We start from the raw sequence: 144,179 nt of genomic DNA, 5'->3' as shown, positions 1-144,179 counted from the left end.
AACATCTCTGTGTCATTAAATAGCTAAGTTCAATTTACTCAGTCAGTGCTTCTCTGTATGATTAGGGGATCCTAGTCTTCATCTTACTCACAGGTGGGATGACATTAATTTGAGACAAAGAAAATATGGATTCTGCCTCACCCAGAAATAGGAATCTATTTGAGGCATAATATCTTGGTTGAGCCTCAGTCATATGAAGCATCAAAGGGAATTGCAAAATATTATTATACCCATTGTACTGATGAGTATACTGAAGTTAAATGACTTGTTCAAGGTCACACAGCATCAGAATCAGAACTCATTTTCTTAATTACAAGTCCAGCACTCTATTTTCTGTGTCACTTACCTTCCTTAATAATAATATAATGATATTTCAATATCATATCTACATACTTCTGACAACACTAGAAATGTTCAGTGGCAGAGATTTTCTAAAACTTCTTTCCCTCTCACCCTCTATAAAGGGTAGTGAAAAGAGCATAGGATTTAGAATTAGAGGGGCTGGGTTCAAATCTAATTGTATTCCTTAGTATGCATATGATCCTGAGTACTTCACTTCAACTCTCTGGCACTTTCATTTTTCTTTTTTTTTTTTATTATTTTTATTATTTACAAGATATATGCACGGGTGATTTTTCAGCACTAACAATTGCAAAACCCTTTGTTCCAATTTTTCCCTTCCTTCCCCCCATCTCCTCCCCCAGAAGGCAGGTTGACCAAATCATATTAAACATGTTAAAGTATAAATTAAATACAATATATGTATACATGTCCATACAGTTATTTTGCTATAAAAAAAAGAATTGGTCTTTGAAATAGTGTACAATTAATCTATGAAGTAAATCAAAAATGCAGGCAGACAAAAATAGAGGGATCGGGAATTCTATGTAGTGGTTCATAGTCATCTCCCAGAGTTCTTTTGCTGGGTGTAGCTGGTTCAATTCATTACTGCTCTATTGGAACTAATTTGGTTCATTTCATTGCCAAAGAGGGCCATGTCCGTCAGAATTGATCATCATCTACTATTGTTGTTGAAATATACAATGATAGCCTGGTCCTGCTCATTTCACTCAGCATCAATTCATGTAAGTCTCTCCAGGACTTTCTGAAATCATCCTGCTGGTCTTTTCTTACAGAACAATAATATTCCACAATATTCATATACCACAATTTATCTAGTCATTCTCCAACTGATGGGCATCCACTCTGTTTCCAGTTTCTGGCCACTACAAAGAGGGCTGCCACAAACATTCTTGCACATACAGGTCCCTTTCCCTTCTTTAGTATCTCGTTGGGGTATAAGCCCAGTAGTAACACTGCTGAATCAAAGGGTATGCACAGTTTGATAACTTTTTGAGCATAATTCCAAATTGCACTCTAGAATGGCTGGATGTATTCACAATCCCACCAACAATGTATCAGTGTCCCAGTTTTCCCACATCCCCTCCAACATTCTGCATTATCTTTCCCTGTCATTCTAGTCAATCTGACAGGTGTGTAGTAGTATCTCAGAGTTGTCTTAATTTGCATTTCTCTGAATAATAATGACTTGAAGCATCTTTTCATATGGCTAGAAATAGTTTCAATTTCTTCATCTGGGAATTGTCTGTTCATATCCTTTGAACATTTATCAATTAGAGATTGGCTTGATTTCTTATAAATTAGAGTTAATTCTCTACATATTTTGGAAATGAGGCCTTTATCAGAACCTTTGATTGTAAAAATGTTTTCCCAGTTTATTGATTCCCTTCTAATCTTGTCTGAATCAGTTTTGTTTGCACAAAAACTTTTCAATTTAATCAAAATTTTCTAGTTTATGATCATTACTGATCTCTAGTTCTTCTTTGGTCATAAATTCCTTCCTCGTCCACAGGTCTGAGAGGTAAACTATCCTATGTTCTTCTAATTTATTTATAATCTCACTCTTTATGCCTAAATCATGAACCCATTTTGACCTTATCTTGGTGTATGGTGTTAAGTGTGGGTCAATGCCTAGTTTCTACCATACTAATTTCCAATTTTCCCAGCAGTTTTTGTCAAACATTGAGTTCTTATCCCAAAAGCTGTGGTCTTTGGGTTTGTCAAACACTAGATTATTAAAGTTATTGGCTGTTTTTTCCTTTGAACCTAACCTATTCCACTGATCAACTAGTCTATTTCTTAGCCAATACCAAATGGTTTTAGTAACCGCTGCTTTATAATATAATTTTAGATCTGGTACAGCTACCTTCATTTGATTTTTTTTTATTAGTTCCCTTGAAATTCTTGACCTTTTGTTTTTCCATATGAACTTGGTTGTTATTTTTTCTAGGTCATTAAAATAGGTTTTGGAGAATCTGATTGGTATAACGCTAAATAAATAGATTAGTTTAGGTAGTATTGTCATCTTTATTATATTTGTTCACCCTATCCAAGAGCATTTAATATTTTTCCAATTGGTTAGATCAGACTTAATTTGTATGGAAAGTGTTTTGTAGTTTTGCTCATATAGTTCCTAATTTTCCCTTGGCAGATAGATTCCTAAATGTTTTATACTATCGGTAGTTACTTTAAATGGAATTTCTCTTTGTAACTCTAACTGTTGGATTTTATTAGTGATATATAAGAATGCTGATGACTTATGTGGGTTTATTTTGTAAACCCACTTTGCTAAACTTTGCTAAAGGTGTTGATTATTTCTAATAGCTTTTAGGTAGAATCTCTGAGGTTTTTTAAGTATACCATCATGTCACCAGCAAAGAATGATAATTTAGTTTCCTCATTACCTACTCTAATTCCTTTAATCTCTTTCTCAACTCTTATTGCCAAAGCTAGCATTTCTAATACAATATTGAATAGTAATGGTGATAGTGGGCAACCTTGTTTCACTCCTGATCTTATTAGGAATGGTTCCACCAGCTACGCCCAGAGAAAGAACTCTGGGAGATGACTAAAAACCATTACATTGAATTCCCAATCCCCATATTTATGCCCACCTGCATTTTTAATTTCCTTCACAAGCTAATTGTACAAGATTTCAGAGTCTGATTCTTTTTGTACAGCAAAATAACGTTTTGGTCATGTATACTTATTGTGTATCTAATTTATATTTTAATATACTTAACATCTACTGGTCATCCTGCCATCTGGGGAAATTAAGAGGTGAAAAATTGGAACAAGAGGTTTGGCAATTGTTAATGCTGTAAAGTTACCCATGCATATATCCTGTAAATAAAAGGCTATTAAATAAAAATATATATATAATAATGAAGGAAAAAAAAAAAGGAATGGTTCCAGTTTATCCCCATTACATATGATGCTTATTGATAGCTTTAAATAGATGCTACTGATTATTTTAAGGAAAAATCCATTTATTCCTATACTCTCAAGGGTTTTTAATAGGAATGGATGTTGGATTTTATCAAATGCTTTTTCTGCATCTATTGAGATGATCATATGGTTTTTGTTAATTTGGTTATTAATATGGTCAATTATACTAATAGTTTTCCTAATATTGAACCAGCCCTGCATTCCTGGTATAAATCCTACTTGATCATGGTGTAATATCCTGGGGAAGATTTTCTGTAGTCTTTTTATTAATATCTTATTTAAGATTTTAGCATCAATATTCATTAGGAAGATTGGTCTATAAATTTCTTTCTCTGTTTTCAACCTAGGTTTGGTTTAGGTATCAGTACCATGTCTGTGTCATAAAAGGAATTTGGTAGGACTCCTTCATTCCCTATTTTTTTCAAATAGTTTATATAGCATTGGGGCTAATTGTTCTTTAAATGTTTGATAAAATTCACATGTAAATCCATCTGGTCCTGGGGATTTTTTCTGAAGGAGTTGATTAATAGCTTATTCTATTTCTTTTTTCTGAAATGGAACTATTTAAGCAATTTACTTCCTCCTCTGTTAATCTGGGAAGCCTATATTTTTGGAGGTAGTCATCCATTCCACTTAGGTTATCAAATTTATTGGCATAAAGTTGGGCAAAGTAATTCCTTATTATTGCTCTAATTTCCTCTTTATTGGTGGAAAGTTCTCCCTTTTCATTTTTAAGACTAACAATTTGATTTTCCTCTTTCCTTTTTCTAATCAGATTTACCAAAGGTTTATCTATTTTACTGGTTTTTTCATAAAACCAACTCTTAGTTTTATTTATTAATTCAATAGTTTTTTTTTACTTTCAATATTGTTAATTTCTCCTTTTAATTTTAGAATTTCAAGTTTAGTATTTGATTGGGGGGTTTTAATTTGGTCTTTTTTTAAGTTTTTAAGTTGCAAGCCCAATTCATTGATCTTCTCTTTCTCTATTCTATTCAAGTGAGCCTCTAAAGATATAAAATTTCCCCTTATTACCGCTTTGGCTGCATCCCACAAGTTTTGGTATAATGTCTCATCATTGTCATTATCTTGAGGGAAATTATTGTGTCTATAATTTGCTGTTTCACCCAATCATTTTTTAAGATGAGATTATTTAGTTTCCAATTACTTTTTCTTCTATTTACCCCTAACTTTTTGTTGAATGTAGTTTTTATTGCATTGTGATCTGAAAAGAAAGCATTTACTATTTCTGCCTTCCTGCATTAATTTTGAGGTCTTTATGTCCTAATATATGGTCAATTTTTGTATAGGTTCCATGAACTGCTGAGAAGAAAGTATACGCCTTTCTGTCACCATTCAGTTTTCTCCAAAGATCTATCATACCTAATTTTTCGAATATTCTATATACCTCTTTAATTTCTTTCTTATTTGTTTTGTGGTTTGATTTATCTAATTTTGAGAGTGCAAGGTTGAGATTTCCCACTATTACAGTTTTTCTATTTCTTCTTGCAAATCTCTTAACTTCTCCTTTAGGAAGTTAGATGTTATACCACTTGGTGCATATGTGTTTAGAATTGATATTGCTTCATTGTCTATGCTACCCTTTAGCAAGATATAGCTAGTTTCCTGCCTTATCTCTTTTAATTAGGTCAATTTTTGCTTTTGCTTGATCTGAGATAAGGATGGCTGCTCCTGCTTTTTTTTTTACTTCACCTGAAGCATAATAGATTCTGCTCCAGCCTTTTACCTTTACTCTGTATGTATTTCCCTGCTTTAAATGTGTTTCCTGTAAATAGCATATTGTGGGGTGCTGACTTTTGATCCAGTCTGCTATCCCCTCCACTTTATGGGAGAGTTCATCCCATTCACACTTTAGATTAATTACTAATTCTGTATTTCCTGTCATTTTATTATCCCCAGATTATGCTTTTCTTTTTCTTACCCCCTTCTTACCTCTTTTTCCAGTATTAAACATGGGTACATCTTGCGTTATACAGCTCTTCCTCATTAGGATCCCTCCCACCCCTTTTGAATTCCTTCCCCTTTCTTATACCCTTCCCTTATTACTCTTTTCCTTTTCCCTTTTCCTCTCCCACTTTTTAATGAGGTGAGAGAAGTTTCTCTGTAAACCAAATATGTCAATTATTTTCTCTTTGAGCCAACGCTGATAAGAGTAAGATTCACATAATGTTCCTCCCCCTGTCCAAATTCCCTCAGATATGACAGGTTTCCTTTAACTCTTCGTGGAATGTAGTTTCCCTCTTTTTATCTCTCCTTTTCCCTTTTTCTGACACTATCCCCTTTCCATTTTTACTTCATTTTTTAATGTTATATCAGTAAAATCAAATTATACATGTAGTCTTTATGTATATCCACAACAGAAATACAGTTCTCAAGAGTTCTTTTTACCTTTTTCTGCTTTCCTTGAGTCCTATGGTTAGAGATCAAATTATTTGTTTAGATCTGGTTTTTTCCTTAGAAACAAATGGAATTCATCTGTTTCATTAAATGTCCATCTTCTTCCATGGAAGAAAATGCTCAGCTTAGTTGGGTAGTATATTCTTGGCTGCATTCTAAGTTCTTTTGCCTTTTGGAATATCAGATTCCCGGCCCTTTGGTCCTTTAATGTGGAGGCAGCCAGATTTTGAGTGATCCTTATTGTGGCACCTCAGTATTTCAATTGTTTTTTTCTGGCTGCTTATAATATTTTTTCCTTAGTCTAATAGTTCTGAAATTGAGCCACAATATTCTTTGGAGTTTTTATCTTAGGGTCTTTTCCAGAAGGTGTTCAATGAATTATTTCAATGCCTATTTTACCTTCTGATTCTTTTACATTTGGGCAGTTCTCTTTGATGATTTCCTGTAAAATAGTATCTAGGCTCTTTTTTTAATCATAATTTTCAGGAAGTCCAATCTCTCCTAGATGTATTTTCCAGGTCTGTTGTTTTTCCAAGTAGATATTTAACATTTTTTTCTAGTTTTTCATTTTTTGGGGTTTTGCTTAGGTAATGCTTGTTTCAGCATTTAGTAAACAAATATCCTTTTTGTGGTCTATTTAGCTCCAGGTTTTTGTACTTTGCATCTTTTGTTGGTGATTTCACTGTTTAAAATAGTCCCCCAGGGGCAGCTAGATGGAGCATCAACCCTGAAGTCAGGAGGACCCGAGTTCAAAAATGTGACCGCAGACACTTAACACTTTCTAGCTGAGTGAGATCCTGGGCAAGTCACTTAATCCCAATTGCCTCAGCAAAAATAAATAAATAAATAAAAAGCCAAAATAAAATACCCCCCAAGCACAGTGTCAAAATATTAGGTAGTATTTCTAAACTCAAGAAGGCTGTGATGTGTATTAAGGAGAAAACACGTTTTAGATAAATTTTGTTGAGGAGTGGTTAATGAGATCACTCCAGAAAGTGTTAAAGTGATAATGTGACCAGAGTCTTAGAGGAACCTAACACTGTATTTCCCCCAGGAACAATTGTTCAAGATTCACTAATTCAGTATTCAAGGCAACATTATATACTTATAACTATTTTGAATATTGAAAAATTACTACATGTATGTATATATACACACATGTGCATATATGTATAAACACAATATATGCACACATGATATTATATAAGCATGTGTGTATATGCACATACATACCTACACTCATATACATGGCATGAAGAATATCTTGGCACACTTTGGCAGTGTAACAGTGTGTATAAACAACAGATCAAGAAAGGCAAAGATGCTTGGACTTGTTTCAGCTACAATCATATGTCAGATCATTAAGGAAGTGTCAACAAAGATCAGGGCAAAAAAATGTACACCGCTTCCTACAAAATGTTTATAGATCAGAATGTTGTTCTACAAGAAGACATTAAGAGTAAAAGTTGTACAAAACTCTCTATAAGACTATCTGACAAATGAGGAACTCTAAAGGTCAGCAATGACAGATGTATCTATAGATATAATCGATTGTGTAAAAAAGATGCTTGGAACAGTCATGTAGCAGGAGAGACAAACAATAAATAGATGGATGACCCAAATTGCAGATTGGTTCCCATGGGACCCAGTTTTTCAGATGAGAGGTCAAAATTCTATGGGACAAGCCAATATACTGACTATTCAGATGAAGTTAGAGACAGAGATCATCATTTCTGGTGTTTGTCATAATGAAAAAGTGGTTATAGATTCAAACATAAATATTACAGCACAAAATTATAATTACTGAAATGCCCAGTGTTTGAGGGATGGCTAATCAGGAAAGAATAGAACAACTAATTCATACAGTGGATGGAATGCTAGGCTAGATTCAGGGAAAATCATTTTCATAAATTCAAATCTGCCTCAGACATTTACTAGATGCATGAACTCTAAGCAAATCATTCAGTCGTGTTTGTCTCAGTTTGTTTATCTGTAAAAATGAGTTGGAGAAAGAAATAGTGAACCATCCCAGTATCTTTGCCAAGAAAACCCCAAATGGGGTCACAAAGAGTCAGACACAAATAAAATAAATGAACAACAAAACAATCAGACAGCTATATTAGTAAAATGAATTACTTATATTTCCATCAAGAATGACAAACATGAGCATAACTCATAAATATAGTAAGATCTATATGAACCAGTATAAGTTAAAAAAAAAAAAGAAAGAAATATATATGTACTCACTTGTAACAATTATATCGATGATTTATTTGTATTATTTCTATCTAAGAAGAATATACATAACAGTTTATGTTTGTCACAGTTGATACTTTGCTTTTTTCTAGTGCAAAGTTGATTTAATGTAACATTTAAAAGAAAAGAACAGGAAAAGTATTCCCTGTGATTATGCAGTGATTCAGTCAAGTCCAACTCTTCACAATTACTGCAACAATGTAATGGAAAAAACACCATCCAGAGCAACCACAACAGTAAAGCTGAATGCTGTGAAATTAAAATGAACAAGATTTTCCTGGCAAAGAGTTGAAAAAGAAATGTAGTTCTCACTCCTCTGGCTCAGAGTTATTGGTATGAAATAGTGCATATACTGTTACAATAAGTTGATTTTTTTGATAAGTTTCACTTAGTTGCTTATCTATATTGTTTTACCTTTATTACAAGGGATGGCTCACTGGGGAGAGAAGTAAAGAGAAGATGTTTGGAAATAAAGGTGATGTTAAAAAAAGATATCAATAAAAATAAGATGAAAAACAAAAGCTTTTGTCCTTGTTCTCTCTCTAGTAGCAATTATCAAATTCTTACCACCTTTAGAAAATGACTTCTTGAATTGCACATGTTTAACTTATATCAGAGTGTTTGCTATCTTGGGGAGGAGGGAGCGAAGAGGAAGAAAAATTTGGAACACAAGGTTTTGTGAAGGTGAATGCTGAAAGCTATCTTTGCATGTATTTGGAAAAATAAAATACTTTTTTTTAAAAAAAAGAAAGAGAAAATTACTTCTTTAAAGGCTGTGTGGGGTAAGAGGCCATCTAAGATAATGAGTACTACCACCTACATAAAGTCTTTTCCAATCCCTCTCCTTGTTCCTCCCAAAAATCACCTTGTATCCATTTTTGTATATACTTCCATATGTGCATGTCATCATATCCTTCCTGCCTGTCTCTAAACTCCTTAAGGAGCAGGGACTGTTCACACTTTTGTCTTTATATTCAAAGGATCTCTCACAGTGTCTAGCACATGGCAGGTGTTTAATAAATGCTCATTGATTGACTGCAAAATGAGCCAGGGAAGCCCATAAAATAACATCCACCCCCTTCTGGCTTCCATTATCATATCCTTGCCAACAAGTGAATTCTAATTACCCAAGGAGATTTTTCCAGGAAGGTGTAAGGATACTGTTTCCTTGCAGAATCCACACTCATGTCCATTATATCTGAAAATCGCCTTCAACTCCTCTCAGTGAATCACTTCCTACATAAAACTGTATCGTTGCCTTTTTTCATGTTATATGATCATTTTTCTTACTGTCACTAACTGGAATTATACTCAAACTCAGAAGGCCTAGATTGTTCAAAGACTTTAAGAAGAACTTAACATATTAGTAACAAGGAAACAAATAGAAAACTGAGTACCTGGGTCATAGAGAAATTAATATTAATATGCCCTATCCAAAATAAACAGTTGAGAGGACATTTTTTCAATCCCCTAACCTCAATCTTCAATTCAGTATACCTGTCTTCCATTAGTTAAGAGTGCACTTCTGGAGAAAAAATAATTTTTTAAAGTTTTACTAGAGAGTTAACAAGTAATCCAATTATAGTTGTGTATTACTCGTTGCTTTTGGAACTCTCAAACTGTTTTCTCCTGTTGCTGTGATTATTGTTCAGTCATGTCCAACTTTTCATGACCCTGTGGACCCTACTGTCCATGGAGTTTCCTTTGCAAATATACTGGAATAGTTTGCCATTTCATTCTCCTAACGGATTAAGGCAAACAGAAGTTAAGTGCTTTGCCTTGAATCATATCATTAATAAGTATCTGAGGCTAAATTTGAACTCTGATCTTTCTGATTCCAGACCTAGCACTTAACCATTGAGCCATCTAGTCACTTCTTATCTCCTGAGGGTACCTCAAACTCAATATATCCAAGAGAAATCATTCTCTTACCTCCAAACCCTCCCCTCTCCTAATCTTCCTTCTTATTGTTAAGGTTACCTCTATCCTATCAGACATCCAGATTTGCAACTTTGGTGTTATCCTTGATTCCTTACCTACCCCACATATCCAGTCTATTACCAGATCTTATCATTTCTACCTTCACAGCATCTCTTACATGTCTCCTTCTCTCTACTTACCAAAACTGCCACTCTAGTTATGGCCTTAATACCTCTCTCATGTAATATTGCAAATAACCTACTAATAAATAATATTTCCATAAGTCTCTTTTCCATTCTATTCCATATTAAATTCAGTTGCCAAAGTGATTTTTTAAAATAGATTTGATTGTGTCACTCCCTCTATTCAATGAACAGTAGTCACTCCCTTTTATCTTTAAAATCAAACATAAAATTCTGTTTGGCAATTCTTTGTAACTTGGTCCTTCCCACCTTTTATAGTATTCTTACACTTTATTTCCTCTTTCCTCCTGTCTCCCTCTCCTCCCCCCACAACACCCATCCAGGACCATCTCTAGTTATCCTGATCTGTATCTTGCTATTGGACCCAGATGACTCTGAAAGAGAAAGTGAGACTGGTGACTTTGCACAGCTCTCCCTCATTTAAATCCAATTTACTTGCTTGTCATGGCATCATCTTCCTAATGTCATGGTTCTATTTGAGAATGAAGGATGAGAGAGGATTCTGAAAAGTTGGCAGAATAGGTCAGGAAATTCCAAGCTCTACAGATTTCCCCCACAAACAAAACAAAATTTCATCTCAGGGAATACATAGAGAGTTAAAAACAATTAAGAGTTGGGGTAGAACAGTGGTCTTCTTGGAACAATCCCAGGATAGAGGTTTGGTCTGTATGGAATGCAGATACATCCAGGATAAATACATGTAAATACATCCAGACTAGCTTCACCTAAATAGCAAGTGTCTCACAGTTGGGAGACAGCCTTAGTCCCAGCCATGGGAATTTTCATCTCTCGAACAGTATAGAGAGTTGGGCTTCTGAGCAGGGGAAGATTGAGGGAAATTTCTGGTAATAAGAGATGCTAGGCCCAGCTGTATTCAGCTCTAGGCAAGAAGAAACCAGCATAAACCATGTGAATGCTGTTCAAATGCCAAATGTATGCTTGTCAAAAAAAGGCAACCACTCATAAGGTGGTCAGAAAAAATGACACAAGAACACTCTTAAGGTATCTTTTAAAGAACATTAGAATTGATTATATGACACTGGCACAGAGACACTGGCACAGAATTGCCCAGCACAGCATGTCCTCATCAGAGAAGGTGCTACTTCATGAGCAAAGTAGAAATGAATTAGTCCAGAAGAAATGTGAGATTTGCAAAATTAGAGAAGCTATCCCAAATGTTCGCAAGAATTATTTGTGTCTGATCTATGGTAGTGCACTCCAAGTTCATGTTACTCTATTCAGCCATAATCAGTAACTAGACTCTAATATAGTGATATCATTTTTGGATCTCTTCAACAATGAAGGACAATAACCAACCAACCAGTTGAAGTAAAGTGGGAACACTGCTAGCTTTGAGCACTTATAGGAGGGTGGAGTTCTTGGTTTCCACTCTAGGTCTAAGGGAGAACTGAACGAGGATCTGAGGCCAGAGAGATCATCTCCCATATTCCAAAACCAGAAGTTGTAATGTTCTGGTTTGTTTTCTGGAGGTCTTTGAACCAGCCTTCATTTCAGCTGAGTAATCACCATGAGAATATCAGAGATAAAGCCCAAAAGTCTTTATTGTCTCCTTCACAGTCTGTCTCCTTGCCTGGGGCTCTACTAGCTTTCTGGAGGCCCTTCAGACAGGCCTTGGTCTCAGTGGGAGAAGCAGGAAGACACGCCAGCCACTAAGAGGTTGATGAAGATGGAATGTCTGCCCCAGTCCTAGAGTTTGAGCTTGAGCTCCAGCCTCCAGTGCTCTGTCTTCTCCTAGTCTATCTCTGAGTCTGTCTCTAGGTCTGACTCTGACCTCTTAAATACTCTATTACAATTAAATCCATTCATCATACTGAGTATAAGCCAATCATTATAGCACTAGAGAACCATTATTTGTTGTAAGATTAATTCAATCATACTGAACTTAGAGAACTATTAATCACCATGCTAAACTAGATTACCATTGTCTCATCAATTCCACTGAGTTAACACCTTGTTGAAAGAATCCTTGTTTCAAGTACACTTCTTCAGAGTTCTGGCCCATTACAAGGAGTGATTAAAATAAACAAGCTGCTATTTTTTTTTTAATTAAAGCTTTCTATTCACAAAGCATATGCATGGGTAATTTTTCCAACACTGACCCCTGCATAACCCCCTGGCGCAAATTTTCCCCTTCTTCCCCCATCCCCTTCCCCACCTGGTAGGCAGTCCAATACATGTCAAATCCAATATCTGTATGCATATTCACACAGCCATGCGGTTGTGCAAGAAAAATCAGATCAAGAAGGAAGAAAAAGAAAAACTGAGAAAAAAAAGAAAATGCAAGTAAATAATAACAGAGAGAGTGAGAATGTTCTCTCTCTGTTCCCACGGTTCTCTCTCTGGGTGTAGATCACTGCACAAGTGGAACTGATCCAAATCATCTCAATTTTGAAGAGAGCCGCATCCGTCAGAATTGATCATCATATAGTCTTGCTGTTGCCATGTATAATGATCTCCTGGTTCTGCTCATTTCACTTTTCATCAGTTCATGTAGGTTTCTCCAAGCCTCTCTGAAATCATCCTGCTGGTAGTTTCTTACAGAACAATAGTATTCCATGCTGCTGTCTTTTTTTTTTTTTAATTAGCAAGCAAAGGAAAAAGAACCTAATTATAAAAAGTTAATAAGGGAATAAAAAAGATCAGGGCTTGTCTTCAGAGAAGTATAGTGAACCAAAAAGGCCTCTTCTACCCCAAAGAATGTTGTCAAATAGTTACCTGCCCCAAAAGAATTTATAAAAAAAAAATTAATTAAATGAGAGAGATTGAGGAAATTTTTTTTTAATAAAAACAATCCAAGAAAAAACAAAAAAATTATGAAAAGAGAGTCAACCATTTCGAATAGGAGATCCAGAATCTTGAGGAAGAAAATGACTCCCTGAAATTTAGAATTAGGCAAGGACATCCCAAAGAAGTTACAAACGACCAAGAAATAATAAAACAAAATATAAAGAATGAAAAAAATGGAAGAAAAATGTGAATATCTCATAAAAAAAAAGAACTGATCTGGAGAACATATCAAGAAGAGAAAACATAAGAATCATCAGACTAGATTCTTTTTGTACAGCAAAATAACAGTTTGGTCATGTATACTTATTGTGTATCTAATTTATATTTTAATATATTTAACATCTACTGGTCATCCTGCCATCTGGGGGAGGGGGTGGGGGGTAAGAGGTGAAAAATTGGAACAAGAGGTTTGGCAATTGTTAATGCTGTAAAGTTACCCATGCATATAACCTGTAAATAAAAGGCTTTTAAATAAATAAATAAATGAAAAGAATCATCAGACTACATGAAAGCTATAATCAAAAAAAAAATCTTGAAATCATAATACAAGAAATAATTAAATAAAATTATCCTGAAGTGTTAGAACAAGAGCAGGAACTAGAAATAGTTAAAAAAAAAAAAAAAAAAAAAAAACATGAATCACCATCTGAAAGAGATTCTACAGGCAAACCTACAGGAATATCAAACCAAATTCCAAAACCCCCAGTTCAGGGACAAAATTTTAGGAGCAAGAAGGAAAAATAATTCAAATACAGTCAAACCACAATTAAAACCATACAAAATCTTAACAGTGGCTATGCTAAAAGACCATAGGTCTTAGAACACTATATATCAAAGAACAAAAGAACTGGGGACATGCTGAAAATATACTAAGCAAAGTTATATTCCTCAATGGGAAAAAAAATGGATATTCAATGAATTTCCAGACTTTGGAATTTATTGGAAAAAGATATGAATTTAATAGAAAATTTGACAAGATCCAAAAGAAATGTAAAGTAAACATCAAAAATTAGTTACAAGAAACTCGGTAAGGACATATTATTTACTTTTTATTTGTGGAAATGTAAACTAGATGTCTAAGACTGTTATTAATAATTGGGTAGTTTCAAAGAAAGACTGGGGTAGAACTATAATGTAATTCTAAAAAGCAAAACCATGAAGGAAAAGGTAAAAGAGTAATGATCACATAAATGAGATATGAGAGGAAGAACTACCAGAAAAATTAAATGAGGGAGGAGGTCTGGTAATTCTGGAACTTTACTCTCATCAGGAATGAGTTAAAGAGGTAATAATATCCAGAAGGACATAGAAGTCTCCTAAATTCAGAAAGAAAAAGTGAACCAAAAAAGCTTCTCCTACCTCAAAGAGTAATATCAAATAGTCACCTGCCCAAAAAGAATTCATAGAAAAAAAGCTTAAATTAAAAGAGAGAGATTTTTTGGACCCTGATAACTCAGAGTATAAATAGCAATAGCAAATAGCAAAAAATGGCTTCTTTTACCAAGTCTTAAAAAAATCATTCTGGGAGGGGAAGATCCTCAGGGTCTCCTAGGATCAAAAACCTGAGGGTCTTCTCTCAGATTGATTTTTTTTTAAGAAAAGGTAAAAGAAGCCATTCTTTGTCTCATTTCTTACCTAGCTTTCATCACTGAATTAACTGAGCTTACCTCAGTTAAACAAATCTACAAAGACCTTACTTAAAAAGGCCAAGATTTCAAACTGCCTACAGGACATCTTCAGTCATCCTAATCTATATCTGGTCATTGGACCTATATAGCTCCAGAGGAGATAGTGAAGCTGGTAATTTTTCACAGTTTTCCCTCATTTAAATCCAACTCACTTGCAAGTCACAGCATCACCTCTTTGATGTCAAGATTCTCTTAGAGAAGGAAAGATAAACAACAATCACCACCACCTCCTGCTCCCAGCTCTACAATCCAGCTACTACAGGCCCATCCTTTTCTTTAAACTTGATATTCTATTTCCCATCTTCTTGCTTTTGCATTGGACTTTTGCATTGGTTTTTTTCATTGCCTAATCCCTAGAATTCCCTGCCTCTTTACCTCTGCCTCTTAGTTTTCCTGACTTCCTTTAAAACTAAGATCAAATCCTTTCTTTCTCCTAGCTTTTGGTTTCCCCTTTTAGATTATTTACCATTTATTCTTTATGTATCTTGTATGAATCTAGTATTTTCTAACATTCAACTCTTTGAGGACAGCAACTGGGTTTTATTTTGTTTTGCTTTTTCTTTTATTCTCAGCACTGTCATAATAATTGGAACAAAATGTTGCTCCATAAGATATAACAGCTGAATATTCATGTTCATTGGTACTCTTATCATAAATATCTGTTGAGCCACAAAACTAGGCTATATATACTCATTAAAGGCATTTTACATTGTTAAAAAAGATTCAATTTAGAATGTAAAATGAAGAGGGATTCTTATTTGTGGGTAATATTAGTGCTGAATGCATCAGTGTCCAGAACTTTATAATGCCTCCTGGGCAAAAGTCTACAATCATTCCATGGAGTTTGGCCTGACCATGCATATAAATAAGACCAAATGAATGAAGAATGTTTATTGACAATATTACAGCATGTATTTGGATGTACAACCTGTAGAGCTTGTCCATCAGTGTCTATCTCTGGTATAAGCAATACAAATGGACCACAAGTTGGACACAGAATTGAACAAAATAGTAGTATAGATTATCTTCAGGAATTTACAAATTTCCTTTAATGATCCAGAGTTTCTCCTGAAAGCAAAACCCAATCTTTCAAATACTAAAATGTTACAAGCCTTGTTATATGTCATTGAAACATACAAAATATAGCAAAAAAGAAAAGAAAAGAAAGGAAGAAGGAAGGAAGGAAGGAAGGAAGGAAGGAAGGAAGGAAGGAAGGAAGGAAGGAAGGAAAGAAGGAAGGAAGGAAGGAAGGAAGGAAGGAAGGAAGGAAGGAAGGAAGGAAGGAAAAGTACCAAAAAAAGGTAAATGAAATATATCCATCAATTGAGGAATGATGTAGTTATAACAGAAATGTACTGTGCTACAAGAAATGATGAATATAAAGAAACATAGGAAAACAAAAATAAATAATTATGAAGTAAAATAGATACAGGAAACATTATACACAATGATTACAATAATGCAAATAAAGAAAACAACAAAACAGTTTAGTATTGATGCAATGAAGAATAATCTTCAGAAAGTGATCTTCAAGGCACTACTTCAAGGCACCATCCCAGCACTACTAAACAGGAAGTAATGGCATATCTGGCCATAAACTTGTTAGAATAAATGTTATATGTAAACTGAATTAAGTTATCAGCTTAATGTCTCCTAGACACTAAGACTAAGGGAGATTTCTTCCCCTTGGGTTTTGGGGAAAATGTTTCTTCTTGACCATTATTTTTGAAATAAAAAACACTTTATAAAAAAACTGTATTCTGTTCGTTGGTTAAATAGAGCTCCAGTAGTTATTATTGGCCCTTAATATGAGAGAGAGAGAGAGAGAGAGAGAGAGAGAGAGAGAAAAGAAAAGAAAAGAGAAGAGAAGAGAAGAGAAGAGAAGAGAAGAGAAGAGAAGAGAAGAGAAGAGAAGAGAAGAGAAGAGAAGAGAAGAGAAGAGAAGAGAAGAGAAGAGAAGAGAAGAGAGGGAATGAGAACATAGTTAGTGGGAGCTTGAACCAATGGCATTTTTTTTAATACCCAAATTCTTTTAAGGTATCCTTCTGGAATGGTGAAGAAAAGTCGACCTGGCCCTGAGGAAATTGACCTAGAACTTACTGACTATATTTAATAAGATCATTTGCCCTTTGAGTATCTACCTGTCTTAAGGGAATATAACACAAGCATCATAAATCTATTACAGAAAACAAAATGTGACATCCAATGGCATCCCTAGGAAATTACTGCTATCATTCACCTAAATGAAATGTAAAAACAGGCAAATTTGCTTTGATGACTTCCTTCTTTCTCTCTTCGTTTTCAATTTCCCTCCCAGACATTCTTTTATTGTGTCTGCTTACAAGCAGCCTTTTTTCTATCCACTTTATCTAAAATCACCTTTTAGCACACAACTCCATTTACCAACTCCTTTCCTTGTTCATCAAAACCTTCAAAAGGATTTTATCAGATTGATTCTAGAAAGATTTCATTAGAATTATTCACTCCAAAATCTAAATGAACATTTTAGCTCTCCCAGTGAATATTAGCATTTGTTTAAAGAGGAGTTGTTATTAATGTTGTGAGGACACAATGCCCAAAGACCATAGAAATGTTAATTAAATCAGTGCTAATACATATCAAAATTCAGATTAAATACAAAGACTAATCTATCTCCAGAAAATAGTAATAATAAACTTTTCCTTTCCCTTATTAGAAAGGCAGTGGACCAAATGTGTAGAATATTTCATATACCATCCTAAGAGGTAATTATGAAGATTTGTTTTGCTATCTATTATTTTTTATTGCAGAGGTTTAGGGGTGTTCTTTGGCATTGGAAGAAAGCATTATTAAAAAGTGATAGTAGTATAAAAAACAAACTGCCTTAATAGATCATTAAAATTAACTTTTTTTTAAAAATGGGCATCTACAACCAAAACAAATCTCTATTTTTTTCCTAATTATTTCATTATTCCTCCATTTCCCCACATTCTTATACCCCCAAAATAATCAAGGTTAGCAACTTGGTACCCAATTTATAGGATCCCAGAATTAGAGTTCTACAACCTAAACCTCTGATCCCCGCTCTGCTAAGTTATGGCTGGCCGCAACACTGCTCCAAAATAATTCTATCTCTAATATTTTTTTGCCCAAAACAGTTTAATCTTGATATTAAAAAATTCATCTCCATTAGAAAAGTGATTTGTGCCCTAATAAAGTTCAAAATTAAACTAACTCACTATGCAGCTTATAAACTTTTTTTGGTAAATTTAAGCAATACCAAAGAAATTAATGTTTCCATATACAATGCAAAACAGGAAAAGATAGAACCACATATGATGTTGAGAAGTATTATGAACAGCTTTCTTTTCTCTTTTTGCATATAATAAAATTCATCTTATTTCCAAAACTCTCCTGCTTATCTATATTTCCTCATGACCCTTATTCTGTTTTCTTCTACGTTTTTTTAAAATGCTTTTAGACTATCTTTTCTAAGTTTTTTTTTTCATTTTGACAGCCCATTTTTGCCCCTTTCTTTCCCCAAAACTCTTATATGCAATGCATATAAGAAAAAATCCTACATTCAACCTATAAACATGTTAGTGCCCGCAATAAAATTTTGACCAAAAGCATATCCTTGGCTTTTTCTTTTAAGAAAATGTGTTTTATTTATTCTGTCTCTCTCTCTCTCTGTTTCTGTCTCTGTCTCTCTCTTAGACATACACACACACACACACAAAACACACAAACACACACACAGTGTCTATTCCATCCATGTTAAATAAGTCTATTGTCATCACCAGCTAAGAAATCTTAGTTATATTCAGGGTAAAAATTCCATTAGAGCACCAGCCTAGAAGTCAGGAGAATCAGAGTTCAAAGTTGGCCTCAGGCATTTACTAGCTGTGTGATCCTGGGCAAATCACTCAATCCCAACTACCTCCAAAAAAAAAAAAAAAGATTCTAACAATATTAAAAACTTACTTTTATGTCTTTTTCCAAATCAGTGAATTTTGCTTGATTTGGTATCTATTATAAGGCTGCCAAACAATTTCACACCTAGGCAGAGGTTGTAGTTTCTTTTTTGTTTGTTTGTTTGTTTTGTTTTTATTATAGTAACTTTTTATTGACAGAATCCATGCCAGGGTAATTTTTTTACAACATTATCCCTTGCACTCACTTCTGTTCCGATTTTTCCCTCCCACTCTCCATCCCCTCCCCTAGATGGCAAGCAGTCCTATATATGTTGAATATGTCCTAGTATATCCTAGATACAATGTATGTGTGCAGATCCAAACAGTTTTCTTGTTGCACAGGGAGAATTGGATTCAGAAGGTAGAAATAACCCGGGAAGAAAAACAAAAATGCAAACAGTTTACATTCATTTCCCAGTGTTTTTTTCTTTGGGTGTAGCTGCTTCTGTCCATCATTGATCAATTGAAACTGAATTAGGTCTCTTTGTCAAAGAAATCCACTTCCATCAGATTACATCTTCATACAGTATCGTTGTTGACGTATATAATGATCTCTTGGTTCTGCTCATTTCACTTAGCATCAGAGGTTGTAGTTTCAAGCTGAGGACTTTAGTCAGTTCCATGGCATAATTGGCCATGAAAACATGGGAAGAGAATGTGTGCATCTTTGTCTCGTTTTCCCTTAGAAAAAGAACCCTTAAAGTATTCTCAGTCTATGGTCTATCACAATTTATACACTTATAAAGCAATAAGTTAAGGTCATGGCGGGGGGGGGGGAGAGTATATGAATTTCTGAATGTCAGAAGTGGCATAATAAAACACTAACAAAGGAATATTGACTTGGATATTCTTTACAGGCATTTTTTCAAAGCTTCCATTCTCATCTCAAGCTCTAAATTCCATATCTTTCTGACTGAAGTTCTTATATATTACTTCAACTCCTACTATATAAAGAAGAAATGAAACCATCTATGTGAATTCCCTCAATTCTAAAGCTTCACTCCTTTTCCCTCCACTCTCAGATACAGGCGTGCTCTTCCTTCTTGCCTTCTTAGAATGGCACACCTATATCTCTATCCACTTCATCCCTTACAGTTTCCTCCAAGCATTAGATTTTTCGGTAAGCCCCCTACATCCTCTTACTCCTTCACTCTTTCTCTCTCTCAGGCAATTGGGGTTATATGGCTTTTCTAGGTTCACAAAGCTAGTAAATATCAGAAGTCAGATTTGACCTTAGGTCTTCCTAACTTCAGAGCCAGTTCTCTATATACTGTACTGCCTAGATGCCCCCATCTCCTCTTGGGCATCTTCATTCTCTCCCTCCTTACTGGCTCTTTACCTTCAGGTTTCTCTTAGTTTAAAAAAAAAATCCTTATCTTTATTCTACATCCCTTCAAGCTATCTATTCTCCCTATTATCAAATTTCTAGAAAGAGTAATCTCTATACCTTCATTACCTCTATATCTTCATTTCCTATTCATATATCAAAACCTATAATTGATTGTTTATTCATATGTCAAAACCTTGTGATCTTGCTCATATTCCTCTCAAATGAAAACTATTTCTTTAGGATCAATAATTCTCAAAATCCAATTACCTTTTTTCTTTTCTTATCTTCCTTGTTAATTCTATTATATTTAACTCTGCAAACCATATTCTTCTTATAATCTTCTCCTCTCTTGGGCTCCAACACTGCACTGTCATTGTTTTCCTTCTAATTCTCTGACTGCTGACTTTCTAACTTCTTTTCTAGCTCCTAATTTCCCTACTCCTAAACATGATTGTCTTCCTCCTCCTAAAGATTTTGTCATGTACTTTTTCTTCTTTCTAACCCTTCATCTTGGTAATCTCATCCACTTCCACGGTTTCAACTTTTACCTCTATACAGATTATTTCCAAAAACACATACACACGCATACACACATACCCCACTTCTACATCCCCCAACATGTCCAGCATTCCAGTCTCTTATTTCCAACTCTTACCACACATTTTCACCTGGATACCCAGCCAAAACTGTGAAATTAAAATATGCAAAACTGAATTTATAACCTTCCTTCAAAAAAAACTCTTTCCCCATCATCTTCTTAATTTATTTTAATGATAGCAAATAGCATTTATATAGCATGTACTATGTGCCAGGGACTGTGCTAAGCACTATACAAATATTGTCCCATTTGATCCTCACAACAATCTTAGGAAGACAGTATTATTATTATTCTATTTTGCAGTTAAGGAAATAGGAAAACAGGGGTTAAGTGACAACTCGAAATCATATCATTAGTAAATATAATGAAATTAGATTTGAATTTAGAAGTTAATATATGAACTCAGATCTACCTAACTCTAGACTGAGGGCTTTATCCAGTGTATCACTTAGCTTCTCTGATGAACTAGCTATCTTCCCAATCACCTAGGCTTACTACTTTTGATTCATTTTTAATTTTTTTGTTTCACAACCCAAACACCTAGTTACCAAATCCTATCAATTATCCCTTTAGAATATCATCAGTTTCCTCTTTTCTACTTCCACTACAACCACCTTAATTTAGAACTTAATTTCTTCTTGCTTAAACTGTTATAATGATTTTCTAACTTGTCTTCCTACCTCCAATCCATTCTCTAAGTCATCTTTTAGACCACTGCCCAAATAATCTTTCTAATGCATCACTCTGATCATTTTGCTTCTCTACTTAAAGATCTTCCATATCTTTCCATCGCATAGTAAATAAAATTAAAAATCCAGTCCTGGTAGATATTCTGCAGTCCATCTTCATCTTACTTTACTACCTCATTGCATACTCCTTTCCTTCATGTACTCCCTATTATAGAGAAAATGGAAAACTTTCTTCCCCCATTATATTTATTCCATAACCATTTCTTTCTTTTCATACCATTCTTCAACTGTTGAAGTCTATCAAATGCCCAAGGTCCAAATCTGACTGAAGTTTTTTTTCCCATGAAACTTTCCCCATGAAACCATTATTTATCCTCTAGCCACTAGGTGAAATTGACCTCTCCATCCTCAAATCTCTTGTAGCATATTAACTATCCATTGCACTTATTTCACTTTTCCTTAAATAGCAGAATTTTGTATCTGTGTCTTTCCTCATCCCAACTTGACTGTAAAATCCTTAAAAGTTCTGTACTCAAACTTTATTTGTATTCCTGTACCTTACATAATGTCTTACACATAGTAGATAATTAAACAAGATATGTTGACCTAATTTGACCATTACTTTCATCTTTTCATGAAAGAAAATACATAAATTAGAATCACTGTGTTTTAGACAGGGATAGCTAAACAGAAATTTAGAAATCATTTGGTTCAACTCAGATATTTTACACATAAAAAAACTGAAGTTGATATAGTTAATAGACTTGTGGCAAGATCATATGGGTAATAAACAGCAGAGCAAGGATTCAAATAGATATTATCTAACTTGACTGTACTAGCACCTCTAATATCAGGGCTTGCTGAGTCCTTTTCAGGGCTCTTCATTGATTTTTGGTGTATTCCTGTCACCCAATTCTCACTTGTGCAACAAGAAGTTGTGGTATGCAAAGAAGTCACATCCTAATGAACAAGTTTTGGCAGGCAGGCTAAACAAGGTTGAGAATAATCAACAAGCCTTAAGTCCATTACTGAGTTAAGATAGCATGTGAAGAAGACATCTCCAAGAGGACGGTCAGATGAGAACAATGGCAGTGAAGGATGTTAAGCAAGTTCTGTGGAATGTCTAGTATTACACCTTAGGCCACCAAAAGTTATCCTAACTTTTGTCTTGACACCGGACTTTGATGAATCTAGAAGAGATTAATGACTTTGCACAATTCTGCCTAACAAATCTAATTCATAAGTCAAGACATCACCCCATGATATCAATCTTCCTCTTCAAAAACAAAGGACAAATAACAATGCTGTCTACTAATTGGAGCACGTATCATGTCCCTAAATTAAGAAAATTCACCAAAAAGATGAAGCTAGGAGATAGAGGTAGCCAGTTCTCAAAGAACTGTAGAGAATTTGGTATATCCCTAAAGCATATTCTAGGGCAAAATAGTTCTTGGGACTGGCAAACCTGGACCTAGTCATTAAACAAGTTTCAATACATTTAGCCAGTGGTGGTTAAAACCCAAATTTTTGTGAAGAAGAATTGATAGTTTTGAATAAAGGTGAATTCTAATTTTTATGTATATAGTATGTGTTTTCATCATTTTGATCCAAATAGCAATCAACTATTTGATTACTAGACTTCCATTTGTATTTAATTTTTAATCTTCCCAGAATTTCTAAATTTTTATTTTTAATTAATTTTTTAAATTTTTAATTAATTTTCAAAGTTGTCATTTCTCCAATATTCAAATGTCTTCAAATATTTTCACAAGCCTTAATGTTACACAATTTTATTTTCACTAAACTAGTCATTTCTTTGATTCCAAATACCACAAATGAGGAGGTAGATGATATAATAGATACAGCACCAGCCCTGAAGTCAGGAGGACCTGAGTTCAAATTCAGCCTCAGATATTTAACATTTACTAACAGTATGACCCTAGGCAAGTCACTTACCCCAATTGCCTTGCCAAAAAACAAAACAAAACAAAACAAACAAAAACATTCCAAACTACTTAATAAGGTAAGAAGTCATTCGGAAATCACTTTTGTTTTCACAAGCCTTAATGTTACACAATTTCTAACAAAATATAAACATATGTATTGGTAAGAGATTTGCATTTCAACTATTACAAGCTCACAGTTTAATGTAAGTATCAGGAGTGTTGAATTTAGAGCAGGGAGAATGACTTCCTCTCCTGTGTCTACTACTTCTGAATTCTTGGACAAGTTATGAACCTCAGTTTCCTCTTCTGTAAAATAAAAGGGATTTGACCAAGTGATTTCCTCTTTGTACACTGAAAAGAGTAATGCTCTAGAATCAGAGGATCTAGGTTCTAATCCTACTGCTAATGCTTATTATTTATGTAATATTGGGCAAATCATTTTACTTCTGCAGGCCTGTTTCCTCAAGTATAAAGTGAAAGGCTTGGACTAGATAGACTCTGAAATTCCTTTCTAGCTCTAGAGCTTTTTGATATCTGAGGTTCTATAAGAAGTTCAGCCTTGATGCATAAAGAGCTCTCTAAAAGCTCTATCTTTCTCCAATAACTCCACTGGCAACATGAAGTATATCATAAGGAAAATATAAAATGTACAATTGGCCAATTAAGGACTTTGTACTAAAAATGTCCAAAGTATTTGGCCACCTATATATGTAGTTTTCATGTAATACATCACTTGCTATATTATAATATCTGGTGTAAAAACTATGGTCAACTAAGTGGTATAGTGGATAGAACAGCAGTCCTGGAGTCAGGAAAACTCATCTTGCTGAATTCAAATCTGGCTTCAGATACTTACTAAGTGTAAGACTCTGAGCAAGTCATTTAACTCTGCCTCAGATTCCTCATCTGTGAAATGAGCTAAAGAAGATAATGGCAAACCTCAATATCTTTGCCCAAAAAACCCCAATGAGAAAAGTCGGACACAACTGAAAACAATTCAACAAAAATAATAAAAACTATACCAACACCTTCTGCCAACACACACACACACACACACACACACACACACATACACACACACACATACACACACATACTAAATAGTAAAGTAGCACTTGTGTTTCCTGAACTATCATCTACAAATAGGATTATAGTTCTGAATGAAATGACACATCAGGAAATAAATTTAGTTATTCCCCTCTTATAATAGCTAGTTTGGCTTAGTATATAGTTGGTAGAATCTTCTGAGTTAGGTTCCAAACTACATAGGAGCTTGACCAGCAATGAAGTTATTGAAGGAAAAGTTCCATTTGGCTTTTACTTCATTTCCAATGTACCTAGTAAAATATAAAGGCTACTAAAATCTTGATTTCTTGAGGACCATGATACCTGACTGCGTTTTAGCTGCCCAGACTTCAGCAGAGTCTGAAGTTATTAAATACATGGTCTTATTTATAATACCTACAAAACAAGAATGAAGCCATTGAGGATGACACTCAAAATAGATCTGTCATCTTCTATTGAGCTGTTGGTTTGAGCCCTACTTTCTTCCCACTTTTTACAGAATAGTATGACCTTAGTGGTCTTATTCACACTAAAGAAATTATCCTTATCTTTCTGAAGAGTATGGTAAAGAGGCAGTATGAGAAAGACTTGGCTTCGCAGTTTATCTTTCTGTCAATTAATGGCCATAGGTAATCTTCTAAAACTGAAAATTACAAAGAAGATGTCCATCTGTATTGGCAAAGGGAGTTTCATAGACATAGCTCTCTATGCTAATGAAATTACAAATCTAGTTTCAAAATGATGAAAAAGGCTAAAAGAGGAGGGAGATGACTTTACATTTGTCTTGAGCCTCAGACTCCTTAGATAAAAGATGTTGGGAAAAATCTAAAGTAATTGTAGTACATGAATATTATACTGCCATATAAGATATGATGAATATGAAGAATTCAGAGAAACATGATAAAACATATTAGGATATTTACAGCCTAAAGCAAGCAGAACCAAGAAAACAATATACACAATGTCAATAATTCAACAGAAAGGAAAGTGATAATGAAACTGAAAACATTCTGGTATGTCATAATGATCAAGCTTGGCAACCCTGGAAAGGAGATGGGAAAATTAATCTCCCCAAGGTGATCTCTAAGGTCCCTTTCAGAAAAAAAGCTTACAATATGTGGGTATATTTATGATTCTAACACAACTCCTTAATTTTATAAATGAAGAAAGAACAAATTAAACAGAAAAGTTCAAAATATCTTTTCCAGTTTTTTCTTTTCTTCCCTTTTTCCCCTTGGAACAAACATATTTTATTATAACAAATGAATATAGGCAATCATCATACATAATAACAGCAGTGAAACACTTAGCTCCTCTGATCAAGACAATGATCCAGAACAGCTCCAAAGTATCCATCATGAAAAATGCTATCAACCTCCAGAGAGAGAAATGATGAATTGAGTGCAGATGGAAACATACTTTTTCACTTTCTTTATGTTTTTTTGATTTTTATTTCTATTTTGCAACATGACTAATATGGAAATATGTTTTACATGGCTTCACATGTATAAATTGATATCATATTGCTTGTGTTCTCAATAGATGAGGGAGTGGCAAGACAGGGAAATAGCTTGAAACTCAAATTACTTTTCAAAAACCAAAGCTAAAAATAAAATATTTTTTAAAACCTGAATATTAAGTCTTTAAAACATTGTCTTCAACATTTAAATATTTGTTTAAATTTATTGATCAAACTGTTGCACTGTTCCTTTCTCAGAAAGGCATCGAAAATTATTCTGATATCCCCCTTTTTTTTAACTGTTGTGTCTGTTGTGATATAACAGCTAAGTTATCTGAAATAATTCAAAATCATTTCCTTCAAGAATCAACTCATCTTTTGGGTCCCAAGAAATGGCAAAAGAAACACCAGTTCTCATATACCATCTTGGGGGAGTAGCAAATGTATTCACTCAAGAAATTCCTAATTTCAACAAATTAAACATTATCTTAAATAACAATGCTGATAAGGAAATAAGTATACATAGACCACATTTATTAACAGAAACAGAGGCAGCTAGATGGAGCACTAGCCCTGAAGTTAGGAGGACCTGAATTCAAATGTGACTTCAGACACTTAACACTTCCTAGCTGTGTGACCTCCTGAGCAAGTCACTTGACCCCAATTGCCAAAGAAAGAAACAAAGAAACAAAGAAAAGAAACAAAGAAAGAAACCAAGAAAGAAACCCAAGTCCTTTAGTATATGACAGCAGATTATATAAATAGTCACAAATTCCTTTAGGTTTCCTCATCACTTGTCAATACATCATTTTTTTCTCTTTTCATGAAGATTTAGCTTAACATTTATACAGTTGTAATCCCTTCATAGGCTTCCTCTGAGGTCTTTCACAATAATTTTGCCACCATTTAAATATCAATATTTTGGGGAATGACAATATTCTGATTGCTGGGTCTTCATTCTTGTCCTAGGTAGACCAAATAAAAGTCATCTTTTTCATCATCTTTTTGAGACATGAAACTGCATTAAAAGATAATGCATAAATTTAAGCATTGTCCAGAGTGGTGAATACAATACATTAAGAAGTCTAGAATGAGAGAGACTTCAAAGAACATTAAGAAATTGAATATTCAGGAAAATAAGACCAATAAGACCAAAGGCTTGTACTAAGAGCCTGATAATTATTAGCTAATTAGATTTTCACAATAACCCTGCAAGGTAAGTGCTGGTATTAGCCCTATTTTACAGTTAAAGAAACTGAGGTAGAGATTAAATGACTTATTCAGGATCATACAGCTGGTGAGTACATGAGGCCCGTCTTCCTGCTCCAAGCCAGGCACTTTATCTGCTGCATCATTTAGCTGACCCAAGAAAAGAATGTGAAGAGAAATTTTGAAGCTACCAAAGGCTTAAGCAAGCAGAAGGTACAGAGTAAAATCTAGAAAAATATCACAAACTTGATTTTTTTTGTGACCATGCAAAATTCTTTTTAAAATAATTTATTTTTTGGTTTAATCTAATCCCCTTGTTTGCAGCAGGAAAACCACTATACACATTTCCTGGATACTCCTACTTTTTTGACTTTGTGTTACTAATTTTTTGGGAAAAAATATTTTTTTTCCCTTTTTAAAAATGAGTTAACTGAGGCACCAAAAAATGCCTTTAAAATAAAATTTTAAAAGTGCCACTTAAAATAATAAAAGGGTCATAAGCTAATGTTTTGCTCTTTATTATACCTCTTCTAGATGGAAAGAATGTAGGAAAAGTATAATCTCTTATAAGACTTTTCTCATTTAAGTTTTGAATTCTTTGACTGTAATATAAAATACTTAGGCGTGTACCTGCCAGGACAAAGCCAAGAACTATATGAACACAATTTCGAAACATTTTTTCACACAAATAAATGTAGAGTTAAACAATTGGAAAAATATCAAGTATTCATGAGTAGGCCAAGTTAATATAATAAAAATGATAATTCTACCTAAATTAATCTACTTATTCAAGTACCATACCAATCAAACTGCCAAGAAACTACTTTATAGAGCTAGAAAGGATAATAACATAATTCATCTGGAAGAACAAAAGGTCAAGAATTTTGAGGGAATTAATGGCCTATAATAGCCTACACACACACACACACACACACACACACATACATACACACTGTACCAGACCAAAACTATATCATAAAGCAGCGATCATCAAAACCATTTGGTACTGGCTAAGAAAAAGAATAGTTGTTCGTGGAATAGATTAGGTTCATAAAATATAATAATAAATGACTATAGTAATCTAGTGTTTGATAAGTCCAAGTGATGCCGTTAGTGGCAGTACAGAGAGTTGAGGTGTGAAAATCTCCTTCTGTTCGGCACAGGTTCAACGTGAAAAAATTCACGAACCCAAAAAGTATGACTGGCAAAAGGGAACTTTTATTGGCACTGAGAAGTCAGTTTTGCTAGGAAGACTAACTTCCTAGTGACAAGGTCCTGGCAGAGAAATAACAAAAAGATTTCACTGAGAAGAGGGTCTTTTCATAGCAGATAGGAGTCCTGACAGACAGCTATGCTAAAGAGAGAGGTTCCTTGACAAGGCATAATCCTGCTTTGGACATTCTGCAAAGAAATAAGTTTAAAACTGCCATTTTGTTAAGAGATCAATTGAATGAGATTTCTTCAATGTTGTCACTCCCTCAGGCCTAGAGTTCCAATTGAATGAGACCACTTAAGTTATATCAGGTCCAGATCTCCAGTGAGCTAAGTAGGAGTGGTCCTGGACTAATTTTCAACTCAATAGAGGATGCAGCTAGTCCCACCAAGATAACAGAATGAAACCACTTTATTTTGATTTCCTGAGGCGGATCTCTCCCAGAGGAGAGTTTCTCAAGAGTTCACCCCGATGGCTTCTCCCCTCCATAGTCAGAGAGGACAGTTTCAGGATTCTCTCCGCCCCCCCCCCCCCCCCGCTGGCCCCTCCTCCCCACTCCCTTCCATCATAAGGATTCCAGCTTCTGTGATAAGTACTCACTATCTGACAAAAATTGTTGGGAAAAGTGGAAAATAGTGGTGCAATTAATGGCAGTGCAGAGAGTTGAAGTGTGAGAATCCCCTTCTGGTCACGCAGGTTCAACATGAAAGAATTCACAAACCTGAAATATTAGTGGCAAAAAGGAAGTTTTACTGTTGGCACTGCAGAAGTCAGTCTTTGCTAGGAAGACTGACTTCAAAGCGACAAGGTCCTGGCAGAGAAATAACAAAAGGTTTATCACTTAAAAGAGAATGTCTCTTCACAGCAGGCAAAGGTCCTGGCAGGTAGCTATGACGAGGAGAGGTTCCTTGACAAGACATAGTCCTGCTTTGGGCTTCCACAAGCTATGAGTTTAAAATCCCGTTTTTTATAGGAAATCTGACACTGAAATTTCAATTGAATGAGATTACTGTCTCCAGGCCTAGATTTCCAGTAGAATGAGATCACTTAAGTTCAAGCTCAGTAGGAGTGATTCTGGACTAATTTTCAACTCAATAGAGGGCCACCAAGATAACAGAATAAAACCACTTTATCTTGATTCCTGAGGTGGGCCTCTCCCAGAGGAGAGTTTCTCAAGAGTTCACCCCATGGCTTCCCCCCCCCCCAAGTCGGAAAGGAAATTTCAGGGTTCCCCCCTGTCAATATTATGGCAGAAACTAAGCACTCACAAATATCTAACACCCTATACCAAGATTAGGTGGAAGTGGGTTCATGATTTAGACATAGAAGGTGATACTATAAGCAAATTAGGAGAACAAGAGATAGTCTATTTCTTAGATAAGTGAAAAAATGAAGAATTTATGGCCAAAGAAGAACTAGAGAACATTATGAAAAACAAAATGGATAGATTTGATTATGTTAAATTAAAGTTTTTACACAAACAAAACAAGGCAGCCATGATTAGAAAGGAAGCAGAAAGCTGGGGGAAAACATTTTATAGCCAAAGTTTCTGATAAAAATCTCATTTCTAGTGAATGGATGCCCCTCAATTGTAGAATGGCTGAATAAATTGTGGTATATGAATGTTATGGAATATTACTGTTCTGTAAGAAATGACCAGCAGGTTGATTTCAGAAAGGCCTGGAGAGACTTATATGAACTGATGCTGAGTGAAATGAGCAGGACCAGGACTTGATCATTATATACTTCAACAACAATACTATATGATGATCAGTTTTGATGGACATGGCTCTCTTCAACAATGAAATGAACCGAATCAGTTTCATTTGTTCAACAATGAAAAGAAACAGCTACACCCAGGGAAAGAACTATGTGAAATGAATATGAACCACAACATAGCATTTCCACTCCCTCTGTTTTTGTCCGCTTGCATTTTTTATTTCCTTCTCAAGTTATTTTTACCTTATTTCTAAGTCCGATTTTTCTTGTGCAGCAAAATAACTGTATAAATATGTATACATATATTGTATACTGAACTGAACTGAAAAATTACCCATGCATATATCTTGTAAATAAAAAGCTATAATAAAAAGATCTCATTTCTAAAATAAACGGATAATTGACTCAAATTTATAAGATTTATACATTAAAATTTATATATATAATTTATATATTTATTGCCCTCTGAAATGCAAATCAGCCTGATAGTTCAAAACTGGAACACAAACATGAGAGAATGCAAAACAGAAAATCTCTACAAATAAGGATGTCTCTTGAAAGTCCATAAACCATCAAATGGCCCAAATCCACTTCAAAATTGGCTTGAGCTTAATTTTCTTCAAAGCTACTGATTTTCTGCACATTCAATTGAGTTTATTCTCCATCATGACAAAGGATAGATAATTGATGTATAAAACCAATTCAGCTAGTTCACATACAGTTCTTCTGATTACCTGGATAACTAAAGGGAGCTCAAGCTGTAGTGCTAGAGAAACTGAAGCAAGATAGGGATTAGAGTTTTTAATATTTTATTTGAGAGGGAGAGATTGTGCTGGGAGCATGTTGCCCCCAGGGCTGATGTCTCAAAGCATCCAAGCAGGGAATATGAGGTTCTCATGAAATATATAGATGCCTGGCTCCAAGCTACAGGGGTAGACTGAGGGCGGAGTCAGAGCACTGAGAGTAGAAACGAACTAACAATCCAGTTCTGACAAGGTGGGGGGAGGCGCCAGACATTCTGATAAATAAGGAAGGTCTGGGGTCATGATGTCTAAAATAGAAGGTCTTTCTCCTTATCTGGATTAAATATTTACAGTTTATAATTTTAGCATAGCCAGCCCTAAATTATATCAGTTCTAATGATTAGGAGGGAAGGCAACCAGGGAGATTGAGACAGAACAACTAAGGGAAACTGAGACAGGACAATTACAAGGGAACTGTGGCACAACAAAGCAAATCTAGGTATCCATTTTTACACAAGAAATAAGGTAGCCTCTGTGTTCAACATTATTATTATGCCTTAGGTAAAAGTTCTGGGACATTACTCTTTGAGTTGATCATATATGATTACTCCAAGAAAAAATGCTAAACAAGGTGCTTTATCTGCAACTTTTCTGAGACCTAAACTAGGTGTTGCGGAACTGAAGCAGTCAATTATTTCACTAATCTCTGGATTTGCTTTAAATTCCCTCATTATCCAGAAGAGGCTGGATTGACCTGGGAATCAGAATCAGTCATTCAGGAGGCAGACCTGAGCATCTCTAGTATATCTAGTATATCTCTAGTATACTAGAGATTAGTTGCAGTGTTTACTTGCTAAACCCATAAATCCATCTGCTATGCCAATAGCCACAGAACCAGCTCCAACTGGTTTATGCAGAATCCCAATAAACTAAAAGGCCCCTGGGGATCTTCCACTCCAATGCATTTCCCTGTACCCAGAGAATATTTTGTAATCTCTGTAGCCTAGGTCAAACTTGATTAGGCCACAAAGTAACAACACCCACACTCCAAATTGTGGTTTTTGCTTTTATAATTCCTGCTGCCTAACCCCACCATGAGCTCAGTTCCAACTGCAGCCTCACATGCATAGTGTGCACTTGAGAGAAATAAAAGCATACATCCAACTTAATGTTGTTTGAGTGAAATGGGAAACTGAGGACTTCTCAGAATAATAACTTTAGGTAATTCAAGACTCAGCACCAAGGATATGTTTAATCATTAGGCTCTGGGAGAACACAGACTTGCTCTTCCAGTAGAAAACAACCCTTTGACCTTTACTCAACTGCTTAGAGAAAAATCTGACTAATTGTTTAATGGCCTGGAGATATCCAAGAAGTCTCCAATCTGGCCATCCCAATCTGATTGATTGAGAAAAGCCTGAAATAGACTAGCTCAGTAATTTAGAAACCTTTAATCCCTCTTGCTTTATTGATTTTTTACCTTTGAAGCAAGACAGACCCCTTTTTATTAATAATATTTTTGAAATATTTATTGCTTAACCAAGATCCTGATACCACAAAAAACCCACCTATATTCCAAAGACAAATAAGGAATAAAAATCGAATTGCCCAAAGGTTTTAAAAGGATTAACATGAGCCAAGTGGGCAAATAGAGTTTCTGTAAACCTTGACTATATAACTATCTTCATTACTTTTGTAAAATTGGCTTTTCCTGCTCCAGACTTTCTGGAGAAGGGACTGTCCCACTTCTCACAAGAATCGAAATAAAGAAACTTTCTGTTTTGTACCATGCCTTTGAATAGTCAATTTGAGTTAGGATCTTTGTATCCAACACATGTTTGTCTTTCTTGAACCAAACTCTGAGGTTGACTGGAAAATTGGGAAATGGCAAGATTCATAGAAATTGGCTCAAAAGCTTCATTCTGGAAGATGAACTGCCAGAAAGCACATTATTTTCTCTCAGATGCAAGTCTGCACATTTCCCATATTTACTATCAAAATATGAGATAAATAGTGTGACCCTTCCAAATATTGGTCAATCATGTATTTGTTTAGTGTATAAAAATATTCATAATTTATATCAAGAAACACAAAAGAAAACAACATATTGGCTGAAAAGCAAAAAGAATTTAGCCCAAAAGTTCCAGAGATATAGAAAGCAGTTTATTATTGATTCTTTCATTCTGGAACAAATTTTCACACCTAAATAAAATGTTAGACTTCCTTTTCTCACATACTTTGGCTTTATTATATTCCCCATCCCAGTATGAGGGAGAAATTGCTTATGGGAAAGGTTTAGGTTTTGACTAGGGTTCCCAAAATGGGAATAGAAAGGTATTCAGTGGATAATATGAAACAGGCGTGGGACAGATATTTACTGTTCACATAGAAATGCTAAGCTCAAAATACTAGAAGGTGTATTTGTCAGAAACAAACAAATAAATGGCAGTAATAATTTCAGTAATATTTTTCCTTGGTTTGATACTTAAACCTCAGCTAAATTATAAGACATTTTTATATTTTGTCTCAACTCTGCTCTGTCCTCCTCACAGTAGAGATCTCCAAATAAGTTGGGCCAGAGCTTGGGATCATCTTCTTTAATGGTAGTCATCTGTTCCAAGAGAACTGGAAACATCGCTAGGGCCTTCTCCCCTTGCCTCCAGTTAACTCCAACAAATTGAAAATCTTGCATTCACAAGGTGATTTCCAAGCCCGGACTAAACTATTTTAGAACTGATTTTCATTTACCAAAAATCAGCAAAGAATAAACACAGAAGAGACAACCCAAAGTCCAAGTTCACACTCTTATAGGCAGGACATGGGCTTTAGTTGCCATGTGATGGGATATAGTGGCCAGAAGGAAAGAATAGGGCAAGTTATTCTTTCCTCATCCCTTACAAGAAGAGACCTACTTTCAAAAGAACAATGTGAATCAAAAGGTGTCTTTTAAACTAACATGGCAATCATATCCATGTTGTTGTTAACAGTATAAAGAGGCATGGAAGATCATCCACAGTATTCTACATTCTACCAAAATACCAGGTTTGTTTTAGCACTAAGCTACCACATGACTAGAAGGAGCCATAAGCATAATCATCCTATCAAGTACCCAAATACAGGGTCACTATAGCTAGCCAGAAACAGGCAGAGAAGCTTTGTATTCTCTGCAATCCCCATTGACATAGTTATACAATGATATGGCTCTAAATCCAGTTAGAGAAGGGTTTCTGTTGATGGTACATTGATACAAATAGTTAGAATACTAGAAAAATAACTAAAGATACCCAATGTTACCACTGGTAATGTTGACTGCAACTAAGTATGAACTGACCTTGCCTGATTTCAGAGTTGTAAAGTACCTTAAAGTAATCGAAACCAGTTAAAAGTAGAACTCTCCAAACTAGCTTTAAAAAAAGAAAAGACTAAAAAAGGAAAAAAAAAAAAAAGACTGTTCCGACCATATATCATTATCCTCCACAGCCTTCTCCAAGGATAGTTTTTATGCAAAACAACTTAAAAAACACCTTCCTGAGACTATTTCTCAAGGGATTCCCTCCCTATTGATAATGTGTATTTAACCTTGCCTCTCTCTGCCTCTGGTAAAGCATTCTAGTACTTTGGTGCCTCCATTAAACATGCTAGGTTTTGCTACTTTAGTTGACAGGAGCCAACTATAACCTAACTGGAAAAACCCTGTATTAATCGGAAAATTAACTAGAAACCATGTATATAACTTAAATTGCCTACATTTATCAAATTATACATTTGTTAAATAAATAGAAGGATATATTTCTAACTAATGAAGTGACAGCTTTTAATTGGCAAAAATACTTAACTATAATACTGTTATAAACTAACATTGAAACTATATTCATTTGGAGGTTTCCTACTGATATTAGATTGATATAAATAGCTAAAATACTATGCACTTCACTAGAGAAATGTATTATAAATATTAGGAATTTAGATAGGTAATCAGACATATCTGTACCATAAATAGAACACATCAAGATTAGGTTTATATCTTTGTTATATTTATCCATTATGGTTCCAGGTTCTTTATACCAGGATGAAATAGAATAAACAGAATTTTTCTTCTGGGGCAGCTAGGTGGCACAATGGATAGAACACCAGGACCAAAGTCAGGAAAACTCCTTTTATTGAATTTAAATTTGGCCTTACACTCTTAATTGTGTAACACAGAACAAGTCACTTAACCCTGTTTGCCTTAATTCTTCATCTGTAAAATGAGCTGACAAAGGAAATGGAAAGTCACTCCAGTATTTTTGCCAAAAAAATCCATCCCCAAAGGGGGTCACAGAGTCAGAAATGACTGACCAACAACAACAATTTCTCTTCCCATGTGATAGCCATTCAACAATTGAAAAAACCTATTTCTCTCCTCTACTCCTATTTTTTTTTCTTTTGTAGATTTATCATTCCCAATTCTTTCTGCAGCTCTTTATATAAAAGGTATTTAAGACCTTTAATTATTCTGCTTCTCATCTTGCAGCTTATCTTAAGCTGTGTTTCTGAAATTGTTGTTCCATCTTTAGACTGCATTTACTTATCTATGTTAAATATAGTATCCCCATAATAAAATGTTTTCTGCTTTACAGGAGAAACTATCATTTTTGCATGGTTCTATCTCTGTGCACAATAACTCGAACATTTTTTCTATTTTTTCCCTATGATTTTTTGATACAGAGAGCTCCCTGTAACAAAACAACATATACAAATGCAGAACAGTAGCTATTCTGTAGTTTAGAGTTTTAGAGAAGTTCTCAAAAGTTTTGGTCTTGAGACCCCTTTATAATTTTAAATAATATTGAGGACCACAAAGAGCTTTTGTTGATATAGATTATAGACAGTGGTGTTTAACAACCAGCTCTCTGGCAGGGGATGAGGGACAGGAAAGAATTACCACAATATACTTTTAAATTTAAGCTTTATATCATTAACATTTTTGATAGGTCAGAACTAAGGATCTATTCAAAACTGCATATCTAGCTAAGGAATATGAAGCAATAAAATCTCTTAGCTGTTGCTCCTTATTTATCTCATAGCAGAAAACTCATCCTGTCTTATCCACAATACCTTGCTCAAAGACATCTAGTCTCCTTACCTGGATGAAAAGACAACTGGACTCTCCCTTATCTGTATCTTGCTCTCCCCATGTAGGCTGTTAGTTTTCTAGCTAAGCCCCAAATTTTAGCATATATAAACTTTCCCAAACTCTTTCTAATTGCCAGACTCCCTTAGAAAGATTTGGTGTTAATAAAATATTTTGTAACAAAAGAATCTCCTTGAATTCTTTCAATCTGACTAAACCGTAACTTTCAAACACTTCATTTTCTTCATCATTTTCCTTAAGTCTAAGTAGACCACCACCACCACAACAACAATAAAAAACAATAAATCAGGTCCAAATTTTGTAGTATTTATCGATTTTCAAGGTATCAATGCTCACATTGAAAACATAACATTTTAAATGTGCTATTCTCACAGCATCTATTACCGTACTGGGTATATAATAATAAATACCTGTTCCAAAGCCAGAAAGATGTGAGTTCAAATCCTGCCTCACACACTTACTAGCTGTGTCACCCCACTGTTCAACCAGATTATTGTTAGAAGTCAAGGGCTCATCACCAACAAGATTGTGTGATGATTAACTGTGATGGACTTGGCTCTTTTCAACAATGAGGCAATTCAAGATGATTCCAATAGGACTGAGATAGAAAAAGCCATCCATATCCAGAAAGAGAATTATAGAGACCAAATGTAAACAAAAACAGTATGTGTGTGTGTGTGTATGTGTGTGTGTGTACACACACACACACATATATACACACACGCACACACACATATATAAATATAGTAACCTTTGTTATTGTTTGTTTGCTTAGGTTTTTTTCTTTTCTTGTGCTTTTTTTTTCATTTTTGATCTTATTTTTCTTGCATAGCATGATGAATAAGGAAATATATTCAGAAGAATAACCTATATTGGATTGCTTGTCTTGAAGAGAAGAGAGGAGGGAGAGAGAGAAAAAAATTTGGAACACAAGGTTTTGCAACATTGAATGTTGAAAACTATCTTTGCATATACTGCAAGGAAAAATACTATCAATTAGTTAAAAAAAAGAAAAGAAAAGAAAAGAATGGTAGCCTTAAAATACAAAAAACCTGGGTTCAAGTTTAACCCCTGCCTCTAACTAGCTATATGACCATAAGCAAGTCATTTAATCTTTCTGAACATCAAATTTCTAATCTGTAAAATAGGGATTAAAAACAAAACAAAATCAAAATACCTGTATTACTTGCCTGATAAGGCAGGGTACAAGGGATCTGCGAATCCAAGAATCATATATGTTCACCTCCTCCTTTTCCAGTAAAAAAACACTCTTGGTTCTAGACCCCAATACATACATACACATACATGTACATATGTGCACATTCCCAAGATTCATTCCTAAGAGAAGCTGGCACTCTAAAGAAAGGAGTCAGGGCCTTTCTTAAACCTTAAACTAAAAAAGCCTTGGCGACTTTTTACTCTACTTTGGAGACCCAGGGAGAATTGCTTAAAGTTTAGGTTTAACGTTTTATTTACTTTAAAAGGATACTCTACATATGGCATAGATCAAATTCAGGACAACAATTTGTTTCTTCTACCCTTACACACAATATCAACAAGCAAACATTGACTTAAAAAAATAAATAATTAGCAACAGTAACATAACTACTATTATACTCTTCCAGAATAATAAGACTTTAATTTTAGAATCTGCAATAGTTGGCAGGACTAATGAATAATTATTCCATCTTTCACTTTGACTTCTGCACTGTCCAAACAATTCCTTCCAAGTCTATGTCTTCAGATAAGCCAGGCAGGGAATGGACACATCTTTCCTGCTGTGAGCCAACCTTGACTTGAAGAAGCAAGGAACTCTGAACTTCTAGAATTTATAGGACTACCAAGACTGGAAATCTCCATCTCAAGCTCACTGTTTAGTTATCTATACTCAGGAAAACAACCATAAAGCAGAAAAGGCACCTAGAAGGTGAAAAGCCAGGCCCAACTCATCTGGAAGAGCTCCTACTTCAGCTACCATTCTGGAGAAAAAGGAGTCATCTCTTTCCTACTCTTATATAAAAAAAAAAAAATCTATTGAGGAAGAACTAATTTTTATTTGGAAAAAAATCAAAAACAAAGTAAAAAAAAATTTTTTTAAAGCAGATACTACATCTTTCTTTTAACTAACATAGCATCTCAACCCACTTTGTTGTCATAGTTCAGGAGAAGGAACAAGCGACCAACCAGGGTTTGTTGCATCATACCATAGTAACAAATCCTTAAAATTTTGAATCACAATCTCTTAAAAGTAGTCAGATGCAGGCTCTGTACCTGTGGTGTGTTCTAGTCAAAGCAGATCAAGGATTAGGGAAGGAAGAAGTCTACTGTCTCCCTTTTATGTGATAATAAATTCATCTGATGACTAGAGCAGCTACAAAGTCTCATGAATAGAATCCTGGAACCAGTACCCAGAAGAGCTGAGTTCTAGTCCTGCCCCTAGTACTTACAAGCTGTGACCATGGGTAAGAGGTTTAGTCTCCCTAAGCCTTAGTTTTATCTTCTATAAAATAGATATAATAAAACCTATATCTAGCTCATAGACTCTTAAATAGGATAATGCATGGAAATCATTCTAAAATTGTAAAGTGTTATAGAAATGTCACATATTTTAATTATTACATATAGTTGTGAGAAAGACTTTTCTCCCATGACAGGTAAAATTTTGCCCTCTTAACAATACTGTTGTTGAGATAGTCCATCCTTTCCTAACCCAAAGATGTGAGATGAATTGTGCAAACAGAGGACCAGGTAGGAAGGCTAGGCAATGCTTATTAATGACAAGTCAATATTAAGGTATTAAGGGAGTAATAAATAAGCAAACTGAAAAAGTGGAGAGGGGAAAAACTAAAGAATTGAAGTGCCTGGAGGTAGGGGTCAAATGGAGTCAGAAAGAAGTATCAATCACCTATACTGAAATTTTGTATAAGATTACAATGAGGACATCAAATCTTGAGTATTATTACTATAGTAAGGGGCTAAAAGTCACTGATGCCTGTTCTATACTTTAACTTGAGCTATTTTCAGCCGCTCTTAATAGATAACAAAATAATCCAAAAATGATAATTTTCTCATTTTAGAGATGTCTAGATGGCGTTGGGCTTGGAGTCAGAAAGATCTGAATTCAAAGGCTATCTCTGACAATTATTAGCCATGTGACTATAGGTAAATTATTAACTTCTATTTCTTTCAGTTTCTTTACCTACTGGATATGAAATCATATTTGTAAAGTTTAAAAGTATTATATAAAATGCTAGCTATATCACTGCTCTTATCTTGTATTTGTGGTAGAAGAAATAAATAATTTCCCATTCCTGGTCAAGTTTATACATCAAATACTTCTCTTGAATGAGGGCTGTTAATTCCTTCTGGGGAAACCATAACATAAGCTAAAACTAAGTTTTAGGAGATTCTCTCTGGAATTCAGGGGTATGTATAAAATAAGTCAGAACAAGAAAAATCTGATCCCCTCTATTTTGGGGATAGCTTCTCCAAAGGAAAAAACTCAATTCATGTGAATCTAGATCTAGGACTTCATCCTAAAGGACAATCCACAAAAGGACATTCCATCCCATGTCCTGTAGATTTTACATTAAATGTTCACAGACATCTCTTTAATATTCCACTCTAGAAGTCTTCTGGAAGTCAAATTCAAGCTAAATGGTATATAGCTTGCAGACTTTATTCTCTTACTTTAAATTAAAAAATGTGGACAATGCCTTTTTCTAGTACTATACCTTTCTTTGGAATATCATTCACAGTTGGTCATTGATCCAATTGCTGATTCTTTCTGTAATTCCAACTGCTATGTAAACAAAAACAAATAAAAATCAGAACTAGAAGCCAAAAGACCTTGGACCTTGTTTAGTCCTAGCTCTAGAATTAAGTTCATTGTGCAAACTTTTTGACAAATATTTAAACTCTGAGTCTTAGTTTCATCATCTATTTAGAAACTGAGGATATTGGAACAGAAAGCCTCAAAGGTCCCTTCCAGCTCTAAATCTAGGATTCATAATTCTATTATTTCATCACTACTTTGGTGCATATTAACACATACTATGGGGAAGGTAGATAACATAGTAGATAGAATTCTGGGACTGGCATCAGAAAGACCTCAGTTCAAATCTGACCTCCAACACTTACTAGCTATGTGATCATGCTTGTTTCCTCATATGTAAAATGAAAAGAAAAAATTGGCAAACCACTCCAATTTCTTTGCCAAGAAAAGCTCCAAAAAAGATTGGTCACTAAGACTGGACACAACTAAAAAGGACTGAACAAATATATACTATTCCCATTAGAGGGCAGCAGCATATCACAAATAAAGTTACTGGCAAGCAGGAGAATAAAATCTTAATTTAGCATTATAAGGTTTACAAAACACTTCCCTAGTAATATCCTAGTTCGTTTCCATTTGAAAAAAGCAATTAAACTTGTTCTTTCAAGTGATTCATAGTGTAAGATGTAAATCAAAAGGATTCCTGCAGTATTTCCTTTAAAAAAAAAAAAAAAGAAATAAGAATGTAAGCATCACTTTCAAAATATCACATTTCTCTTACAGATAGTTATTTCTCCCATTTATAATCCAAAACAAGTTCTTTTTATGCCAGCATTTCACTTTTTCTTACTGAAAAAAAAAATGGAAAAAAATGAAAGACCACATTTCTAAACAACCCCCACCAAACAAAACATTATTTAGTAATTTAAGAGTATAGTAAGTAAGTATAGTAAGTAAGATGATCTTTAGACATGGACAAAATTGGAACATATGGAGATGATGAAGATAGGTTGTAATCTACAATATAATATTGAACATCCCAGAACCACTGTCAGGTCAGAGTGGAATATGAAGCATTGATCCAGGAGAATCTAAGTACCTCAGGGACAAGGATTTTGAATTTTATATACATACATAAAATAAATAAAATTAAAGTATTTTATTTATTTATAAAAATATATTATTTATTTATAAAAAGAATTTAATAACAATGAAAAGGCTAGATTACAAAGTTATAAGAACCTTAATCATTCATAGGGATAGTTAGAGCCAGCCTTCAGTGAACAATAATGTAAATAGATTATCTTCATCTTCCTTAATTTCCTTGTAATTCCTCCCTCAAGACTCTCCTACTGAGTCTATTGCTGTCCCTGGTGCCTAGAATTCTTCTTCTTCATCTTAGCCTCCTGACTTCCTTCATTTCTTGCAAGTCTCATCTAAATTTTCCCCTTTTGCAACACTTAATTCAGTCTTATCATCTTCTTTCTGGAATTATCTGCAATTTATCCTGAATATATCTTATTTGTACATAGTGTGCGTGTTGTCTCCTGCTATGAGCTCCTTTAGTCAAGGAATTATTATTTTTTGCCTCCCATTTATTATTTTTTGGCTATCACCAATGCTATGTACAGGAATTGGCATCTAGTAGATAATTAATAAATGCTTAACTTGATCCGTTATTGATATTAATAATAAATGTTAACTTGATTTATTTTGACTTCTGTACCTTATTCACTGACTTGGTTCAAATTCCAACCCTGACTTTTACTATTTTTGTGAACATGGACAAATCATTTAACCTCTCCAGACCTCAATTTTCTTATCTGTAAAACAGGTGAGTTGAAGGTGTTGCCGTCTTCTTGACTCTTCGACTTACTTAAAATAACAAAGAGCTTCTATTGAGGGAAAGCAAATGAGTTAATGGGTAATGATAGAGAAGCAAAATGAAAAAAAAATTTTTAAATATATTTTTTAAATATATAGAAGATAAAAAGGGTTCGGAAAGGAACACAAACTGCAATTAGGTTATTGCTCTATTAAATTTAACATGTACTTCTAAAAATGAAACTGTTTTAATAGTTCATAATTTCATATACAATTTTCAGTTTTGTCCATATTATTTTGAATATTTGTGTTTGCGATTGTTTTTATAATAAAAAATAAAATTTTAAATAAAATGAATGGGTTGCCCTACATAATATCTAAGTTCTCTTCTACTTTTAAGTCTATTATAATCTAATGATTATTTTATTTTTCTCTCCCTGGAATCTAGTGATTCCCCGACTCTTGTCTGAATTGGCTGTACTCTTGGCTCTGGCAAAGACTTTTTAAAACTATAAAGTAGCTCTGAAAATGGTAATAATGTGAGGAAATGACATATTTTAAATAAATGATCTATCTTAAACATGTAAATTAAAAGCCTAAATGTTAACTTTATCTCAGTGCCAACAACCAGAGACTACCCCAGAATTAGTTAAAGATACTAAGCTTCAAACTGATTACAATCTCAGTCTCTTTAAAAAACAAAACAAAACAAAACAAAAAAACCCTCAAAATATTTGCCTTTAAAAATACAGAAGGACAACAATAATACTATATGATGATCAATTCTGATGGACCTGGCCATTTTCAGCAATGTGATGAACCAAACCAGTTCTAATGAAGCAGTAATGAACTGAATCAGCTACACCCAGCCAAAGAACTCTGGGAGATAACTAAGAACCATTACATTAATTCCCAATCCCTATATTTTTGCCCGCCTGCATTTTTTATTTCCTTTACAGGTTACCTGTACAATATTTCAGAGTCTGATTCTTTTTGTACATCAAAACAATGGTTTGGACATATATACTTATTTTGTATTTAATTTATATTTTAATACATTTAATATGTATTGGTCAATCTGCCATCTAAGGGAGGGGGTAGAGTGAAGGAGGGGAAAAATTGGAACAAAAGGTTGGCAATTATCAGTGCTATAAAATTACCCATTCATATAACTTGTAAATAAAAAGCTATTTAAAAAAATACAGAAGGAACTATCCTGTGACAGAGAAATTTTCTTTCACTCACTTGAACCCCTCCATTATATGTAAAAATCTGATGAATCCCCTTAGAATTCAATAATTGGCAAATCAATAAAATATATTCCCCTTAGTATTGACAAAAGAATTTTAAAGGTAGTACAGACTGAATAGGTCTCTAACCTGAGCCAAAGTAGGTCAGAAGCAGGTGAGATGGGAATCAAATAACAGTTTACTTTCAGAGCAAAGAAAACAGAATTGCAAGTGAAATTCTCCCTAGAAGAAGGGTTTAAGGTCCTATGGTAGGGCTATGGCATAAGCATGAAAATCATACCAGACAGGACCATAACAATCATAGGCCTTGAGCACACAGTTTTCACATTTGGCATTTTTGGGTGCAATATGGGCATTCTTGGGTCTTATGGGAACAGTCTCTCAGTTATCTTTGAGCCTTGTGATAAACCTATGCATAGGGTCATTGAGCCTTGTGATCATTCAGTGGAATATAGAACCAATTAGCTGGTAGGAACAGGAATGCAGCATATAGGTCAATTCACTTGGCTTGATTTTTTAGCATGTAAGAAGATATAAATTGATACTTTCACTGAAGCACATCAACTCTCAAGCCAGGATTTCTTGGGAAACAGAGAAACTCCAACATATCTAAATCATTACATATATCACATCAATTAATATGAAAATCAGAAATATCATGACAGCATTTGCCCAGAGGGTGAGAGCATCCAAAGGGTGAATACAAAGGACTGTTCTTATGCCATATTCAGGGTTCAGCCTGTTTGTTGGGCCTTAGCTCTGAAAAACAGTATATCTCCTAATATCTTGGCATTATATAAGAGATATTTCAGCACTATTTATGGTAGAATGAAGAATACTGGATTTGGAACTAGACAGATTGGGTTTGAATCCTAATTCTGCCTCATGTGGCTTAAGCAATTTACATAACCTTTCGGAGCCTATTTCTTCATTTGAAAAAAAAAAATGAAAGGATTATATTAGATTTATAAGCTCCCTTCTAGTTCTAATATTTTCCCCTATTTTCTTTGAGAACTATAATAATCCATGACCTCATTAATGCATATTGAAAATCATAACTTCTCCATCCCTTAATAATAACTTAAGTTTTAAATTACTAAGGCAATATGTGTATGTATGTGTATATATATATATATATATATATATATATATATATATATATATCGCCTAGTGGAAAAGGAAGTATGAAAACTAACCAAAGAAAATTATTCCTTAAAAGTTAGGATTGGGCAAGTGGAAACTAATGATTCAATGAGAGATCAAGAATCTATCAAACAAAATCAAAAGAATAAAGAAATAGAAGTAATGTAAAATATCTCATTAAAAAAACAACTGACTTGAAAAATAGATCTGGGGGAGATAATCTAAGAATTATGGGAGTACCTGAAAATATGATTAAAAAAAAATCTAGACAGTATCTTCCAAGCTGTTAACAGGGAATGTTGCCCTGATATCCTAGAACCAACTGGGGGGGAGGGGTAAAATAGTCATTGAAAGAATCCACCTGCTGATCATTTCCTAAAAGAGATCCCCAAATGAAAACTCCAAGGAATACTGTAGCCAAATTCCAGAATTACAAGATCAAGAAGAAAATACTGTAAGCCAGCCATAAATAAACAATTCACGTATCAGTGGAGCCACACTCAGAATTACAAAGTAGCAGCTTCTACATTAAACGATCTGGAAGGTAAAAAGAGCTTGAGTTACAGCAAAATTGAGCATAAACTTTCAGGAGAAAAGTTGGACATTCAAAGAAATAGGAGACTTTCAAAATTTCCTGATGAAATGACCAGAGCTGAATAGAAAATTTGATTTTTAAATACAAGACTCAAGAGAAGCATAAAAAGGTAAACAGGATAAAAAGGATAAACACAAGATATCCAATAAAGTTGAACTATTTACATCCCTTTATTGGAAAAATGATACTTATACCTCTTAAGAACTATATGTCTATTAAGGCAGTTAGAAGGAGTATATTTAAGCAGAGGGAGTGGATATAAGTTGATTTTGATGTGATGATTTTAAAAATTTATTAAGGGATGATAAAATAATTTGTATTGGGAGAAGAGAAAAAGGGAAAGCAGAATTATATCACATGAGGTATGAAAGTCCAATTATAGTAGACGGAAAGGAGAGAGAGATAGTAAGCATTATTTGAATCTTACTATCGTTGGATTTGGCTCAGAGTAAATAACATGCACACTTGAGTAGAAAAATTCATCTTCTCTTATAGGGAAGTAGGAGGAAAAGGAGGAAGAGGAAAGAGATATTAATAGAAGCAATGGTAGGTTGAAGGAGATGGTGATCAAAAGCAAAACAATGATGAGAAGGGACAGGATGAAAAGAAAGAGAAAAAAAAAGTATAAAGGGGGATGAAGAGGAGGGAAGCGGGTGACAGGAATTACATAGTAATTATAGCTGTGAATGGAAATGGGAAGAAAACTCCTATAAAATGTAAACAGATGGAATGGATCAGAAACCAGAATCTTGCATTATATGTTGTTTACAAGAAACACATTTGAAGCAGAAAGACACACAGAGTAAAGTTAAAAAAACTAGAGTACCATATATTATACTTCAGCTGAAGTTTAAAAAAAAAAAAGCAGGACCATCAATTCTGATCTCAGACAAAGCAAAAGCAAAAAATAAATAAAATAAAAAGATCTAATTAAAAGAGACAAGGAAGGAAACTATCCCTTGCTAAAAGATACCATATATGCTCATAGTGGTATAGCATTCAAATTCTTAGAGGTGAGTTCCAGGAAAAAATAGTAAAATTATACTAGTGGGCAACCTCAGCCTCTCAAAACAAGACAAATTAAAACACAAAATAGATAAGAAGTTAAGAAGATGAATAGAATTTTATAAAAGTTATCTATGACAGATCTCTGGAGAAAACTGAATGGAGATAAAAAGGAATATCTTTTTGTCAGCAATACATGGTACCTACACAAAAACTGGACATGTATTAGGGCACAAAAACCTCACAATCAAATGCAAAAAAACAAAAATATTAAGTGCATCCTTTTCAGATCATGATGCAATAAAGATTATATGCAATAAAGGGTCATGAAAAGATAGATTAAAATTAATTGGAGGGGGCAGTAGATAAAGCACTAGTCCTAACTTCAAATCCCACCTCAAACATTTAATACTTCCTACTTCTGTGACCCTGGGAGTCATTTAACCCCAATTTACCACACTCAAAAAAAAAAAAATTTGATTGGAAACTAAATAATCTAATCCTAAAGAACAAGTGGGTGAAAGCAACAACATAGAAATAATCAATAATTTCATCAAAGAGAATGACAATAATGAAACAATATACCAAAATTTATGGGATACAGGCAAAAGCAGTACTTAGGGGAAATTTTATATCTTTAAATGCAGACATGAATAAAATAGAGAAAAAGCAGATCAATGAATTGGGCATACAATTTTAAAAAGCTAGAAAAATAATAAATGAAAAATTCTCACAAACACCAAATTTAAAAATTCTGAAACTCTCAAAGGAGAGATTAATAAAACTGAAAATAAGAATACTACTGAACTAACAGAAAGCTAAGCTGATTTTATGGGGGGAGGGTGGAGAATAATGAAATAGATTAATTTTGGTTAATTTGATTTTTTTTTAAAAGAAGAAAACCAAATTACCAGTATCAAAAATGAAAATGCTACATTCACCACCAATGAAGAGGAAATTAAAGCAATAATTAGGAACTATTTTGCCAAACTATATGATAATAAATCTGGCAATCTAAGTAAAATGAATGGATATTTAACAGAAGAGGAAATAAAATTCTTAATTCCATCTTGGAAAAAGATGTTGAACAAGCCACCAATGAACTCCCTAAGAAAAAAATCTTCAGGGCCTAATGGATTTACAAGTGAATTTAACCAAACATTTAAAGAACAAATAAATTCAATACTATATAAAAAGTATTTGGAAAAAAATAGGTGAAGGAATCCTATCAAATTCCTTTTTATGATGCAAATATGATGCTTATTCCTAAACCAGAAAGAGTCCAAACGAAGAAAGAAAATTATAGACCAACTTCCCTAAATGAATATTGGTGCAAAAATTTTATTTTTTAAACTTTTTATTTTCAAAACATATGCATAGATAGGTTTCATTATTCACTCTTGTAAAACCTTGTGTTCCAAAATTTTTTCCCTCTCTTTTTCCTATCCTTCCCCTAGATGGTAAATAATTCAATGCATGTTAAACATGTGCAATTCTTCTATATATATTTCCACAATTATCATGCTGCACAAAAAAAATCAGATCAAAAAGGGGAAAAAAGGAAGAAAACAATAAGCAAACAAACAACAAAAAAGTGAAAATACTATGTTATCATGCACACTCAGTCCCCACACTCTGGAGAAAAGGCTCTCTCCATCACAAGAACATTAAAACCAGCCTGAATCACCTCCCTGTTGAAAAGAGCCCCATCCAACAGAATATAATCGTGTTGCTGTATACAATGTTCTCTTGGTTCTATTCACTTCACTTTGCTTCAGTTCATATAAACCTCTCCAGGCCTTTCTGAAATCATCTTGCTGATCATTTCTTATAGAACAATAATATTCCATAACATTCATATACTATAACTTATTCAGCCATTCTCCAACTAATGGGCATCTTCAGTTTCCAGTTCCTTGCCACTACAAAAAGGGGTACTACAAACATTTTGGTGCAAAAATTTTTAATAAAATATTAGCAAAGAGAAAACAAAAATTTATTACCAGGATAATTTACTATGATGAGATGAGATTTATAACAGGAATGCAGGGGTGGTTCAATATTAGAAAAACTATTAGCATACTTGATCACATCAATAACAAAACTAACAAAAAATCATATGATTATCTCAACAGATGCAGAGAAAGCTTTTGACAAAATATAGCAGGCCCATTCCTATTAAACGCTCTAGAAAACATAGGAATAAAAGAAGGTTTCTTTAAAATGATAAGTAGTATCTACTAAAAACCGTCAGTAAATTTTATCTGTAATGTGGATAAGCTAGAATTATTCCCAATTAGATCAGGGGTGAAACAAGGATGCCCACTGTCAACACTGTTCATTATTCAATGTTGTACTAGAAATTTTAGTTTTAGCAATAAAAGGAGAAAAAGAATTAAAGTAACTAAAATATGGAGATGATATTATAGTATACTTAGAGAATTCTAGAGAACGAACTAAAAAACTTTTTGAAATAACTAACAACTTTAGCAAAGCTGTAGAGTATAAAATAAGTCACATAAATCACCAGCATTTCTACATATTACCCACAAAACTCAGTAGCAAGAGATAGAAAGAAATTTCATTTAAATTTTAAAATAAATGTAGACAATATAAAATATGTAGGAGTCTGCTTACCAAGACAATAAACTCAGATCGAAACAACTGGGAAAATACTAATTTCTCATGGCTAAGCCAAGCTAAGATATAAAATAAAAATGGCTATTCTTCCTAAATTAATTTACTTATTCAGTGCCATGCCAATCAAACTGCCAAAAAATGTTTTACAGAGCTAGAAAAAATAACAAAATTCATCTGGAAGAACAAAAGATCAAGAATATCAAGGGAATTAATAAAAAAAAAAAATGCAAAGGAAGTGTACCAAATCTAAAACTACATTATATAAAAGTTTTAAAAAGTATTTTAAAAGTATAAAAAACTATTTGCTATTAGCTATTTGCAATAGATTACATATATATGACACACTAATAAATAACTATAGTAAGCTACTATTTGATAAACCAGCTTCTAGAATAAGAATTTGCTATTTGTCAAAAATCAAAAACAAAAATGCTATAAAAATTGGAAAATAATATGACAGAAACTAGGCATAGAACAACAATCTTACACTGTAACTTAGATAAGGTCAAAAATGGGTACATGATTTAGAAGAAAAGGATAATAGTAACTAATTTGCTTGAGAGCAAGGGATAGTTTACCTATCAAATCTTTGGAGAGGGATAGTCCCCTTCAAATAAAGACTAGAGTAGATACTTAAAAAAAAAAAAAAAAAAAAAAAGGAAAGCACATCAGTAAATAATGAGGCTTTCTTCATAACCCTGATCACTAGGCATGCTCCCCTGGAGTCATAGATGTATTTCAATTGTGAGGACTGCTACAGCCCATGTCCCTCTAAATCCCCTTCATCTCAGATCAGATTAAGAAGAGAAAATATTGGAGACTATAGGGAAACTTGAATTCATCCCATCTGGTAGAAGAGGGACAGAGTAACAGTTTAAAGGAGTTTAAAGGAAGGGGGCGGGGCACAATCTGACCAAGCAATTCCCTAGCCTCAGCATCTGCAGCTAGGGGGTTGGAGGGGAGATAGGCAATAAGGCCCCAACGCCTATATTCGCTGAGCTCTACCAATAGGAACTACACCAAAGAAAGATCCTGGCACCAACCACTCCATCTAGACAGTGCACACCCCCAAAAATTCAGTCACTCAGTATCTCCAAATTGGATCTGACTTTAGTGGATCCCACCTAGCTGCTGCCTAGGAGAGTCTGGGTGCCCCTGGCAATGCCAAGAGTATGAGCAGTATGAGGTGGGGGAGCCAGCCAACCTCTTTCTTTGGTAAACCCACTATTCTATATTTCAATTGCTGAAATTTATTAGCTATACAATTTCTAGCAAGTTATTTTATTTCTGTTTGCCCCAGCTTCCTGATTTGTAAGGAGAAAAATATTAATGGTTGTTATGAGATCAAAATGACATGATTGTAAAGTGCTTAACACAGTGACTGGCATATGTTAGGCACTACACTATTATTATTTCTCTAATTGAATGTATTTGTTCGATATTTGATCACTTTAAAGTGGTTTTAAAATGCCAGAAATAATACTATCAATGATTTTTACATGCAATAATTTGGAAATGTAATTGATGTCATCTGAAGTTTATTGTGTTATTCTAAATTGTGTTGTATTTCTAAATTTATGTTGCAAATTTGAGCACAAATAATGTTTAAGGCAAAACAATTTTTAATCTAGATGTCATTGATGAATTAGGCTTTTAAAGGGGTATGATCATTTGTAAATCTGACAATTATCAAAGTGTATAAAATGGTTTAAAGTTGTAGCTTTAATATATTAATGATGAGTCAAACATCAGGTATTTGCTGTATGTCTGAAGCCTCAAAATATGGATCATTTTTATTTATAAGAAAAGGACTAATGAAATGTTAACTATTAGGGAAACATCAGGAAGATATTCAAGCTCTAATTAGTAATTAATGAAATTTTGTTATTTTAGGTAAAAATTCCTGGCATTGTAAATGTACTGTTGTTTGAGCTTTGATTACCAGAAAAGTTATCAAAATTGTCATAAAGCTAATAATATAAATATAAATATAAAATGGCCTATGTGGCAGTCTTGAGCATTGGTAAGGTAGATGATTGCACCTAGGAAAGGTTGTGGGAATGACCTAGGATATGGCCTAAGTAGGATCCTCCTGACTCTATTTCCTCATTGTGCTATTTCCTTACTAAAAGGGGAAATTGCCTACTGGCTTAATCTTGAGTTTTGCCTTTTAACAATTTGTGACTGCATAGTTGGCTGTCAGATGTGACTCATGACTGGAATCAAACAGAGGTAAGGGATATATTATGATATAACTATGTCCTTCTTTTTCCTCTTATAGCAAAATTGTATAATTAATAAGTTTTAGTAAGTACAATACTCAATCTATTAAATAATAGATTGAAACAGGAACATCTCTGAGTTATCATAACAGGATGTAAAGCATGGACATCTTAACAGTTTTAATCTATCTTTCTAGTCAAATTATAATATAAGGATGATATCCTCTAAAGGAGGGGAATAATTAAACAAGTTAATAAGACAAAGCTGAGAAAGCAACAAAATCATATAATCCTACTTAAATTCTTTGAAATTCAAGTGAATTCTTGGTTCCTTAGTTTGGTCTTACCCCTTTTAGGCTTTGTTCTTGATCAGATTAGAACTCTGAGTTCAAATTTGATTTGAGTGGTTTGAGTTCATTCTCACAACATGAATAGGGTTTTGAAGAAGTAAAACTTGAGAGGCTGTGCCAACTTGTATTAAGATCTATATTTTATTTTTAAATTATATTTAATTTCTTTAAATAACAGAAATATCTTTCTTCTCCTTCCCACTTCCTACACTTTTTTGAGGAGCAAAAAAGAAAATCAAAATTTCCTGTAACAAGTTGTAATGATCAACAAGACAGATTCCTTCATTGGCTATATCAAAACAATATGTCTCTGCACCCTGATAGCATTACCTCTTTGTCATGAAGTGGTTAGCATACTCTCATCATTGTTCCTCTGGAATCATGGATAATCAAGGCATTGATCAAATTAAGATCTATTTTTAAAAGATTTTTGCAGTAACATCTGACGAGGAAAAGTGAGAAACTGGGACAAAAAAAAAAAAAAAAAAAAACTTCCAGTTTGTCCCAACAAGAAATATTACAGAAACCACACTATTATATAGAGTACTGAGTCTAAAAATGGGATCACCCTTTCTGACTGTATCCAAAAAGATCCTAAAAGACTCTAGTTCCTGTTATTATCTCTACTGCAACCTTTCTACTTTTTAATGTTTAAATCTTGCCTTTTAAACCTTTTAAGCAAATTTGTGTTCTCCATACAGGCTTCAATCAAATTTCAGATGACCTTACAGGATGGATGTCACTGGATATTTAAGTTCTCAGGCAAGTCTATACATCTTGGGTGCGATTTACCTCCATCTCCACCCTCTCAGTACAGAGCCTTCAGGCAGGGCTTTTCAGCCTGAAGAAGCTACAAAAACTATAACCTTTGTCCCTCTACCAGAAAAACTTGGATTCCAACTCTCTAAGAGAGGAATGATAAGATTCTAATTATTGCCCCCAGACTCAAAACCCACAGAAATCACTATAGAAACAAGCTGATTAGCATACCCTAGTGACCATACCAGCTGGTTTGGACATACCATATAAATCAGCCAATGAGAAAGAAGCACCAACAAGTACTGGACCACAAACTTCAATAAATCTTTCCCTAAACATGGCACCTGAGCAATTCCCCTTATTTACTGCCCTTGAGTGATCCTCTGCTAGCTATCAATACTATAATGTAATGCCTTCCTAAATGGGCTTTTCTGTATCCATTCTGGGTAACTGATGCTCAATTCCACCAAAGCTTTTAGACCTCTCCAAGTAAGCGAACTTCTACTATAATCTTAAAATTTACGTATCTTGTGATGTGATCGTCACCATTTACGCTTATAAAAATCTTTATCTTGCTTTGCTGGGCCACTGACTCCTTCAGGGAGCTTGGCCTAGCCAACAAGTGCATAAATCTTATTAAAATGCCTTTTTTGGGGGTTGGAGAAAGAGCATGAATTCTTTCAGAAATAATACCAGGACAAGTAGCTGATACCTCAACATTAGCATTATTTTTTCTTTTAACTATATTTCAAATTATCTAGACTTATTTCATTTTCAAACTGTCTTGGAAACCAACTATTGACTCAAGTGATTACTTATCATCTAACCATGCTGGCTCATTTCACTCTGGAGAGAACAAATATTAGGACCATAGGATGTAAAGAATTAGACTGGTAGTAAAATGAAAAAAACCTAGAGGTAAAAGACTCTATTAGCTGTGGAGTTAAGTACTAATGTTCCAATCAGACCTCTAACACTTATTATTTGTTTAACCTGGGACAAGTCACAATTTCCCTGAACTTCAGTTTCCTCATGCCCTCTAAAAAAATTAATTTGTAAAATCAATAAACTTGGAGGATCTGATCTCTAAAGGTCTTGATTCTAAATGCTAAGATCTCAAATAGTGTTTTAATTCCATTATAAAGGCTATAAAGAATAGAATCTTCTTTCCTTTTCTTGTCAGAATCAGAGCTACACTGTTGCTATTAGCAAATGACATAATCTTTCTGGAAAATAATTTGGAATTATACTAAAAAACTTCACTATACTATAGTCTTTTGATCCAGAACCACTATTAGACATATACGTCACAAAGACACTTCCCATCCTATTTGGTTTTCCTCTTCCCCTCAACCTTAAAAAAAAAAAAAGGAAATTAGCCAGAATCCTTTAATTCCAATTATAGCTAACCCCTCCATATTTATTCTTTCTCTCTCTCTCTCTCTTTCTCTCTCTCTCTCTCTCTCTCTCTTTTTGCTGAGACAATTGGGGTTACGTGACTTGCCCAGGGTCACACAGCTAGGAAATGTTAAGTGTCTGAGGTCAAATTTGAACTCAGGTCCTCTTGACTTCAGGACTGGTGCTCTATCCACTGTACCACCTAGTTGCCTGAAGTACACTTATTCTCCAACCAGAATTCCTATTAATTAATTTCCAGGAGAACTGCAAATTATTTTTAATGTAAGTGGAGAAAAGCTGATATTAAAAAAAAATTTTTCCTAAATGTTGGAAAAATAGTAATGTTTTCCTTTTCAAAATCAAATTGTATAAATATGAATATATATGTATGTGTATTGTATATATGCATGTATATCTGTATAAATAAACTCATGACAATGACTATTCAGATTATTCCTTAAGGTCAAAGAAATTTTTTTTTAGGGTTTTAATCATTCAAATAATCCCCTACAAAAAAGTTCTATTTTTCATCTGAAATATCTAATATTAGTTGTTTACCTTTTTTTGGCCAAAAGTATCTGAATAGTTTGCTTAAATTGGCCTAGATTAATTATTAGCTGTAAAACCAAAGGGTATTTTGCAATTTTGCAGAAGAGGCAAAATAATACTTTCAAATGAGCAGTATCTTCTCAAATAATTTCTATAAAACACTTTGGATACTTTAAAGCTCCATATGAAAGTCATTATTCTTTATTTTACTATCATTACATTGTTGTTTATACTAATAAATTTTTTAGATGATGGAAAAAAGACTTAAGGCTCTCCTTAAAGTGTTTTCTTCCTAAATGGCATTCCAAAATCAATAGGCTTGAGCAACCATCCCCTCACCCTCTCAAAAAACAACTGCAATTCAAGGGTTCCTTCTTGGAGATCACAAGGCCTTCCAATTAAATAAACAACATCCTACTCAGTTAGGCTTTTAAAGACCTTCAGTCTGAGTCTTCTGCCTTTTCCAGGGTCATTGCACAATACTCTCCTTCAAACACTACCTTAAAGATACAGTTAACATTTCAACACCACTCTCCAAAACTGCCGCGGTTCTTCCTTCCTAGCGCCTGGAAGGCACTACCTCCACACCTCTCCTTATTCCGCCAAAATTGTGTAAGTGTTCAATCCTTCAGATTTAATTTTCTATGTGCATCCTACCTTCCTATAAGCAGCTTCAAGTCAGAGGCCGTTTATATAGCTAACATCTAGCACGTAGTAGGTGCTTAACAAGTTTTTGTTGAACTTGTTTGCTATAACTGACTCAAGAGTTACAAAGGCGTTCGTCTAATGCCAAGGTGATGGGGGGAAGGGGCGGGAATTGTAATATACTGGAGTCGACAAAGGCCTGTGTGTGACTATATTATGGGGTCCAGAATCGTTTGTGTCGGGGGTGGAGAGGGCGGGGCGCAAGCCATGTTCAGTCCAGAGATCGCTTGCCGAGGGTCCCCTTTGACCCACTTGCTGCAAACAGGGTAAAGGATTCCAAGCTCCACCGGCCGCCCGAGGAGCAGAGGTCTTGTGGGGCCTGGGACGGGAAGCCTTTTCTATTTTCTAGTAAGTGATTTATCCCTCACTTTCCGGTTTGAAATCCTTAAAAAAAAAAATCTCCTACTGTCAGTTGTTGGAGAACTTTGGACACCGGGTGCGGTTTGGGGACGCACACCAGAGCCGAGTCAGCCAGCTACGGGAGGTTACAGGGTCAGGCCACTGTGAGAGGATAAGGCGGGGGCTGAGGACAGGGGAGGAGGAAAGGAGAGGGAGGAGAACTGGAGGGCGGGCTGCTCCCGGGCCGGCGTGTGGGCTCTGGTGGAAGCAGCTGACTCCCCCCACCCCCTCCTTTACGTGCACACAGCCCGGGGATCGGTGTAGCTCCCTCCCCTCCTTTCCTTTCTGCTGTTCGGCTCGTAGCGGCGGCGGCCGGAGCAGCAGCAGGCTAGGAAGAGTCCGCGGGAAGCCAGCGCTCCCAGCCGGGGCTGCCCGCGTAGTTGTCTCCTCCGGACTTCTCCGGCCGCCCTTCACGCCACGCCACGTCACGCCGCTCCGGCGAATCTCAGCCGCGCGGGCCCCTGGTGAGTTCCCCGGCTTCCATCTAGCTTGCCTCGGGCTTGGGCAGCGTGAGGGCACCAGGCGGACGGAGAGCCTGGCGCGCTCCTCCCGGAGTTTGGGACTGGCAACGTGGCTTCCCCCCTTCTCCTGGGAGAGAGCGCTTTAGACTGTCACCGAGGGAGGGTGTTAGGGAGCTATCTGCTGCTGGGGAGGGTCTCAGGCTTTGGAAGGGCCTTGCAGGGGGGGGGGAGGGGAAATGGAGGGACCAGGAACCTGCTGTTCCAGTATTTCACGGGCCTGCCGGCTCATCTCCTTCCCACATAACGGGGTGTTTATCTGCTTGGGACTTTGGGGTTGGAGGGTTTTCACCGCTTTCTTACACGCCTTCTATCCCTACTTGGCACTTTTGTTTCTCTTGCTGAATTTTCTGATCCGGCTGGCTGTAATGGTTATTCTTTTTACGTTTCTTCACGGTAAAGTTTATGGATAGTTAATTTTTTCTTATACTTGATTTTGTGGGTGGTGATTGTTTTTAATGGGAAAGGGGAAATGACTATAGTTTATATCTATGATTCAAAGGCACGAGTGGAATTTGCAGATCCACTTAGATGATCTTCATATCTTGCTTCTATAACACTTTTTGCTTGAACTCTTCCTTCCCATAATGTCATTCCTGTTTGGTGAATTTCCTTTCGTTCAGACACTTAAAACAGACTATAGAGAGGAGGAGTGCGGGACCTTCTTGGTGGGAGGATTGGTCACATGAGCTCTGTTCCCACAGACTTCTACGTAATAAAACCTAGACAGGCACAGAACCCAAAGGCAAATTGGGGTCAGGTTTAAAAAATGGAAAGGTGTTTTAATTGAGTAATAGGAACTTAAATGTTTTTAATACCCTTCTACTCCCAGAAAAACTAACCTCTACGACGGTGGAAATTATCCAAAAGTTGCTTCAACCTAGGAAATGCTTGGGATTTTTTTTTTCGTCGAGGGCGCCTGGTAGTTTGTACTTTTCCTATTTAAACTTAATGCACTAACCCAAACCAGCCGGACACTGTTAACCTCAAAGCTTGACCTTTTCTTTGAAAACTATGTACTCTATTCGTAGCTTAATAATAACCCCAATCCCAACTTAGAAAGACTTCCTTTCTTCCTCATGTTGAAGAAAGCAGTTTATTTTTATGCCAAATAAAACTTTTTCTTCCCCCTCCCATTTTTCCAAATTATGCAGCTAAGCATTGTGAGTGGTGGCAAATGGAACATTTAAATTTATGGGAAAATATCCAAGGGAATATAGCGGGCGAGTTGTATTGGAGCAGAGATCAAACAATTCAAAAACTTTTCAAACTGGCTAAGAAAACATGCACTTTGCCTTCCTTTCCTCTCAGCTTAACTATCTTTAATCGTAAATTTTGAAAATGCTTAGTTGATGTCCTTAGGCTTTCAAAGTAAAGTTGATATTGTTGCCAAAAGGCTATAGAGACATTTTGTGCATTGTCTTCCTTTGTCCAACTACGTTTTGAAGCTTTGAAAAAGTTGAAATATATTATCCAATTCTTCGTTCCTCTTGTGGTTCATCAATTGTACTCCTTTTATTGCCTTCTCATTAGCATTGCCTGGAATAGTTCGAGTATGGAAACAAGTACAGAGTCTAGTGGATTGTCTGCTGACTATAATTTCTGGTCATATCTATGTACATTCATTCACAAGTATTTTTTCAGTGTTTTTGTGAGGATGGCAGGCCTTGCTGGCATCCAAAAATAGTCCAATCCTAAGGTTGTAGAAAAGTTGAATGTTGAATTACATTATTCTCTAAAATAGTGCTATGTGAGGACGTTATACACCCAGCCAGCACCCAGCCATTTTTCCTTGGGTGTTTTCCTGTAAATCTAAACACTTCATTTATCATTATATATAAAAGCACAACTGGGGGAGGGAAGGGTAGCAAAAGTGTTTTATTTGGCATAAAACTAAACAATTTTCCTGAGCATGAAGGGAAAAGGAAGTCTTTCTAAGTTGAGATCCTACTTATATCATTTATCTAGGAATATAGGTCATAGTTTTCAAAGAGGAGGTCAAGCTTTGAGGTTAACATTGTCCCTTTGGGGAAGTTCATCCACTTCAAATAGGAAAAGATAGAGATATACATATCTCTGTTTATCTTTTATATATCTTTTATCTTTATCTGTGTATATCTTTTGAACTTCCCTATTAAACTGTGTTTCTTGAAAGCATGGACTGTGTTTTGCCTTTATTTTTATTCTCAGGATTTAGCACAGTACCTGGAACTTGGTATACTGATTGACTGATTGTCCCTTGGGCTGAGATTGCTGAGATCTGGAAATCGATAATCCTGTTAAAATGTGCATATGCATTTTTCTTTGAGGGTGACTCATGAATTGTATGTAAATGAAAGTGAGTGTTAGTTGAAGTTCTCGTTGCAACTAGTAATAGGTGAGAGTTTCACTGCTTTGGAAAATTTAACCTTTCCTGTTTGCCCTCTATGTAAAGTATTCTGAGCTTTCTGGCTTCAAATTGAAAGCTGCATAGAAACTGTGATCTCCAAAGGAAACCACCTGGAGCAAAATTAATTAAATAGTCAGATATTTACAAAATTCTTGCCGGAATACTAACATTTTTGTAATTCATAGTATTTTTAGATGGAGGCTTACTTTGTTCTAGGCAATAGATTCTAGAGTATCTCTTAATTGGGAGAGAGTAATACTAACCTGTATAAGGTCTACAGCTTCTATCTCCAAAGGGACCAGTTACGTTTTTTTTTTCCCCAGAGAGGCCTCTAAACAGTATGTACATGTATAAAGATAGCACATTTCAATAGTTGGCCAATAGAGAATTGGCCTCAGAGTCAGGAAGGGTAGGATTCACATTCTGCCTCCAGGTTCTGATTCTGGGCAGAGTAATTTTTCAGTGCAGTGGACAGTTCTTAAAGACTTAAAGAAGGGCTGGTTGATCTGCCATTTCCTGACTTTAGAATTCCTTATAAGATTTAGTCATTAACCCTATAATCAATTATTATAATTATAATCATCAGTGTTATTTACAGTGATTATAATCCTAGGCAGCTAGATGGTACAAAGGGATAGAGCTCTGGGCCTGGAATCAATATTCTTGAGTTCAAATCTGACTTTAGATACTTAATAGCCATGTCACCCTGGGCAATTCATTTTATCTCAGTTTCCTTTTCTATAAAATGAGCTGGAGAAGGAAATGGCAAAGTGCTCCAATGTCTTTGCCCACAGAATCCCCAAAATGGGGTCATGAAGAGTTGCACACAGCACCTCTATAACAACTTTACCCTTACCCTGACTAGCTTATTACGGGAAAGTAGAAAAACATATCTAGCTTTTAGGCTGCTTATTCACAATCAGTGATTGCTCACTTAGTGTGCATTGATTGTTTGACAAGACTGTGGAATTTAGCATTTTTTTATGTGAAAGTCTATATGTCCCAAAGTATCGTGTAAGCACATGCTGATGGATAAATATCCTTTGGAGCATCTAGATACTAAGATTATGAGGATCTTTCCTTATAGTTTTTACTGTTTAAACGAATAAACAAAAAAAAACTCATTCGTTCTGAAAGTGGTTTTCAGTTATTGTAATGAATTTTAAAATGGGAAGCAAGTCTTTTGTTTCTTAAATTATACCCTTTTAACATTTTAAACTTATTTTTGAGGCTGAAATTGAAAATAAGCTACTTTTCTGTTACTTTTATAACAAAGTTAGGAAACATTCCAGATTTTAATATGTATATCTAGCATTTTGAGGTTTGTAAAGTATTTACAAATATCATCTCATTTGACCCTGACAATACCATTGAGAGGTAGTGTTATTATCTCAACTTTACAGAAGAGGAAACTTATTTAACCAGTCACACAGTTAACAAGTGACTGATACTAGTTAGAACTCAAGTCTTTATGACTCCAAGTCCACTTAATCACTTCAGAATATGTACAAATTTTATCTGAACTTTGGTACACTTTACATGAAATCTCTGCCTTTAGTGACCAGTGAATTGACTGTTTCTTATATGGACAGTACCACTGAAATCTTACTAAAAGTAAAATCTGAAGACATAAAAGTTGCTTTCTTCAAAGTAGCATATATAAGAATTGACAGAGTTGGTTTCATCATGTGTCTAAAGACAAGCAACATTTTCTTGAATACTTTGTCATTTGACCTTGTTGTAAGAGACCAGAAATAGAGGCCCTGTAAACAACTTGACAGAATTCTATAAATTAAGTATTTATTAGCTCTATGACCCTGGATAAGTGATTTAATGTCTATTTCAGTTTTCTCATCCATAATATGGAGGTGATAATACATGTAGAACCTTCCCCAAAGAGTTGTGGTAAGGCTGTAATGAGATAAATTATGCAAAGAGTTTCATAATTTAAAAAAAATTCCTTATACATGCCAGTTATTGTTCCCATTTATTAATGGTGGTTTCAATCTCAAGATTGGCACAGTGAAGAGATCTTGAGAAAAATATGTTGCGAGAAGTAATATGACATTAAGAAATAAAAGGCCAGAAGCTTATAGATTACTTAAAAGCAATATAATTAGATCATTACCATATTTAGAGCAAGGGTCAAAGTTAACATCATATTAAAAAAAGATAAAAAGAAATTACTGCTTGAAAATACATTAACTCAAACACAACCTATTTAAACAAAATGTTGATGCTAGAAAATCGGAAATAGATAAAAGTAAAGACATTAATCCTGATCGTCACCCTTTTAAAAATAAGTTCAACAAATAAAAAGCAGTTAACACAATGAGAAGACCAAATCCATGCTGAAATTATCAACCACAATAGACATTTTTTTTTTCTTTTTGCCAAGTAGAGAAAGATAGCTCTTGAAGATAACATTAGTTTAGAATACAAGCTGCTTTGCAAAAGCATTCCATTAGGAGGTCAGAAGAAATAACAAAAATTAATTGAGGTGAAAATGAGAAAGCTAATTAATTATCACTTACAGATGAAACTACAAAGAAGAAAAAATACTTCTGAAATGGGTCAGTACGAGTGGAATTATTACATTTGAATTCTAATACCTTAGTATTATATATAATACTTCCTTATAAGAAAGCTCAATTGTTTTCATTTGTGTCTTGATTCTTTGTGACCTATTTGATGTTTTCTTGGTAAAGATATTGGAGTGGTTTGCCATTTTCTTCTCTATTTTATAGATGAAGAAATTGAAGCAAACCAGAATTAAATGATTTGTAAGGTCTTAACTAGGGTTAAGTAACTAATAAGGCCAGATTTGAACTCATGAAGATGAGTTTTTCTGACTCCAGGCCTGCCATACTATTCCCTGCACCATAGGCTGCATATAAGGAAGTAGAAATGACCAAATATAGGCAAAATTTGTGCTAGAGGAAAACAATTTTAAGACACTTAGTACTCAATTTTCAAGATATCAGGTTTTGTTTTTTTTTAAACACCTACTTATCTCAGGCACTGTCTTAAGCTCAAAAATGTTAAGATTTCAAAAGAATGAAAAATATCATGAATTGTATTGATTTCCCACACAAACTTTTCATCTTCTCCTGAACAGGTTAGTTTCACCTACAGAAGAAGAGATACTACATGGCTTCCCTACACTTCTAATGGCCTTTTAGTCCCCACTATGTATTCTTTCTTTTTAGACTCTTTACATCTGCCTTGGTGGCCAAGATGCAGGAAAAACTCTTTCCAATTCAATAGAACGTAGGTTGTAGCCTGTAGCTCCTAGAATGGAAACCGTTCCAGCAACTTGATTCAGTGCTAGTCATAAGATCTTGAAAGCAAGGATCTGTCATCCATCAAGGGATTGATTTTTTTTTTTAACTATGTACTTAATTTATTTTTTAAATTTTATTAAAGCTTTTTATTTACAAAACATATGCTGGGGAACTTCCAGCCAAGATGGTGGAGAGGAGGCACAGCTGTGTAAGCTCTGTGCTTTCTCTCAGAATCCATCTCATTACAAGCCTCTGAATTAATGCTTGACTGAAAAACCCCCCCACAAATAGTTACCAAGAGAAGACATCCTTGAGATTCTACAGGAAAGGTCTGTTTTTAATGGAGGGCGTGGACTGTTTTAGATAGGGCACAGGCTGAGGGCAGCGGCATCGAGAGCTCGGCAGGCAGCTCACAACTGAGCAGACCGGAGGGGGTGGGGTGTGATCTCAGCCGTCTCTATGGGGAGAGCTTTGCTACAGGATCAGATACTTTGCCCTGGCAGCAAGTCAGTAGCCCAGCAGAGAAGCTAAAAACACTGGGGGTGAAGAATACAACCCCAAACAGCTGGAGTCTCTCTGAGACCTGGCCACCCCTCCCCCACAGCATCTCAGAGTCTCAGGGCCCAGGCACAGCACAGTCCTGCTAGTGCCTCTCTGCTGCCCCCGCAGCCTGTAGAGGAAGCTCGGTAACACCACTTAGCCCCTCCCCCCAAAAAAGCAGATTCCATTTGGGGTTTTTTTCTTTTTTTCTTTGCTAGTTTGTCTCTGATTCTTCTCTGACAAAATGAGCAAAAAATTGAAAAGGACCTTAACCATTGACAGCTTCTACATGGATAGAGAGCAGATGCTAAACCCTGAGGAGACTAAAAACAGACTGTCTCCAGGTGAATCCCCACAGGAGGAGATCATCTGTTCCTCAGCACAGATGAATCTCATAGAAGAAATTAAAAAGGCTCTCACAAGAGAGATAGAAGAAAAATGGAAAAAGGAGAGGGAGACTTGACAAGACAGTCTGGAGAAGTCATCCCACTCACTTAAAGACAGAATGGATAAAGAAATCGAATCCTTGAAAAATAGGATTAGCGAACTGGAAACAGAAAATAGCTCTCTAAAAAATAAAATTGGTGAAATGGAAAAAAATTCCATAGAACAAAACAACACAATTGGACAATTAGAAAAAGATATTTAAAAAGTGAGTGAAGAAAACACTTCATTGAAAATCAGAATTGAACAAATGGAATTGAATGACTCAAGGAGACAACAAGAATCAGTCAAGCAAGACCAAAAAAATCAAACAATGGAGAAAAATGTGAAATACCTTCTTGGGAAAACCACAGACCTGGAAAATAGGTCTAGGAGAGACAAGCTGAGAATTATTGGACTCCCAGAAAAATATGATGAAAAAAAGAGCCTGGACACTATTTTCCAGGAAACTATCAAAGAGAACTGCCCAGAAGTCATAGAAACAGAGGGTAAAATAGACATTGAAAGAATTCAGTGATCACCTACTGAAAGGGATCCTAAAATCAAAACACCAAGAAATATAGTGGCCAAATGCCAGAACCCTCAAACGAAGGAAAAAATACTCCAAGCGGCTAGAAAAACCCAATTCAAATATAGAAGAGCCACAATAAGGATCACCCAGGATCTCACAGCATCCACATTAAAGGATCTAAGGGCCTGGAATATGATATTCCAAAAGGCTAAGGAACTCGGTATGCAACCAAAAATAACTTACCCAGCCAGAATGAGCATCTTTTTCCAGGGAAGAAGATGGTCATTCAACGAAATAAGCAAATTTCACCTATTTTTGATGAAAAAAACCAGAACTTAACAAAAAGTTTAATCTACAAATATAGAACTCAAGAGAAACCTAAAAAGGTAAAAAGAAATCTTGGGAACTATATTTCTGCTGTAAAGACGTATAAAGAATACATGTGTACCTTGTTCTAGAAACTAGAGGTGGAAAGGACGTTGTACCAGAAAAAGGGTAAAGTGGGGGTACTACATGAAACTTCTCCCACCTCATTGAAAAGTGAGAAGGGAAAAGTAAAAAGGGAAGGAATAAGCTAAGCAGAAGGGAATATGGAAACTGTGAGGGAAAGGAGTAAGACAGGGGGAGGAACTCTAAGGTGGGGGCGGAGGGATACTAAAAAGGGAGGACTGTGAGAAGCAAGTGGTGCTCACAAGTTTAATCCTGGGAAGGGGGGGAAGGAAGAAAGAAAGGAGAAAAGCATAAACAAGGGTTAACAAGATGGCAAGTAATACAGAATTGTAATAGTAAATTAATTTTAACCATAAATGTGAATGGGGTAAACTCCCCCATAAAGAGGAAGTGGTTAGCAGAATGGATTAAAAGCCAGAATCCTACAATATGTTATTTACAGGAAACACACCTGAAGCAGGGAGATACATGCAGAGTAAAGGTAAAAGGTTGGAGCGAAATCTACTATGCTTCGGGTGAAGTCAAAAAAGCAGGGGTAGCCATCCTGATCTCAGATCAAGCAAAAACAAAAATTGATCTAATTAAAAGAGATAAGGAAGGGCACTATATCTTGCTAAAGAGTAGCATAGATAATGAAGCATTATCAATATTAAACATATATGCACCAAGTAGTGCATCATCTAAATTCTTAAAAGAGAAATTAAGAGAGCTGCAAGAAGAAATAGACAGCAAAACTATAATAGTGGAAGATCTCAACCTTGCACTCTCAGAATTAGATAAATCAAACCACAAAATAAATAAGAAAGAACTCAAAGAGGCAAATAGAATACTAGAAAAGTTAGATATGATAGATATCTGGAGAAAACAAAATGGAGACAGAAAGGAGTACACTTTCTTTTCACCAGTTCATGGAATCTCTACAAAAATAGACCATATCTTAGGACATAGAAACTCAAACTCAAATGCAGTAAGACAGAAATAGTAAATGCATCCTTTTCAGACCACGATGCAATAAAAATTACATTCAACAAAACATATGCATGGGTAATTTTTCAGCATTGACCCTTGCAAAACTTTCTGTTCTAAATTTTTCCCTCCTTCCCCCCATCCCTTCTCCTAGATGGCAGGTAGTCCAATCCATGTTAAATATGTTAAAGTATATGTTAAATCCAATATATGTATACATATTTATACAGTTATCTTGCTGCACAAGAAAAATTGGATCAAGAAGGAAAGAAAAAAACCTGAGAAAGAAAACAAAATGCAAGCAAACATCAACAGAAGGAGTGAAAAATGCTATGTTGTGGTCCACACTCAGTTCCCACAATCCTCTCTCTGGGTGTATATGGCTCTCTTCATCACTAAACAATTGGAACTGGTTTGAATCATGTCATTGTTGAAGAAAGCCACATCCATCAGAATTGATCATCATATAGTCTTGTTGTCATGTATAATGATCTCCTGGTTCCGCTCACTTCATTTAGCATCAGTCCATGTAAGTCTCTCCAGGCTTCTCTGAAATTATCCTATGGTTGTTTCTTACAGGATATATAATATTTATATACCATAATTTAGCCATTCTCCAATTGATGGGCATCCATTCAGTTTCCAGTTTCTAGCCACTACCAAAAGAGCTGCCACAAACATTTTTTGCACATGTGGGTCCCATTAAGGGATTGACTTTGAGGACAGGAAGTGCAATAGGACCTGAGCTGGAATTTAAAAAGCAGCAGTCAAAAAGATAATACTTGAGAGTTCTGTAAAGTGGCACTTGTAGTGATAGGCAGAGAAATTGTTCAGTAACAACAAGGTGTTGTGATTAGCTTGTTACTTCAGCTAATCAGACTCATCTTGTTAGGAGGATGTAACATGGGCAGAGTAGAATTATTGGAATCAAAGGACCTGTGTTCACGTGCTGACTCTCACTTAATATCAATGTGACGCTGGTCAAATCAATTAATTTCTATTATTTTCAGTCTTCCCATCTGTAAAATTAACTAAATTAATTCGAAGGTTCTTTCTACTTCTATATCTATGACTCTATGGCCCATCAAGTATTTAGTTAAGCATCTATTATGGGTTGGTTACTGTCCAAGGTGCCGGGAATTCAAGTACAAATAACAAAATAATCTATCAGTAAATACTGATCCATATGCTTCCTTTCATATTTCTTAGTCAAATTAGTCAATAAGCATTTATCTTCACCTATCAAATCTTCATCAGACTGGTTTGGTCTACTAATAAATCACACATATTATTAATGAAAATGAGAAGGAAATAGTTAATTCCTAAGTAGATCCTATACTCATAGTCACATAATTAATTAGGTTAAAAGATGTGGAAAGTAAAAAATTCTCCTGGGGGGGGAGAGGGTTGGTCTCTTATTTCCTTTTCTGTTCTCATCTAGTAAAAGTTAAAAAAAAAATACAAGAAGTGATGGGGGGGGGGGAGTACTAAGGGGAAAAATAAAATATATACATTTGACAATTAATGGAAGAAGATATGTAGAGATCATCTTTTTAGATTCTAAGCTTCTGGAACTTAAGTACTGTGTATTCTTTCAGTGATAGTAATGTTGAGTGTCATGCACATTATGAGTATTCAGGAAAAACAAATTGCTTGTTATAGATAATACAGAAACACTAATCTGGAAAAATGAATACATAGTACCTAATTCCATATTGATGTATGCAGCTGTGGTATAATCTTCAGTTGCATTTCATGATTGACCTACCATGTCCACAGCATTCTGCTAATAGCTTAAAATTAAAGTTTTCCCTGAAAATAATTAGATGGTGATGAAATTTTAAAAACAAATTTATCTTTGTTTTGTCTGCTAGAGGAATAGTGTCAATGCTATGATATGACAGTCCATAATTAACTCTGACTATAGTTCCTTGAAGTACCTGGGTATGTGGAGAAGATTTTAAATTTTTAAATGGACAAATAAGCAAGAAAATAGTTTCCCAGGGAAAAAAATCATGCCTATTGTTGAACATCCCTTTAGTAATAGAAATAACAACCTTTATTGTTAAACTGGCTTTCAAAAATTAAATAAATTAATTTTAAGAAGAAAATCTGAAAGTAACCCAAAAATTTATTGCTATGAAAATGAACTTAGATGTAAAGTTTTCTGCTTGAAATTAATTTGATATTAAAAATTGAGTAAGTGTAAATTAAAATTTAAAACCTGACAATTTCATTGACACTATTGATCAAACTCTTGAGCTTCATTTTCATCAGCTATCTCATTGCTAGAATATAGATAAGTATGAGGTTTAAGGTAACAGTAAGTTTAATAATAATAATAATAATAAGGGTGAATTATAACTTCAAAAAGTAACTTAAGACAAGGTAGGGAAATGATAGTCATTTAGGACATCTTCTTTCCATTGCTATATTAAGTCAAGGTGTTGACCACAATGGTATATTAGACAGTGAGTCAAAAGACGATTGAGCTAAAATTTTAATGTATTGGAACAAAGAAACAAAATAGCTTCTTTCTGTATCATCTGGGACAGAACTTATTGTTAAAAAAAAATTACTGGAAATACTCTTCCTTTCTTCAGAAGGATCATAATAGTCTATTAACCTAGAGTCTATGGATAGATTTCGAGGGATCCATAAATATTAGATGAGAAAAAATATTACATTTTTATTTTCACTAACTTCTAACTAAAATTTGGCATTTCCTTCCATTTTGAATGTAGACAACAGCATATCATTCTGAGGTGGTTTTCATAGGCTTTACCAGACTGCCACAAGTCTTAGCCCTTGAACTTCATCCTGAAGTACTAGAATGAGATACATCAAAAAATGCCTACAAGTAACAGCAAGTCCATAGCTGCCAATTTCTAAGTCCCCCAAATACAAGCTTTCTATACTATCTTTGGTACATTGGGATTTAGACTTTGTACGAGATTTGCTCTGGAACTTAAGTGGATATGGGCTCTCTTTGGCACAGATACTCTGATACAGTACCTTTGAGGCTCAGAATCAATAGTGGTGTGAGACCCTTTTTAATGTTCTTACCCCACATATTAGGTGACAAAATATGGGCAAACCGGTGAAAGTTCTTTGTCCAGTTCTCTTTACAACATGGAATTTTGCTGTTATCTTTTTCCAGTATCATCCATTTCAAAACATCTGAAAGAGACAGGTATTTCCATGTTGGCCAAGGGTTCAAGTATCTTCCATCCTTTCCTTTTTGTGACTTAGTTACAGATTCCTTTAACTATAGTCTATCTTGAAGCTTTTTCTGAATGACTTCTCACAATCTTTTGTGCTACGTCTGGCTGAAAGCTTGCATTTTTTTTTTTTTTTTCACTTCTTCCAAAAGGTGGCTGTTACTTAATTGTTATAGAAGTCTCACTTTCATCTGGTTTTCTTCCATATTATTTGTTGGTAATCTCAACTCTGCTTTCACTAACTTCCCTCATGCTTGGAACGTTCTCCCTCTTCATCTCCATGTCCTGGATTTCCTGGCTTCTTTCAGCTCGCATCTGGGGTGGGAAACTTTGGGGTCATCCCCCCCCCCAAATGCTCTTTTTCTCATGCTATAGCTAATTAACTCTTTTAGGATACTAACTCATCTATGGATTTAGTCTGCCAGCTAATGACATACTCCCACTCATGGTGTATTCCCTTTTTCCTGGTTAATTGTGAGTTCCATTGGGGAACTTACCTTTCCTTTGTTATTTGTTAAAATCCCTTTCCTTGCTAACTACATGCTCTCCCAAATCTATTTCATATTTACTATTCTTGGTGTCTATTGTGTCTCTTCATTTTGTCTGTGACCTCTTCTCATAAATAAATCTGCCTTTTGGAGTGTTCCAAATCACTTGATCAGAGAAATGCAAATTAAGACAACTCACACCTGTCAGATTGGCTAAGATGACAGGAAAAAATGATGAATGTTGGAGGGGATGCGGGAAAAGTGGAACACTGATGCATTGTTGGTGGAGTTGTGAACAAATCTAACCATTCTGGAGAGCAATCTGGAATTATGCCCAAAAAGTTATCAAACTGTGCATATCCTTTGATCCAGCAGTGCTACTACTGGGCTTATACCCCAAAGAGACACTAAAGAAGGGAAAGGGACCTGTATGTGCCAAAATGTTTGTGGCAGCCCTGTTTGTAGTGGCTAGAAACTGGAAAATGAATGGATGCCCATCAGTTGGAGAATGGTTGGGTAAATTGTAGCATATGAATGTTGTGGAATATTATTGTTCTGTAAGAAGTGACCAGCAGGATGAATACAGAGAGGCTTGGAGAGACTTACATGAACTGATGCTAAGTGAAATGAGCAGAACCAGGAGATCATTATATACTTCAATACTAAGTGCATCTAACTCAAATTTCAACCCATTACAAGGATGTATTCTGATGGAAGTGAATTTCTTTGACAAAGAGACCTAACTCACTTTCAATTGATCAATGATGGACAGAAGCAGCCACACCCAAAGAAAGAACACTGGGAAATGAATGTAAACTATTTGCATTTTGGTTTTTCTTCCCGAGTTATTTTTACCTTCTGAATCCAGTTCTCCCTGTGCAACAAGAGAACTGTTCGGTTCTGCACACATATATTGTATCTAGGATATACTGTGACATATTTAACATGTATAGGACTGCTTGCCATCTGGGAGAGGGGGTGGAGGGAGGGAGGGGAAAAGTTGGAACAGAAGTGAGTGCAAGGGATAATGTTGTAAAAAAATTACTCTGTAATGGGTTCTGTCAATAAAAAGTTATTAAAAATAAAAAAATAAATCTGCCTTTTAGCAAAAAGAAAGACCATTGTAAATTCATCACATGACTGAACTCCAACATTTAGTGCCAATTGCTCTCCTGAATCATATCATTTGATGTTGAACATCAGTCTCATCATACTGCAAGGGTAATTTTTTTCTGTAGAACTTTCTGACTTCCCTTCATTATACTGGCATTTAAGTACACTGACTTTTTTAGTGCAGAGTTTTTTTTAATTTCTTAGGTGGCACTTGATCATTGTAGACCCATTCCTCTTCACTAATGCACTGCAACTGGAAATGCTGCCCTGATCAGTATCATTACAAAACATCCTTAGATAACATTATTAACCAAATTTTGCTGCATTGTCATTGGTTTCCCCACCAGGATAGCTCTGGTTCTCCTTCCCTTTTCTGTTCCCAAAGGTTCTAGCTCAGATCTGTTCTGATCCTGAGGAACTAACCTGTAGGCTATTATGTCTCATTGATTTTTTTATCTAAATAATGAAATGCATAAACATTTTTCTACTCTTACAGTCATCTTCCTTGTGAGATAATGTATTTGTCCAGAAGCCATGTTTTAATTACAAATTAAGCCACTGGGCTTACTATAAGGAAGAGATCTCTATTCAAGTTCTCATGATATGTAGCTCATATAATACACTATGCACTGAACTCTGTATGCAAACAAGTTGATACAAAAGTCAAATAAATATACAGAGAAGGTCAGGAGTACTTTCATAATATAGCATGTCCTAAAATGCTTAGAAAGACAAAAGCTCTTTCAGAATTTCTAAAGATTTTTTGAGTTTTTTTCTTTTCTTTCTGCATTTTATAGGATTTCCATGGATCCTTTTGACAATTGGGTAAAGAATGTAGACCCTTATTTTCCCCCTGCTTAATAGTATATTATTTTTTTTACAATTGCATGTGAAGATATAGTCTTTATTCACTTTTTTTTTTTTTTTTTGCTGAGGCAATTGGAGTTAAGTGACTTGCCCAGGATCACATAGCTAGGAAGTGTTAAGTGTCTGAGGCTAGATTTGAACTCAGGTCCTCCTGATTTCAAGGCTGGTGATCTTTCCTAGCTGCTGCACCTAGCTGCCCTTTCACTTTTATAAGATTTGAAGTTTTAAATTTTTTTTTCTCCCTTCCCAAGACTCAAGCATTTTGATATAGGTATGCAGTCATTTAAACATTTGCATAAAAGCAACAAAAAAGTGAAAATAGTATGCTTTGATTTGCATTACAATCACCATAGTTCTTTCTCTGAATGTGGATGACATTTTCTATTTTAAGTCTATTGGAATTGCCTTGGATCATTGTATTGCCGATGTGTGGGACCGTTTGGGTACAAAGACCCCCTTCCCAATCCAATTAATTAATCAGAGACATCATCAAGTACAAAGAGAAGACATTTATTTAATCCCTGCAGGGAGAGGCCCAGACACACACCTGGGAGCCATCCCGAATTTCACCATGTGCTCCTGGAACCTGACCAGCTTCCGCCTTGTCCAGGGTTTAAAAGGACTTAAGCCTTCTCATTGGATAGACTAAAAGGATGGAATCATCCTTGATCAATAGTCACCACTGCAGGTTGCCTCCCACAGGTCATGAGGCTTCTTGCAACTTCCTGTATCTCTCGTTCAAAGTCCATTCTTCCAGAGAACAAATACCCTCTCAAAGTCCCAAAGTTCTAGGAATAGGAGAAAATACTTCATCCAATCAGTTTCATTCACCTTTAATTTTTAGGATTTCCAATTTGATTTTTAATTGAGGATGAAGAAACTGAGATCCAGAGAGGTAAAATTGCTGGTCTAAGGGCGCAGTAAGAATAAGTGGGCAGTGTCGGCATTTGAACCCAAATCCTCTTTCTTTCCTTTCACTGTCACTGAAGTCATATTTCTTTTTTTTTTGTTTGTTTGCTTAATAGTATTTTATTTTTTCAAATAATATATAAAGATGGTTTTCAACATTTGTTTTTGTATGACTCTGTGTTCCAAATTTTCCTTCTTCCCTCCCTTATCTTCTCTCTCCCCAAGACAGCAAGCAGTCTGATATTGGTTAAACATGTGCAATCCTTTTAAACATATTTCCATATTTCTCATGTTGTACAAAAAAATTTGTATCAAAAAGAAAAAAATCATGAGAAAGAAAAGACAAACACCCCCCCCCCACACACACACACACACACACACAAGGTGAAAATAATATGTTTTGATAGACATTATCTTCATAGTTCTCCCTCTGGATACAGATGGTGTTTTCCATCTCAAGTCTTTTGCATTTGTCTTGGATCATCACATTGCTGAGAAAAGTCAAGTCTATCATAGTTGATCACCACATAATTTTGCTGTTGCTGTGTACAGTGTTCTCCTGTTATTGCTCGTGAAGTAACCTTTCTTTCAGTGAAGGGTAAATACACACAGGATACAGTTTTCAGATCTGCCTAGGATTCACAGGTGCCATGTCTGGGCCTCAAAACCATCCTTAATTCATCAGGAGTACCCTGGATGGAGATAATACCCATTAACATTAATTCTCTATGTCTGCATGAGAATAAGTTTGTCTCCCAATACAAATCACTCCTACATGTTTTCAGATGAAGAACTATAGTTCTAGTTCTAGTTTTCCTGGAGTGAAGAAGGCTTTCTATATTCAGAATCCCAACCTACTCTATTTATGCATAAAGAGCATTTGAAAGTCAGATGTTTATGAGCTGGGAACTTAACTTTTATATAATAATGGTTTTTAAGAATTCACTTTCTGAAACTGAAATCATCTTGTTTCATTGCTGGAAATGTGCCTGTTGATATGGATCATAACATTTTAGTTGTTTTTTGATCTTTCAGCTATGTAGTAGCTACTATTGTGTGGATTGTGTAGGGCAGCAAAAGAATGGTGAATGAATGAATGAGTGTGTGTGTGTGTGTGTGTGTGTGTATAAATTAAACATTGCTATGTACAAAGCCTATTACTAAACACTGGGGATACAAATAGAAAAAAACAAGAGTCTACTGTCACAGAGTTCACTTTATTTTAGGAGGACAGAATACATATTGGAGATTTCAGTTGTGAGTCATAGAAGGGCCCTATTTTCTTCAGGTTACAACCAAATAGATTGTCATGCATTTTCCTTAATAGGTCTAATGATAAAACCAGAACTTTTTATAATATTGGACTGCTTGACAGCGCCAAAGACTTGCAGGCCAGTGCTACCAGCTGTGATGTTTTCTTTCTGAATTTAAATCTGGCCTCAGACACACACCTAGATGTGTGATTCTGGGCAAATCACTTAATCTTGTTTGCCTCAGTTCCCTAATCTGTAAAATGAGAGAAGGAGATGACAAACCACTCCAGTCAGTATCTTTGCCAAGAAAACTTCAAATGGGGTCACAAAGAGTTAGGTGCCAGCTGAAAAATCTTACTAAATACCACCACCACCTGTACATACATGTGTGTGTCATTTTCTTTGTGATAAAAGCTACTTGGCTACTGTGTTTTGGGCACTGAAATAAAATCACAGTAGTCATTCTCATTTGAGGACTTGATGATTTTTTATTTTAAGTCTTTTGCTTCTCTGCATCTTGCTCTCTTTAGTTGCAACTGTTTTTATTTTCCCTTGGAAGATGGATAGATGCTAGTAGCACCATTAGAGCAGAAGAAATCTTGTAGGTCATCCAGTTTAACTCTTTTATATACAAGAAACTGAATCTTGAGGAGGTTAAATAACCTGGCCAAGGTTACATAAGTAATAGTAGACACAGGATTTTCACCCACATCTTCTGACTCCATATCCAGCATCCTTTTCACTATATATCCAATGAAAAACAAAAGCTAAGTTTTTGCTTTTAGTGCTGGTAGTTGTAGTGAAAATAGTAGTGTTGCTCCTCTTATTTACAAGCACGTTGGCTTCATCAGTATGAAGGAACTAAGTGATGCAGGATAATATACTTTTTCAAATTCCTAAGCACAGTCATCAGTGAATGGTCAAGTAAATACGTGAGTTAACCATATCCCAAAATGGATAGGAGTCACTAGAGGAGTCCACTTTCCATCTTTGAAATGCAGAATTGCTTTGGTTGGCTTGGAAGAATTGAATAAGAATAATAGATATTCAGTGGCTATCATGGAGCCCTTTGGTAAACTCTACATGGTATCAAAATTTATTTAAAATCTGTGTGTTTGAATTTAATGAGGAAAAAAATAATGGGTTTATTTTTGTAAGTGCTTCTGTGGATCTGATGAATTATTTAGAAGCTTAACTATAAAGGATATTGACTAATGGTCATTTTATAAGATGTTAGGATTTGACAGCAGGTCTGTGAATGGCTTCCACTCAAAAAACTTATTAATAGAACTGTTCACTAGTTGAATGGGTTGACTCACAATTATTCCTTGGTGGAGGATCTAAAATATCAGATATTTTGTAAGAGATTTCTCTTCAGGTATGTGCTGGACTGGATGACTTAAAAGGCCTCATGTTACTTGGTACTGAATCTATCTTGCTAATTATTCAGATACTCCCCATGATTTTGTAAGCTGTGTAGTCACTGAAATTGTTTCAATGATAGATTAATACTTTCTGAGGCCTTCCCCTCCCCCCCCCAAGATAGCCAAAGAACCACTGCTACTATATCACAACAAAGCCAGATTATATCTACTGGTTTTTACCAGAAACAAATCAAGTATAACTTTGTTGCCTTCTGTTTCACTCTTTCCTCTAATATCTTCACATAAATTGATTGTTTCTATAACTTTTTTGGTTTAGAGAACAATATAGTCTCTTACATTGGTCTTGGGGTTGGCCTGCTTCTCTCTTTAGCTCATCATTTTGATTAGATCTGAACAGTGTTTATAAATAATGTTTCCCAAACTAATTTGGCCTTTTAGCAATTTGGGGGTTGAAACAAATATTGGAACTCATAAAGGTTTCAGGAGATCTGAAAATGTGGGATACCCAAAAGATATGTGGGAATTCTGGAAAATCCCTGTTTAAAAAAAGAGGAAGTGTGACCCTAAAATTGTAACCCAGTTTTTGTGCATGTAATTTTTCATCTAACATTTTAGAGGGGAAAATAATAATAGCATCAAACTTTCTCACTGAATCCCTAATTTTTTTTCACTTCCTGTGAATTCTTATCTGCCAGTCTGAGAAATATGGGTTTGTAGATTCCTCATGTCATTTTAAGATAATCATTATCATAATAGCCAACATTTATATAGTACTTACTGTATGCATTTTATTAAGTGCATTATAAACATCTCATTTGTTCCTCACAAAAATCCAGGCAGGGAGGTACTATATACATTATTTTGAAGCAACTGAGATAAAGAGGTTAAATGATTTGGCCAAGATCACAGAGCTAATAAGTGTTAGAAGTAGGATTTGAATGTGAGTCTTCCTGACTTCAGATTCAGAACCCTATTCACAGTACCACTGTTTCCAAGATATTCCCTCCTCTTCCCTTTTCCCTTCCCTTTCTTTCAGAAAAGTCTACTAAGGTAACTAAATATAGATTATTTGACAGAGTAGATAAGTGATCTGGCTACTGAGTTAGGAATCTCTGGATTTAAGTCATGCTCCTTACTTATACTTGTGACTTTAACCAGTTCATTCATTTCTCAGTCTCCTCTGTCCCCAAGGAGACAAAATGAGAGCCAAGATTTTCTTTGATAAAGTGGGTTTTGGGCCTCAGTCCACAGGGATATGACCTGACCCCAAAGAGTGTGTAATCAGCTAATCAAAAAGTAGATATTTAGTTCTTACCCTACCATGTTCATATTAAGGAGGCTTATGTCCAAAACAGCCACACCTTAATGTGTAAACTGTCAGTCTCCTCTATCTTCAATTTTCTCTCAGAAGCCATCTACTAAACACAGAGAAAAGGAACAAAAGTGAAAAAGGATTATGGAAATAAAGACACAGAAGTGGACTTTTATGTCCAAAACAGCCACACCTTAATGTGTAAACTGTCAGTCTCCTCTATCTTCAATTCTCTCTCAGAAGCCATCTACTAAACACAAAGAAAAGGAACAAAAGTGAAAAAGGATTATGGAAATAAAGACACAGAAGTGAACTTTACACTTGTTGGGGGATTTTTTTTTTCAGCCCACCAAGTTAAACTATTAAAATATGCATAAATTCATTGCAATAGCCTTAAAAAAAACCCAGCCTTTCTAGTAATGGCTTTGAAGCTTTGGATACAAGAACTCCAATAAGGGTTCTTGATTTTGAAGGGGTTTTTTCTACACTTCTTCCCTCTCTCCCCATTTCCTGTTTAAAGGGCTATATTCTTTTTTTTTTTTTTTTTTTTTTTTTACTCAGACTAACTTTTATTTAAATAGAAAGGACCTTTTTTTTTTTTTTAATAGTTTTTTATTTACAAGATATATGCATGGGTAATTTTTCAACATTGACAATTGCAAAACCTTTTGTTCCAATTTTTCGCCTCCTTCCCTCATCCCCTCCCCTAGATGGCAGGTAGTCCAATACATGTTAAATATGTTAAAGTATATATGTATACATATTTATACAGTTATCTTGCTGCACAAGAAAAATTGGACTTAGACATAAGGTAAAAATAATTTGAGAAGGAAATCAAAAATATAAGTGGAAAAAAACAGGAGTGGAAATGCTATGTTGTGGTCCACACTCATTTCCCATAGTTCTTTCACGGAGTGTAGCTGGTTCTCTTCATTATTGAATAATTGGAACTGATTTGGTTCATCCCATTGTTGGAGAGCCACGTCCATCAGAATTGATCATCATATAATATTGTTGTTGAAATGTATAATGATTTCCTGGTTCTGCTCATTTCACTCGGCATCAGTTCATGTAAATCTCTCCAGATCTTTCTGAAATCATCCTGCTGGTCATTTCTTACAGAACAATAATATTCCATAACATTCATATATCATTAATTTATTCAGCCATTCTCCAATTGATGGGCATCCATTCAATTTCCAGTTTCTAGCCACTATAAACAGGCCTGCCATTAAGACATTTTAAATGAAACAGTTGTCTAGAAGACAAAGTAATTTGAAGCAGACATCTTTTCTGGATTTGTTCTAACATTCCAGGTGTCTCAGTTTGGAAAAAATAACAAGCAATTTTTGAGTGAATTTTATTACACAGTTAAAGTTTAAAATCACAGCATTGTAATTGAGTTGTAATTGAGAGGTTGAATGAAATGAAAGGTTTTACAAATTGAACTTTGATCCTCCCTAACCACTTTCTTTCTCTCTTGCAGGTACATTTAACTATCTGTAATCATGAGCAACCCTTTTATACACCTTGCCGAGCCCTTGAATGCCAAGGAACCAGAAAAAAAATTCTTCAATTTGAATAAGTTGGAAGATTCAAGATATGGTAAGTAAAAAACTGAATACCATTGACAAAAAAAAGGGGAGGAATTTACTTTTGAGAGTTGCTTTTTTAAAAAGTTATACTGACTCAGGGAAAGGAAACACAAGAAATGGGAGCAAGGGAGTAGAAATGAAGCATCCTCTTTTGATAACAGAGCTTAGGATTGATAGCCAAGAAAATGAATTTTTTTTAAAGCTTTTCCAGTAAACACATAAATGTCCTTGGATAAACCACATTTAAATGTTCCATTTAGGCAAGTTCTCCTTTTCAGTTACATTTGCTCATTATAAGGAGATAGTTAATATTCTAGGCAATACTTACACAGTTTTTCTTATAGCAGATTGAACTTTTATTATATGAATAAAAATCTTGTTTTTTATTTGTATTTTTGTATTTGTATTTATTTTGTATATGAAAAGAAAATCTTGTTTCATATTACTATCATTAATTTCATTGATCATTCTGCACAACATTAAGGGCTTTATTTTCTTTTTAAATCAGAAATAGGTTCAGACCTTGCTCTTAATCATAATAGAACTTTGAAATGGAGAGAGGTTTTAAAAAGAAAAGAAGAAACATTTCTTCAGACAGAATTATAAATAAAAAGCCAGCATGGGAGCCAGGAAATCCTGAGTTGACATTGGATATGTGATTCTCAACAAGTCACTTAACCTCTTTAAGAGATATAAGTTATAGAATTTGCATCCCTGAATTGAAAAAATTTCCTGTACCATTGAAGTCACATGTCTAGGCCAAAATGTTTCTTAAATCCTAGCTGTCAGTTTTTTCCTTGGAGTACTTTCTGAAGTTTTGTGATATGGAAAAGATTCATGATTTTGTAGGAAACTTCCATCTGCAACAATTGCGTTTTCATTCAGTCCTCAGCCAGACTGAACCTTAGGATTAGTCCCAAGTACTTGATCAAGATTCTCAGAAATAAAAGAACCTACTCAGTCAAGTCCTGAGAACCCTGCTCAGGAAAAGATTTGATGTAAATTATCTTATTCTTGTAAAATAATTCGATGTTCTTAGTAAGTTTGTCCACATTATGAGAAAGTCTCATAATTAAGTGATTTTTTTTTTCTTTTTTTCCTAGGACACTTACCATTTTCTATCAGAGTTCTCCTAGAAGCAGCTATCCGGAACTGTGATGAATTTTTAGTGAAGAAAGCTGATGTTGAAAACATTTTAAATTGGCATGCTACACAGCATAAGAATATAGAAGTACCATTTAAGCCTGCCCGAGTTATTCTGCAGGACTTTACGTGAGTCTAAAATATCCACGTTCATAATCCAAATGGGATCATGAAGAGTCAGAATGAACAAAATGACCCCATTATCACTTAGAAATGTGATTTCTACTTAAAGAAATAAGTTTGAATATCTTCATTTTTCAGAGCCATCCACTTCTGCTAAATCATGTTGCCAATGTTAAAACATTCTTCCTTTTTCTATTCCCCCATTCCCACTCCTAAAAATGGATGTCTTTTAAAGTTTCTCTTACTTAGCTTAACTTTCTCCTTCTAGGGGTGTACCTGCTGTGGTTGATTTTGCTGCAATGCGTGATGCTGTGAAAAAGTTAGGAGGAGACCCAGAGAAAATAAATCCCATCTGTCCTGCTGATCTCGTAATTGATCATTCTATCCAGGTTGATTTCAACAGAAGGTAAGAAAAATATCTGATATAATAGCTTCTAAAGAAAGTGAGGGTACTGGGTTAAGAGTAATGAAACCCATTTTTGGATTTACCACTGTTTAGCTGGGTAAGTCTTGGTCTTCATCTTTTTTTTTTTTTTTTTTTAAATTATAACTTTTTATTGACAGAACCCATGCCAGGGTAATTTTTTACAACATTATCTCTTGCACTCACTTCTGTTCCAACTTTTCCCCTCTCTCCTCTTGCACTCACTTCTGTTCCGACTTTTCCCCTCTCTCCCTTCACCCCCTCCCCCAGATAGCAAGCAGTCCTATACATGTTAAATATGTCGCAATATTTCCTAGATACAATATATATGTGCAGAACCAAACAGGAAGAATTCTTATTGCACAGGAAGAATTGGATTCAGAATTGCACAAAAATAACTCGGGAAGAAAAACAAAAATGCAAACAGTTTACATTCATTTCCCCGTGTTCTTTCTTTGGGTGTAGCTGCTTCTGTCCAATTGAAACTGATTTAAATCTTCTCTTTGTCAAAGAAATCCACTTCCATCAGAATACATCCTCATACAGTATCGTTGTTGAAGTATATAATGATCTCCTGGTTCTGCTCATTTCACTTAGCTTCAGTTCATTAAATCTCTCCAAGCCTTCCTGCATTCATCCTGCTGGTCATTTCTTATACAACAATAATATTCCATAACATTCATATACCACAATTTGCCCAACCATTCTTCAATTGATGGGCATCCATTCAATTTCCAGTTTCTAGCCACTACAAACAGGGCTGCCACAAACATTTTGGCATATACAGGTCCCTTTCCCTTCCTTAGTGTCTCTTTGGGGTATAAGCCCAGTAGTAGCACTGCTGGATCAAAGGATATGCACAGTTTGATAACTTTTTGGGCATAATTCCAGATTGCTTTCCAGAATGGTTGGATTTGTTCACAACTCCACCAACAATGCATCAGTGTCCCAGTTTTCCCACATCCCCCTCCAACATTCATCATTATTTTTCCTGTCATCTTAGCCAATCTGACAGGTGTGTAGTGGTATCTCAGAGTTGTCTTAATTTGCATTTCTCTGATCAATAGTGATTTGGAACATTCTTTCATATGAGTGGAAATAGTTTCAACTTCATCATCTGAAAACTGTTCATATCCTTGGGTCTTCAGTCTTTTTGACTTCATCTTAGTTATCTCACTTGTAACACAAGGTAGTGGACTAGATGAAATTCTAGGTTTCTTCTTCTTTTAACTTCCTGTTATGAATTTCAGCTTTGAGTCCTCAAATTGATTCTGTGGTAAAACAAAAATATTTAGGAACCCCCCTCCCAAAATTCCTGATGAATATTGAATTCACTGAATTGAATAAATGAATAAAATTCTTGCCAGTTCTTCCTTTTACTCTTAGTAATTCAGACATATTCATGATTAAGATGGACCATTAGTTATTTTTTTTGAAATTAGTTCCACTTAGTAGAATTTGTTGATTTCCTCAAAAGTGACAACTTTAAAAATGTAAAAATATCTTTTCCGTTATATTTTGAGAATGAGGTTATATATTGGATAGAATGCTGGATCAGTACCCAAAGACTTCTTGGCCCTCCCTTACTAATTATGTAATCTTGGTCAAATCATTTAACTTGGTCTGCTTCAGTTTCCCCAGTTGTAAAATGGAGATACAACAGCATCCATTTCTCAGAATTGTTTGATGATAAAAGGAGATAATATTTGTAAAAATACTTTGCAAACCTTAAAATGCTATACAACTATCATCATCATCATTACTATTATTATTTTAAAATTCCTTCTGGTAAAACAATTTAGTAACAGAATATGAAGGCCACTTTCATCTTGAATATAATCTTACAGTATTAGTTCCCTTAATATTCTGACATTGCATTAGAAAACAAAGAACATATTTGAATGTCTTAGAATTAACAGCAAATATGTATATGCTCATCTTTACAAGATTTTTTGTTAATATTTGATGCTGCTTCTTTTCCATACTTATCACAAGTTGGCTATATCTTCAGTAGACAGTCTTGGAAAGTTATAGAGGATTAAAAAATTACCTTGTCATAATGGTAACAAGTTGGCTGGTCCTCAGAGGGCCTGAAGCTTGATGCCTATAGGAACTTGTAAGAGTTATATTTTCCTGGCACGTCCTTAGAGACTTGAACCCCCTGCACAGCACTCTGTGACATCAGACTAAAATTTAAGTAAAAGGTATGTTGGAATGTGTTGGTGTTGTGTGTATGTATTTAAGGGCTATCACTTTTGCAGATTGTGATTAACTTTGCCTTGTACACATTTTTTATTTATTCTTTATATTATTACATATATACAAGTTGTCTTCCTCAGTGCAATATAATCTCCAAGAGGGCTTGTTTCACATGTTTTTTCTTCTTTGTATCCACTATATCTTGTGCTTAATAGTAGGTGCTTAAGTAATAAGTACTTTAAAAATTGTGTATTGATTACTTCTTACTTTTTGCTGGTTAATAAGTTGATGGCATAGCTTTTTGTAGCTAAAATATCTCCCTCACCCCCAACCCTCTGCAGACCTTGACTCCCTTCAACATTGCTGTCTTTTTCCTTGTTGATCTTCTTAGATTACATTACAGTAGTAAAATATTGTTAAGGACAAACAAAATCCAGGCATGAACTTTGATTTCAGATTGATGTTGAAATTTAGGAAATAGAGATTCTTCATGAAATTCAAAAATAGATTGATTGTTTAAAAAAAAAATTGTTTTTCTTTAAATCTGACCTCTAGGTCTGATCCTACGTTTTGTGTAAGTCACTCAATGGAATGTGTCCCAACTCTCTCAAGAAATTATGTGCTATGGGGCTTTTGCCAACTTTTCATCTCCTGAATTTTTAACTGATAGAGAACTGGAGCGGGGGCGGGGGGGGGGGGGGGGGGATATTTCCAGTAGGACTCTGATCACCTCTGAGTGATAAAAATGAATACTAATAACACCTGTTTTAGGAATGTATATCAGAGTCAGCTTCAGGATAATGGAGAAATTGATTAACTTAGACTTCAGTTACAATTCTGACTGGAGACACATCAAACACTGAACATATGCAACTTACTTAACACCTTTGAGACCTTGTTTTCCCATCTATCAGATGGAGAGGATAATATACGAACTGTCTCCCTCATTGAATTGTTTTGGGGAAAGTGTTTTGCAAACCTTAAAACAAGATGGAAACTTCAGTTTATTACTATCTTGTTTTATATATTCCAAAGCCACTCCCCCTGAAAAAACCTTTTAGGATTTGACAATAGAACTAAATGATAATTCACTTATGAACGAATACATTATTTTGTTGATCTTATCTATAAGTTTTAATGTATTCCTTTGGAACTTTGACTTCAATGCACGGTTAAAATCAAATGTCCCAAGGGATATCAGAGGTTAGGAGGCATTTACTGCTTTGTACTTCTGTTTAGAGTACCAAAACCAGCATAACTCACTACTGCTTGGCATAGTTCCTGTTTTTTTAAATGCCAATACAATTCATATTGATATCTTTTCTTTGTCACCTTGCTTTTCAAATAGATTCCATCTTCCCTGTAACAAGGAATTTTTTTTAAAAGAGAAAAAAAGCAGTTCAACAAAACCCAACCCACACCTCTTAACATTCTTTAACATCCATAGTCCCACCCCACCTCCACCCCTCCATACACACACTGCTGTAAGGACACTTTTCTGTGTGTCCATGGTCTTTAAAGTTACATGGCATTGTTTCTCATTGTTTCTCTTGTTATTGTTCTTTTCATTAACCTTGCTGTGGCCTTTGTGTATATTGTTTTCTTGGTTCTGTTTACTTATATTTAGATTTACATTTTATTGTATAGTTTCAGATTATCTGAAATTAACATATCAGCACAGCCTACACTGCTTAACTTGTCAAAATTTTATGACAACTAGTTTAATACAACTTGTTCTTTTAAATACACAAATGTTCTTGAATAATCATAATTCACATGAGTTAATTCAATTCGTTGTAACTGTATTTTTAAGTGCCAACTGTGTGTTGGGCACCGGACTTTGGAAGCAAAACTGAAAGTTTCTGCTGTCATCTTCTTCCATAATGTTCTGCAAATGAGGCTGCATTTTTAGACATCTCTTGTATTTTTGACTGCCATAATATTCCCATGGTAGGGAACTTATATCAAAATGGCAATAATTAGAATTAATGTCTTTATTTTTATTCATGTTCAGTTTTCAGTGTAAACTGATGAAGTAAGCACTGCTACAACGTTCTTCTCAGCTTGACCTTTTCTTCTAAGAAGATATTGATTTTGAGCTTTGCTCTATTCAGTCAGTGATCTGAAAGCATATAGATAGCTGACTAAGATAACTCCATATTAGTAACCAGTCATTTTCTGAAAAGATATGGTCAGCTGTGCTTTTTGTGATAATTCAAGTCATTCTGTTTGATGATGTCCAGCTCTCTTCTTGAAAAAATACTTTATTCATGAAATTCACACATGACATTTCTCAGCAGTCTGCAAGCCTTTGGACTTTTTATTCCTGACCTAAATTTTCTGAAATATTTTTTAGAATTCTCTTAGTGTAGTCACCTTGAAGTCACCAGAATATCAAAGTATGATTTCCTTTGAAGACTTCTGTCAAATTCTTAATGGAATTTCATTCTTTATAAAGGTTGTATAATCTAAAATGATCTTTATGGTGATCTGTTTATTTACGTTAATCATGAGTACTTTAGGGTAAGGTGACCAAGTATCCCAAGAAATGATGTTTCTTATTGTGTTAGGGTGCACAATGAAGGTAATTCAGTTCCCTAAGAAGAACTTGTGTACCATCCTCTTATTAAGTAGCAACTTGTCCTAAGTCTTCTAATTCCACCTATAATAGAAAAAGATGGGGATTAGATCTGTGATTTCATTGGTATAGAGATCTTCTGAGGGAGTAAAATTATTCTACCAATGCAGATTAGCTTTTTTTCTGCAAATTACAGACCAAAAGACTGCTGCAGTATTGTCTGGGTCAAATAGTCATTATATGTCAAAGATAGAATTTAAACTCAATGCATTTTTCCATTTAAAATGAGAATGTCAATAGGAATGTGGTTTAATTCCTCCATTAGTATGTTAACTCATTGTCCATCAGACAAATCTTACATTACGAGTCTTGATATGAGTAATTTAAATATTTGAGGATGGTTCCAAAACTTCAGTTCTCAGCATCCTCTGCCTGCTCCACCCCAGCTATACATCTTTTATACTATTAGGAAAACAAAATGGATGGGTCTTCATGGGATTTGAGAATTATTTTGTATTTTTCTATGCCTTGAGTTGGCGTGAGAGTTAATTAAGGAATGGTTAGAGAGTTGGCCTCAGTCAGAAATATCTATGTTCAAACCTGACCTCTGACATACACTGGCAGTTTTAATCTTGAACAAGTCACTCACTTAATCTCTATTATTTTAGGCAATTCTTTGAGGCCTTGAGTTGCGGAGAAGATTGTGGGAGCTTTTATATTGGAAGAAAGAGCTATCTTACTTTGACATCTCTGTATTGGTTAGCCCACAGCAATCTGTCATAAAAATCATATTTTTAAAATGGTTATATGTAGTCTAACATTTGCATATTGCTTTGAGGTTTGCAAAGCATTTTACATATTATTCTTTGATTCTTATAGTAATCCTATGTGTAAAATGCTATAGATATTATTAGGCCCATTTTACTGATTAAGAAATTGAGGATGAACAAGTTTAAGTAACATGCCCATGGTCACACAGCTAATAGCTACATGAGAATGGGATTTTAATTCAAGTATTTCTGATTCTAAATCCAGCTTTTTGCCTACTATCCCATGATCTCTTCCCAATATGCAGTAAGTTCTACTTTGACATCACATCCTCCAAAAAGCCTTCCTTGATTTCACCTTTCTCTTCTCCCCTACTTGATAAGGAATTTTTCCTTCCTTGGATCTCATGTAACACTTTGCACTCAGTTTATAGAGGGTTAAAAGAGAAGTAAGATCCCTGAAGCAATGGTCATCAGTTTTGCATGAGGCTAAGAGACCCAAGGATTAGAAGAACTGAAAAAAGATTACCATATTTGTCAATTAGAAAATTACTAAAAACTGTGACAGAGAAGTTCCTGTAGTATAGCAGGAATAGAAATCAGATTGCAGGTGGTTGAAAATTGAAGAGAAGGTATAGAAAGAAATCTGATAAAAAGTGTTCAGCCTTGAAAAGGAACAAAGAAAAAGAATGAAGTCAAAAGAAAATATGTTTAGGTTTGGAAAAACCTAAGCAAGTGTTTAGGGTTAGTGGGAAGAAGCCGCTGGCAATGGAAAGATTAAAGTTACATGAGAAAAGAAGTTAACTGTTGAAGCAAAGGCACTGGTATAAATAAAGATAAATATAAATAAATAAAGAGTACGAACCAAAAGTCCAATAGACTTGTGATGGAAAGTAGTAGATGGAAAGTAGTGCCATCTATACCCAGAGAGAGAACTGGGGAGACTGAATATGGATCAAAGCATACTAGTGTTTTCACCTTTTGTTGTTGTTTACTTGTTTTTTACTTTCTCTTGTTTTTTCCCTTTTGATCTGATTTTCCTTGTGCACCATGATAAATATGGAAATATGCTTAGAAGAATTGCACATATTTAACCTATAGCTGATTGCTTGCTGTCTTGGGGAGGAGAAAGAAAGGGAGAAACATTTGAAACACAAAGTTTTGCAAGGGCGAAGGTTGTAAACTACCTTTGCATGTATTTGGAAAAATAAAATACTATAGAAAAAAATAAATAAGTAAAAGGAATGCCCCTGGGAGGAAAAAAAGAATATGAGCTAAAAGGGATTTATCATGACTAGAGGGAATAGGGATATTTGTACTTTCTGAGACGGAAGAGAATAAATTCAGGGAACTTCTGTCAAATGGCCTCAATATTCTCAGCAAAGTAGAATGCCAAGTCTGCTGCATGGTAGGTATTGGGGATTTGAGAGGAGACAGGAAGATTTGGAGAAATCCTTATTGGTCATCATAGAAAGTCAGAAAGAGTAGAGATTGCTAAACATCAAATCATAGAACTTTAAAGATGGAAAGAAACAGCAATAATTTAATCCAACCCACTCATTTTACAGATGAGTCAACTGAGAAATGAAGTGGTTTTCCTGTGGTCATAGAAATAGCAAAAGCTGGAAATGGAATGAAAAGCCTTCTAACCCTCAATCTGCCAATTCTTCTTTCTTTCCTTCTTACCCTATATCCTTCCCTTTTCTTCGTTCTTTCCCTCTCTCCTTCCTCTCTTCTTTTTTCTTTGGGAGGAGGGGAGTGAGAAAGATGTAGCAAGGAGAAATTTAAAATATTTTTTAAATTCTTGATAAGAACATGAAAGGAAGCATTCTTTGATGGTCAGTAGATGATGAGATTAGAGTTCCTGGTAGTCAGGGACTTAAATAATGAGGTTAGTGGTAGGCTCAGGGTTCAGAGAACCAAATGAAGAGGTTTGGCTCCCCTCAATTCCCCTAGGATTCGGCGCATGGCAGGGAGTTGGAGGAACCCCCTTCTGGCAGCATAGAGGTCCTTCGTAAAGGAATTTACAACCCAAAAGGCTAGACTGGTAAAAAAGAAGTTTATTATTGGCATTGGGAAGTTAGCCATTGCTAGGCATGAATAGAAAGACTGAATTCCTTGGTGGTAAGGTAAAGTTTCTAGTGGAGGAGTCCTGGCAGAGACATAGAGAATTTCTAGCAGAGAAATCCCGATAGAGAGGTATAAAGTCTTGTTAGGGAAATGGGTGAGGAAGATAAAGAGAGGGTAATGCTGGAAGAGAATGTCTTTTCAGCAGGCAAAGGTTGCTGCTCTGCCAGGGAGAGAAAAATTCCTTGGCATGTTAGGTCCTCTACAAGGACTGAGCCCCAAATTGGCTCATTTTATTTACAAGCTGGGGTTTGCTCTTGATGGGGACTGGTCAGCACAGCTTGAGCTGGAATTAGAATAGAGAGTCTTAGAACTGAATGGGTGTCTGTGGATTAATCCTTACCTTTATGGAGAACTTAATCAGTAGTGAGTGTTATGAAAGGGGGGTGGTCCCCTTCTCTCAGGATAACAGTTGTTTATCCTGTTTCCCTCAGGCAGGGTCCTTTACAGAGGCCAAGATTCAAGGAGACTGTCTCCTTGAGAGAGAAAGTTTTGAGGCCCCCTTGAGTTTCAGGCTCCTCTTATCATTGGGAAATGAATAAGAACGGGCTCCTGCAGAAAACATTCACCTGGAGTCAGCCTCATAATTGACTGTGACTTGACAAATCAGTTAATATTGTATATCTTCTTTTTCCATCTATAAATATAAATAAAATGGCTATCTGTTAACATCTGATTAGCAATAACTGATGCAAAGAAAAAGAATTTAGAAATGAAGATTTTACATAATTTCCAGATATTCCTGTAGTCATCAGGAATAAAATTTCATTTTTAGATTGGTCTGAATGTGTAAATTTAGTTAATTAATATTTGGTAAATAATTTCTGTTTAATTCAAGGCATCATAGAAATCACATGAACCATAATATAGCTATTTTTTCTACTTAATGCCTTTCCTTTTTTTCTCTGGAGTAATTATTTCATCTAACATCCACTTGAAACTTTACAATTATGTGGAGCAAACTGTATGGTATCAAACTGTATGTGAAAGAGTATCTCAAATCTTTACATTTACACATTTGATTCTTTACTCTGGCAGACCAGATAGTGTACAGAAGAATCAAGACCTAGAATTTGAAAGGAATAGAGAAAGATTTGAATTTTTAAAGGTAAGAGCAAAATTTGGTTGTACTTTTTTCCCCACTGTGTGTGGTATTACATGTATATCAAATAGTCAGTTTTGTTTCCCTTTTTTTTTTCTTAGTGGGGGTCCCAGGCTTTTTACAACATGAGGATTATTCCCCCTGGTTCAGGGATTATCCACCAGGTGAATTTAGAATACTTGGCAAGAGTGGTATTTGATCAGAATGGGTACTACTATCCAGACAGCCTGGTGGGCACTGATTCACATACCACGATGATCGATGGTTTGGGTGTTCTGGGTTGGGGTAAGTACACTTTCAGGTTCTTAGCCTGCTACTTACTAGTTTGAAAATAATAACACCAAGAGTTCTTGATGCTTCCTATTCTGGGGTTATGGTCTATAGATCTCACTGACCCTAATATTACCTTCTCTCTTGTCAGACAGTATATATGTGTGACCTTCTCTTTGTCTGGACAGTATGTATGTATGACCTTCTCTGTCTGGGCTTGGTAATAGTGCTGTCTTATCTTTCAAGGATGAAAATAAAGACAATCTTATTGGTGGCACAAAAGCTATGATTTAAGTTTTTCAGTTGTGTACAGGTGAACTTGTCTTGATTCATTCACAGTAGTTCTACCTGGGTCCTCTCTGTGATAAGTAAGATATCTAGCTTAGAGATGCAGGCTATAGCTGTGTGTTGTCAAGGAAATTATCATGTAGAAAGACTAAACATAGGAGCTTGGTTTCAGTATACTGTTCTAACCAAAGCCTGAGTTGCTTTTCTCTTAGTGTTTTGATTGAGCAGCCATGGTGTAGTCCATAGAGAGCTAATCTCAAAGCCAGGAAAATGTGGGTTCAGGTTCTTCTGATACCCACTGTCTGTGAGATGAACAAGGCACTAAATTCTTTGTGCTTTGGGCATTTCTTTAAGGTGATATGGTGCTGATCTGAATTAGTAGAGGAGTTCTCATTCTAGAATTCCCTATGTGAATAAAATCACAGATCTAGTCCCTAGACCTATCTTATTTCAACAACTATTGCATCCCTGCTGGAAGATACTGTAAATAATATTGAAGAATACTATAAAGAATTTATTTTCTTTGTGGTGACAATTGACTGTCTCTCTTCTTATCCTATTTAAATATTAACTATATTAAGTCATTTATTTCAGGTGTGGGTGGAATAGAAGCAGAAGCTGTGATGCTAGGACAACCAATTAGCATGGTGCTTCCTCAAGTGTTTGGTTACAAACTTCAGGGCAATCCTGATCCTCTGGTAACTTCTACAGATATAGTGCTGACAATCACCAAGGTAACTGTGTGCTTTCATTTTATAATTTTCAGAATATAGTAATGATAAACGGTATTATGCTGTTGGCTGAAAAAAATAAAAATTAGATCCTTTAAAAAATAATAGGAATCATGGACATAGAATTGGAGAATATTCTGGGGATAAACAGTTAAATTTCAGGTTGCTGGCATTACTGAATTTTTTTAGAGAAACAGCAATAGTTTTCTGAGGTTGGTATAAATCTTTTAGAGTAGATTGGCATGGATCAGTAATTTCAGAGGTGTAAGCACCTCCCAATGTGGAGACTCCTCTCTCTTCCCTCCCCCAAACAGACTAATAATTTAGCTACAATTTAGACACTTTGAGTTGCCTTAGGTAATGAGGGTGATAAAGTGATTTGCCCATAGACACAATGTCTGTGTCAGATTCAGGACTTGACTTCAGTTTATGACTCCATGGCTGACCTGCAAGCCACTACATCTCTGTATCTCTTGGCTATGGATTACTCTTCCATTTTTAACAAAATAACCTTAGGCAAAGACAAATTTATATAAATTATTCTTATGTAGATACAGTTGAGGAGGGAACTGATGTAATGAAAAGAACCACCACTTTGGCTATGCTACATTAAGATAAAGACCTTGAATGGCAAGGTCTTAGTCACTTATTAGGGAATTCTATAGGTATACTAAAATGAATCACAGTGTTGTGGGGGGTTTTTTGTTTGTTTGTTTTTTGCCAGATCTATTTCTTTTCTGGTTTCAGTTTTGTAATAATTTTTTTTTTTTTTTGAAGTCTTGGAAATAAGCCAGTCATCTATCTATTCAGAACAAGTAAAAATTTATTCTGAATGAACAAAATTTAATTCATTTTTGCTACTACAATAATTTTCTCAAGGAAGGGTGTAATCTGGTTTAATTTCTTTTAAAATACTGTATTTGTATTTGTATTTTTATTTATAGGGTTTACCTTCAAGTCTGGTTTATGAGAACATAATTTTTTTTGTCTTACCCACAGGCACATGAATATGTACTGGCATTGCTGTGCTTTTACATATTTAATATAGGATTCAAAAAATCTCATGCTTCTCATTTCTGTTGTTAGCACCTTCGCCAGGTTGGTGTAGTGGGCAAATTTGTTGAGTTCTTTGGACCAGGGGTAGCCCAGCTGTCCATTGCTGACCGAGCCACCATTGCCAACATGTGTCCAGAATATGGTGCAACTGCTGCATTTTTCCCAGTGGATGAAATTAGTATCAAGTACCTCATCCAAACAGGTAAATAGGAAGTAAAAGATCTTTTTAGAAAGTAAATACTCAGCTTAATAAAGCATGGGGAACCCCTGTTTCATAAACCCATGCTTGTAGTAATGTCTCAGCTTCTTTTATAAGTATGTGACTATCGAAGCTTCCTTTTTTCTTCATGTTTATTCACATGTATTGTGAATAATAGTACAGTATTGAAATATTGAGGAGGTAAGAGATAAAAGCAATGTTTTCTAAAATTTGGGAAATTACTTGGAATCAGTGAATATTGTTTTGAAAGGATGTTTACCAAAAACTATTTTGACTTCAAAAATTAAAGTAAAAATAATAATTTCTATAATGTTTAACCTACATTGTTTTGATGTTACCAGGACCTCAAAAGACTGTGAAATTTTTGCCCTTTCATTGGCTCCCTCCCTCTTGACTTCTTTGACTTTCTTCGAGATTCAGTTCAAATCTCATCTTCAACAAGAAATCTTTCCTTATCTTCTCCCTCCACCAACAAGCCAACATTGTTTCCACCCACCTCTTACTTATACCACAAATCTCTTAACATGTATGTACTTGTTTGTATTTTGCTCTTCCCATTAGAAAGTGACTTCTATTTCTTTGTATTTCTTGGCTCAGCACAGTACCTGGTACATAGTAAACATTTAATAAATGCTTGTTGATTAACTGGTTTATTGAAGAAAACTGTCAATTAAATCATCTAAGCTACAGCTTTATATTTATTGATGAAGTCAGATATACACAATCTTTGGTTAGGACACATTAAATGTTACCTTTAATTCCTTAAAATTTCCCTTTAGGCCGTGATGAAAAAATAGTTAAGAATATTCAGAAGTACCTTCAAAGTGTAGGAATGTTCAGAGACTTCAGTGATTCATCTCAAGACCCAAATTTTACCCAGGTATGAAAACAATTGTCTTTGAATGGAACTTCAAGGAGTTTGATTCATATTATTTCTTTTTCTCCCTGGTATATATGTAAGACATTAAATAGTGACTATAGAATAACTTTAGGAAAATAAAGGGTACAAAGATTTTAAAAGAAAAGCTTAAGTCAGCTATAAATGTCTCTGGATAAAATAGTGAGAGTGACAGTGGAGTTTTACATGGAAAATTGTGGCATGTCTTTTGAAAATGAACATATTTTTAATATATTTAACATGTACTGGACTACTTGCCATAGGGGGGGAGGGACGAGGGGAGAGGAGGGGAAAATTTGGAACAGAAGATTTTGCAAGGGTCAGTGTTGAAAAATTACCCATGCATGTGTTTTGTAAATAAAAAGCTTTAATATGTATATATATATTTTTAAATGAACATATTGCTTTCTTTTAAGAATCACTGACTTTACATAGTCCTTCATCCACGTAAGGAGTAAGGAAGAGGCAGATGGTTTCATATAAACAAGGTGGAAGTTCAAGGAATTTTTTTTGATGTAAGGAAATTTATTGACAGAAGACAATAGATTGCAAGGGAAGTAACCTCAAAGGGCATTAAGGAGAAGTAATTAGAACAGGGATGAGATGTAAGGAGGAGTTATTTTAAAGAGTGGACCTCACATCATTATGCCAAAGAGAAGAGGTGAAAGCAGAAGGGATGAAGAGAAATGAAAATTTATAATTGTTTGATCTGCTCGAAAAAAAAAGTTTTTCTTTTCTTCCTCATCCTTGCCTTCTCCTACTGTTACAGTTTAAAACCACACCTTTCCAGCAGTCAGGGATTAATAGTAGCATACAAATGCAGACATTGTTTGGTTTCATGTGAAATCTTGGCAAGAGACTGAGGTGAATAATAGTATAGCTTGTCCCATGAGCAGAATTCCAGGAATTCCTCACTGAACATCCAAAGAAAATGTCCAATTCAGCAAGGTCTTCAATCATCCCTTTCAGTTCACCTTGTGCTACTATTGAGAGAAGAGGAATAGTTTTGTGTATCATTTCAGTGGGTTTATTTCATTCTCCAAAGTAAAAGAAGAAAACTAAGCTATTTTAGATCCTCCTGAAAAGAAAGGATGTGATATCCTGCCTTATCCTATCTTCAAGAACTGTTTGGGAAATCACATATTTAAATATTTTCAAGATTTCCATTGCTTTTGAAAATTTTACAAAGTTAATAATTTGCTTCTTTGTTGATATAGTAGTAAATCCTTGAGTTCTTTTGAGCAGATTGTGGAATTAGATTTGAAAACTGTGGTACCTTGCTGCAGTGGACCCAAAAGACCTCAAGATAAAGTAGCAATATCTGAAATGAAGAAAGACTTTGAGAGCTGCCTGGGAGCCAAGGTAAGAGGGCCCTTGATGGCATGTTTCTGCATGATTGGTATTCAATATTTCTCATTGAATTGACCCTATAACTTGTATCAAATAGGCTGTACTATTTTTTCAAATCATTGAATTCTGACTAGAAAGGATCTTAGAGGTCCATCATGTCTATTATGCTTATTTTACCGAAGTCTACAGAAGGTTACTTGTCTGAGATTCCACAGCTATTAATGAAATAGTTCAGTTCTTTGGTTCCAAACTTAGTACTTTTCCAGTTGTACCATGCTTTAATTTCTGTTTTGCTTTTCTAATTGGAGATGATTAATTGTCCAATAGTTCACTTATGACAAAACCATGTATCAGTATTTCCCCAGTAATGAAAATATTTCAGAAATCAGATTACCATGTGTAAAACAAATAATGCTCTTTCTTCTAACTTCCCTGTTTCTGTCCAGAGCACTTTGATCCATAGTCACCCATATTTGCAGCATCAGTAAACCTTAATTTCCACCTCTCCTGTTCATCCCTTCATATCTAATCAATTGTCAAGTCTTGTTGCTTCTACTTCCACAATAAATTTTACATCCATCCCCTTCTTTCCTCTCATGTGGCCACAACCCTAATTCAGACTCTCTATTCTCTTGCTTTGAATATTGAAATAAGTTCCTGCTTAGATTTCCATTCCCACTTTCTCTCCTTTCCAGTTCATCCTTCACACAACTACCTAATGATATTTTGAAAGTATATGTCAGACTATATCAGTTCCTTGCTCTAGTAGGCTCAAGTCTAGTCAATGAATATTTATTTATTAAGACACCATGCTATAAAGACTGGAGTGACAAAGCACACCATCTAATGGGAGAGCCAAAAAAGATCTATATAGGATAAACTGAAAGAGGATCAGGAAAGTCTTCTTGTAAAAGGTAGGTTTCTACCTGGAACTTAAAGCAAGTCAGAAAGCCAGGAGATAGAGAGGAGCAGTAAAAATTCCAGGCATAGAACATGGCCAATGAAAATGGCTACAAACTGGAGAAGACCAGTATCACTAGATCAGAAAGTGTGTGAAGTGTGGAATAAATTGAAAAAGACTGGAAAGATATGGAAGGATCAGGTTATGAAGGGATTTAAAAGACCAGAGGATGTTCTCTTTGATTCTAGTGATAATAAGGAACCACTGGAGTTTCCTCTTGCCTTTCTAATAAAATTGAAACTTTTGTGTTCAGTTTTGAAGGCCCTTCACATTCTGGTTCCACCTTTATTTTTTAAGATCCTAGAACATTTCTCTCCTTTAAGCACTCTGTAATCCAAATAAACTGGCCTATTTTCTGCTCCCCTGTACTTGGTATAGGATTATATATAGGATATAGATTATAAGCTTCTTGAGAGCAGGAACCATTTCATTTTTGTCTTTGGATCTCTAGCACCTAGTATAGTTCTTGGCATATAGTACTTCTAGTATTCTGTCTTAAAGAATATATAAATCTGATTTCATTGGTATAGCTAATTTCCAGTGAGGAAACTTCCTCTATCAATGCAATTCTGGACCTTTGCTTTTCCATTTTTAGTCACAGTCAAAAAAAAAAAAAAGCTCTGAGTGGTTAAGGCCAGAATCATGTGGCCAGTTTGTATTAGAATTCATGCTTCAAATCATGTCTTCTGATGTCCAGTATTTCAAATTACCTATTTAAAGGAGAAACATCCAGAGGGCTGATAATGAAGAATTCAATCATAATAGAAAGGAGATGGACTAATATGCAGAATGAGACACACATTTTTTTGATATAACTAATGTGGAAATTTAGTTTGATTAACTATGCTTATGTATTATAAAGGCTTTGTATTTTTCCCCAGTTGGGAGAGAGGAGAGAACAGAAAAATGAGGGTAGAAAAAATGCTTGATAATTTTTTTCCCCCAAAGATAAAACTAATAATTAAAAAAAAAAGGGGGGGGGGAGAATTGATATAAGTACTTAGATGAATGAAATCAAATATCAAACCCAGTTATCACATATATGGAAATACAAACTCCTTTTAGTAGATCACTCATACTATTTAAAACAACTGTGTCTATATTTTGATTCCTACAATTTTTTTAGAATTGTGACACTGAATATTTATTTGTGGCATCTCTGTCTTCAAAAAAGTGCTCTATGGTATATTTTCTTAAATAGAACTTAATTGGGGAAAGGAGTACTTTTTGGGTTTTGTGAGGAAGGAACTGACTATAGAATCAGTATCACCTCTTATGATAAAGGGAGATACCAGACATTATGAGGTTTGGTAGGAAACAAATTATCTTTCCCAATCTATATTTATTTCAGACACAAACACTTTTACAATTGTTAGTAATATGGAGACTTTAAACTAACTCTAGTTATATTGGCCTGTTCTACAAAAGGGTTGTTTTGTTATGCAATCTCAAATAAACTTTCCCTGAAGCAAGGCAATGCTTTTATACCTCTGTAATTGACTATTATTTCATTCACCCCAGTGGATTTTCCAAACCTTTTCATCATTTCTTAGATCTTTCACACATGCCCCACACTCCCACCTTTACTGAAAAAATTAGGTGCAGTCACCAAGAGCTTTTTCCTTTTCCTTTCTTTCTCAACTGACATTTCCCAGATGCCTTCTGCCACTATTGCCTCATACCTCTATCTCACATAAGATGTCTCCTCCATGCCACGGTTAACCCTTCTCCATGAATATAATGGTTTCCATTCCATTCCATCCCATTTTCTCCAGAAGATTGTGTTGGGCCCATTCTCTCATTTATCCTAATCTCTCCCTGTCAACTGGCTGTTTCCTTGCTGCCTACAAATATACCACTGTCTTCCCCAAACTAAAAAAAACTCTTATGTAATCCATCTATTCCTACTGATGTGGGTCTAGTGGTAAAGAGTTGAGGTGTGAGAATCCCCTCTGATCGATGCACAGGTCCAATGTGAAAGAATTTGGGAACCCAAAAAATGTGAATGGCAAAAGGGATTTTTATTGGCACTGAGAAGCCAGCATTGCTAAGAAGACAGACTCCTCGGAGCAAGAAATCCTGTCAGAGAAATAACAAAGGTTATCCCTGAGAAGAGAATGTCTTCACAATGGGCAAGAATCCTGGTAGTTAGCTGTGCCAAGAAGAGGGGTCCCTTGGCAAAGCATAATCCTACTTTGGACTTCTGCAGAGATTTGGAGTTCAAAATTGTCTTTTTTTATTGGTGGTCTGGGGCTAGGTTCCAGTTGAAAAGAGAATCAGTGCCCCCAGGCCTAGGTACTTATCTTGGAGTTTCAAGCCACTCAATAGTGGATCTGGACCAGATCTCCAACTGAATAAAATCATTTTGAAGGCTTTTTCCCAGAGCCTGGAATTTAAGAGGATCCGGGCTACCCCCAAAACATCAATGGAGGGTGATTTGACCAAGATCTCCAATTAAATGAAGCCCCTTGGCTTCATTAACTTGGAAAAGGCTTGTCTGGGACTTTTCTAAGACCCCAAATCTCCCTTCTTTTATAGATTAAAGGGGATACAGTTTCAGAGCTCACCCCCATCATCTTCTTTACCAAGTCTATGGTCTTTTCTCAAACCTTATTCTTCTTTACTTCTCTGTAGCCTCTGACACTGTCAATCACTGTCTTCTTGATTCTCTTTTCTCTTTTTTTTTTTTTTTTTTTTTTTTTTTTTTTTGGACAATACTTTGAGCTGGTTCTCTTTTTGCCTGATCACTCCTTTTCAGTCTCCTATGCTGGATCTTCATCCCACATATGCTATTTGTAGGTATCTCACAGAAGTCTGTCCTGGGCCCTCTTCTCTTGTTCCTTTGTACTATTTCATTTGTGGATCTCATTGGGAACTATGGATTCAATTATCATCTCTGTGCTGATGATTCTCAAGTCTTTTTATTCAGTCCAAATCTTTCTTCAGACCTCTAGTCTTTCATCTCCAACTGTCCTATTGGATAACTTAAACTATATTATCTGGTAGACATTTTAAATTCAACATATCCAAAATTGAATTTCTCATTTTACCATCTAAATTACATTTCTGTTCAGGATACCACCATTCTCCCAATGACCAAGATTCAAAACCTGGATGTCATCCTTAAATATTCTCTCTCTCTCTCTCTCTCTCTCTCTCTCTGTGTGTGTGTGTCTGTCTGTCTGTCTCTCTAATTTTCATAACCTGTCTCCTCCCATCTTTCTAGTCTTTTTACACCTTACAATTTTTTTTATTCCCACATAACTTTCAATCTAGCGATACTTATGCTAGTCCTTGCACAAGATATTCCATTTTCCAAATGTGGGTATTTTCTATAGCTGTCTCCAATGACTACAATGTACTCCCTCCTTATCTCTGCTCCTGGCTTCTTTCAAGTCCCAGCTAAATTTCCAGTTTATACAGAAAGCCTTTCCCAATCTCTGTTAATCCCCTTTTGTTGATTATCTTCGATTTATCCTATATGTAACGTGTTTGTATATAATTCTTTGCATGTTGCCTCTTCCATTACATTGTGAACTCCTTAAGCCTATCTTTTACCATTCTCTGTATTTCTAGCACTAACGTGCCTGGCACATAATGACCACTTAATAAATGCCCATTTACTGACTGACTGGTAAATCCATGGGACATCAGTGTTAATAAAAGATTCTACTATATTTGTTTAGACTATTTTAACCCATTAAATATATCTTCCATCATGTGGAATTGGAATGTGTATTGACCAGTGATTTCACTAGCATGAAATTTCCTGGAGAAGAAACTTCCTCTACCAATGGAAGTTGGTACCTTCTCTGTTACTTATAATCTTTGAGAGTTGCCAGGTGCACTGAAAGATTAAAGCACTTGCCCAAGTCATAAGTCAAATTAATAAGTAACTATTAGGTTCCTTGTAAGCACAGGCACTGTTTAATGCTAGGGATAAAAAGGAAGATAAGAAATAGTCTCTGCCCTCAAGGAGGTGGATAGTCTAAAGGGCAAAAAAAACATACATAAGGGGATCAATTAAAGATAATAGGAGGGATGGCATAACAAAGGAAGGCTGGCCAGCAAGTTGTCAGTGGTACCTTTTGATGCCAGGTCTTCATTAGTTTCAAAGCCAAAATAAAAGTATCCAAAAGTATAATCATTCATGCATTATTGATTCAAATTAAGCAAAATACATTCCTTTTGAAAAAAAAAAGTCAATATCAGTTTCAATAACTTTAGTTTGAGTCAGGTATTTATAAACATGTACAATAACATAATTTGATGATTTCAGCTTTTTCCACTGTTAATCTTGGGAAGAGAAGAAACAATTTTTAGTCATCTCAAGAGTCATGAAAAGCAGAGTTGGCTTCAGGCTTCCCAAGTACCTTTTATAAAAAATTAAAGGAAGAAAGTCAAGATTTGCTTTTAAATTATTATTATCATTGTGTTATAACTGAAGTATTCCTATTTATGCACAAATACATTTAGAAAAGTAGGTATCATTTCCAATGTGATTAAATTTAAAATCTATTTTTTCTGTTCCTCTCCTTAGCAAGGATTTAAAGGATTCCAGGTATCTCCAGAACATCATGAAGATCATAAAATTTTTATTTATGATAATAGTGAATTTACATTGTCCCATGGCTCTGTCGTTATTGCTGCCATCACCAGCTGTACCAACACTAGTAACCCTTCAGTGATGTTAGGGGCAGGTAAGAGATTCTTCTGTTCAAAGATGCTATATAAATTTGTAGAAGGCTGCCTTTTATTCTGAAGTCATTTGTTTATCTACTACAATTCTGTGAGGTACAGTTATATAAGATTTATAAGGATTTTCAACCGTAGTACACCTACAATCTTATGTGAGTTTGAAAAAACACTGGTAAGATACTGATGTTAATAAGTATTTTCTGTGATTAAATTAATTAAAGGATAGAGAGGCAATTCTCTTTGGAAGATTTGAACCAGAAAGAATTTCTGCCATATGAAATTCACTGATAAAGCTTTAGAACCAAGAAAGTAGAAAGCTTTTGTTCAGATAAACTGACAGTCATTAACCATTCAGTCTAACCAAGACCTACAAAGCATCTGTCCTGTAGGAGGCTGGAAATAGACAGAAATGTAAAAACAAAACAAAACAAACAATTTTTCACTCTTGCATTTATGCAGATTAACAAATACAGGACAATTTAAGTGGGTACAAAACAGGAATAATTTGAGAGAATTAGGAAAGGCATCTCTTTTATCTATCAGGTGGTATTTGAACTTGAAGGTTTCTAAAAGACAGAAGCAAGTATGTGAGAAAGGAATATGTTGGCAGGTACTGTGGACAGGTTGTGCTAAAGCACTGAGATAGGAGATGAAATGCCAGTATGGAGAAGCAACAAATAGACTGATTAGGCTCATTTGGAGCATATTCAATTCTACTTTGCTCATAGATTACAACATTTTCTCTGATGCCATGCTGGGTGTCCTGTGCCTGTATTTCTCATGTCACAGCATTCAATTCCAGAGCTTTTCAGAGAGACCTTGAGAATGTCTTTGTCTCACTTTTTCTGACTACACTGTAAAGTGCTTACCTTGTGTGAGTTATTTCCAAAACAGTCTTTTAGGCAAGTGTTTATGTTTGGCATTTAAACAAAATTGCCAGCCCATAGGAGTAGTTATCTCTACTGTAGAATTTGAATGTTTGGCAGATTAGTCTGAGAAATGACCTCAGTGTCTGCTATCTGGTGATTCTTCCTAAGACAATCAGATGAAGGGTTTCAGTTTCCTGGTATGGTGCTGATAAACTATCCAGGTTTCACAGACATACAACAATGAAGTCAGCAAAAGGGCTCTGTAGACCTTCAGTGTCGTAGGCAGTCTAATACTACTCTTCTCCCAGAGCCTTTCAAACATTGAGGCAACCAAACACCAGAAGCATTCCCCGAATATGTCCTATACCCCTGTGAAGGGGGGGCTTTAAATGTCAATCCATGTTTTACCATAATGGCAATTAGTAGCCACTAATAATTGTAGATCAGGGCAGTGGTATGGTCAAACTTGTTGAAATTAGTTTGATAATTGTGTAAAGGACAGATTAGAGAAGGACAAGTTACAGAAGATGCTCAGATAGCATTTTGTGTGGTTTTCAAATTAAATTCTGTCAGTTTATTTTTCTTAGGGTTTTTTATTTTTGGAGGGGGCGGGGTAAAGAGTGGTATTTTCTTTCACAACATGAATAAAATGGAAATATGTTTTGCATGATTGCAAATGTATAATGGATATCAAATTGCTTGCCTTCTCAATGAGGGAAGAAAGGACAGAAAGAGAATTTGAAACTCAAAATTTTTAAATGAATATTTTATATAAAACTGGCAGAAATTTTTTAAAATTTAAATTCTGATGCGCTTACATGAAATTTAAACGTTATAGTATCTTGAATCCTTTGGCTCTTATATGTTTAACTTTCCATGTTTTTCCCTATTAGCAAAGGTAGCTAAGAATTGATTACATCTTAAGGAAATTTAACCTGGTTTATTTGACTTATTGGGAATACAAAATCCCAGAGAGGAACATAGTGTTGTATGTCTGTGGGAATGTACCTTGTCTTCAGTGTACCATAATAAATAATCCCTTTGCTTAGATGCTTCTATAGGAACTACAGTGGTGGTTTTGTCTGGATAATAACAAAAAAATAGCTATTATATTGTATATTTATATTTATATATCTATATCCATTTAACACTTTAAAGTTTCCATGGTATTTTATATCCTGTCTCATTTCATCCTTCCTAACAACCTTGTGAGAATGGTGCTATTATTATCCCCACTTTACAGATGAGGAAACTGAGATTGAGCACTTAAATAATTTGCCAAGTGTCACACAAACTAGTAACTGTCAAAGGGGGAAAACTCAGGTCTTCTTGACTCCAAGTTCAATATTCTAGCTTGTTAGCTGCCCCTATTATAATAATGATAATGATGGATTCAGTCATTTTTTGTTACTATCTTTGCTCTTGGAAGACTGGATATAGCTGAAATATATGAGGACTTCAAAAAAGCCCAAATCCTCAGTTTTTACCTCTTTCCTCAACCAACCCTTCCAGGAGTTCATGATTTCCACATCTACAAAATGGGATGGTATATAAGTAGACTGTATAAAGACTAAAAGGTCTTTGCAAAAAGAATAGCAAACTAAAAGGGGAAATTCACTATCTTGGATGAGCCCCAAAATGAATAACCACACTTTAAATGATTGAAAGTTGATATCTTACACAGACAATCTGCACTTTATACAGACATGGTGTCTTCCTCTCTTTTTCTTCCTCCCTTCCTTCATTGGCCTTTTGTTCCCCAATTCAGAACAAGTGGACCATGATCTGGAGTTGAACAATCATGTGAAAGAAACCATAGAGGTCATACAATCTAACCTTGTTGTTTTAGAAATAGAGGGGAGGACCACACTAGGTGTGGCCCAGTTAACTTACTTGTCCATGGTTGCACAAGTAGTGACAGGCAAGATTTTGACCCTTGTTCTTTGTCTATAGTACACCAATCCAGTGACCATTCCAGAACTACCTTATTTTATGTTTATCTAAGTCCCTAGTACATTAGAATATCAGCTCTGTCCTTCCCCCTTGTCTGTTGCTGCTGCTAACTAGATTTTAATAATAATCATGATGATAAAAGTTTGGAAATAGTGGCTTATGCTTATAGAAAAATTTTAGAATGTTTTTATTCACTCAAATACATGTAAAAATAATTTTCAATCTAAATTAAAACATTTTATAAAACCTCATTTTACCCTTAAAAAATAGTCCATTAGGTAAACCAAATATTAAACCCAATTTTACAAATAAATACTCACTGAAACTGTGAAAGGCTAAGTGCTTTGCCCAAAGCAACATCATTTGCAGTTTGAAGAAGGAGGTGCTTTGCCCCTGACTTCATTCTGCTAGTAATGAAACTAAGAATGGGATAAAAGGTCACAAAGCTATGCAGTATCAGAGCTGAGGCTTGAACCTAGTTCTGACTCTCAAGGACAGCTTTCCACCACCTAAAGTCATATCTACTTTAAAAAATTGTTTTCTTTCTTAAGAAAAAAAAGTAGGGAAGCATTTCAGACAAATGAAACTTGTTTTCTAATTTGATATGGAAACCACTTAAAGATCTTTACAAAAACAAAAAACCTTTATTTCTCTTTTCTGTTTGTATTACTACTTGGCTCAATGCTGGAGCAAAATTCAACTAAGAATGCCTAGCATCTGATTTAGGGCTTCAAGGGAGGTCCAAAGCACAACCTGGTCTATTGTGCAACAGCTGATCAAGTAGTTAATATTTAGATTAACAATTTTAATAATGTGATGGACATTTTCTTCACTTAAAAAAAAAAATCCCCTTAGTTCCTAGAGTAGGGCAACAAGTCAAACAAAATTGAGGAAAAAGTGATCCATCACGAGGCTAAATAATTCATATGGCCTTAAATCAATTCATTATAGAGAAGATCACAAATGAAGTTAGGAAAGCTTTTTTTTTCCTCCTGAAGTGTTTCCATAGGATTGTTGTTCTAAGAATTGATTTAGTTGTCAGTTAAGTCCTTTTTATCAGGAGCATCTCTAGATTGATTTGAAAGGAATGTCATTGTTTCAGTCTTCACACACAGAAGGAGACCTAGGTTTAAATCCAGGTTGTACCTCTTACTAAATGCATAAATGAGCAAAGGATTCCACCCCTCTAAGTTCAAAGGATTATAAATTTATGATCTGCCAAATGGAATTTATTACATTAAAGATTTAAAGTTAGAAGGAACTTCAGAGATCATCTAATACAACCCCCTCATTTTATCAATAAGGAGTCAATCTTGTGTCCTTCCCAAGTCTTCCGGGAATCTTTAGATTATTCAAATAGTTCATCAATCACCTCTACAAAAAAAAATATTTTTTTTTTGGTTTGTAATTCTTCCAGAACAAGAAACTTGAATTTATTTTGAGATGCTAGTTAATGTCTTCTGTGTGATTCCATTTCTTTATTACTCTGCTTTTTTGGTCATTTCTAGTCTAAAGATTATTTTCCTTGACAATGAAGATGAAGTAAAAAAGCATTGTGTAGTTTTATTTTTTCTCAATAATCCATTAACATCATTCATCTCATGAAGGTGCCCTATGTTTTTCTTATTCCTCTTCTTCAAACGTACCTTTAAATGTTTTTTTTTTAATTACCTTTAGTATTTTTTGCAAGCCACACCTCATTCTTAGTATAAACCTCTTTGATTCCATTCTTAGTCCATATTTTTCTATAAGTCACACAAACACAAACAAATATGAAATATTTATGTTAGTAATTAGTAATAGGAAGCTAAATGATGCAGTGGATGTACCAGTCCTGAATTTAAGAGGAGCTGAGTTCAAATTTGACCTCAATCACTTCCTAGCTGTGTGACTTTGGGAAAGTCATTTACATTTAGCTGAACATCTGTCAGGTTTGCAATCTTCATTCCAGTGCTAATTCTAGTGTCTATGAAAAATCACTTTCTTGCAAGAAAGAAATTATAACATCTTTCTTCAGTCTAATTGCTAAATAAAATCAGAAGACAAAATTAAACATAAGAATGGATGTTAAACTTATGATTTTATCTGCATGGGGAATACCCAAATGAGAAAACACTTCTACCAAGTGCAGGTTGGTTGGCATCTTCTCTGCAAACTTATATTCTTGGATAGCAAAAGCATTGAGAAAATATATGACTTGCCCAGAGTTTCATGGCCATTATCTATGGGACTTGATCCTATGTTGTCCTGACTTGAAGACCAGCTCTATGCATTATGCCATGTTGTTTCTCCCCCTCTCCCTAAAAAAAAATAAAATAAATAAAATGAAACTAAACAACTATATACTATTTAAAATTTTTTGCTGAGCCAGTTAGGGTCAAATGACTTACCCAGGGTCACACAGCTAGGAAGTGTTAAGTGTCTGAGACCAGATTTGAACTCAGGTCCTCCTGACTTCAGGGCTGGTGCTCTTTCCACTGCACCACCTAGCTGCCCCAACAACTACATACTTTTAAAAAATAAGACATTTGAATGAGTTTCTGTAAAGCTCATTCAGTGCCCGTGGTATACAAGTTACTTCAGTTTTTTGGTGATCTGAATCTTCATTAAGCATAAATTCTGTAAAAGAATTATTAATTATTAAAACTCAGTCGCACTTTGGAATAGATATTATGAAGGTAATCTCTTCCCTCCTGCTGACATAAATAATTCAAAGTTAATTTTGTATAGATTTGCCTATGGATTGATGTTTTACTTTAATGTAACATGTCAGAACATTTAAAAAGAGGAATATGTATAGGAATATTTTTCTCCCCTATGGTTAAGGGAAGAATTCTTACCTAAGAAAGTTAACCAAAAATTCAATTATATGAATTTGAAAACTTTTACACAAATAAAGTCAGGGTAGCTAGGATAAAAAGGGGGAAAGTATCTATTGGGGAAAAGGTCTTTGTGTCATATTTCTGATAGCATCTGATATGCAAAATATAATGATTACCATAAATATATAAGGCCCAAAGCCATCTCCAAATGGATAGGTAGCTGAAAGCTATAGATACTCCTCAAAAAAAAAGTAGTTATGGAACTACTAGAAAATATATTTTAAAAAATTATTCCAAGTCATAACATTTTAAAGTTTTTCCTCATCAGGTGGGAAAATAAAGATGGAAAGATGGAAATACTTTATGTTGTAGAGGCTGGGGGAAGGTAGACATACTAATAAACTGATGATGGGGCTGCAAATTGTTCCAACCTCTTTAGAAAGCAAAGAGAGCAATATACATGTTGTAGGGGTATTTGTAGCACTTTTTGTGGAGCAAAGAAATGAGAGGAGATACCTATTGGTTAAGAAATGGCTAGATAGTGGTATATTAATGATTGGACTACAATGAATTGATGTAGGAAGAAATAAGCAGAACAAATATATAGAAAAAATATATATGTAATGAGTGTACAGCAATGTAAATGGGAAAGAATAGTAATATCAAGCTAGACACTGTAAAATAAAAACATTAATATGTGATGATAATGACCTAAGAAACAAGAAAGAGTTGAGGAAATTTTTTACTTCCACTCTTTCATCAAATTGGCAAGGAACTAGGAATATGGAAGGCTGTTGTATGCTTCTGATATGTTGGTTTTCTAAACTGTTTCTCTCCTCTTTTAAAATCTTTGTTGTAAAGGATAGTTCCCTGACAAAAAGGAATGTGATGTTTTAAAAAAGAAAAGAAAGAAAGAAATACAGTGAAAAGAAAAATTGGAGAAATTGTCCTGGCAGAGATGCTTCAATAGGATAAGAAACCAATTTCTCCAGATAAATCAGGAGAATCCAAGGGGAAAAAATATTTTTGTTGGGACATTGTTTATCAGATGAATCAAGAAGCCATGAACCTTTCTGTTTTGCTGTTCACAGGATTATTGGCAAAAAAAGCTGTTGAAGCTGGTCTCAAAGTGAAACCTTACATTAAAACTAGTTTATCCCCTGGAAGTGGGGTAGTCACCTATTATCTAAGGGAAAGTGGAGTTATGCCTTATCTGTCTAAGCTTGGGTAAGAGAAAATTTTGTTGTTATTCTCATTTCTCTTTATTTGTGGTCACTTTTCCTTTCCCATATATCCAGTTAACAATATCACCTTAAGACATCATTTTCCTTTGCGGAACTTACTTTAAAATTCCTCATCCTCATAGTTTTATTCAACAAATCTTAATAATAAAAAAATCAATCCCAACTTCATCGAAACTTAGCACATAAATTTTCCATTTAATATCTAATCATTAACATTTATTTTGTGTTTTAAGGTTTCTAAAACACTTTACATATACATATCATTAAATCCTCACAACGTTTCTCTATTGAGGTAAGTGCTATCATTATCCTCATATTGGCAGCTAAGTTTCACAGTGGATAGAACACTATTCCTTGAATCAAGAAGATCTGTGGTCTCAGACACTTATTAACTCTGTGACCCTGGGCATATCATTTAACCCCCGTTTGATTCCATTTCCTTATGTTAGAATAGAGGTACTAATTGCACATACTTCCCAGGATGGTTAAATAATTGTAAAGTACTTAACATTGTACTTTGTACAAAATAACTGCTATGTAAATTTTACATATTATTACTGTTACCATTATACAGATGAGTAAACTAAAACTAAAAATTTAGGCCACTCACTATCAGAGATATTTTAAAAAAGGATTTGGATTTAGGTCTTTGTGACTCCAAGAATAGCATTCTATCTTAGCTGCCTATTTACTACTTATTTTAAAGAAAGTATAGATCAAATGTTTTTACCTATAACCTCTTTTATAATTTATAATTAAAAATTTTTCATTCTTTCTATTTTGTCAGTCTATTCAATGACCTCTGTTTATTGAAAGAACATGCAATTTGTATACTTATTAGGTGTGGTGTTTATAGGACTAAGTCCCATTAACAACAGCAAATTTCATCATTACTTAAGGCTTACTTAAATCTTAATTTTTCTGACCCCCTAGGTTTGATGTTGTGGGGTATGGCTGTATGACCTGCATTGGTAATAGTGGGCCCTTACCTGACCCAGTGGTGGAAGCAATTACAAAGGTAATTATAGAGACACTCAATTCAACATACTTAAGTCATACCTCAGAGGCCATCTAGTCTAACCATCTCACAGATAGCGCTGTTTGCATTACAAGAGATAGATATGCTTTATATATGCATGCTTATCTTGGGAAAAAGGCTAGACAGTAGATATACTATTTAAAAGGAAATTGCCACTTAGAAACAGGAATTAAAGGAATAAGTACAGGAAAGGAGCTATTAGACGTCTAAATAGCAAAAATATTTTCCCTTCTGTTTTTTTACACACAAAACAAGACTGATTCCAAAGGCAAGGGTCTAGTCCAATTTAACAAACTCTTCTCCCTGACTGAATCTGCCTTTCCTCTGAAAAAATTAATTGGTAAATGATCCTCTGCTACTATTAAACACTTGGTTCTAAACATAAAGCCCTATTTTGCTTCTTTACCAAAAGAACATTCCTAATTTATTCCCTCATCCACTTGAAAAATCCTTTCATTTCCCTTTTATAGGTGCCTTCACCATTCAGCCAGTCTTTTTTTTTTTTAGGTCCCTTCTAACTTTATTTATTTATTGAATTTTCAATAGCATTTTCTTTTTCCAAGTACACGTAAAGATACTTTCAATATTCTGTTTTTGTAAGACTTTGTATTCCAAATTTTTCTTCCTCCTTCCTTTACCTCCCTACTCCCCAAGACAACAAGCAATCTGATAAAGAGTAAACTTGTGCAATTCTTTTAAGTATATTTCCATATTTTTTATATTGTGCAAAAAAAAACAGACCAAAAAGGAAAAAAACCACAAGAAGGAGGGGGAGGGGAGAGATAAAAATGCTATGCTTCAGTCCACATTTAATCTCCATAATTTTCTCTCTAAATGAGGGTGGTATTTTCCATCCCATATCTATTGGAATTACCTTGAGTCACTGCATTGTTGAAAAGAACCAAGTCCATCACAGTTGATTATCACATAAATTTGTTGTTTCTATGTACAATGTTCTCTTGGTTCTGCTCACTTCATTAATTATCAGTTTGTGCAAATTTTTTCAGGATTTTCTGAAGTCAGCCTGCTCATTATTTCTTATAGAACAATAACATTACATTACATTCATATACCATAACTTACTCAGTCATTCCCCAACTGATGAATATCCACTCAGTTTCCAGTTCCTTGCCACTACAAAAAAGGCAGCCAAAGTCTTTAATGAATTCTTCACCCCAATTCAGCAAATACCACAGCCCTGGATCTTATTTACTTTCTTTCATCTGGATCATTTGGGGTTTCATAGACCCTTCTGGCTTTCACCATTTAATTCTGAATTTATTGACTGAACAGTACTATACATGACATTATGGAGTAGAGAAAAACATTTGTAAAGGTATCCTTCCTTCAGAAAGCTTACTACCTAAGGAACACCATGGCCACCAGAAAGTACACTTGAGAAAAATTCTGGATCTTGGGTTATTGACTTTGGGCCAAGTTATTTAACTTTTCAGTTTCCTCATCTATAAAATGGAGATGATGAAACTATGACATTTTTATACTGATTCACAAAATTTATTTTAAGACCAAAATTGATTTCTTTGCCATTCTTGGAACAAAATTCTTACTAGTTGGATGTGGATCTCCTCACCAATTAATTTATGGCTGAATTTATAGGAAAAATGTCTGTGCGTTACCTACCTAATGATGAAATGGACAATCATGATGGGTTCTAGGGCTTATTCAGGGAAATTGAGTATTAAATTTGTAATTTGGTCACTAGTGAAAAATGAACTCAGTAGTCTTATGAAAATGAAGTTACATCAAATATGGGCTTGTTTCAGGTGCAGTTGTGATTTCCAGTTTGGAGAAATACTATATTTCCCTATGTTGAACCATAAAATATTAATCACGAGCCATTTCTCTATAAAATAGCTGACATAGCATGTTAAATTTTGCAAATCCCTTTGTTATCATTATTTCATTTGCACCTCACAGTAATTCTGGGAGGTACTGTAACACTTGTCAGTTTAAAAAAAAAAAAAAGATTAAGGAAGAAACTTAGTTTAGGTAACTTACCCATGGTCACACAAATAGTAAGTGCTAAATCATATTTGAACTCAGACTTTCTTGATTTCAGTTCCAGCATACTGTTATGAAAACATTGCCTCTCAGGAGTATGAACTTTAGTTGTTTTGGACTGATTCAACCTTCAACTCAGTTCTCATTTACATATTCTTATAGCTTTGGAAATATTTGGCCAAGAAATTACTTCGGACAACCCACCAATTTGGCCACAATCTTTTCATAACTTATAAAGACCTAAGAGTCAGGATAGTTTTGTTGCTTGAAGGTCAAAAAATATATGCTAAAGGTTGCATGGTGACAGAACATAGCTTGGACAAGGTGAGCTATTGAAAGAGAATAAATGGACTAGAGAGGAAAAAAAATCCTGATTTTACTGGCTCCAGAAAATTTTTCAATGTCTGTTCTATGGCTTTATTAGAGATAAAAAACAAAAGTGAAACAATTGTATCCTGGAGGTACTTGCATTCTTCCAGGGGTAGAGAGAGATGTGTACTTTTCAAGATAAAAGCAAAATAAATACTAGGTAGGGTTATTTGGAGGGATGAGGGAAGGTAACTGCACTTACTTCTGAGATCAAAAAAGGCTTCCTACAGAAGGCAGCTCTTTTTTCAGGGTTTATACTTTGTTCTGTGTGGTTGCAGTAGAATGTCATCATCAGATGAACTTGAAACCATTATTCAAGAAGTCATTCCATACCCAAGAAAGCTTTTAAAAAAGATTTCCTTTTCTTTTTCTTCAAATGATTTTTCTTCCTTTCCTTATTCTTACACAGGGAGATCTTGTTGCAGTGGGTGTACTCTCTGGGAACAGGAATTTTGAGGGTCGTGTCCATCCCAACACTCGTGCAAATTATCTGGCCTCTCCTCCATTAGTAATAGCATATGCAATTGCTGGGACCATTAGGATTGACTTTGAGAAAGATCCATTGGGTAAGAAGCACAAGCTATAATGTTTGTTATCATAACTTGTATTTGCAACCTAATGAAAAGTTTTTCTCCTCACTTTCCCAATGATAACTTTTCATACCAATCCCGTTATGCAATGGTCCCTCTTTCTGGATTGATATATATTGCAGAGTGATTTTTGTGTTTAATTTCTTATTGCTTTATAATATCCTATAGTTGTATAACATATGTAAAACTAGGAGATGTTTCTAAAAGGACAAAAAAGAAATACCACTTTTTTGCATCTTCCCCTATTTCAGGGCAGTATGAGGCATCCAGTGCACATATGCATATTCTGAATGTGTAATTCATTGACTATCTCAGCATTGCTAACCTTTTTAATAAATAGAAAAATATCTTGAAAGGAAAAGCAAATTGTTTCTGGCTATTTGGAATAATATTAACTTATAAGTGGGTGTAATATTGAAAGGTTAAAATAGTGGCAGGGTGAAATCAGAGTGTTTCGTTTTTAGTGATACACCTGTGAACTCATTCATTTAAACAAGCATGTTAAAGCCTTGAAGCAGTCTATTTTCTTAAGTCAATGAAAAGGACAGTTTCCCATTTGATAACAAGAGGAAATCAACTTTTTTCCTCATAGAATTCAGAATATCATGATAGGTGCTTTGAATTATGATTTCTAGGTATACCAGTCGTGTGATAAAGTTCCTTTAAATATTTTAAGCTTTTTTTTTTTCTCTTTCAGGAATAAATGCAAAGGGACAAAAGATTTTTTTGAAGGATATATGGCCAACTAGAGAGGAGATTCAGCTTGTGGAACGTCAATATGTAATCCCTGGGATGTTCAAGGAGGTCTACAAGAAAATAGAGGTACAATCTTCAAAGTTGTTCCAAGCAACTGACCTTTCATTATTTTCTAAAATACTGGGGTTGACATTTGCTAATAGGAATACTTTTTCCCCCCCATTTGGCTAGATTAACATTTCAAAAAGGCTGTCTTACTTAAACTGAAATGGAGAAAATTAAAAATATTGAAATAGACTTTTTAAAAGTAAGCAGATTGGCAAACAAATATCAAGCTGAGGATTGGAGTGAAGGTTGTAAGGGGAATGTTAAGAAATTACCTCTTTGTAATAAATGCTTTTCTACATGTTTTAATATTATGATGATGTATGTCTTAAATTATTCCATATATATTTCCCTACCCAATTCCTCAGTGTTGCACTAAAGTATGTGCCTCCCCAGTAATTGGCACTCTAAAATTTTAGATGGGAGTATTCTAATGATTCTGGCTTTTCCAATAATCTGGGAATTAGCATAGCTTGTATAGAAAATTCAACTTGTCTTTAACTAACTTTTGGTTTTAATATAGTAGAGTTATTGTTTGAAAAATGTCCCTTGGTTATCTGAAAGGCCATATGATAAAGTTTTTGAAAGTATTAGAATTTCCCACTGTCCACTGAAAGTAAGTGGTTTATACATTAGGAGAATCTAGATCATATATACATATGCGTGTATATATAATTAGAGAGGCAAAGTGGTCAAGTGGATGAGAGATTGGCCTTGAATCCAGGAAAACTACCTAAATTCTGGTCTCTGTCACATAGTCTGTCACATTTTATCTCCCAGTATCTTAGGCTGGAGACTAAGACTGCAAAGAAAGTGCTGATAGGTATTTGTAAAATGAGTCTCCTTCTCTGAGAGCTCCCAAAACCCATGAAATCACATGCCCTGTTCCTATTCCCATATAACTTAGAAGATGCAATATCATGATATCGTGTTTAAAAATCAGTGGGGTTTTTTTGTTCGTTTGTTTGTTTAATAGGAAAAAAGTTGACCGTTTATTCCTTGGAATAAATATTCCTTTGATTAATAGTGATTTTGCTGATTTTCACGGGTTTGATTTGAGGTCCTATTTCTAAGTGTGACTATACTTAAATGGGATATATGTGGCAAGGATGACAAGTTAATTAGTGATATCAAGATTTTAGGAGGCACCCTGTTTTACAGAGTTAAGGCCCAACAAGCAAGCTTGTGTCTTGAGCTTGGGAGAACAACAGTGCTTTGCACTCTTCCTCTGTGTGATCTCAGCCTCTGGTAAAATCACATATATCATATTTTTTGGCCAGCACCATATATTCTCCAAGCTCAGACAAATATTGGACAAATACCCATATTCCAATCATAAAGTCCTGCTATGCATCAAACTTATCTCATCAAACCCCTCATCATCAGGGCTACAGCTCACCTGGGTAGTGATTGGAATAAGTAAAATCAATGATTTCAATGTAAATAGAATTTGTTTTTGTTCTCTTCTTTGAACACCTATACCAGCAAACTTTCTTCAACTCTAGTTTTATCTGATTAAAATGTTTAATATTTAAATACATTATTTAACCTTCTTCTGAGGATCTTGACACTAAAACAATAGAATGTTGTTATATCTATTTTATTTTTTTTATTTAGACAGTGAATGAAAGCTGGAATGCCTTATGTGCTCCATCGGACAAACTATATTCCTGGAACCCCAAGTCTACATACATTAAATCTCCTCCCTTCTTTGAAAACCTCGTATGTATTTTTTTAATGCTTCCAGAAGTTTCTTCCACTATCTCCTATTCTTAAGTTCTAATATATATATCTGCATATGATGTTAACATTTGTGTCTGCTTACAAGTAGCTAGAACTAACTGAGTAAAATACAGTTTAGATATAAACAGGAAAAAAGGAATCCTTGGGACTCAGACTTGATCTGTCTGTTTTGTAATAGAGAATTGGTTGTTTATTCCATTGGAATGTAAACTTCTTGAGGCCAGGCAGTATTTTTGCCTTTATTTTTATTTATCCCAAGCAAAGTGTTGGCTTACACAATGAATATTATTGGCTGAAGGGTTAATATTTTAGCGTGTGATGTTTTCCAGCAAAAGGCATAGGAAAAATACAGGGGTGTATCTCAAGGGTAATAGTAAATTCCTTCATATTTAAATCCATGAGGAAAGGAAAATCTTTCCGTGGCTAATGAGCAAATTCAGTAAGAATCACTTTAGGAAGCACCATGTGCAGAACCCTTACTAGGCACTGGAATAAAAGATTAAATTCAGATGCAGATTCTGTTTTTAAGGAATTTATGCATGTAGTTCGTTCTCCCTCATCCCTTCATAAATCAAAAATGGATTGCCATATCCAATCAGCTGCTAAATCCATTGATTCTATCTTCAAAATATCTGTTCTTTTCTCTCTAGTCACAGGGCCATCACCCTCATTAAGGCTCTCATCTGGACAGTTGCCACAGCCTCCTTCCTAACTGGACTTCTGAATTCCATTCTTTCTTACCTCTGATTCATATTACACATAACTTCCAAAACAGTCTTCTTAAAGCACTAATCATATCTTTCCTTCTTAAAAATCTTCAGTTGTTTCTGTTGCCTCTAAAATGAAATGCAAATTCATATCTTCAGCATGATATTTAAAACTCTTCATAATCTGTCTTATCTTTCTAGGCTTATTCAATGAATATATATCAAGGACTGTGCTAGATACTAAAGATGCAATAACAGAGACTCCATTCCAGTCAAACTTGAACTTCTTCCTCAACTCTACCTTTCAGAACCCCTAATTTCCTTTAAAGCTCGACTCAAATGCTACCTTCTACTTGAGGCTTTTCCTCTTCCCCTCGTCCTGCCTCCCCCCAAACCAATGCTCACTCTCTCTCTTTCCAGTATTTAGGTAACTTTTTAGTATATATTCTAATAAGAATCTTTGGAGGGAGAGGGGGAAGAACAGCAAAACATGGTACTTGTCACACTGATGCAACAGTAGAACTTGTTGCTGTAACATTTGTTATTATTGGTGATGATAATTTGTTCAAAAAAGCATTTTCACAAATTTTTTTTTCCCCTAGACTTTGGATCCCCCACCTCTTAAATCCATAGTAGATGCCCATGTCCTATTAAACTTGGGAGATTCGGTAACAACTGACCATATTTCTCCAGCTGGAAATATTGCAAGAAATAGTCCTGCTGCTCGATACTTAACCAACAGAGGGTAAGTATGTTTAAATTAAGGAAGGACCATGAGTAGAAAAATATGAAAGTAAGGATGAAATTTCCGTTATTAATACCATGTAACTGGCTTGAACAATACACTGATAATCCCATACTTGTTGGTTTATAGAACTTTGTGCGTTGGAAATCAACTCTTTTTTTCTATGACCACCTGTTCTCTTTTAATTCTCCAATCTAATGATTCTAATGATCCTGTCAACTAAAGGATAGCTATAATGCTGAAACTTCTCAGCAAATGAACCAACTTGTTTACTTTATTCTACTGCTATTCCTGATTTCTCCCAAACCAGTTTATGTTACCTAGAAATTAGACAAGGAAAAACTGCTTAGAAGGACCATCCATCAGAAACTTACTTCCTTTTTACCTTATGTATCTAGCATCTGAAACCTAACTTAGGGTTCTACTATTTCACCGCTGCCAAGTATATCCCCTTTCCTGCCTTTCCCCCTCCTTCCCTTCCTTAAAAAGATACTACCTTTACTTGTTGGAGCAAATGATTGAAATAGCCTTTGTAAATTATAGTATTAGTGTTTTTTATTATTCAGGACATATTTACTCATTCAGTTTTCCATATAAATCAGGTCTCTTGCTCTTTTTTAAACCCGTCTTTTGGGTATTTTTTGAGTTGGTTTGTATGCCACAGAAATGACCAAAGGAAAGAAGGTATATATGTAACTGTCAGGATGTTTTGACCAACCCTAGTTAAAAGTTTGTACAGCAGGGAAAGTAATAATTCTTGACTAAAATTAATTATTTGAAGACGAATCATGAGATTTCTTTTTTCAATCCTTATTCTACATGTTGATTTCATACCAGTGGATGTAACATCATAGGAAGATATTGAGACTGGATATTATTTTTTTCTTTTGGAAATTTTTCAAAATTTTGGTGGTTAGAAATTAGAAAAATGATATCGAATTAGATTAAACATTTAAATCATACAATCCACTTTATTGATAATAGCACAAAGACCTTGTTTAATAAGCAGAAAATATTTGGATTTTATATTCATCATGGAAACTGCCTGTTCTCTGATCATTTGTTTTTAGTCACAAGGTCAAATAGAAGTCTAAATGGGCTGTTTCTCCATATTAAAGGTCTAGAAATCTGGATCAATTTGGGGAATATTGATTTTGAGTTAAAATTAAGCCAGTTTTTAATCTATCTACTAGGATCACCAGCCATTCCAAAGTTATCTTGGTGCATTCAAGGCTTGCCTGCTAAAAGTCTGTGTTAAGATATAAATATATAGAAGAGTAAAAGTCGGTTATTGAGAATCACAATTTATTACTCTTAACAGTAGTTTCATTGCAGCAGTTCCATTTCATGAAATATCTAACAGTACTACATATTCTTATTTTATACTGTAAATGTTAAATACATAAGTATCATAAAACTCCATTTATCTAATTGCAAGACACCATATTTGTGGGGAAAATTAGGAATACATCAAATGACTCTTATCCAGAAACATAGGGGTTTCATCTTCTTTGAAAATTTTAAAAGGTACAGCTTGAACAATTTCTTCCATCACTCATATCAACTCAGAAGTTTTTCAAATCTCCAAATAGATTAATGAAATGTTGGGTGCCCTATTTACAAAAATCAATCATTTAAGTATTTAATGAACACTACCATGTGCTTATTATTCAAGTATGATTTTAGGGCATAATATACTGGATTTGTAATCAGGAAGATTTAAATTTGTTTCCCATCTTACGTTCTTACTAGCTAAATAAGTCATTTGCCTCCTTTCATTTTCCAGAACCATAAAATAGATATAATAATGCCAAATAATAATGCCTGTAGGACTTAATCTTAGTTGGTTATTGTAAAAATCAAATAATATGTTTAAATCTAGAAGGGACCTTGGAGAGCATCTAGTATAACTCACTCATTTTGCAATGAGGAAACTGAGGCAGAGGGTATATATGTTAGCTATTATTGTTGTTTAAAGACATTTTTAAAATGAATAATAAATATATTTTGTCCTCTGGCTAGAGAAATGTTATTATTTAATATGCTTAAATACTGTACATATATAAAAGATGATGACAAAATAGGTACTTAGTTCAATTAAGAAAGGATCTTTCACCTTAGCAAATAATTCTTTATTTTATGTAATCAAATAGTATGCCCTAGTATAGAAATATTCTTCAAGACAATATGAGATTAAGTGCTAAATCATAAAACATGCTATGAACTCAGAATAGAAAGAAAGAACCATAGCCTAATAAATTTAAGAAGCTTCAGGGTGAAAAGTAGCAGTTGAACTAAGCCTAAAGAATAGATAGGAGCATCTAGTAGCACAGTGGATAGAGCACCAGCCCTGAAGTCAGGAGAACCTGAGTTCAAATCTGGTCCCAGACACTTAACACATCCTAGCTGTGTGACCCTGGGCAAGTCTACATCTGCTAATGTGACATATCCTTCCCAGTATCTTCAGAATTAGTTATTTGGGTCCACAGGATGCTTGATTTATAATGCCATGCTCTCTGCTATTTTTGTTTGTTTGTTTTGTTTTTGCCTGATTGCAAAACCTAGGACTGAGTGGGGAAGGAAGAGGATAAATTTTATAATAAAGAAAAATTGTCATTGTAGATCCAATTTTATATCTTTTTGAGCTTAATGTCAAAAATTCCAGAAACTAATGTTGTTTTGATGACTCATATCTTGGGTTTGTGGATGCTTTAAGCTAGTCTGTCTTTCCCTTCTTTATGGTATAAATTCTTCTTATTGTTAAATACCACAGTCAGTGCAAAGTTGAGATTGTTCACACAATAGCACTGTCTTCCTTAAAACAGTTCTCTTCAGAACTGTACCAGTAGAAGTGTGTAGAATCAACCTGTAGCCTTGTATTCTAGTTTTGTCATGCTTTCATTCTCTTGAGTTTTATCACATCTCCGTCTGCAAAGTAACGTGACAATTGAAATTCCCTTCCCTAGTCTGATGAACCAAATAGATTTATTTGCTTTTCTCAATTTATACTAAATCAAACTTTTGCTCACTTTCAGTAAAAAAAGCTCCCTCCATTTTGGGGGGATTTTGTTTGTTTTAATATTAGTTTGACTCCCAGAGAGTTCAACTCCTATGGTTCCCGAAGAGGCAATGATGCTGTCATGGCTCGAGGAACATTTGCCAACATCCGCTTACTAAACAAATTTTTAAATAAACAAGCTCCACAGACTATACATTTGCCTTCTGGTGAAACGGTAAGTATATTCTTCCCTCCTGCCTTGAAATAAGGATTTTCAGATTATACTCAATAGAGCTTTAGCATAGAATAGAGGGAAGAGCACTGGCTGGACAAGGACAATCAGTGGACCTGCCTTCAAAAGCTACCTCTAATGATTATTTGAGCAAGATACTTAACCTGAGGGTTGAACCTAGACCAAAGGTTTTTTGTGTTTTTTTTTTTCAATAGAATTTTATTTTTTCAAATTCATGTAAAGAGTTTTCAACATTCATTTTTGCAAAACTTTGTGTTCTAATTTTTTTCTTCTTCCCTTCATTACCTCCCTTTCCCCAAGACAGCAAGCAACCTGATGTACGTTAAATATGTTCAAAAAAAAAATCTGATCAAAGGGGCAAAAAACCACTAAAAAGGAAAACATAACCAAGCAGATAACAACAACAACAAAAAAATGAAAATACTATGCTTTAATCCACATTCAGTCTCTGTAGTTCTCTCTTTGGATCTGAATATTTTCCATCCCGAGTCTATTGGAATTGACTTGAATCATGGCATTGTTGAAAAAAGCCCAAGTCCATCACAGTTGATTATCACATAATCTTATTCTTAATATGTACAATAAGTCTCTCTTAGCTTTTCTGAAATCACCCTGCTCATCATTTCTTATAGAACAAATATTCCATTACATTCATATACCATAACTTATTCAGCCATTCCCCAACTGATGAGCATCTACTCAATTTCTGGTTCCTTGACAATACAAAAAAGGCTGCTACAAATATATTTGCACATGTGGGTACTTTTTCCTCCCTTGTGATTTCTTTGAGATTCAGACTTAATAATTTTGCTGGATTAAAGGGTATACACAGTTTTATTGTCCTTTGGGCACAGTTACCAATTGCTCTCCTAAATGGTTGGATCATTTCACAACTCTACCAACAAATACATTAGTTAGACCAGAGGTTCTTAATCTGGAGTCCCTGAATTTGGTTATTTTCCCCCTTTTATTTTATTTTTTTTACATTAACACATACTTATGGAATAAAACATTTCCATAACAAAGTACAATAAAAAAAGATGATTCTACATAAAACTGCAAATCTAGTAAGCACAAGTTATTACTTTCAAATATATGAGAAAATTACCTTGTAAATTTATTTTTTAATTTGTTTTTTAAAATATTTTGTTAATTTCATTGCAATATAATTTGTTTTCTTTTCTAATGCTATCTTATCTTATTTTATATGTCTAAAATCATTATTCTGAGAAGAGCTTAATGGATTTCACCAGACTGTCATGAGGTCTGTGACTCAGAAATAGTTAAGAATCCCTAGACCTAGATGTCCTGTAAGGTCCCCTTCACATCTATATCTATAATACTATGACACTTAGTGTCTTATAGAGAATTTCTTTTTAGTTTAATCTTGATGAATAATGAATGGATAACTAAGTAATAAGAGTACATAGAGTTCTATACTTGGAGTCCAGGTGACCCATGTTCACAGCCTGTTTCCTCATCTCTAAAATGGAGATAATAATAGCACACTACTTCACAGGGTTTTTGTTAGGATCAAATGAGATACTATGTGCAATTGTGAAATATAAAGTACTGCAATATAAAGTACTATATAAATGGTAGCTATCATAGTTTCCTTGCCAAGGAGCTTCCAATACAGGTGTCCCCACTATATGACATGAGTAAAATATTTACAAAGCTCCTATATGTATAGCACTTGACTTTGTAGAATTTTGTCCAGTTCTCTATAAAATATTTCTGCTTCATTTTTTCTGCAACAGATTTTGGCACTTAAACTACTTATCTCATCTGTTTGCTTTTCCTTGTTGTGAACACTTCAAGGCAAGATGTCCAGTTGCCACCATGAAATGGCTTTTCTGATTGCCTTTTATTTCCCAATAAAACTAACAATAGTACATTATGAGCTCATAGATGTAGAACTGCTAGGAAGGGGTCTTTAAAGGAGCTTATTGATATTTTACAAACTGACTTAAGAGACAAAGAATATAGAAGATGAATAAATGGGAAAGTTTTTATTAAGTGTAAACTGTCTGCCAGGTGCTGGAAGGCAAGACCCATTGTTTTACATAGGCCTAGGATATTAAGTTGATTTGTCTGAAGTCTCACAGATAGTAAGCATCAGAGCTAGGACTTAAACCCAGGTTCTCTACCTTCAGAGATAGTGCTTACCACTGTCTTCCTACTCTATCACTCCTCCCAAGAGAATTTGCAAATGTTCTTTCAATCAAACTAAATTTTTAAAAATGTTTTCTAGTGACATTTAGAGATGGCAGCTAGGTGATTCTGGATAAAATACTGGAGTCACAAAAAGCCAGATGCTTACTAGCTATACCCAAGACATGTTACTTAATTTTTGTTTGCCTTAATCCATTGGAGAAAGAAATGGCAAATCAATATCTTTGCCAGGAAAACCCTATGGATGTTATTGGTGTGCTATTGTGCACAGAGTCATGAAGAGTCGGACATGACAATGACTAGAGTAGTGTCAAAGCTAGAATGTCAATGTCCATTCCTCCTGAAGCATATGAATTTTTTTTTATTGATAATATAAGTTGAGTTGTAAGTTAAAAGGATCAGTATTTAAATTAATGAAGTGCTTCTTAGCATCTTACTCTCTTATTTTGCCATCATTGATGTGTAAACAGAATGGAAATAAGGGCCATTTTCTACCTTTTCATCATGTATAGAAAAAAAGATGAATACCTGTTGGCCATCTCACTTGTGATAATTGGGCTAACACCACACAGTGGTGGGTGGTGTTGTAGACACCACACATGAAGTTTTTCAAAATGCTCCAAGTAGAGAACTTGATCTAATGCGTAGACCCTTGTGAACTCAGACTCATTTCTATACCACAGTAATAAGAGCAGAAGAGAGTTTTGAGTGTGGAATAAGAACTGGACCTGGACCTGTTCTTTAGTTGATACAGGGATCACCTATATGAAGAAACTCCCTCTACTAATATAGGTCAGCACCAACTCTGAAACTTAAAGTCTTAGAGCAGAGGTTCTTAACCTTTTTAATTTGTTAGAAATCCTTTTGACAATCTGATGAAAGTAATTGACTAATGGAAATGCAGAAAATAGAATACATAGAATTACAAAGGTTTTACTAGGTCTTCCTGGCCCTCTTTTCATTGTAAATCCTGAACATTGTTTTTACCTTCTTCCTAGAAGTGAGCCCAGTGCCTTACACAGAGTTGGTGCTTCAGAAATGTCTGTTGAATTGAATTAGTTGACTTTTTTTTTTTGCCTTTTTCTGAGGGGTCAGGCTAGATGGCTGCATAGATTGATAATTAATTTTTGGAATTATGAAGTGGAAGCACACCTGGTTTTTTGGCTGCTTGCCAGTAAAGACTACAATATCAATGGGAAGTGAAATTGCAATCATTTTAATATGGAGATATGAGATGCTGGGGCAGACAACACAGCAAGAAGAGAGACAAATAGCTAAAAGGATGCAGAGGCAGATGACATAGGAGATGGGATTAGAGTAATGAAGGTACATGGGCAGCATGAAAAAAAGATGGGGAATTAGAGAATCACCCATGAAACATGGTTAATAGCATGGATTCAGTAGAGATGAAGAATGCTTGATGGAGATAAATTTTGTTTTTATGGGTTTTTGGAGGGTAACAGACTAACTTTTATCTGTGCCATCTAGGGGTTAGTTCATGAATATATCAAAAATGTTTTAACATGCCCACATCATCTCAAAATTATCAGCGCTATTTGGTGTTCTACTAATTTTACTGGGATGTCTGAAATTTATCTAAGCTTTAGATATCATAAGGCCCAAAATGCCCTGATAGCAAAGCCTGGGTGGGCATCCCCTGACTCAACACATATTGCTAGGATATGATTTTTGGTTAATATATGATACAATTTATAGATTATTCTCCATTGACCTTTGGGACAACTTGTGCATGATTTCTGTGTTCTTCTTTGTAATCTTATTTTCTGCTATTGCTACTTTAGGCTGACTTATAAACTTACTATACTGACTAGAAGGGAAGGGAGGTTATCACTAGGGGCCAAAATGAGATACAATTTAATATACAGCATTTCCATTAATTAGATTGTAAAAAAGAGCTGAAGAAAAAGTCACTGAGTAAGTTAATGATAGATAAAACAATTAAACCCTTCAGGCCTGAATTCCTGTGTAGTTGAATACAGCTTATTTAATGAAATGGAAACTCAGTAAATAACTAGAATTAACTTAAAACTGTTCTTTTCTCTTTGGGGTGGGGGTGGGGGACAGGAAAGTTGCATGAGAGAAAATGACAGTGTACTTATTAGGGAAACATGTGCTGCAAGACCACTTATGGATTAGGTTGCAATTATAATTGTTATTCTAATTAGCTGTGTGATCCTAGGCAGGTAACTTAATCTTTTATTGCCTAAGTTTCTTCATCTACCAAATGGGCATAGTAACATCACATTTCATCTATGGTTGTTGTGAGGAATTATTGTTAGAAAATATTTGTAAAGTGCTTAGTGAAATACCTGGCACAATAGTTACTATAGAAATATTAATTGTTATTGTTAATCCTTAACTTGTACACATCATGATCCCCTAACTTAAACATCTTATTTTGAAAGATTAATAATTTTAAACTAATTTGACCTAAAAGCAAACTGGCAGCAACATTTCATAACGAATTCAGGGACATTCTAGTCTGATGTAAAATTATATTGCTTTACACATATTTCACATTACCTTCTCGTGTATGTAGTCATTTGAATGAAATATTAATAAAATATTGACTTATCTTTCAGGGTGTGCTTTGGTTATATTGCTAAGTAGTATGTATATACCATTTAAGGTTTCCAAAGCACATTAAAAAGAGCTCATTTAATCCTCACAACAGTCCTAAGTGGTATTATACCCATTTTACAGATGATAGCAGTCAAATGATATGCCCAGGATCATATAATTGATAAGTGGACAAGGCTGGATTTGAATTCAGATTTGAATTTTCCTCACTTCAAGTCCAGCAGCTTATTAGCTATACCACCTAGTTTGCATCAGTGAATAGTTGAAGATGTATTAAAAATTATATTCAAACAAATGCTGTAAATTTGATATAAATTATTTTGTTTGTTTTAGTGAGGCAATTGAAATTAAGTGATTTGCACTTAACTTCACACAACTAGTAAGTATTAAGTGTCTGAGGCTGGATTTGAACTGGGGTACTCCTGATTTCAGGTTCAGTTCTATATGCACTACACCATTTAGCTGCCTCCCAGTCACTTATTTAAAAGAAAAAAATATAGCTTGGTTTCATCATCAGTTCTCTGGAATTATTTTTAGTCAGTGGGATAATCAGAATTCCTAATTCATTCAACTGCATTTACAGTATTATTGTTTATTTTATTAAATGGTCTTCTGTTTCTGCTTACTTTACCTTCCATAACCTTATATAACTCCTCTCAGATTTCTCTAAAATTGTCCCTTTCATTATTTCTTATACAATAAAATTCTATTTGTTAACTGTAATTTGTTTAGCTATTCCCCAATTGATAGGAGCCTCTGTTTCCAGATGTTTGCGATAACAAAATTTTCTCATCTTTCATTTCTAGCACCATTATTTTTTTTCAGTGTGATCACCAGTACACAAAGTATCCCATCAATATAGAGACATCAATTATTTATAAAACATTTATTAAGCACCCAACTGTTGAGTACTGTGTGCTCAGGAGTCCAGGAATAGTCAACTCTGGTTGGAATTCAGTGTGCCTGGTAAGGCATGGTGGTAACACTATATTATGTGTGAATGAATGAATAACACCACCTTTTTCAATGAAAATTATTTTGAAAATGAAAAAAAGGAGAAAGGTTATGGAAGCACTTTTAAAAATCTAAAAGCATTTAAAGTGTTTGATGTTTCATTGTTTATATGTAATCTTAATGTTCAGGTAGGGCATAAGGACTTTTTTGAAAATGTTAAGGAGATTGTTTTTCTTTATTCTTCCAAATAGATTTTGGAAAGATTTAGGCTTTATTTGGTCATAGAGGAATATTTTTGGCATCAAGAAATAATATTTTTACAATGATGTATGCATTCATTTTCTCTTTCCATCTGAAAACACAGTATATACCTAGATTATTGCAATGCTGCATGAAGTAACTGCAGACTATGTCTCCCAAAATGATGCTGTGAAAAAATCTTAGTTGATAGCTTGTACAAACATCTTCATTTTAATTTCTTTCTCTCATTGTCTGTATCGTAAGAGATTTTATTTTCTGATTTTCAAAGCCATTATGAATAATCATTTCATTGTTTAGTCACCACACATTAAATCTGGCTTATTTACATAATTCAAAACAGAATACTTCATGTTCTCCTTGAGAAGTACATTTGAGTCTTTTGTCTTTCTCACTCCTGAAAGTTGGTGGGGGGGAGTTTTCCCCTACCCTTGGCCTTGAAAAGCAGAATTCTGTTTTTAATAATTTCAAAACATTTTTGGGCTACTTTGTGCTTAATTATATATCTGCAAAAGATATATTTGAGAATTTCTGCTAAACTCCTGTTTGGGTTGTGCAGGTAAAGAATTCTGCTTTTTTACTTTTCCATATCTATGTCTGTTTCCATGTACATATGAATCCCTTAGGTCTACCTGGTCTTAGGAGCAGACCTCCCATCTCTACCATTTTCATGGGTGTTCTTTGACAATGAGTGTATGTACTCTGCCCTGAATAATTTTTTTCAGAAACTTTTTTCCCCTTTCCTCTTTCAGCTTGATGTGTTTGATGCTGCTGATCGCTATCAGAAGGCAGGTATCCCTCTGATAATACTAGCTGGAAAAGAGTATGGATCTGGGAGTTCCCGAGACTGGGCAGCCAAAGGCCCTTTTCTGCTGGTAAGTCATATAGAGGAGAATGAGACAATTATATAGGTAGCAGCCCCATTTAAACAATCATGACAGGCATGGTCTTTTCTTCTACAAATCTATAAAGACTAAGACTTCACAAAATGGCAAATTCATATTAAATATGGATCCACACAAGCAAGTTTAAAAAATAAAAACCTGATTTTTTTCCTTATCCAATTATCTCATTTTATTTTTATTTTTAAAAAAATATTTAATGATATTTTATTTTTCAAAATATATGCAAAGATATTTTGAAACCTTACATTCCAAATTTTCTCCCTTTTTTCCCCCTCTTCCTGTTCTCCAAGATAGTAAGCAATCTGATATAGGTTAAATGTGTGCAATTCTTCTAAATGTATTTCCATATTCTTCATGCTGAACAACAACAACAAAAAAAAAATCAGATCAAAAGGGCAATAAAAACACAAGAAAGGAAAAGAAAATAAAAACAAGTGAACAACAATAAAAAGGTAAAAATACTGTGCTTTAATCCACATTCAGTCTTTTTAGTTCTCTTTGGATATGGATGGCTCTTTCCATCATAAATCTATTGGAATTGCCTTGAATCACCACATTGTTGAAAAGAGCCACGTCCATCAGAGTTCATCATCACGTAATCTTGTTGTTGCTCTGTACAATGTTCTCTTAAGTCTGCCCACTTCACTTAGCATCAATTCATGTAATTCTCTCTAGACCTCATTTCTTTTAGAACAATAATATCCCATTACATTCATATACCATAACTTATTCAGCCATTCCCCACCTGATGGGCATCCACTTAATTTCCAGTTCCTTGCCACTATAAAAAAGGACTGCCACAAACATTTTTTAACATTTGGGTCCTTTTCCTTCTTTTATGATCTCTTTGGATACAGATCCAGCAGAAACACTGCTGGATCAAAGGATATGCACAGTTTGATAGCCTTGTGGACATAGTTTGAAATTAGTCTCCAAAATAATTGGATCATTTCACAACTCCATCAACAATACATTAATGTCCCAGTTTTCACACGTCCCCTCCAATATTCATCATTATCTTTTTTTTGTCATCTTAGCCAGGCTGAGAGGTATGAAGTGTGTACCTCAGAGTCTGACATTTATTTTAATCCAAGAAGGGTAAGCATATCACTCCCCTGTTGAAGAAACTTCCTCCATGATTCTAGGGTAAAAAAACCAAACTCCTCTCTTTGACATTTAAAACCCATTACAGTCTGGCAGCTCTGACCTTATGACTTTGGACAAATCATATAACTTCACTGAGGCTTCCCTCCTCTAGAAAATAAGTATAATAATATAGCACCTACCTCAGACAGTTGTTGTGAACATCAAGTGGGATAATACAGATGAGTACTTTGCAAACTTGAAGCACTATAAAAATGTTCACTTTTGTGATTACTTGACTTTCCAAACTTACACTCATCTCTTTCTCATATACTATAGTCAGATAAGTGTGTTTACTGTGCTTTGTATCTAATCCTCTATCTCCTGTTCCTTTATATGAGTTTTATATGAGAGAGAGAGAGACGCCTTGTCATCCTAACACTTTTTTTTTTCTACCGCTTGAACTATGCTTGGAGCATAGAATATGCTTAACAAATAAAGGCTTATTGAATATATCTCATGGGCAGCATTTTCTCTGACCTGAATATAAAGAACTTTACAAGCTTTGTTCCTTTCATGTATTTAGGTGCTTGGAAGAAAAAAAAAAATGTGTTACATAGTTATCATGGCATAGAATAACTTTTCTTTTGAATAAACTTTAAGGATACATTTTCAAATTATCTTTAAACCTACTGTTTGTCAAATTTTGCTTATGAAAAAATTCTAATGGAGTCTTGAAGCCTAGCCACAAAACAACTAATCTATTTTGGCTAATATACACTAACATGAAGAGACAAGAGGTACAACACGTTATAAAATATGTTTCACTAAAAAGACAGTTAAAAAGTAGAAATGTACAGGACATCTAGGTAGTGCAGTGGTTAGAGCACCAGCCTTGAAGTCAAGAGGACCTGAGTTCAAATGTGGCCTCAGACACTTAACACTTCGTAGTGTGTGACCCTGGGCAAGTCACTTAACCCCAATTGCCTCAGCAAAAAAAAAAAAAGTGGAAACATAAACCTTCAGTGAGCTGGAATATCTGTCTCCTTAAAAAGCCCTAATTTCCCAGGGTTTTGAGTAGTTAAGTTCTTAATTTTAAGAAGTAATATGATGTGTAATTCATAGAAAACAGATATTAGAAGCAAGAAGTACTAGGTTTAAGTACTGTCTGACATGTACATGGTACAGTGTTAAAGTGTTAGGCTTGGAGTCTTCCTAAACTGAATTCAAAAATGATCTCAGATACTTGCTTATAAAGAATGAAGGTAGGAAAGTTGTAAGGGGCAGCTAACTAGCTCAGTGGATGGAGCGCTAGCCCTGGAGCCAGGAAGACTTAAATTCAAATCTAGTGTCAGACACTTAATGGCTAAGTCCTATAACTGTGATTGCTTCAAAAACAAAAAAGGAAGTTTTTTTAAAAAAGAATCAATTTTAAAACTTTTTTTAAAGTTAGGATTTTTAAAGAAGTATTTAATTCATATAAAAAGCTGTTCTTGTGTATTTAATGAGGGAAAATTAAATATGAGACTTTTTCCCTCCACATTAGGGAATCAAAGCTGTCCTAGCTGAGAGTTACGAACGAATTCATCGCAGCAACCTCGTCGGGATGGGAGTTATCCCTCTGGAATATCTCCCTGGGGAGAATGCTAACACTCTTGGACTCACAGGTCGGGAACGTTACACTATCATCATTCCAGAAAAACTCAAGCCACGAATGAATATCCAGATTCAGGTAAGCTGGACTGTCCTGGTTCATGCCAAACTACAGTGTATTCTCTAGATTGTACTCAGTCTTCCTTTCAGGACAGTTGTAATATCTCAGTCATTATGGCTCAGAAACTAAACTACACCAAAACTAACTCGTTGACCATAATTCTAAATAATCTCCAAAAATGGCTGACAATTCACCATTGTCCCAGTTTTTCCACATTCTATCCAACATACGTTGCTTTCCCCTTAATCTAATTTTGGCCAATCTGATAGGTGTAAAATGATATCTCAAGATTGTTTTAATTTGCATTCCTTTTATCAGTAATGATTTAGAGCATTTTATCTAAAAACTGCCTGTTCATATACTTTGACCATTTCTCAGTTGGGGAATGACTCATATTCTTACAGCTTTTATAAAGTTCTTTATATATTTGAAATATGGGACCACCTATTAATTTTGTGATTCATTCCTGTAATACAGCTTGGATTTTGTACTGACCCTCTGAAATTGTTTTGGATTACTCTCCCAAACTCATTTCACCCCTGCTACTCCTAACTACCCATTATAGCTTTCTGTTTCATCAGGCTAAGATAGTGGGTCTCAGCCCTTATTTTCTAAGTTCATTTCTCAGTACCATAAAAACTCAACTAAAAGAATTTTCAGTAAGAAAAAAGAATATTTGTTTAGTTCTTTTGAGATTGTCAGTTCTAATTAAGCCCACTCCCTGATTTTTCCTTGACTGCTTTTATGCTTTTTTTGTGGCTGCTTTATGTCATTTCCCAGTAAATTTGATTTTAAAATTTTGGCAAGGTGCATAGTGGCTGCCAAATGAATACTGCTACTGATAATTAAATGCAAACTAAGCTTTTCACAAAAAGAACCTTCATATTCCATTCCATTAAATTGTGCTTTTAAACAAATGATAATATTTGTGCATAGGAAAGCTTTCCTGTGAACAGCAGGCACATTCTCTAGTTTCTTTGATTCCATTAGTCAGATTTTTTTTTTTTTTTTTGCTTTGAAGTTATATAGTGCCCATTGTTGGCCTTATTTAAGACAAGGCCGTTGAAGACTGTGAAATATCCATGCAGAAATGGAGAGGACTCTACAATGCATTCTTTATGGTAACTCCTCTGAAAATGGCAATTTATGTCATGTAGAGAAGTCTTAGTGAGGGGTGGCTGAATCCTTATCCATGATTTTCATGGATAAATATCATGTTTTATCTTTAGCCTTTCCTCCATACAACTGACAAATGAATATTCTTAAAGCATAAGTCTGACCACTAAACCATGAGCTCCTTAAGAACAGAAACTATCTTTTACTATTCTGTGTATCCACAATGCCTTGCAGAGTTTGGTATTCAGTAATCAATCAATAAAAGCTTCTGGACAATCTCGCTCCCCTGATCAAAAACTATCACTGGGTCCTCACTGTCATTGTTTGACATTTAAGGCCTCCAGAATTTGGTCAGCTTCAGCCTATCTTTCTAGGTTGATCACAATCTCTTACATGTTGTGTTTCCTCACATTTGTCCCTTGGAATTTCTGACTCCCCAGGTGTTAAGCCTCTCTTTGCTTCCATCAATAGCTACATATTTATTTTATATTTAGTTTGTTTCTTATTAATCTATGTACATACTCTATCCCCCTCAGTAATGAGTTTCTTGAGATCACAGATTCTTCTTACTTACCCTGAGCATAAGGTCTGGTATACTGTAGGTATTTAATAAGTATGTGTTTTCTTTTTCATTTTCATGTTTAATAAATACATGTTAAATTTGTTTTTCAATTTTGACTTCTTTAATTCTTTTCTTCTTTGATTCTCATAGCTGGATACAGGGAAGACCTTCCAGGCCATCATGAGGCTTGACACAGATGTGGAACTCACTTATTTCCATAATGGGGGAATCCTCAACTACATGATCCGGAAGATGGTCAAGTAGGCCTGTGTTCCTATCAAGACTCATATCCTAAGATCAAGACAAAAACATGCTGTAATCACTGGCCCTAGATCCATATAAATCTTAATATGAATATTACCTCCTAATGGAGCATACTTTTTTGGAGTTTGTGACACTGTATTAGAGTATGCTTGAGGTGGATGAATTGTTTTTGTTTTTTTCTCGTTGCACAAAATCAGATTCACTTAATTTTTTTTTCTTTTTTCAGAGCTGATGGGTAGCATAAGTGTGAGTCAGAAAGCAAAATTAAGCTTCTTTAGAGCCACTATTTTTGAATATTTGTTTGTTTTTCCCATTCTTTTTGTTAAAAATATGTGCGATACACACCTACACCTACACTTGTTGATGAGTCTTCTTTTATTGTTTCTACCTAGAACTGGATTCTTCTTCTTTTCTTTGTTGAGATGTTTGGTTTTTAGGTGGCATCTTCCTTTCCAGTATGTTTTATTAGCATTATTAAATGACTGTAAGCAAAAGAGAATTTCTACTCTCAAAATCCTAGTAATTATTTTGATTTTTTTCTCCCTCTTCTCAAGCTCCTCGACCTTCAACATGTTTTCAAAATCAGAGGATTAGGATTCTAGCTTCTTCTGACCTTGAAATTATTTTATTCTATAGCTTTTTACTGATTAATCTCTCTCTCTTTCACACACACACACACACACACACACACCTCACAGTGAACTTTTCCATCTCTTCCCCCAGCAGCTCTGCTTTGAATTTTGTAAGAATGGGCATTAATGTATGTGGGAGTAGATATGAATGTGTTTATGAGATGGGGGGAGGGGGTGTTTGAGAGTGGTTGGGATGGAAAGAGAACATTTCTAATTTGAATAAGATTAAATCTATTTTCAAAAAAAAAAATCTTGTTGACTTTGGGAGCAAATTTTCCTATGTGTTGCTGTATCCTTGGAACAAACTATTTAGGGTGAAGTGAGTCACTATCTCTCAATTTCTTGAACCCCGGTTGACCTTCAAGATTCTTTTCTTGTTAGAAGAAATGAAATTTTCTTCTGTTTCTATAACCATATTGCCACTGTCCAAAAACAAATATCAAAGAAAAAATGTTTGAGACACTTATTAGAACTGAAAAGGACTTTATTCTGCCTCACTTTACAGATTAGAAATACAAAATACAAGAAGCAAAATGTCAAAGGCATACAATAAGTAGTAGACCCACATTTCATGTTGTTTAGTTCAAGCCCAGGATTCCTCCTTCATCACCTTGCCTTCCTAGGTTACTTTGGTTCTTAAGTGGAAACCTGTAACAGAACTCTCATCCTATGAAATTTAACCACTCACTTTAAACTTGGAAATAGAGCTATTTAGAACGAAACTTTAAAGCTTACTAGTTAACATCATATGACAATTGTAATAAAGCTTTAACTTCAAATTCCACATTGTCCTGTGTAATTAGATCTTGGCTCAGATCATTAGAAATGATGTGCATACATACTACTCAGTAGTAGTTTTCAATTAAATTTGCTGCGACCAAGTTTTTAAAAAGATTTTTAGGGTCCCTTGGATATTTGACATTTTCTGCATGCTTTCATGCACAAACCCAAGGCTCTTTCCATTATAAATTGATGCAGACATATGAATGAATGAGATGATGTTTCATATTTACTGTTTTTCTCAGAGGCAACTTAGAAAAGAGGTAATGAAAGTGAAAGGACTTGGAATTAAACAACTTGAAGGTGTGTGTCTAAAGCTCTACTACTTATTGTGTGACTTTGGGAAAGACATTTTGCTTCTTGTATTTTGTTCTTCTAATCTGTAAAGTGAGGCACGATAAAGTCCTTTTAAGTTCAGTTTTTTTTTTTTAAATCTGACATATTTATAAATGTGTAATTAAAGGCTAATGAATAGCCCTGATGAAAATGATCATTTTTCTCCTACATGGGGGCTTTGTCACTCTTCAGACAGATACTCAAATCGGAGGCTATCCAGACTTTTCAGTCTGGATGAACTTTCGTTCATTGACAATGATTACCTCCCTTCCTACATGTTCAAAGGTAATAGAAAGGAAAGTATTTGTCTAAAGTATAATCTAGTAAGTAACAATATCCTTTTTCTGACATAGTGTTGTTGTCTAGAGAAAGAAGTAGAAAGAGAAAAGAAAGGACCAATATTCCTTTATTTTTTTTTTCTTACTCTAATAAATTAACCTATTTGGCATCTATTATGTGGCAAGCATTGGATGAATAGCCTTTGCCCTTAAGGAAATCCTGTCTGGGCACACAATATGCATACATATTCAAAGGATAAACCAGACTAATTTGGAGTTGGGAGTGTTGGTTCTACAAGTAAAAGAATTATTTCTTATAAACTTGTCTCTCCCCTAGCAATTAGTACATTGCTCTGCTTTGCTGTGGGCATTAAATATGTTTATTGATTGAAAGGATGCATAAAAAGCAGAGAATAAACGAGTATGATTTGTAGTTTTACTGTACAAATACATTTTTTGAACACTTTTTTGCTAGAATATACTAAGGCTTAGTAACTAGTACCTCCCTATCTCCAGTTATTATAACATTATGCGATTACTAAGAGAATACAGAATTGCCACAAATTATTTCTAATCTTAAGCAGTTGTGATGATGTGTAGTAACTGGCAACTGGTTCTTTGGAAAGACTAATACATGGGTGTAAAATAGAAAGTTTTAGCTTCCGTGATTACATCATTTCTAAGAAACCAGGCAGAGTTAGATTATCACTAAAGTTCAGACTTGTACACAGGTAGCATATGAGAAACCCTGCTTAAACTTGTACTTTCTTCAAGTTACCTCAGTCTCACCACAAATAATAACCAAAGATGAAGGCTAAATTTTACTCCCCTTCTAGATCATCCAAGGATTTGTAATTTTGTAAATGGGACATTCTTTCCCACATACTTTACAGAGGGTCTTTGAGAGTCTAACCTGTTTCATTAAGCCTTATCACAACTTGTTCAGTCATGTTCAACTCTTCAACATTCCATATGGGTTTTTCTTGTCAGAGATAGAATGGTTTGACATTTCCTTCTTCAAGGGATTAAGGCAAATAGAGGTTAAATAACTTGCTCAGGATTACACAGCTAAAGAGTATCTGATTTGAACTCATGTCTTCTTGACTCCAAGTGAAGTAATAACATGAAATGGAAAGATGAAGTAGATTTGGGGAGAGCATCATAGTTCAATTGATTAGTGAAAAAGTCAAAAATTTATCATGGGTTACAAAGATTTGCCATTTATTACATGAAATAGCTGAAGGATATGAGGAATATGAGAAATTAGGTTTCCACAGATATCTTTATTTTTGGATGACGATGAGAGGGGTGAAATATCTTCTTAAGAAATCTCCAACCAATCACTGTGTGAGTCAAGCTGGCTAAACAACAAAGTTCCTGATGAAAGGTCATGCCCAGGCCTAAGTCAGCCTAAACCAGCTAGAGTCAATGACAGAACACAAGCCTTTTGACTTATGGAATGGGCAAATAAAGACGACTGTAAATCCAAGCAAATGTAACTAACTCAGATTGTAAATCCAACCAATCCAAACCTTAAAGGGAGAGATAAGGAACCAAACTAACAGTATAAAGCTTGTTCCCGGTTCTGCATTTGGTGTGTGTTTTACTTGTAAGCATACCTGCTTCTCAGAATCACAGAGTAAAGAATTCTCTCACTGTAAAAGAGCATTGGTTATAACACTACTCCTGGACCAGCTTATAGCTGGAGAAGCAATAGGCAGCCACCGCTCATCCTGAGCTTACTCACTGACAAAACTGACCATTAGTCAATGATGGTTACTTCCATTTAGTCTATCCAATGAAAAGGCTTGGGTCTTTTGCTATTTAACCAGCTTTCCTATTTCCACTTTGTTAGGTCGATACATGTTGGAATCTGAGATGCTTCCCAGGTGTGCTTGGGCCTCTCCCTGCAGGGACTAAGTAAATGCCTTCTCTTTGTATCTGAAGATGAAGATACCCATCAATGGTATATGAAAGCAGTGGAATATTATTGTTCTATTAAAAAAAATGATGAATAGGCTGATTTTTTAAAAGCCTGGAAAGATTTACATGAACTAATGCTGAGTAAAATAAATAGAACTAGGAAAACATTCTACACAGCAACAGCAAGATTGCGCAATGATCAGCTGTGATAGACTTGTTTCTTCTCAGCAGTTCAGTGATCCAAGGCCATCCCAATAAACTTCAGATGGAAAATATGATCCATATCCAGAGAGAGAACTATTAAGACTAAATGTAAATCAACACATGTTCACTTTTTGTTTCTCCTGGGTTTTTTTTTTCCTCTCATGGTTTTTCTCTTTTGTTCTGATTTTTCTCTCCCAACATGATTCATGTGGAAATATGTAAAAAATGGAAATATATGTAGTTTTTTTAAAAAAATGTTTTACATGTAACTGGGTGGGGAGAGTTTCAGGGGAGGGAAAGGACAAGGACAGGATCCAGGAAGGTATTTGGTTATCTACAAATATGCTAATCAAGATAGTCTCAGAGGTTGGAGACAGGAATGGATTACAATTACTAATATTGGAGGCCAGATGAGTTCTTGCTTCATAATCATTCTATTCTAAAAGATAGTCTGAGAAAAACTGACTGATTATGATTTATATTAAGAACTGGATGGGCTCATTTTAGTAATTCCCAAGAATAAGGTTCACATCATAGGCCTATCCACTGAGCCATCTAGCTGCCTCCTTATCCCAACCAGAGAAAGACATAAGTACATCCCCTAGCTGATCCCCTCACCTCCATAAACTTAAAGTTGATGACTGCTGCTGGCAGCTTGTCAGGTTACAGGCTAACTGAGATTCCGACCATTGTATTTAGAATTTCTAGCTAGCTTCTGTTTCAGGAAAATAATGCCTAATATTTTTCAAGACATCTTTTTCTACTTTTTGTTGAATGCAAGTAGGAGAAATATTGATCTTTGAGAGGGAAGAGGGAAACAAGCATTTATAAAGCATCTACTCTTCCAAATATTGTGCTAAACTATTTACAAATATTTAATATTTACAACAACCCTGAGAGATGTGCTATTTTCAACTAGATTTTACAGTTGAGGAAATTGAAAGGTTAAGAGATTAACCCAGGATCACACATCTAGTAAATGTCAGGCTAGAAGTGAAATCAGGTCTTCTATCTGGGTTCTATCAATAAACATTTATTAAGCACCTATTGTGTGCCAGGCACTGTGCTTATATGCTGAGGATAAAGAAAGCTAAAAAAACAATTCCTGCCCACAAGGAACTTAAATGAGATAGACAACATACAAACATATACAAAGTAATCTATATACAGAAATCTATAATCTATATGTTGGGTATTATATATAAGTAGGAGATAGTTACCATAGGGAAGGCACTAGAATTAAGAGGGATTGGGAAAATCTTCCTATAAAAGTGGGATTTTAATTGGGACTTAAAGGAAGCCACTAGACAGTGGAAGAAGAACGTTCCAGGCATGGGGCCATAGCAAGATTTGAAAGCTGGAATAGCTTTTTGGTGGAATAGCAGAAGGGTACCATCAGGGGATCAAAAAGCATATGGCAGAGAGAGAGAGATTTAAGAAGACTGGGAAAATTGGACTATGATAAAAAGAATTTTGAATGCCTAAGTGTTTTGTATTTAATCCTGGAGGTAATGGGTAGTGACTGGAGTTTAAGTAGGAGAATGACATGGTTGAACCTGCCCTTTACAAAAATCACTTTGGTGAATAAATGGAGGATAGATTGGAATGAAGAGAGACTTAAGACACTAGTGCACCTCCTTGGCTATCTCAAAATTAGCTAATGTGTTTTTTCACTATTGAGTAGACGAATATTTTAGTTCTGAAGATTGGTTTATATATTTCTGTAGATATCCCGGGTGAACTATTTTTAGTTCAGAGTCTTTTTGAGTGACTCCTCAGGAAGTGTTCTTGATCTAAACTTAACTTATTCCCTTGGCTATCTGAGATTTGTTGATCCCATTCTTTCCTTTCAGAAAGCCTAGTCCCCTGACTTTTTTTTTTTTTTTTTAATTTTTTACTCTCCTCTAACCCTAAAGCTGCTTTCCCCAAAAATGACTGAAACATCTCTGGTTTATCCTTAGACAGCTTCCTGTATGTGAGGATGTTCTTTTGCCTTCTGAAAAGGAATAGGGGGATATTCTCCAAAAGGGAGTAAAAAAGATATAAGTATGCTTACTATAGTAAGAACTATATATAGTTCTCTCTATATAGAGAGAGCCATATGTATTACCCAGTTTGCTTTTCATGGTTGTTAGGGTAAAGAAAAATAAAAGTAATTTCTTTGGGACTTGAGGGAGAAATTTTACTACGATATCATGTGAGAGACTCCAGGAAAACTCATATCACAATTCATTTATTAAATCACTGTGCAGGGCAATGAAGTTAATTACCTCTCCTCTACTCCCAAACGAAAAAGAACCTACCTTTAAGGAGCTTAAATGTTATATTATTTCCCCAATTAGATACAGGTTTCCATGTCAGGATAAATACTTATACCCAAGACATTGCTAGATCCCAAGTCAACAAATACAAAAAATGATAGTAACTAATCTCAGAAAACTTACATTCTCCTAGGACAGGGGTTCTTACCTTTTTTTCATATCTTGAACCTGTTGAAACCTGTAAGAAACAATATCTTACCAGGAACTCCACTGATTCACTTTTGAAACCAGAGAAGCAAGGTCTTATTTGCTATCCTGAAGCACAAGTCCAGATCCTCTATTAATTGGGTGTTATGGAAATTACGGAATGTGAATCTCCATCCCTCATTACATAGCCAGTTCCTGCCTCCAAGGAGCTTACAATATGATGGGAAAAAAATTAGAGAAGAATGAGGGAGCAAAATCCAAAGGGTTCTTTTTCAAATCTAAAGACCACTATTCCTAATTACAAAATCCAATCCCTGCCCTTAAGGAACTCACATTATTACTGAGGAAAGATAACCTGAGAAGGCAAAGTCCAGAGGGCTCAGGTTAAAATCTAAAACCTCCATCCCTGATTATTTTTTAATTTCTTAGTGGGTTTCAATTTTCTAATTCGTTTGATTTCCCCAGTGTAATTTTCATAGCTCTAAAACTAAATCCCCATCCATTTCTCAGAAACCCATGGATTACTCTCAGAGGAAAAAAAAAAAGTTTACATGCAAAAGATAAAATACATAGCATCACAAAGAAAATCAGTATATTGGAATAAACTTATCAAGGTTAAAAAAAAAAGTCTGTGGATACTATGTTAACAATCTCCATACTAAGAGGAATATTCACAGATAAGTAAAATACAAGGTAGGCTGGGAGGCAAGGAGAGAACAAAAATATTCAAGGAACTATATAGGAAGAACATTCCTTGGATCAATCAGGGAAGTAGGGACTTTAATGATAAGAATTATGAAGAATGAAGACTTAAGAGAATTCGTAGTCCAGACCAGGTAGAGGACCTGTATAAATAAATGACAGTTGGGAGAAGACAACATTCCAAGGTAGATGTCCCATGGCTAGAGTATTAAACTTGGAATCAGGAAAACCCAAATTCAAATCTGACAATAGCCATGTGATCTCTTAACCTCTGTCTCTCTCACCTGTAAAATAGAGGAATTAATAGCATATTCTATGTGAATAGGCAACGCATCTGTTGTTATTACAATCTGTGTTAACCCTCTCAGATTGACTAAAATGACAGGAAAAGAAAACTGGGACACTAATGCATTGTTGGTGGAATTGTGAATAGATCCAACCATTTTGGAGAGTAATTTAGACTATGCACACAGGGTTATCAAACTGCATACTTTTTGATCCAGCAGTGTTTCTACTGGGCTTATTATACTCCAAAGAGATCTTAAAGGAGGGAAATGAACCTACATGTGCAAAAATGTTTGTGGCAGTATTTTTTGAGGTGGCAAGAAACTTAAAATTGAATGGATACCCATCAGTGGGAAAATGACTGAATAAGTTATGGGACATGAATGTTATAGAATATTATTGTTCTATAAGAAACGATCAGCAGGATGATTTCAGAGAGGCCTAAAGAGACTTTCATGAACTAATGCTAAGTGAAATGAGCAGAACCAGGAGATCATTATACATGGCAACAAGAAGACTGTACAATGATCAATTCTGATGGATGTGGCTTTTTCCAACTATGAGATGATTTAGGCCAGTTCCAATGATTTTGTGATGATGAGAGCTACTTACATCGAGAGAAAGGACTGTGGGAACTGAGGGTGAATCTCAGCATAGCATTTTCACTCTTTTTGTTATGGTTTGCTTAAATTTTACTTTTGTTCTAATATTTGGGGGGGGGGGGGCTGCGGCAATTGGGATTAAGTGACTTGTCCAGGGTCACACAACAAGGAAGTGTTTAGTGTCTGAGCCCAGATTTGAACGCAGGTCCTCCTGACTTGAGAGCTGGTGCTCTATCCACTTCACCTACCTGCTCCCCACCTTTTTAACTTTTTGATCTGATTTTTCTTGTCCAACAAGATAATTGTATTATTTATGTATGCCTGTATTGGATTTAATATATTTTTACCATGTTTAACTTAGATTACCTGCCATCTAGAGGAGGGGGTAGAAGGAAGGGGAGGAAAAAATTGAAACACAAGGTTTTTCAAGGGTCATTGTTGAAAAATTATCTTCACATATATTTTGAAAGTAAAAAACTTCAAGAAAAAAATACGTATGCAAATCATATATATATATATATATATATATATATATATATATATATATAAAATCTGTGTTAAATGGAGAGTAAAGGGAAATCAGGCTAGAAAAGCAAGTTGAAATCAATTTGGACTCCTGTACTGTTATTTGGCTTGGTTTTCCTGGGGTCTCTGGAAGCAGCCTTCGTTTCAGTTCAGTAAGCACCACAAGAACAGTCAGGTGTTAAAGTCCAGATTCTTTATTATCTCCTTCCTGATCCTGGGCAGCTTTCTGCAGAGCCTTTCATACCAGTCTTGGTCTCAGTGGAGAAATGCAGGAGGAAAGCCTGCCACCAGGAGCCTGACCAAAGGTGGAAATGAATTTCTGTCTCATTGGCTCCAAGAGCTTTTAGTGCACTTGTCCTCTGGCTCTTAGTCCCTGCTTATATTCTCCACCCGGAGTATAAACCAATCATTATATCACTAGGAAACCATTATTTGTTGTAAGATTAAATCAATCATACTGAACCATGCTAAACTAAATAACCATTGTCTCATCAATTCCACTTAGTACTTTGTAAGAACTTGTTTTAAGTTCAGAATTCTGGCCCATAACAGATTCCAAGTGGAATTTCTTAGCAATTGTGGTTTAAGTTCAGGTAAGTAGATTAAGGTTTTTTTATGTTAGCATCAATTTAATAATGTATTTTGTGGCACCTCTTAGGCACCTTAGATGGCAAAGGTGAGAGGCCTGACCTTTTCTCTAAAAATAAAGTGAACAAGACATCATTCAACTCTTATAGACATAATTCTTCAATTAGATATAAAGTGTTTGTCAGGACCTAGAATAGGAAACCTGCTACCTTTGTCTCTAAAAAAGTGAATGGTAGCAAAGGTGCTGTGGAACTGTCAAAGTTCTGTGAGGTATCATGTAACATTTCCCATCTCTCATAGGGAAGAGCTTTAAGGAGATCAGCTCTAAGCCCACTAATCCTGGAAAACTGCATCCTGGCCTATAAGCATCATATTTACAAACATGATATTTATATGCTCATGACAGTTAACAGCTAGAAGAGTTTAATGATGATTTGGTCTCTTTCATTGAAAAAATGAGAAAATGGGCTCAGACTCCACAGAAAGTTATATGTGATCAAAACTAGAACCAGGCTCCATGCTTTAAAAAGTAAACTTTTATTAGAAAATAGTCCCCAAATTTTAATAAGGTAGATGATCTTTAAAGCACTACTATTGAAGAAGTAATAGGCACCAGGAGTAAATAGAAATAGATTCAGGAAAGCAATTGAAACAAGTCATATACATAAGATGTTGAGACCACCTGGAAGATATATCATGTAAGAGATAAAGCACTGGAATTCAGGAAGATGGGTTCAAATCTGGCTTCCAACATTTACTAGCTGTGTGGCCTTACACAAAAATTAAACTGCTCCATGCCTCAGTTTTCCCATCTATAAAATGAGGAAGTTGGACCTGAGAGCCTTTAGTTCTGAACAGATGATCCTTTATGATCCTACCCATCATGGTGCAGTGAAAAGAACACTGGCCCCAGAGTCAAGACTAGCCAGAATTTGAATCCTGAATGGAATATTTGCTTAGTTGTTCAACCATAGATGAGTCACTTGTATAAACCTTAAAATACTATATTTAAATACAACTATTCTTACTGCATTAAATTTTCAGAGCAGACAGGATAAAAAATCCCTCTGGTTTATTAAAAATGATATTGCCTCTTACATACATAGCCTCATGTTTTTACTGACTCCTAACGAAAAACAGAGAACTTTAAATTAAAGGAATCTTTTTGAGATCCACAATATTAAAGTAAACAGTTGGGTTGCTTGTTTAAAGGAGAATTTGAAAATTCTCAAGAACTTTTTTGTAAGTATTATTCTCTTTTTAAAGTCTAGACCAACAATCCCTGAGGTGCTTTCATAAGGTCTGAAAGGTCAAAACTATTATCACGATAATTCTAAGACGTTATTTTCTGGCCACCAATTCATAAAGTATACTTGAACTCTTCCTAAATAATTATCATTTTAGAAATGCAAATTAAAACAACTCTGAGGTACCATCTTATATCTATTAGATTAGTTAATATGACAGAAAAGGAAAATGACAAATGTTGAAAGGGATGTAGGAAGACTGGGATTTTGGTCTCACTTGGGAAGTTGTGAACTGATCCAACCATTCTGAAGAGTAATTTGGAACTATGCCCAAAGAATTATAAAACTATGTAATATTTATAGCAGCTCTCTCTGTGATGGCAAACAATTGGGGAATGGCTGAACAAGTTGTGGTATAGGATTGTGATTGAATACTATTATGCTATAAGAAATGATGAGCAGCTTAATTTCAGAAAAACCTGTTAAGACATATGAACTGGTGCAAAAGTGAAGTGAGCAGAACTAGAACAGAGTACACAGAGTGTACAGAGTAACAGCAATATTATACAATGATTTAAATGTGAATGACCTAGCTAGTCTGAGCAATACAATAACCCAAAGGACTCATGAAAAATGCTATACACCTCCAAATAAAGAACTGATGGAATCCAAATACATACAGAAACATACTTTTTTAAAAAACCCAACTGGCTTATTAAAAATCAATTTGGCCTTGCCATTGTAGAAAGCAATTTTAACTATGTCCAAAAGTTACTTAAAAGTATATTCTTTCACAATTCACAGTTACTAGGGTCTATATATTCTGAAGAAATATCAAAGAAAAAAAAAAGGATCCATAGGTATTAAAATACAGCTAGGCTCTGGTTAATGAAAATAATGAATCGCTTGAAGTGGTTGCATGTATTTGATTTTGTGCTATTCAAGGTTACAATTGTGTGAAGTATAATAATTGATTCCAATGGAAATATGCAGTCAACTTTGAATAATGGAACCGTTTTGCTGGATTCATTATTTGTACTTCTCAGGAACTGGCAGCTCTTTTTAAGATGGCAAATTAGAAATGGGAATCTGGGATGTGATTGAAGGGGAGGTACACATCAATGGGGGAATGGCTGTTCAAATTATGATATACTGAAAAATCACTATTTGTAATTATCAAAGAAGCTTTTTAATGAAAGGGGTATAAAGAACTTTTGAAAAATTGAGAATTAAAATGTTAGACAATTTCAAGACCATCCATTGATTAACTCTCTGAAGGGGTCAACAACAGGCATGTAAATTAGCTAGGGAGAGAGAGGACTTGTCCTAAATTTGACATTTTTCTAGCATCCAATGGAATCTTCATAAAATCAAAATGTTTCCATTTGGAGCACAAAATCTGAGAGTCCAGTTACAACATCTTCCATGACAAAACTACCAGTTTTTATGACAAAAGGATACGATGTCTTATATCTTGTAAATATATCCCAGTTTTGTTGGCAGGTAGGCCAGGCAGAGAAGTAGTAGTGTGTTATAGAAGAAAGGAAGAATATTCTATGCATAACCTACATGCAACAGTGTTAATAGTTGGTTGATCTTGCTAAACATTCTCACTTCTCCTCTCAGTGTATAACAAGGGAAAGCTTGATTGGCAGAATTCTACATTCAGAAACAAAAACAAAAACAGCTATCTATATACACAAGAAGGCGCCTTTCAACTAAAAAGTTTATGAAAATTAACCCAAAGCAGTAACCATAGTATAACTGAAATAGTAAAAATAGTATTCTTGCTATAAATATATTAAAATATATGAACATTTTCACAGAAGATAAGTGGCAAAGAAAATGAAACAACAGCTTTCAAAGTAAAAATTATGAACTACCAGTATCCATATGGAAAATACTCCAATTGCAATAGAGAATTACAAGTTAAAATAACTATTTCACCTTATGCTGATCAACTTGGCTGACAAAAGCTAGACACTGAAAATGCAAAAGAAAGTACCATAAGACTAATAACACTAACTGTTGATAGAGCTGTTCATTCATCTAATGCTATTCAAGGTTACAATTGTGTGAAGTATAATAATTGATTCCAATGGAAATATGCAGTCAACTTTGAATAATGGAACCGTTTTGCTGGATTCATTATTTGTACTTCTCAGGAACTGGCAGCTCTTTTTAAGATGGCAAATTAGAAATGGGAATCTGGGATGTGATTGAAGGGGAGGTACACATCAATGGGGGAATGGCTGTTCAAATTATGATATACTGAAAAATCACTATTTGTAATTATCAAAGAAGCTTTTTAATGAAAGGGGTATAAAGAACTTTTGAAAAATTGAGAATTAAAATGTTAGACAATTTCAAGACCATCCATTGATTAACTCTCTGAAGGGGTCAACAACAGGCATGTAAATTAGCTAGGGAGAGAGAGGACTTGTCCTAAATTTGACATTTTTCTAGCATCCAATGGAATCTTCATAAAATCAAAATGTTTCCATTTGGAGCACAAAATCTGAGAGTCCAGTTACAACATCTTCCATGACAAAACTACCAGTTTTTATGACAAAAGGATACGATGTCTTATATCTTGTAAATATATCCCAGTTTTGTTGGCAGGTAGGCCAGGCAGAGAAGTAGTAGTGTGTTATAGAAGAAAGGAAGAATATTCTATGCATAACCTACATGCAACAGTGTTAATAGTTGGTTGATCTTGCTAAACATTCTCACTTCTCCTCTCAGTGTATAACAAGGGAAAGCTTGATTGGCAGAATTCTACATTCAGAAACAAAAACAAAAACAGCTATCTATATACACAAGAAGGCGCCTTTCAACTAAAAAGTTTATGAAAATTAACCCAAAGCAGTAACCATAGTATAACTGAAATAGTAAAAATAGTATTCTTGCTATAAATATATTAAAATATATGAACATTTTCACAGAAGATAAGTGGCAAAGAAAATGAAACAACAGCTTTCAAAGTAAAAATTATGAACTACCAGTATCCATATGGAAAATACTCCAATTGCAATAGAGAATTACAAGTTAAAATAACTATTTCACCTTATGCTGATCAACTTGGCTGACAAAAGCTAGACACTGAAAATGCAAAAGAAAGTACCATAAGACTAATAACACTAACTGTTGATAGAGCTGTTCATTCATCTAACTATTCTAGAACTCACTTAAACCCTTTAATCCAATAATCCCAATACTGGGCACATGCCATAAGAAGGTTCAACATAGAAATAAAGGTCTCAAAAATATAAAAATATTCATAACTACTTTTATGATAGCAAAGAACAAAGTGAGTGAACCTTGATTGGGAATAGCTGAACAAATTATAGTAGATGAATGTAATGGAATTTCAATATGAAGAAATTAAAATTATAAGAAATTCAGAAAAGCATGGAAAGATCTGTATGAATATCTACAGGAAGGAAAGGAGCAGGACCAGAACAAGATACACAATGTCCACTGTAACATACATGAAAACCACAATGAAAATAAGTAAATTCTGATTAATTGCAATGATCAGTCTTAATCCATAAAATTGAAACATATTTCCCTCCTCTCAGTAGGGAGATGAAATGAGACTACTGATGCACAGCTACATGGTGTCAAAGAGCACAAAATTCTGAGTTTAGAGCCAGGAAGATCTGAGTTCAAATGTAGCCTCAAACATTTACCACCTGTGAAAGTCCCTTAACTTTGTCTGCCTTGGACCAGAAGATCATTATATACTTCAACAACAATACTATATGATGACCAGTTCTGATGGACCTGGCCATCCTCAGCAATGAGATCAACCAAATCATTTCCAATGGAGCAGTAATGAACTGAACCAGCTACACCCAGAGAAAGAACTCTGAGTGATGACTAAAAACCATTACATTGAATTCCCAATCCCTATATTTATGCCCACCTGCATTTTTGATTTCCTTCACAAGCTAATTGTACAATATTTCAGAGTCTGATTCTTTTATTTCAGCAAAATAACGATTTGGTCATGTATACTTATTGTATATCTAATTTATATTTTAATATATTTAACATTTACTAGTCATCCTGTCATCTGGGGGAGGGGGTGAGGGTAAGAGGTGAAAAATTGGAACAAGAGGTTTGGCAATTGTTAATGCTGTAAAGTTACCCATGCATATAACCTGTAAATAAAAGGCTATTTAAAAAAAAAAAAAAAAAAAAAAAAAAAAAAACTTTGTCTGCCTCCCTTTCCTCATCTGTAAATGAGCTGGAGGAGGAAAAGGGAAACAATTTTTGGGGTAACGAAAAATATCTTTGCCAAGAAAACGCAAATGGGATCACAAAGAGTAATTATGACTAAAGCAACTAACCAACAAAAACAGGAATGATAATAGCATCTACCTCACATGGGTTCTTCCTCACAATCAATTAACCAATGGTGCAAATGCAAGATTGCTAGACAAAACTGATATATTAAAAAATAATATAGGGAATGGTTTTTTTACTGGACAGCTAAACTTGATATAATCTAATGTGACATGGAAGCCAAAAAAAAAAAAAAAAAAAAAAAACCCAACACCCATTTTGATTTTATGTTGCCTTAAGAAGAACATAGTGTTGAATGAGGGAAGTAACAGTCTTGTTGTACTAGTGAGATCATTAACTCCTATAAATTTCACTTCTGGGTGCCATATTCTAGGAAAGACATTGACATTTTCCACAACATTTGCAAACACTATATTTATTGCTTTATTTAATCCCTTTGTTTATTGTTAACTTGCCAAATCAGGGAACAAATTATTTCTGTGGCTGCATATGTCAAAATCTCTTATGAACTTAATATATGCATGAGTGGGAGAAAGTCTTTACATTTTTTTTCTGAATTTTTATATAATCAGTCAACTTTTTTAAGTAAACAATAAACACAGTAACACGTTCTCTGCACCTCTCAGTCAACCCTAATAAAATGTTATAAAAAATAATCTATAAAATCTTGTCTAATTTCTTCTCATGTTTTCATTAAACTCTAGTCAGTAACAAAATGATAAATTTATGGAAGAATTGGTTAAATCAGGTCAGCTCTAGTTAGTGCAAAATAACAAATTTATGGAAGAATTGGTTAAATCAGGTCAGCTCTAGTTAGTGACAAAATAACAAATTTATGGAAGAATTAGTTAACTCATATCAAAAAACCTTGAACAATCTAAAAGTAGTACAAGAACTAGTAACAAAAACAAGTATCTAATTTATAAATCTTACCATCTAGATTAGTTTGGCTAGAATTTGGAATGTGTCAATTTTGTGGTAGTGTCCTTAATTCCTTCTTTTGACAACTGAGTCATAGACCCAAATGTTGTCAAGAGAATTTTTTAAAAAGACAAAGAGGGAGACAAGCACAAAAATTGTAGAGATGAAGTCTGGCAAGAGAATTAGCTAGTCGAAACATTGAAAATATGGCTTGAGTCATCTTGATTAATATTGCCAACATATTCATACAATATGATCAGATCACATTGCACAATATCAATGCCTTTATCAGCAATTGACGTGGCAATCAGAATCTTATTCTTTCCACTTTTGTGATTGGAGAGTCATATCTGGCTCACAGTGTTAAAAGTCAAAGAACAATAATGGAATAAAGAAAGCTCAACTTTGGGATCCTTATAAAACAGAAAAATACAAAATTGACCCTTATAAATGAAAGGACCCTGTTATGACAATGGTGATGTGGCTGAAAGGAGGAGGACAGAGGATACTGAGAAACACACAATTCTTAGACCACCTAACATTGTTAATTTAACGCTTGAAATCTTAAAATATGAGACTTTTTGTCCACTGAAATCAAGTATCATTATAGGAATTAAACCACATTCAACTAACATTTAGAATGAATGAAAAAGAAAATAGACTGGCTATATGGAGAGAATGATTATGAAAAATGGGCAGCTCAGGTGGTTAAGTCGTGCATATAATTTAATATATTTAATCACAAAGAGGTGAAATGGACCAGATACTTTGTGAATCTATGCATCACTTGGCACTTTGGTTTTTTGCAGAACATTGCCCAGATGGAGTTGCAAGCCTGAAGTAGTACTGTTTTATGTAGATCACACAGATATGGAATGCAGAGACCATCTAATCCAATCCTTTCATTCTTCAGTTGAGGATACTAGGTCCCATAAAGATTAGGGGACATAACAACAACAATAAACAATAAAAAAGCACATAAATAAAAAAGTGCATATGTATATGTTATCTCCTATCCTTGACAACAACCCTTATAATTAGGTACTATTATTATCATTCCTATTCCTATTATATTTGCCTATTAATTGCCTAATATTATTCCTATTATAATTGCCTGTTAATTGGCAATTAAACTTCAAAAATTGAATTAAAAAATTAAACAACCAAGTTAACTCCCCATTCTAAAAAGAAATGCCCTTAATATAAATAATAATAATAAACTTCATAGCATTATAGCAGCTAGTGGTGCAGTGATTAGAGTTCTAGGTCTGGACATAAAAAGACCTGAAATCATATCCAGTCTTAGATACTTACTAACTGGCAAGTCAGATTTGATTCTGTTTTCTCAACTGTAAAATGGGGGATAATCACAGCATCTATGTTTCAGAGTTGTTGTGAAGATCAAATGAAATAATATTTGTGAAAGTACTTAGCACAGTGCCTGGAACACAGTAGGTACTATATATTCCCTTCTGTTCCCTGTGGACCTTGTGGTATATTGTTAGTGCAAGTAGTGTGGGAACACGTTTGAAAGGGCAATGTTCAATTCTCTTGATGAGCTCAGAAACATTTCTGGAATTAAGGATGTGGACAAATATGGCAACTGTGAAGGACAGGCAGTGGTTCTGTAGCAGTTTAAAAAGTTTCCACTCTTATTCCTGAACCATCTAACATGGCAGGTACAGTACTTCCTTCCATCATCCTCAGAACACCTATTTGTGTGGGCAATTGTATTTACCCATATAGCCACTGGAATTGTTCTTATCTCCTTTTAAAGTCAAGAGTTACTCTCTCCAGTCTGATAAAGTATTATGGAGGGAAAATCAGGTTTCTACAACCCGGTTCCACAAAAGTGAAGTTTCAGCTAAAAGATAGAATCTAATTGCATCTGATACATCTGACATATGGAATATGGACATGTAGGTAGGTATCATAAATTCAGTTTACCAAACTCATCTCTTGTAATCATTTTTCACTTCCTTTGTATACAAGCTCTCCTCTCCCTTCAATAAAGAATAAAAATCAAGGACTTTCACTTATCCTGACTCTGACTGATTTTAAAGTGTCCAGGGTGCTAATGTGGTCATCACACTTGGGCGTCCGAATGTGGGACCAAGGACCCCACTTTCAATGAAG

At 34.8% G+C, this 144,179-nt stretch overlaps 1 protein-coding gene across 3 annotated transcripts; it reads left to right on the top strand.

The window, feature by feature from the left end:
- The first annotated feature begins 37,962 nt into the window (after window positions 1–37,962).
- On the top strand, window positions 37,963–127,123 carry ACO1 (aconitase 1). Of its 3 annotated transcripts, none has more exons than XM_031943207.1 (21): window positions 37,963–38,122; window positions 75,411–75,529; window positions 76,623–76,791; window positions 77,054–77,191; window positions 85,919–85,988; window positions 86,084–86,267; window positions 87,135–87,274; window positions 88,358–88,529; window positions 89,327–89,427; window positions 90,691–90,807; window positions 96,297–96,456; window positions 103,190–103,325; window positions 104,276–104,360; window positions 107,182–107,338; window positions 108,060–108,184; window positions 109,781–109,885; window positions 111,216–111,358; window positions 114,444–114,591; window positions 121,350–121,472; window positions 124,132–124,317; window positions 126,128–127,123. In XM_031943207.1, exons 2-21 carry the CDS (start codon window positions 75,433–75,435, stop codon window positions 126,239–126,241), a joined length of 2,670 nt encoding a protein of 889 aa, XP_031799067.1. In that variant the 5' UTR covers window positions 37,963–38,122; window positions 75,411–75,432; the 3' UTR covers window positions 126,242–127,123. The 3 variants fall into 3 exon arrangements, with proteins under 3 accessions (XP_031799067.1, XP_031799078.1, XP_003761451.1); XM_031943218.1 differs by lacking the exon at window positions 37,963–38,122 and adding an exon at window positions 53,704–53,782; XM_003761403.4 differs by lacking the exon at window positions 37,963–38,122 and adding an exon at window positions 54,440–54,738.
- Window positions 127,124–144,179: the final 17,056 nt, after the last annotated feature.

The sequence above is a fragment of the Sarcophilus harrisii genome, chromosome 1, assembly GCF_902635505.1.
Source record: "Sarcophilus harrisii chromosome 1, mSarHar1.11, whole genome shotgun sequence".
Classification (NCBI taxonomy): Eukaryota; Metazoa; Chordata; class Mammalia; order Dasyuromorphia; family Dasyuridae; genus Sarcophilus; species Sarcophilus harrisii.
Note: the sequence above shows the minus strand (reverse complement) of the source record. Positions and strands in the feature narration are given on the sequence as shown.

Excerpts from the sequence above, each read along its gene's own strand:
- ACO1 (XM_031943207.1), top strand. The coding sequence starts at position 75,433 with ATGAGCAACCCTTTTATACACCTTGCCGAGCCCTTGAATGCCAAGGAA. Across the intron at positions 85,989-86,083 it reads AAAGATTTGAATTTTTAAAG|TGGGGGTCCCAGGCTTTTTA; the intron begins GTAAGAGCAAAA and ends TTTTTTTCTTAG. Across the intron at positions 96,457-103,189 it reads TTCAGTGATGTTAGGGGCAG|GATTATTGGCAAAAAAAGCT; the intron begins GTAAGAGATTCT and ends TGCTGTTCACAG.